The sequence below is a fragment of the Rhipicephalus microplus genome, chromosome 1, assembly GCF_043290135.1.
Source record: "Rhipicephalus microplus isolate Deutch F79 chromosome 1, USDA_Rmic, whole genome shotgun sequence".
NCBI classification, from domain to species: domain Eukaryota; kingdom Metazoa; phylum Arthropoda; class Arachnida; order Ixodida; family Ixodidae; genus Rhipicephalus; species Rhipicephalus microplus.
Genome location: NC_134700.1, coordinates 274,847,824 through 274,973,310, shown reverse-complemented (window position 1 = coordinate 274,973,310; position 125,487 = coordinate 274,847,824). Strand labels below are relative to the sequence as shown.

The 125,487-nt window shown below is 43.6% G+C and overlaps 5 protein-coding genes and 1 pseudogene across 10 annotated transcripts; 2 read left to right on the top strand and 4 right to left on the bottom strand.

Moving 5' to 3' along the window:
• Positions 1-7,101: 7,101 nt before the first annotated feature.
• Positions 7,102-47,058, bottom strand: LOC119165103 (uncharacterized). 5 transcript variants are annotated; one of them, XM_075895002.1, is made up of 12 exons: positions 46,686-47,058; positions 44,050-44,160; positions 40,255-40,346; positions 39,680-39,734; positions 33,836-33,895; positions 33,734-33,752; positions 29,394-29,524; positions 28,655-28,762; positions 21,888-21,929; positions 19,777-20,026; positions 12,156-12,356; positions 7,102-10,656 (listed from the first exon to the last, which is right to left on the bottom strand). In XM_075895002.1, exons 1-12 carry the CDS (start codon positions 46,686-46,688, stop codon positions 10,520-10,522), a joined length of 1,209 nt encoding a protein of 402 aa, XP_075751117.1. In that variant the 5' UTR covers positions 46,689-47,058; the 3' UTR covers positions 7,102-10,519. The 5 variants fall into 5 exon arrangements, with proteins under 5 accessions (XP_075751117.1, XP_075751122.1, XP_075751114.1 ...); XM_075895007.1 differs by lacking the exon at positions 46,686-47,058 and adding an exon at positions 45,847-46,603 and having other exon boundaries at positions 19,889-20,026; XM_075894999.1 differs by lacking the exon at positions 46,686-47,058 and adding an exon at positions 45,847-46,602.
• On the top strand, positions 34,663-35,261 carry LOC142771344 (protein GVQW3-like; annotated as a pseudogene).
• Positions 47,059-48,510: 1,452 nt separating the features above from the next.
• LOC119188211 (transcription initiation factor TFIID subunit 6) lies at positions 48,511-74,004 on the bottom strand. The gene is made up of 12 exons (XM_037436145.2): positions 73,730-74,004; positions 73,249-73,335; positions 64,350-64,503; positions 63,953-64,009; positions 63,378-63,541; positions 62,109-62,174; positions 60,079-60,156; positions 58,979-59,080; positions 58,576-58,700; positions 57,456-57,714; positions 51,948-52,118; positions 48,511-50,582 (listed from the first exon to the last, which is right to left on the bottom strand). The coding sequence occupies exons 1-12, from the start codon at positions 73,877-73,879 to the stop codon at positions 50,085-50,087; spliced, it is 1,911 nt and encodes a 636-aa protein (XP_037292042.1). The 5' UTR covers positions 73,880-74,004; the 3' UTR covers positions 48,511-50,084.
• Positions 74,005-75,735: 1,731 nt separating this feature from the next.
• On the bottom strand, positions 75,736-98,682 carry LOC119188210 (RCC1 and BTB domain-containing protein 1-like). 2 transcript variants are annotated; one of them, XM_037436144.2, is made up of 13 exons: positions 98,598-98,682; positions 96,410-96,684; positions 95,445-95,683; positions 94,619-94,709; positions 91,698-91,765; positions 90,706-90,813; positions 89,050-89,192; positions 86,550-86,740; positions 86,007-86,062; positions 84,367-84,437; positions 83,503-83,556; positions 79,182-79,410; positions 75,736-76,075 (listed from the first exon to the last, which is right to left on the bottom strand). In XM_037436144.2, exons 1-13 carry the CDS (start codon positions 98,657-98,659, stop codon positions 75,935-75,937), a joined length of 1,728 nt encoding a protein of 575 aa, XP_037292041.2. In that variant the 5' UTR covers positions 98,660-98,682; the 3' UTR covers positions 75,736-75,934. The 2 variants fall into 2 exon arrangements, with proteins under 2 accessions (XP_037292041.2, XP_075751098.1); XM_075894983.1 differs by having other exon boundaries at positions 98,439-98,643.
• Positions 98,683-100,489: 1,807 nt separating this feature from the next.
• Positions 100,490-103,454, bottom strand: LOC119188209 (centromere/kinetochore protein zw10 homolog). Its single transcript, XM_037436142.2, has one exon. The coding sequence runs from the start codon at positions 103,323-103,325 to the stop codon at positions 101,160-101,162; it is 2,166 nt and encodes a 721-aa protein (XP_037292039.2). The 5' UTR covers positions 103,326-103,454; the 3' UTR covers positions 100,490-101,159.
• Positions 103,455-106,171: 2,717 nt separating this feature from the next.
• Positions 106,172-124,291, top strand: LOC119188207 (protein IWS1 homolog A-like). The gene is made up of 13 exons (XM_037436140.2): positions 106,172-106,307; positions 106,696-106,763; positions 111,689-111,968; positions 113,508-113,718; positions 115,311-115,439; positions 115,600-115,663; positions 116,658-116,730; positions 117,161-117,377; positions 118,382-118,532; positions 119,428-119,867; positions 120,173-120,238; positions 122,460-122,571; positions 124,075-124,291. Exons 1-13 carry the CDS (start codon positions 106,304-106,306, stop codon positions 124,195-124,197), a joined length of 1,938 nt encoding a protein of 645 aa, XP_037292037.2. The 5' UTR covers positions 106,172-106,303; the 3' UTR covers positions 124,198-124,291.
• Positions 124,292-125,487: the final 1,196 nt, after the last annotated feature.

The window sequence follows — 125,487 nt, the reverse complement described above, 5'->3', positions numbered from 1 at the left end:
GTGTGTGTGTGGGGGGGGGGGGGGGGTACACAGAGAATTTATACACCGCACATTTCGAGAACATTGGTAAAGAAGAAAAAACAAAAAAATTACGACCATGATTACAAACAAACAATATTACGGCCATGATTACTGAGGAGAATTAGCGGCATACATTGTTGTCAATGCACATGAATAACATAAAGATAATCTAACCAAGTCTAAGAGAGAAAAAAAATGAAATTATACCGTACAAAAAAATACAAAACTATGTCATAAGAAATAAACATTGCATAAAATTTGACTGCAGCCGAAGACAGATGTCAAAGAGCAGCTGCAAAAGCTTCCTTATCTATAGCCTGCGTCTGGTCGCATACAAACAAGTGCTGACCGTGTCAGGAGGCAGACGATTTAACACAGAAACTGTTTTGGGGAAAAGAGTGCTTTAACAAAGCACTTCTATCTGTCAAGAAGGGTATTCCCTCTCCCACACCCGGCCTTGTGCAGGGCGCAGGCAGTCACCCTAAGACTATTGCAAGCCAGTGCGTATCCTAACCCTGCGGTTCTTCTTCATGCCATCTACCCTGAACGGTATCCAAGTGCGGATTGCCCCGCTTGTGGACTGTTAGCCACATTCAATCATGTGTTGTGGGAATGTGAAGCCATCGGCCCCGCCCTCAGCGAGGACAGGTGGGCTGCGCTCTTACGCAGCCTCGAACTTAAGGATCAAACTCTGGCCGTCCAGAGTGCCCGTGTACGGGTCGCCAAGCTCGGCTTGACGGTCCCAACGTGGGATTAGCCGGGTGGCGCGGGGTCTCCCCTGCATCTTCTCAGGACAAAAATAAAGTTTTAATCAATCAATCAATCAAATAGTGCTTTTAAAAGGTTAGTCCTGCAGCTATATTCTCTAACTTTGAGATCTGTTCGTCTTGATATATAATGAGGCTGAAGAATGTACTGATTTCGGTCTATTCCAATGTGGCCACAATCTATATTGTGAAAAAGCTTCAACCGCGAAATTCGCCTTCTTTTTTCTAGAGGCTTCCATTCTAATGTTTCCTTTGTAGCAGTAATTCTGAGGTTTCTTTCATAGCTACTGATAACGTACATTGCACCCATATGTTCTGAACTCGCTGAAGCTTGTCGCAATCGGCACTTGTAGAAGAGTCCCACACAGCGCACCTATACTCTAAAAATTGGTCTGACGTAGCTCTTTCAGAGAACATTGCGGGCCTGCTGAGGAAACAGCTTTGTGTTACGCCGCAAGAATCCCAATACGAAATCAACGTGCGTGTGCCAACACAAGGATGATGTAAGGAATACGCCCAAGTACTTAAGCTCAGAAACAGTTTTTAACGAAGAACCAGACAGATTATGAAGTGTCGGTGCCATAAGTTTTTTTTTGTGTTACACATGTGAACAGTTTTCTACATGTTTATTTGCATATGTGATTGCAGCACCTGTTTTTCATTTTCGTTAAATCATTTTCTAAAATAATGGTATCATCAACGCTTGTAACTTCCCTATATATTATTAGATCATCAGCAAACAATCTGATGAAAGAAGCAATGGTGTCGGGAAGATCACTTGTGAATAATAAAAAAGCAAAGGGCCCAACACTGAGCCCTGAGGGACACCAGATGTTAGGCTAGCGATGCCCGATTCTGCACCATTTACTACTACCTACTGAGAACACAACGACAAATATTCCCGAATCTATGTCATAACCTGTTCATTGATATCAAACCGACGTAGCTTACACGTTGTCACCTGTTCATTGATATTAAACCAGTGTAACTTGCATACAAGCAGCCCACAATCTATGAGGTCGAACGATTCCCTAAAGTCTACAAATATTTATTCAACACGGGAGCATTCATCGAGTGCACAACAAACTTCGTGAACAAATTCTGCTAATTGATTGATTAATATGTGGGGTTTAACGTGCCAAAACGACCATATGATTATAAAAAACGCCGTAGTGGAGGGCTCCGGAAATTTCGACCACTTGGGTTTCTTTAACGTGCACCCGAATCTGAGCACACGGGCCTACAACATTTCCGCCTCCATTGGAACTGCAGCTACTGCAAACTAGATTCAATCACGCGACCTGCAGGTCAGCAGCCGAGTACCTTAGCCACTAGACCACCGCGGTGGGGCTAAATTATGTTAATTGAGTTATGCAGGAAAGTCCTCGTCAAAAAACCATGCTGTCTTGAATTAAGAAGATTTTGATTGGTTATGTGTGTCATTACATTGCTGCACAAGATGTGCTCCAATATTTTGCAGGCTATCTTTGTCAGGGACATCTGTCTGTAGTTGTTGACAAGTCCACGAGAACCTCATTTATACACAGGCACAACGCATGCCACTTTTTGGTCGTATGGCAGGCTTCTCGTTCTCAATGATTTTTAGTATAGAACCTTAAGGAAGGGTGCGAAGAACGGTGTACACATTTTGAGAAAAGCACCTCTCAATCCATCCGGTCTTCCTGCTTTGCTAGGGTCCAAGTGTTCAAGAAAACACTGAATGCTGTTTTCATCAACAGCTACATCATCCATATCTGCCATGCATCTGCTAGTAGGCGAGGGCAAAACACTGTTTGATAGACGCAACGCTGTTTGACGGACACAAGGAAAATAAGAAGGCAAAAAATGTGTTGAAACAGCTGGACTTACCTAAGCTATTTTCTATTTCTTTGCCGTCATGCTGAAGCGAGAATACACACTAGATCTTTTTTATTACATGTGACAAGATTTCAGAACAACTTTTTTGATGCTCTGAAATGAAAAGGCAGATAATTGAAAATTCTTTTTCTGCGTGATGGCTTTATGTATATGGAAAGAAGTCCTGATAATTTTTGCTGATGACAGATTATCGGCAACATTTACATATTTGCAACCGGATTTAGCTGCATGGTACGAGTGAGATTTTGACACTCTCAAATTTTTGCATTTAGAAGAGCAAACTGCTTGCCAAGTATAAATCGCCACATGCTCATGACGGTGAGCAAACTAAGTACACAGGTTGCACAATAACTTGAGCATTGAAAACACTCTGAAACTATCGAGCAGAATCCTGGCTTACCCTTGCACAACTTATGACCAACCAAAGATGCTTAGTCCCCGATAATGGAGACAGAATGACGAGTCTTCTCTTCTAATTTCCTCTTATATGGCTAACATTATGTTCAATTGTCAATATGCGTATACTATCTACGCATCACTTTCAAGACAAGTTGGGTCTGTCAATAATGACAGATAGCAGGACTGATAGCTGGGCTAGTTGGTGATACATAATTGGCAGTAACAGCACACAAACTTACAGGACGAAGAGAAGAGACACAAACAAGCGCCGACTCTCAACTGAATAATTTATTGAAATATACAAATTATCTGAACACATAGGACAAAAACACACAGAACATGCACAGAGGGGCCGACGAAGGCTTGAGTGCTCAGATTTGGGTGCACGTTAAAGAAACGCACAGCCACACGTGTGGGTGCAGGCCCTTGTTCAATGAAACGACAGTGCTCTTGTAACATAGTGATCAGATCACAAGAGAACTAGTGGAAGCATTCTATATCAAAAAAGAAGGAGAGTCCTGCGTTAGCCTGACATCAATATATTTACATGAAAAAGAAGAAATCCTAATCAATAGCATGTTTGTTTGAATGGAATATGTCACGCCTACGCAGTTACCCGTAGCGTAAAATTATTAATGATGTCGACACAGTCCTTCGCCGGCCCCTCTGCGCATGTTCTGTGTGTTTTTATATTATGTGTTCAGACAATTTGTATATTTCAACAAATTCTTCAATTGAGAGTCAGCGCTTCTTTGTGTCTCTTCTCTTCGTTTCACAAGTTTGTGCGCTGTTACTGCCCATAATGACGGATACACAGCTAGGGTAAGTAACTATTTAAATGATCTGGAAAAACTATTTTCACTCCAACCAAAGTAAAGTAAGTGAAAATATGTAAGAACCCGACGTTTCAGAAACCACCTTGTTCCTTACTCAGGGTGTGGCGACGTTGCAGCGGGTGTCTTGAAGGCACTCTCGGGGCGGTCAAGGGCTCCCCCCTTCCCTCCTTTGTTTTGCCACATCACGTAGCCAGTGTGCATACATTGGGAAAAGGGTTCCAAGAGAACAGTTGATGTTTAAGTGATGTCCTCGTAACAGTATTTATTTACAAAAAAAAGGGGGGGGGGGGGGGGGGCAGAACCCCACTATCTCGAAAATTTCTCCGTGTACCTGCAATACTCAATGCCCCGGAAACCTCTAAAACGATTTCTTTGTTTCAGCACTAGGTCTATCGAGCTGCTCACGTAAAGTTTAAAAGTGTCCAATATTTCCGTGACCACTGAACTGTTCTTACCAATGTAGAACAATTGTACTGCCAAAATCTGTGACCAGTCATTGCGTAACAAAGCTGAAGAAATATAATAGAATGAATATGATTGTTATCAAGAGGTGGCTTCATCCTAAGGTCGGCAAGATCGCCACATTTCCAGTATTTTATTTCTTGCACTATGGCAACAGATATTTAATAAAGCAGCAGCAACTTCCACATATTATGTATGAATGAAATACATTGAATGCATGCAGCAAGTTGCATGTTGTTTTACGTCTAGTTTCATGCAGTGCGTTGTTAGCAATTGAAAGTTTTTTTTTGCTTACTGAGAGGTCTGCCAAAAGATTGTTAAAGGCACTTCAAAGGAGTGCTGCAACTATTTTTCAAATAACCATCGAATGGCTTCATTGTAGGAGTTCATCGCCTCACGAATCGACTGCAACAATAATTTTTAGACTACGTCAAGTACGAGAAAAGATTTTCCGCAACCAAAAATTACTTTCTTCTTTTCTCCAGACCAAAGCAGGGAGGAGTGGCACAGGAGAAGAGAGTAAAGACTCGCACGCACCATGACCTTGAGCACTATTCGGATGCACCACTTACTTTCAGCGAAATGCGCATGTGGTGGCCGAGGCAACAATGCAGGTAGTGATGCTCAAATCAGCCAATGGCAATGAAGTTGGTTATTGGCACAGCCATTTAGATGTATGGCATCATTTGTAGAGAGAACAGGGAATGACTTCTAGCAGACTTTTGAGAATAAATTGTAAACTAAGGGACTGTTGCGCATAATGTGCTTTGCTCGCATGTTCTCAAGAGCCTCAACTGCCGATTGGCAGCATTTTCAGACCACGCTTCTTAAAAAGTGTAGCAGGGCCCCTTAAACGATATGAAATCATCTGGATTATTTTTTATCCATGCCTTACTATAGTGAAATACAGTACGAACGTTCTTGCATTCTGCTACCCCTAAGCCAATCTACCAAAATATGAGCGAAGCTGCTATAGCGATGAATGATAAATATCATTATACAAAACCACAAGTAGTTCTGTCCCTGCGTTCTGTGGGGCTAATATTAAAAAAGAAACTCAAGTCGTCAGGTATCTGTACGAAGTGAAAATGCACATGCATTCACGACATTCAATACAGAACTTTCCTTTTGTACAGTGGCAACAATGCATTGGCTTTAAAGGTGATGCAGTAATCTGCATAACAAAAGAGAGAGAGAAAAAAAAGGCCAGCTCTTGCCCAAACAAGCAGCTTCCACGAGTGTAGCAATCATCTCGACTCTCGTTACCACGCTTTTTCAAATCGATCACTGATGATCGAAAGCTTTGGATCGTTGGTTTTGGCATTTTTAATTTGTTTGTCATACACCCAGCACATTCTAGTAGTTTATCCAGCCACTCAACTTTCAGAATCAATTTGTATTTTACCGTTTAGGCAACATAGTGATTTTTGGCAGACGACCACTGTGCTAGCAATGTATGTGTGTTATTGGGAAAATGTACTTTGCTTGTGTGTTATTTGGAAAATGCACTTTGAAGATGCAAATTGACAGAAGTGTGTGCCCCTCATGGTTATGCTACAGTAACATCAAAGTTCTGTAATCAAAATAACCTTTGCAAGACAAACATCAAATTAAGGTGTTAGCTTCTCAATCTGACAGTGTTGAGCAGTAACAATTGCCAGAAATTTATGCCAGCTATTCAGTAGAGAGCTGCTGCCTGGAGTGGGGAGAAAACTAATCTACAAAAAAAATTTTTTTTCGAAGGTTCGCCACATGTGTAAAGTGTAGAGGTGGCCTTCTCAGCCAGTTTCCAGCAGCTTTGGTTTCGCTTGTATTGTATCAGACAAAAGAGCCGCGTCTATCACTAGTCACTCCTATGGCAGCGGAGTCACGCGCACATGTTAGCGCACCTGCGCTGCAAAAAACGTATGCCACTCAAAACTATCTAGCAACCACTTCTGAATTGAGCGAGGACGAGCTTAAAGTCAGGGCATGACAGCGCCTCTGCTTTAAGTTTTATGGCAACGATGTTTTGCATCAGCCCGAGACATCTGCAGCTGTTCATGGGTTTACAGCCTCAAGTTATCTCCTCAACTGCAAAGGCGTAGGTGTCGACCTATGTGCACAATCTTATAGCTGCTTTGCTTACGTGCGAGGTCCACACGTCGCTGGGGTGTGGTGTGCTGGCACTGGCTGCAGAGCTTCTCCTCGCGACAAGAACGCCACTGGAGCACATCTTGGCTGTGACCACGGAGCAGCGCAAAAAGATTTAGAATTGCTTGCGATATTGTTTTTTTTTAACACAATGTGCAAATATGCAAACATAATACTTTTATGCATACATTGGAATGGCAACCTATGCGAAGTGAAGCAGCTCATGGCAAGAGGCGACGCTAGACGAAATAGCGAAGTTCATTGAACACCGGACTTACAGAGTAATCATTCACATCATGGGTATCCATCTATATTGGAACACCCGCAGGCTTTTATCGAGAGGAAGTGGGGGAGGACCAAATATTTACTCTGAAAACTGAAAGAGTTCACTCGTGCCTCTCGAAAGACTAAGCAGTGTTTCACTGCATGGCACGAGCAATGAAGGAACACCTCGATTTCGATTTTCTTCGCCTACCTGAATAGAAACTTGTACAATTTATTATTTTTAATACAGTTCTTGGGTCATTTATTCTCAAAATATATATTCTGAATGTTTTTTTTATTATTTTTGCATATATAGAGTTTACCAGCCAGCAACCAAAAACTACACTTTTCACATTTTTATTCATTCCAAAATATTTTTGATGCTCTTCAACATATTTTTGGAAAGAGCTTTTCATTTTGCCAAATTTGGTATACTGCAATGCGTACTGAAATACTTTTCAAACTGGCAATACCTATCTTGCCGAGACAATACAAAACAAGTTTTCGCGTATGCGTGCACCCCCACGCCATTCAATCCTGCACTTTCGACTCTCAATTCATAGAATTTAAAAATGACAAAATATTGATTATGCTCATTCACTTTTATTTATTGTTACTATACCAGCAAATACACGCTTTATATTATAAACAGTAATTTCTGGAGCTACAAAACAGCACCACTTTGCATAGAGGCAGAGAAAGGGCCAAGAGAAGTTTTCTTCACACTGGCCACTTGATTTTATAAAAAAAAAATCTCCATTTGAAAAAAAAAGCACTTGTATAAAAATGCCAGCTAAAAAAATGATCTATTGTTCCTTTCGTACGAATAAAAATATTCAGCATGAGAAAAAAAAAGCAATTAGCACCACATTACAATGTCAAAACATCGTTAATATACGAAAAGTCTCTTATTCTGTCTTGCAGAAAGAATAGAACAAACTGCATGAAAGTCTGGAGAGAGAGAGAGTAGAAAAAGAAAAAAAGCTGTCACAAAACGATTTCACTTGGTGTACATGTGCAAGAAAATCAACCGGGAAATAGCGCTTCCACTTCCGGCAAAAACCTGAGATCATTACTGTGTCTTTTCTTGCGAATACTTCTCATGACTACCACAAACATGGAATAATATACTATCGATTCTTGGCACAAATAGATGTTTGAAACAAAGGACAACACAAGGAATGGTGAGGGAAAAAAAATAATTTCTAGCAAACATTGCACACCTTTGCGCACCATCCTTTCTATGGTTTAATGCTGCAGCTGACACTATAGAATGCGAGGCTTGTCTACTTCTCAGCACAACACACAAGCCACCCCGCCAAACAATATAACCGACTACGCATATGTTGTGCGTGCTTAACAGTGACAATTGCACATAAAGTGAAGAAGCTGATGTTTTTCAAGAAATTATTGCAGTGTGGATCGGTTGCATTGTTCCTGAAGTACTCTTGTGTTCTGCCTCTCACATCTGTTTGCCAACCGATACAGGCGTCAGTTGCCCAATAGTTATTTTTTTTAATAGCTAGCTATATGACACGCTATATGACTAGCTGTCGATCACAGTCTTTCTAAAATGTCTTTTTGTACGGCATAAAAAAAAGCTACACAAAAATACCTGCACATGAGGCAAACAGTATCACAATCTGCCATGAACGTTATGCGAAAACTGTAACAGTTTACGCAAAAGCTTTTCTGGCACCACAGTAACAGAAAAAGTTGGCGAAAGCAGCGACTAAGTCGTTGAGTAATGCTGCCCACCATAATCACAGACGCAGGTGTACTGTGCGAACCTCTATAAAGGAGAAAAACTGATCATGGACAGAGTAAAAAAAAAAGGGGGGGGGGGGGGGAGTTTGAAAACACGTATGAAATGGGTAACCAGTTTCCCTGTATGCCCCCGACTTACCTCTGGAGCGAGTCGTATAACTCGTGTAACAAAAGAACGGTACCTTCAGCTTTCAGTGCTTGAACAGAGTCTTACATTAAGTATACTTCCTGGACCTAATTCTAACAGACAAGCTCCAAAGCTGCACTTTGCACATAGAAATATATAAATCAGTGGTACATTGTGAGCTGAACGTCTTAAAACCAACAATTTTTTACACCAGGTAGGAATAGTGTCATTCTGAGTGATGTGTCTTACAATTGCCCAAGGCACGTTATCTTATATGATAGAGACATTCATAAACATTGCACTAATCAGCTGAAAATTTGATAAGTGCAGAATGGCCCGTTCCTCAACAAGACCTCTGCACCTAAGCCAAGTATGCTAACAGAGTCAAGAGACTTGTCATAGCCACAGTGCACTTAACACTAGTAGGAACACTGTGCATCGCTTCAGCAGCCGATTTGTTCAAAACTGATAGGATCACATACTGTGAATGGTAATGCTCTGGTTGAAATAAATAGTTGACAGTTATGCCACTGAAACAAGACCACATCATAAGACACACACTCCACACACAAGTACCCAGAGCCAATGTGGATGTAAACACTTCAAGAGAAGCAAGTGCACGAAAAGTTAAAACTTACAATCAAGCACCGTTTTTCTTTTTAACATCTCTCAACTGTTTTACATTCACACGAATGACCATTTTTTCAATCCTTGTGTTACAGAAAGCTCCTTGCAACCTTGAACTTGGCCTAGTTTCCGCATGTAGTGTTTGACAAAGACTTCAAACATCAACGTAAACCTTTGGCTGCAGTGTGGTGCAGAAAACTACTTTACAAAACTTTTCAAAAAAGCAGTTCAATAACATTAAACTGAAGGTGCTGACTTCAGCTCATATCACTTGTCATTGCCCCCACCCTACCCCCTTTTTTGTTAATGGCTGTACTGATTTATTTGTGCTTCCGAAATTAGCAGTAATAGACGAATGCATCTGTGCCTCGTCAGTTAGATTCCTTGAAAACTTTTTTTTTCTATTGCCGATTTCTGTGCACACGGCAAATGGATAATTTAAAGCTTGTCCTTTAAGAGAACTAATGCTTGGTAGAAATTTTGAGAACGAAATACCTTCACAAAGGCTACTTCTTTCGAACAAGCACTTAAGTTATTGGCCACTTGAATTTCTTTTTCAGCCACTTATGCATTGTTATTCCCTACAAGAAGTAATGTTTAAGTATTGCGTAACCCCTTTATGCCAGATCAACAATAAAGTTCTGTCACTCACTCGAGTATAATCATGCTATGTGCAACACGCAAATAAATCTGTACAACGCCCCTTCCCCCCCACAAAAATGTGCTACACGTGGGTGGCAGAACCACAATTGCTTCGCAGGTACAAAAGTATGCTGAGCAAGAAATGAAGTGTTTAACTCTTGGCAAAATGAAGAGAAGGGGCCTAGCCAAGCGGTGAACACTTCAGGCAGCTCTAGTCACCCAAGAATGTAAACCTTCTGCACGATCTGCCCATAAAAAATATCTTATATTTAGGCAAACTAGTAAGATGAGATGCCCAAAAAGTAAAAAAAGTATTGACAGGCCAAAGAGAGAAGGGAGACGTGTAGATACAGTCCGAGGATATTCAAATATGAAAAAAACACCCCCGTGGTAAGGCAAGTGAAACCTAAAAGGTACAGTCAACTGGCAGAATAAGCAAAGTATGCAGCAGCTGACACGCTTTAAAGGTTTCGAATTGGGCATCTGTCACAGATCTGCGAGGCAAGAAGTGGTGGCGGTTGAAGAGGATGAGCTCGTTGACATCCCAACATTATCAGGGCGCAGAAGAGAAGGAGCATGGCGGGAAAGACGATCTTTCAGGGACACTGGGAGCGGGTGCTGCAGGGTGTGGGAGGGGTGCCAAACAGACAGTCGCGCCAGGTTGCCCCCGAGCCTGGGTGCTTGCTCGGCTCGGCAGGTTGGGGCGGACCATCAGGGAGATCCCGTTCACTACCTGCACAGAGCCGGCAATGTTGCAGTTAACACATCTGCGTCACGTGTGAGCATATTGACCACTTTCACCACATGCACTGAATTCTACAGACAAATCATTTTATTAGATGACCAATGGGTTTTTCGAGCGTCATAAGGGCACACTTTCAAAGCCAGCAATGCTTCTAGCAAAGAGCACACTTGCCTATTATGTCGCAATAGTGGTGTCTGCTCAAGGAGGCAATATGCTGCAATCTTGCGCCAAGAAAAACGGGGTTATTTTGTACACTTCATGAAGTGAACGTTTATTAAATTCTATCTTACAAAACCCATTGAGAAGGGATCTTAGCACTGCAAGTGCTCCTTAACTGCACAAATACATGATGCGAGTAAGGGCAGTCATTGCATAGGCGATGGAGAAATCCTTTACCCCCTTTGCTTTGGCAGTTTGTTAGGTGTAGCAGACAGCCGCCCGTGCCCACATCAAGTGCTCATTACCGCTGTTTTGCTCTTCACTTTTCTGACTGAAAAATATAGTTGAGTCATCAGAGTGCAGCTCTCACATGTGTGACCTTAATTCCTCTGCAGATGACAATGATTCAAGACCAATCAAGCTTTGCCTTTGCCACCAGTAAGACAACATACAAGCTTGGCTGACTTTTGCCGGATAGTTGCTGTGGCTGTTTGCCAAACTGCAAACTGAAACTTTGCTTCCCGCGTGCTGCCTTTGGCTTAGTTTGTGAGTGTGACCTCTTTTAAACCCAATAATCATTTTGCCTTGGGAAAGCTTCCTGTGATTGCACGCCAACTTTCAACCCACATGCTGGGTTAAACAAGTAGCGACAGCAAATGATTGAAACTGTAATTAGCACCGAATCAATGAAAACAAGGGCATGCATAGAATGGTTTGTGGTGGTCACTGTTTTCGACATTGCAAATGCACCCAAGAAACTGAGAGCGTTCAGAATTTCTATTGTCGTTCGACGTATAGTTTCTGTTTAATGTGGTACAGCAATGAAGTCTGCATAGATGAGGAGGCACAATAAGTTAGTTGGCGACCTTTCGCTACGGCGGTTTTTTTTTTTTTTTTCATTTTTTTCTATTTCTATTATGTCGCTACCCCGGACATGTTCTTCAACATTTGCAAATTTAACCGCATACAAATTTGCAACCAAGTTACATGCCACATTTGACACATGTAAAGGCCTCGAAAAATGTTTTTGTTATGGTGCGGTATCGCTTCTAGTATGGATATTCACGACTCCGGTGACTTAGCTTAAAAGCGGTCTATGCTGTATATGGGCAAGCTTGAAAAAACTTGTGTCGTTTGACTGTATTCCCAATAAATTCTCAGTGGCTCAGAATTTCCTGATCTATTAACCCAGTGTCTAGAAACCCCACTTTATGCAACAACCAGATGACTGACCTTTAGACGTTAGGACAAGTAATCTATTAACCTATCTCGTCTCACAATTTTTCTTTTTCGTCCATCTTAATTTCACATTTAGAGTGGCAACATACCCTCGGTATAGTCCTCCAGGGAGAGAAGGGTTTCGGGTGGCGCTGTATAACGCCGTTGTCTTGGCGCCAACTCCCTTGGGCGACGCGGGGTCTGTATCGATGAGCTGGTTCCAAGAAGGAGGGTTTGGGCAGAGGCGGTAGTGCCCTCATGGGAAGTACTGGTTGCATGCTGTATGGAGGGGCTAGAAGGGCCCTTAGTCCCTGTACAGCAGATGCAAACGAAATCAGTGACACAACGTGCAGGGGGTATCATCCACTGTTGCCGAAGTCAGCAACTTTCCTGCAAGAATACGGAATTTTAGCCACCTTCAATTTCAATACATCATGAACTACTTTTACGAGTAATTCTTGCAATCACTGCTTGCAGCACTGACACAATAGAGCACATTCTGTGTCCCTGCCCTCGCTACAGCGTGCACACTCTAACGCTAGCTGCTGCGTTAGCCCACCTTGATGAAGTCAGTGCTCAAAAGCAGACACCAAAAAATTAAGAACAAACAAACAAAAAAACATCTTGAAAAACAAAAGGGGTGGGAGGGGGGTCTCAATCGCAAGTGCCAACATCGTTGCGGTCTTATTGTGGCTAGGAGTGACACACGAGGGTAGAGTTCTTCACTAAGGTGAGAGTCTCAAAGGATGAACACAACTAGCAGAATCTATTTCAGTCAAAACTCGCCTGTGTCTTCCTGGGACACACGTGAACGGACAGGACGGCGCAGCTAGCTGCTGCAAAAGCACGGGTCAAAGTTTTGCTCACAACTAGATTCTTTTGACAGGAACGCCAGAACGCGCCTTGCCCCTTTTTATTGCCATAGCAATTATATGGACAGTCAAGGCTGTTTTTTTGCCATCGCCACTACCGCCGCCCTTCACTGTATATGTATACGTATCTATATATATATGAACACTCAAAGAAAAAAAAACGCCCGCGCTCGGCGCAGAGCTCGTTGCGATGCGCCGACGCGTGCTTATCGCTCACGTGTACTTTGCCCCATGGATGGATGACTGTGCGCGCGCTCATCCTTTGGTGGGGGAATTGTGTGCCTTCGGCTTTCACTAAAACGAAAGCGTTATTGGCAGGGCCCACAAAGGTCACTTGGGTCTCTGCACAGGCCCCTTTTGCGAAAACAGCGAGGTATAACAACTGGGACACTTGTTAGTTTGTGCTCATCTGTACCAGTGATTACGTATCTTGCATCATTTTTGTTTAAACAGCGCGTTACGTGTCGAGGGGTAAACGTTGTTAGTTCACTTTTGTCCCGAGAGTATCGTTTTCGTGTCATTTGTGTGTGAGCAGCATAGTGCACGTTTCGATCTGCTTGCCCTTTTCAGCGTTACATTCCGAGTTGTTCCTGTCACATTTATTGATTTGCCCTTGCGGCGAAACTAACTTTTTAAAAAATTTTTACGTATTTACTGCCTTTAACCTACCGTTGCGTGCCCTCGGAGCTCGTAGATCGCTATCGCGCCGCCACGACCGCGGTTTCGTGTGCGGCGGTTGCGACAAGCGGTAGTTCATTTTACAATCCCCATGCGCTTGGCTGCGCACGGGCCTTCAAAACTAAGTCATTTTATGCCATATGCCACAGTTTTGTCCGCAAATTTTGCAGAAAGCAGCATTGCTTTGACTGGTTGAGCGCAGACTTTAGGATTTCTGTCAGTTACGTCGTCACCATACATGATCATGTCAAGAGCGACCATGGTTTCGTCCTCAGCGATTGTGGCAACGACGACCACACGCAGTGTAGTGCGCCGGTCGCACACATACTTCTGAAGCTTCGAGTACGCTGCTTTCCACCTTCGTTCGACGGTTTTTGTACTAAAGTTCGTAGCACCCGCCGCGATAGGAAATGAAATCGGAACATTCGAGTTGAGGCCCAAGAACATAGTAAAATTTGGCTGGGGAATTTCAAGAATTCTTATCTGCTGCGGTTTCGCATCACTGAGATTATACTGTACGTTTACATGAACGCCTCTTAACTCTTTCGCAACTGCGAAAAAAGGCCCCATTTTCGACAGCCTCGATCACATTTTTTTTTCTTGGGTAATTTTTATTGCATTTTGCATTGTGATATACCTAATTGTACACTTTTAATTAAGCTATCGAACAAAAATAACTACAGGCTGATAGGTACGAAACTGTTTGTTATATTATTTGTTAACAAAGGAAAAACCACACGAAACAGAAATAAACAAAACATACACATGCAGGTGAAATAAGCTGCAAAATTAAATTCAAAATTCTGGAAGTTACAAATTGTTACACATGATGTCAGCTCACATTCCAGAAAGTTTCAGTTCTGTATGTAATAAACTCTATTTTTCATGGCCCTTCAAGTTAGGCGTGGTGACTGCTGTGCCACTCAGAGCAGTTGCGGGAGGACGTGAAGCATAGAACACTTCGCATGTGCTGCACTTGTTATATGTTTTCTGCTCTACTTTCTTTTTTCGGTAGCACAGCTTGCAGTTTTTCGACTTCTCCATTTTCTGGGGTTGGTGGCGAATTGGCTCTAGACTTGGATATGGGGCACGGTCTTCATCGATGTCATTATAATCCAAGATCTGCTGAATGAGCTGCTCTCTAAAAGCAAGCTGGTCGAATCGGGCATTTTGGGCTAGCTGTGGGACTCCTGGGTTTTCTTTTCGATGGCCTTGGTAGAGAATGAAACTGTTGACACACGCTATGTCCATGCAATGAAAAAACAGGGTTTTCCACCAGAGCACGCATTTCCTCAGGACAATATAGGTTCCAATTATTTGGTCCGATTTATCCACACCCAGCATGCCAGCATTGTAGTCCTGGTCAAGCAGAGGTCTCTTGATGGTAATCAAAGTCTATCTGCCACCAGTCTTCTGCCTTCGTGTGGCTGGGACAAACTGGTTGGCTGTATGAATGGTACTCATCAGGTTCAAGCCGCGCCGGTCTTTCCATTACATATATAAAATGTTGCCTTCGCAAAGCCACCAAACGTCTCCACGCTGAGCTCTCCGTTCCCAGGCAACATTCTTCAGCTCAGTCGGGAAACAATTGGCGATCTTTCCTGGTGGTACCACAGGCAAGGGTTTTGCGCTCCAGCAGATGGTCAAAAAGTTTCGCAGAGGTGTAGAGGTTGTCCATGTAAATCCTGTACCCCTGGTCTAGATTACTCTGAGGACAGGCTGCTGACCACATCAAAAGCTAGGCCATGTGGTCCTGGTCTTTCACGCTTGCCTGTGTATACAGAGAACAGTAGGGTATAACCTGTTTCGGAGTCTGCTAGTAGCCAAAGTTTGTAGCCCCACTTAGTCACTTTGTCCCGGATATACTGCCTCATTCCTGATCTGCCTTTGGACTTCACTATACATTCATCAACCGAGAGGTCCCGCTTTGGTTGAAAAAATTTTGCTGATGTCTTATTGATGTGCTTCAAAAGCCATGACACCTTCTAGATCTTGCCAACAGTAGCTTCATTTGCGAAGTCGTCCGGGTTTGATACGTGTAAAAAGGCTAGTAGAGCTACAAACTGGTTTCGGGGCATAATCTTTGATGGGAAAAGGCCCCTGTATATACTCCCCGTGCTCCAGTATAACTGCAATCGCGGTACTTCAACAATTCCCATGTAGATGATGATCGCAATGAAACGCATCATCTCTAGCGGAGTCACTTCTTCCCATGAGCCGTCACGACGAGCATAGGTGGGCGTGTCAAGAATGTTTATCCAGGCGTACTTATTCGTCTTGTTACACAACATCCTGATAACTTCAGCCGTAAAAAAACATCACACAAAAATCCTGCACTTTTGCGAACTGCCGGGTTCCACTTTGCCGTGTAGCGTCAATGTGGACCCCAGGCTGTCGCTTGGGCTCAAACTTTACACGTCTTGGAACATCGGGCAAAATATCTCCACCGTATATTGCGGTGGAGATATCGTCAGCTATAAAGACTGCACACTGCATTTATATATACATTGTGAGCGCTAAATGAAACTTACGTGCGCACAGTGGCTGATGTCCCCGGCTACTGCGATAAAATGTTACTGTCTGAACTGAAGTCCAATGAATAACATCATCACTAGACTTCACTGCTGCTGTCATTAAAAGAATCGGACTTCGAAGCGGCCGAAGAGCTCGGTTTTGCCTTTAGGCATCGAGGAGCGCGTGGGGCCGCCACAGCAATGATTGCCAAACTACGCCGTCACCCCGACTCAAACTTATATTTTTCTCAGTGCTTCCTTGCGGTAAAAACAGCAAAACAAAATCGAAACCAAAACTATAGTTACTTTTGAGCACATCAGAGGGCGCCACACGTCCGTAGCCACTGAAACAAATATTTCGCGGCGCATTCAAAACATTGATACCATGACATCGATGCCCTATGGCGCAGTTGCGAAAGAGTTAAACTCATTTATAATAAAATGGGGTAGGTTCGAAAAGCTTGGAGGGATCGAGCTGCTTTTTTGTCAATGCGGCCAGATCAGACACAAATTTCAATTTACGGGAGATTTTCATGACAATTGTACAACCAGAAAAAAAACGGTCAAAATCCATGAGCCTCCTGGCCAATCCGGGAGACTTGACAGGTACGCAGCACTGCACTATTGCCAGTATAGTGGTGGCATCTTGGCATCCGTCAAGCTGCTTCGCAAATCGCACACACCACCGTTTACAAGCGAGGTGAAATGCAGAAATAGCGAACAGGCAAAAAGCCGTGAGGACGTTTGTTGGCGCATTCGACTGGTCATATGGTTTCGTTCCCCCAAAAGTGTTGCAAGCCCACATGGCGCTGTCAGCTTTTCCAGGGAACGCCCATGGTGCTTTGCGGGAAATCTGAATTTTGAATTGCCTAGTCACAAGCACTGTTCGCAAGCTGTCAAGCAAGAAACGCATGTCATGTCTTTCGCAAACGATAAATGTCACATTTCTTGCAAGCGAGAGATGCATCTCATGTCGAGTTTTTCGTGACGGATAAACGTATGTCGCATTGTTAGAGAGCCAAGTGCACTGTCATACTTATATGCGGCGAGTGCCGGCGTTGTTGTCAATCTTGCCCGACAGACGCGTCGATGTGGTGGCACTACCATTGAAACCGTGATGCCGCTGGCGACTCGTCATAGAAAAAATGCTGTATCTCTGATACGTCGTTGCTAACACCTCCTCCTCTAGCCGCCATAGCAATACTGTAGTTTCGAGTTTGTTGCAGCAGATCGTAAAAATGTCCGGCTACGGAAACGGCGCGGACGAATTGGGAGATAGTTTCCGCTACTCCGTCGCCTCTACGGCTGATGTTATCGATGCGCTGAATAAAAGTGAATGAGAGGACGACAAACGTTCTTTGGACCTCTCAGAAAAGTAAACTATGATTCTGTGCATACGGCGACCTCAATTACAGGCCGATGCCCAAACTTTGGAAGGCCATTTTATGAAAAAAAAACAAAAAAACGTCGGCTTATAATCAGCAATGTATGGCAGTTTATGCTGAATACTGGCTAACAGCATGCTGTCTGCTGTTCCAGCATGCTGTCAGCATGCTGGAAAACAGCAGGTGCAGACAACTTTAAGGAGAGTGAGCACAGGTCTTTGTATGCGAACAGGGCAGCTGAGAAAAGAGCAACATTTCTCTCAGTTTAATAACTCTCTTTGTCAACTAACCACGCGAGTGTAAACATCAGTGCTACGATCTTATAATGGCTTGTAGTGACTGAACACGCAACGAGTGTAGGTTTACGAACAACAGTAGAGAGAGCGAATCTCAAAGGGGGAGCGAAAATATTTGTATCACTTAAAACTACTTATATAAAAAAAAAGGAGATAGAGAGCGATATCAATTTTCAAGCCAAGACACATGACATATCTATTTCTGTCAAAAGAACTCGTGTATGACTTTCTGGGACACATGTGAACAAAATAATGAGGGATAGCACAGCTGGCTGCTTCGCTTCAGGCCAACCGAAAACAAAGGGCCAAAGCCCACTTCACCAGAGTCATAAGCGAAGATCAACAGGAACGCTGAAATGCTTCGTGCCTTTTTTACATCGTTATTTACTTTTATCTACCGCTATGTTAGCTGTGTGCGTTAGGAGATTGTAGCCAGTCGCTATCGATGGTCGCATTACAGCGACCGCAGTTTTGTGCACGGCGGTTGTGGCAAACGGTAGTTGCATTTTTAATTTGCATGCGCTAGCCACACACGTCGTTTCAAAAACTATGTAGGTTTTCTTGTTTTTCTTGTGCTATTGATGATCGTATCGGCCGCAGTTTAGTTTGCAGTGTTTGTGGAAAGCATAGTCTCTTTGACTGGTTGAGCGTTAGGCGCATGCGCACTTTCAGTTATGTCAGTTTCGTCGTCACTGTACATGACCGTTTCAAAAGCGGTTGTGGTTTCCGTCCGCATGTAGCCACTATCAGAACTGTGGCTACGCACGTAGTTCTAAAGCTTCCAACACGCTGCTCTTGGCCTTCAGGTTTGGTACTAAAGTAGTTGGCATCACCTGCCACGATGAGGGGAAGTGTTTGGAACTTTCAAAATTGGGCCCAATGAACACAGTAGAATTTGGCACGAAAATTTAACGAATTCTGGATATTTATCGAACCAATCTATTATGGCTAAAAATTATGACACCATATAGAATATTGCTAAAATGCTTGGATGTGAGGCAAGAGCAGTGCCGCTAAAACAGGAGGTGGTGAATGTGAACAAAGTTGCTGTCGTTTAGGTTAATGCCTTGCCTTCAAGCTTTATAAAACCAAAGACTTATCATAGACTTCTGACATACAGTATTTTGATGCTGTGACGATTAAAAAGTTCACACAACAACCTCCTGTTGTCACTGAGAAATCTCACAGATGATGACAGTGTTCGAGCACTCTTCGCAGATAGTACACAGAATGCCTAATCACAAAAGAACTAGTGATTGCCAGAACTAGAAGACTGCATAAACATGAAGGTTCTAGATTCGCACAATTTACATGAGAGGAAGTCGGAAGGCACTTTGCAAGTGGGAAATGATATGCACTAGAAAAACGGAGACATCATAGAAGGGTGGAAGATCAGTCTAGGAGACTTCATGTTTGTAAATTTTCAGCAATCATGGAAACTAAGGCCGAAATAACAATCTTTATGAAAACTCGAAAAATTAAGAAGATGAGATAGTAAGACAGAGAAGGTCCATATACCAGTACCCTGGCAGAATGCAAATACAAAACTTGGTCATGCATGCCACACTTCACAATAGTTAGTTCAGTGCAGGGGCACAATACTTTAACAAATGGGAATAGACAAAAAGAACAACAAAGGCAGGCACACACACTGACTGCACCACTGTCACCGCACGAGAAATGTGCCTACAAGCCATACAAATGACGCATAAAAGCACGCTGAACAAGCCACGCTGAACAAGAATAATTTTCCCAATGTGTTTAACCAGACAAAGGGCTTTAACAAGCTAAAAAAAAGAACTTTTGTTTCAACGTAATCGAAAGCTTATTAGAGAAGGTAGTGGGTGCAACAGAGGTAGGGAGGGACAGGGAAACCAGACGGACAGCCAGACCCAAGGGGATTTGGACGACTGCAGACAACACCCGGGTTCCACCACGACGAGACAGACGAGGAGCCACAGAGAGATCCCTTTTCAAAGCAACTCACAGAAGCTGCCCAACGACGCTGCTGTTGGGGCGGAGGCCAGGAGAGAGGACGGGGTGCCGCCACTGTCATCTTGCTTGCGCGTTGGTGTGCTCGGCATCATGGCGGCACCTACCTCAGAGCCAGTCTCCACAATGGCTGGGTCGTGGTACTCCTGGCTTTCGTTGGATGCCGGGTTAACACCACTCCCGAGGCTCACCAAGGTGGTGGGATAGAGGTAGGCTGGGTGTGCAGTGGCAGGGTGGCTTGTAGCCTGTAAAGCAGAGACCCACAAGCACTACAGCCATGTTCCTGCAATTGCTTTAGGCACTATTAGCTGCCTTGCCATGGTATTCATTCAGAGCACATTAGTTTTATTTATTGTATTTCTTTTTTTGCTTGTACTTTGTCAGAGCTCACCCTCGCAATATAAGAATGATGCATATCAGTGGTGTTCCTCTATGTTCCTTTTTGTCCATTTTTCTCAATACATAAAAGGCCAGAGATGATTTAGCTCAATCCGTATGCAATGTACTTAATAAACCACAATTTTCTGATCCATCCAAAACTAAGTTGTTTTACTAAACTAACATTTTAAATTGGTAAGCAAATTTCGTTTTGCATTCTGACATGGAATAGTACAACTCCTTTAAGAAAAGTGCAATTCTAAAATTTCTGCTGCTTAATAATAGTTTTCACTCCCAAGTACTAACCAAGCATTAGGCTCAGTCACTATACTTAACAATAGTTCTCACTCCCAAGTGCTAACCAAGCATGAGGCTCAGTCAGTACAGCTCACCAACATCTTCAATTTTGGGCATCTACGCTCAAGTTTTAGTATTTTGCAACTAAGCACGACAAAGGTCCTCTTGCACGAGCACACTGCTTAAACACTTGAAAAGAAGTGAAGTAAGCCCGAGTTTTTTGGTTTTCATGCCTTAGTCAATCTGCAGTCCAGCATCAACTTCAGAAAAAGAACTAAAGCCTCATGTTTGCCAAAGGTCAGCTGATGCCTGCCTCTTAGATGAAAAGGAAGTTTGTCAGAAAAGCAGAATCAAGTAAAGGAAGAGAAAAGACAGTCCAGACCTGCAACGTTTGTCTGGTGGTCCCGTGGATCAAATGAGAGTGGGCAAGAATGTAGCACCATGGACGGCAGGACGAGAAATGAAGAAAGCGGCACCAGGAAAAATAGCAGCATTGGGAAGAGGAAAGGAAGAATGAGATGGAAAGGGGGAAGAAGAGCGCCCTCCACCCTGGCTCAGAAAGGTCGATCTCTCAGCAGGCAGGGCTGCCGTGGTCCCGAGTGCATCACATCATCCAACTCCAGGGGAGACGAAGATGGAGGCACCACGCTGTGCGAAGGAGGCGTCCCACCACCGCTGCCCTACAAGCCGCCAACAACTCAGATGACTGGGCCACAAACCCTCTCTTCAAGGGCAAGCTCGCGAAAAAAATGACCATCGATAATTACAGACGTGCTCTTGAATGGTCACTATTTCCCCTTTATTTTCCAATCCTTATCCAAGAAGTTGCCGCTGCAATCGCACGAAAGTCCACATAATTTCACCGATCTATGCAATTCCAGGTACAGCTCATTTTGGCATCGGCACATTCAGTTAAGCAGTTTAAAATGACACAAAAAAAGACAGAGAAGACGGAGAGAAGACGGAGAGAGAGACATTTCTCGGTATGAAACCACGCTGGCAGAAGCAGACAAGAGCAAGGCGAGAGTCACCTAACAGTGCAAGTGGGATGACGAACAATAGCTGCTGTCAGGTGTAAGTGGTGGTAGCATACATGCCGTAAAAACTGTCTATAAAGTTGGCAACACTTGCTTAATGTCACAAAAAGTTGTCTTTCAGCGTCATGGCTATGGCAATGTCGCAAGGTGCTGCCAGCCAATTTGCCGCTAGTAAACAGTCCAAAGTACCTAAGTACGCTAAAGAATTGCACTACTGGAACATTTCGAGTTTGCAACTTTGGTGACAAGCAGTTACCGTTTGTACGACCAGATTGACATCCAATGAGCTCACGTAATATATAAAAAAGCGCGCCAGAGCTCGAATAAATAAAAACTACACGATCTGCAACAGCAGAGCTTTTAAAAAAGAATTAACAAATCTTCGATCACTCACAGGTGGGGCCCATCTCCACTGTCCACCATTAGGGGCATTCCACTGAAATCAAACACAGCACAATGGTCAGCAGCGACAATGGTTAAACAAGTTAACCTGCCCTCTAAATGAAGAAATTGAAACTACAGTCGAACCCCGCTACAACGAAACTGATGGGGCGTTATTAAAATTTCGTTGAAGTGAGAATTTCGCTGTAGTGAAATCGAAAAAAATATAGCTGATCTGAGCCACCAAACAAAGAAATGTTTATTCTCAATATTCAAAAAATGTCCACTGCTTCCCATTCTTTCCCAGCAGTGCCACGACGTGATTCTCACCCATGCATGCGAGGCCATAGTGAAAAGCACGCTGAAACAACGCCTAAAGCTGCTTTCGTGAACGAACCAAACAGTTGAATTAACACGTTAACACCAGCAGCTGCCCGCCGTCAAAAGTATCTGAGAATGCCGAGATGGAGGCAGGGTATTGTGGAGCAGCGACTTTTGCATTATTCTCAACCATTCTTATCATCCATCACTCGCAGCTAGCTGATTTTGTTGATAATGCGGATGAACAGCGGCTCTGATTAGTTGCCACACTGGCCAAGCGCGAACACAATGATAAGCATCGGAATCGGAAAAGGCAACTGCCGCGGTTGCACCGAGCAGCTGTGAGAAGGAATCCATGAACTAGGGTGGCTAGAATGGGGAGGTGTGAAAAGCGGCCGCCGAAACCGGTCCCCAAAGCGCGCCGACGCCGCTTGGAACGCTGCATGCACCGGCGCGGGAAAGCTTGCGGAGGAGACAAATGAGACGGCACGCGCCACTCTTCACAAAAATTGCTCCCACGCTGTGTGGTGGTGACCCGCTTTCGGTAAATTTTGATCGAGCAAGTGTAGGACAGTACATGGCGCCCAAGTTCTTTAAAGTCTCATCTCTGAAAACCATTCTTGAAAAGGCCTTGGTATGTTTAGTTTAACTTCCCAAAACCACCATATGATTATGAGAGACGCAGTAGTGGTGGGCTGTGGAAATTTCGACCACCTGGGGTTCTTTGTGGATTATACTCTAAGATCAGAAGTTTGAATCAATGCGACAATGCTGCGGGAGCCAGAATATCATTTTAATAAACCTCGTATTTATAATTGACATGTCATAAAGCATTCGTTAAACATGGTTGTAGTACCATAACTTATCTTGCTAAGATAAACGTAAACCCAAGTGTTTGTCTCACTAAGCACGAAGAATTAAATGTGGGATTCACCTATTCCTAGAAGCGTTTAGGATGAACAATGTCCTACAGGCTACCTTACCTATTAACCACCCTAAACCACGAAGACATCGACACTTTGTCCTTTTTTCTGCCATTGAGAACTTCATATGAATCTATTTAAATATTGCAAGAAACATCGCTACGATTGGCTGTCTTGTGCATTTTTTATAATAATTCTTATTACTGTATAGTATTTACTGTGATGTCTCTGTGTATCAGTCTATAATTTTGATCCTGATGATTTCTGACACTTCATTATATTATGTGTAATTAATTGCTTACAATTAATTCCCAACTATAGCGCTGTAGATATATGTAATTTTAAATAATCAAAATCGTCACATTATATACTTCGCCTAGCTAATTCACTTTCCCGAATAGTAGATCTCCCGGAATTTTGGTCGCTCTACTTATTGATTTTTGCTTTTCATGTTCATGTCAAGTCATCATACATATGTATTCCCTCGCTCTCTATTTGTGGAGCTTCGCTTCATAACTATTGTATTCGTACTTGGTATCATTTTGTACTGGTAAAGTTTATTTTTTATTCCACATGTATGAATGTCTGTCGTGTATTTCTGCTTTGCCAACTTGTGACTGGATCGGTACTTTGCCAATCCCTCGAGCTTTTAGTCCCGCGCTCCTCGACCTATTGAAAGAAAAGAAATGAAGTCGCTGACTAAAACAACTATAGCGAACTTAGGTGAACTAAACTAGCAAATTTCGCACAAGATGCCGGACGCAGAACACAGTGGCCTAATGTGCACCGGTGAGTTGCATGTGATGGCTTATAACAACGTGGCGCATGTTAAATTTATTTCTCATTGTCATAGAAAGCCGAAATATTATTTCACCGTCAACCCTCTCAGCAAAGATATGATCACCGACTTTAAAAATAATTACAGTAATTCTGGCAGCTTGCATCTGCTTGCGGACCATAATCGCAGGTATTTGCAGTGTAAATAATTTTTGCCCCTTTAACCCACACAGGGCCCGCTAGAATTTCAACTGTTTATGGAAACGTGAGCCTTGCTTTTCCAGGCACTGCAAACTTAATGCTCCGCGACCTGTACTATCAGCAGAAGCAAATTTTATTTTGGAAACATAAGTGATAAATAGCGCTACCGTGTTGCAAAAACGACTTGCTGACAACTACAACTCGCACAATTTAAGCAGCAGCTCCATTTTTACATGTATACCGAGTGCGTCAAATACTAATTGCCGAAGTAACATGCTATACCAGCAACGGTCTTGCTTATAACGCGTAACCAGCAACACTGCGAAACAAGGCGGGTGTTCTTGCACTCATCACGATTATTACGAAGTACCATTTCTCACAGCGTAGCTTGCCATTTCTCATAGCTTGCCATTTCTCACAGCGTAGCTTGCCGCATAATATACAGGGTGATCATCCGCCGCTCAGCGGTGTACAGTTGAACCTCGATATATCGAACGACGCAGCGATCGCGAAATAGTTCGATATAATCAGAATTCAATATAAAAAAATCACGAAAGAAAGCGTCAACAGCTTGCTGAAAACAAACCAACGAACCGTTCAAGGGTAGTGCAGTAAATACTCACTTAAAGATTCAAACATAGTATTTATTGTGTTGGTTTAAAATATTGAAAAAGAGTAGCCTGCTTTTTGTTGGCCATGGCGTGTGACGACTGCGTCCTCAATATAGTCCAGGCGATCCATAAGTGATAGGCCAGTGCCTTCAATCGCGCCGCAGTGGCGGCGCACAAGGGCCAAGGCAGCTACGACCTCGGCTGATGTCGGGAGCGGGGCACCATCAGCGCTTGCGGGATCCACCTCGGCAGAGTCTTCATTTGGATGCTCAGCAGTAGCTTCGGCGACAATCTCCACATCCGTGAGCTCCGCCGTTCGGATTTAGGCCTGTCGTGCACCACAGCGCGCAACAGGCCTAACTCCGAACGCACGAAAACTGCGAGCACAACGACCGATGCCTGCCGATGCTACGGGGGAGGAGCTTGCAACAAGTGCGCAGTGTGCCGTTGACACCATAGAGACTGCAACGACTGCAAGCTGCAAGGCTGCGGCGTGAGTCCGGGTGTAAAGCGCACACATGGCGCGCCCATGCCGGCTCGCCTGACTGCTTTCCTTTTCCCGGCGGCAACCCGGGCCGCGTCCGAGACAGTCGTCTACATCCTTTCCCTCCTATACTTTCCTGCTCAATCTTTACCTCCCACTCCCCCTTCCCCGCGCGAAGCCGTGTCTGTGCCTTCGTATTGAAAGACAATAACAGCTCCGCGCTTTTCTCTTCACTTTCCTCATTCAAGAACCTCTACCGCAAGGCTGCGGCGCATGTACGCCTCTACGTTAAGACATAAACATAACATGACAAGACATAACATAACAAAACATAAAGAACTACCGTCCCATAACAGTGACATCAGTGGTCTACAGGCTGGCGATGCAGATTATAAAGGAAAGACTGCAGGCATGAATAGAGGATGAGGGGGTGCTGGGGGAACTGCAGAATGGGTTTCGGAAACACAGGAGGTTAGAAGACCATCTGTTCTCACTGACGCAGTGCATCGAAATAGCAGAAAAGAAACACAGGCCCCTGTGGCTAGCATTTTTGGATATCAAGGGAGCGTACGATAGCGTGGTTCACGAGATTGTGGGGAATACTGGACACACTAGGCGTGGAACATGTAGTCAATAATCTTTTAAAGGGTATCTATAAAGGTAACAAGGTAGTAATAAAGTGGGAAAAACAGGTATCCAGGCCTGCAGAGGTAAAACGGGGGCTTAGGCAGGGGTGTCCCTTGTCACCCTTGTTATTCATGATGTACCTACAAGGATAAGAGGCCAAATTAGAGGGAAGTGGACTGGGCTTCAACCTCTCTTTAGTCAAACAAGGAAAACTCATTGATCAGGCACTATCAGCATTAATGTACGCAGATGATATAGTGCTAATGGCCAACAACAAGGAAGATTTGCAGAGATTGATGGACATCTGGGGTAATGAGGGAGATAGGTTAGATTTCAGATTCAGTAAGGAAAAATCAGCAGTCATGATTTTCAATGATAACGAAGGTAGTGAGCTTAGAATACAGGAGGTCACGCTAGAGATAACAGATAAATACAAATATCTGGGCGTATGGATAAGCAATGGGACCGAGTACCTGAGGGAACACGAAATATATGTGACGACTAAAGGTAAGAGGAATGCAGCAGTGATGAAAAATAGGGCACTGTGGAATTACAATAGGTATGATGTTGTGAGAGGAATATGGAAAGGGGTCATGGTTCCTGGGCTGACGTTCGGCAATGCGGTCTTGTGCATGAGATCAGAAGTTCAAGCAAGATTAGAAATTAAGCAACGTGGAATAGGTAGGCTTGTTTTAGGAGCTCACGGGAATAGACCAAATCAGGGAGTACAAGGTGATATGGGATGGACATAATTTGAGGGCAGGGAAGCTAGCAGCAAGATAAAATTTGAGAAGCGATTGAGAGAAATGGGGGAGAAGCGTTGGGCTAGGAAGGTTTTCAGCTACTTGTACATGAAGAATGTCGATACAAAATGGAGGAAGCGAACCAGGAAATTGACTGGTAAATAGTTAGAAAACAGCGGGTGGCCAAACCAAAAAGAACTATCGGTTAAGAAGAAAGCGAAGGAAACGGAGACTGACATGTGGAGAATGGACACGATTATTAAGAAGTCCGCACTAGAGATCTATCGAACCTTTAAGCAGGAAATTGCCAAGGAAAGGATCTATGATAATACTCGGGGTAGTTCTCTACTGTTTGAGGCCAGGACGGGAGTACTGCGAACCAAGACATATCGGGCCAAATACGAAGGGGTAGACACAGTATGCAGTGCGTGTGGAGAGGAAGAAGAAACTGCCGAACACTTGATAATGCTCTCTAAAGGGCTTCACCCTATAGTTCAGGATGATGGCGCAGAGTTTTTCAAAGCGCTGGGGTTTAGGGACAGGGAGGGCAAAATAGACTTTAAGCGGGTAGACTTAACTAGAAAGAGGTTATCTGATTGGTGGCTAAAGTCAAGGCATGAATCAAGGCACCCTTCACTGCAATGTGCGAATCCTCAAACTCACTTTTTAAAGAAAAAAAAAATCTAGTTTTTGGTTCATTAAGTATTACGGCTTGGTGGCGCTAGCCACCACCCGATCTAAAGGGTACAGCCATATCCATCCATCCATCCATCTGTTAAAGTGGCGCTTTCGGCGCCATCGATGTGTGCAGCATTCGTAAACGCCCGCCGCTCTACTGCTACTTTCGAGAGTTGCGGGAAAGCTCGCCACCTGTCAATGGAGCGCGGGCGGTTTGGGGTGGCTGAGTTCGATATATCCATTACATGTCAAACTTTGTTCAAAATAAAAAATCAATAATGCATGCGATTTCCCGCGTGATATAGGAACCGTTTGGTATAGGCAATAATTCGATATATCCGTGTTCGATATATTGAGGTTTGACTGTATGATTCATGGGCGACAGATCTGCTAGGGCATCATATGGAAGTATTTCGTAGTCTTCCTCAGTTTATTCCATCTCATGCAGCGTTTTTTCTACAGACAGAGCGACTCCTCCACTAAGTGATACACGTTGCCACCCTTGGGACTCTTCAAGAGGCTGAACTGAAACAATGCAGCGATGCTGAATCTACTTTTTTTTTTTTTTGTCGTTGACACCTTCAGGCATTTCAGAGTAACCCAGCGCAATCACCGATTGACGAAACCGATTGACGAAATCGATTGACAAAGTACTTGTAAAACAGCTACCGCCACTGAAAAAAAAAAAAAAAAAAAAAGTGCACCCGAGGAAAGCTCTGCGAAGTGCGCCGCTCACTACCCACGCCACTGCCATCACTGCCCCTAGCGGCATCGGCGCGCCAAAGGGCCTTCTCCGGCAAGCAAAAAGTGCAGCGCTCGTCACACCTCCCCATTCTAGCCACCCTACATGAACTGAGCGACAGAGCTTCAGCTTCGGATCGACTGCGGCTCAAAAGCAAGCCAGTGGCAAAACAGGCAGTTTCATTGCCATTGCTATCGAGCAATGGCGGCGCCCATGCTTGCTGAATAGTGGCGGTATAGCAGCAGTTTCTGGTGGTACCAATGCGTGTTTTAGACTTCGTTGATGAATTTTCAGCCTCTGAAAATGCATCGATATGTTAAAGATTAGGTTTACTGCATAGCAATAAGTATCTTGAGCTTGGAATTGCATTGTAAAATTTAGTTGAAGCGAGGCGATCGAAGAAAAAGTGTTCATTGTGGCGACAATATTTATGCATTGACTCCTATGAACTGCTGACGGAAAATCGTGAATTTTTTGCTGTAGCGGAAATTTCGTTGAAGCGGCGTGCGTTGTAGCGGAGTTCTACTGTATTGTTTCTAATTAAACAAACAGCAAACATATACAGGAAAAAACATTAATAAACTTAGACCTACAAAGTTACCAAGCTTACGGTATGTAACATATGTCAGCTAATTTTGTTGAAACAAAAGCTCCGTTCTAACACGGCACCTACCGCATTCGGGTACTGGAAGGCCTGCTGTTGGAAGTAGACTGATGGCTGATACACAACAGGGTATCCCGATATAGCTGTGTTGGCTGTAGCAACAGCTGCCGTCGAAGTCTGCAATACCAGCGTGAGAATGACACTTGCTTAAGCTAGATTATTATAAGAAAGAAAGGGGGCCAACAGACAAAATATATTTCATAGGAAGCACACTAAAACCTCGTTATAACAAAGTTGCATCTCAGACAAACATAAGTGCATTATATCCGAAAATTCATTATAAAGGCATATTCCTAACACTACATTTATTCCAAGACTATTTTTCAGTTACTTTGTTGTAACCAACATTTCGTTAAATGAAGATTTGGGTGTAGTACATGGTTGCATCTTGTCTTTTTGCTCTAGGCAAAGCACGAAACATTTTGATAATCTTTTAACAGTTAGAGTAGGCTGCAAAAAGTAGCATTAGTAAACCATTCAAGAAACTCTTACAACATCGGCAGAGCTAAGTTTTACTTCACCTGTGTTGCCTCAGGTTTATACATGCTTTACAGTGGCGTGGTAATGGTCCATTCATTTTGAATGACATCAGCATGATTCCACGAGTGTCCTTAGAAAGGCTAGCCATTGATGACTTTTTGCCATTTCATTCAAAACAAAATGCACACAGGAATTGAACACTCAAGCCCGTGCCTAGCGATGCAATGCCAGAGGCACTAAGTCACTGCAGTGAGGTGTGCACACAAACCTGAGTAGCTGCAGGGGGCGAGTACTGATATGTAAGCGCATCAGGGTGGAAGAAGGCAGTGCCATTGTGGTACATATAAGGCACGCCATTTTGGTACAGAATCGTCCCTGGCTGGACTGACTGGGTTGGGTCTGCAGTCACAAGAGAAGAAAGAAAAACAGTGAAACAATGTTACAGCACTGTTTAAGCAGGCTATGTACTTAAAACTGAAATAAAAATCTGATCACAGGCTGAGTACCGTGAAAGAATGAAGACAGTATGCAAAACATAAGACGAAATCTGAAATAAGAAAAACAACTTTCTCTCATCAAACCTGAGATTTCCCTTTCCTTGAAGTACACACAAAAAAAAGCAATTAGAAATACAGTTACACCTCTATGTGATGAACTGAGACATAACAAAATCCTTTGTATAATGAATCATTTGAAGGGGCGCTGCAACACTTTTTGAGCACGGACTGAAGACACTGCCGATTGGTAGTTGGGACTCCAGAGAACACGCCAGCTTAATATTAGTGACTGAATATACAAACAGCGCAACCCAGTTACAGCATAACTACGGAAGCAAAAAACAAGGTCAGGAAAGAGCGCTGACTGTGGTGCTGCGAAGTAATAGGCAAGCACCACTCGCAAGCCGTGTGCGAGATAATTGAAGCCTATCACATAAGTTTAATGGTACATGAGTAAGTCCCCCCTAGGTGTGCTACTGCAAAAAGAGATTGTGTATCTCAATCATTTTTAAGCTGTGTACTGGTTTCTAGCTCAATCAACGAGTGACAAGAGTTGTGCCGGCATTATAACGCAGTGGTTGTTAACTGCACCATTCTACGCATGGCCATTTTTTCACCTACCGTAATTACTCGAATCTAACGCGCACCTTTTTTCCGGTTAAGCGAGTTCATAAATCGCATGCGCGTTAGAATCGAGTACGAACAAAAAAATTACGGTCAATCTATTGCCATCGCAAATCCAAAATGGCCGCCCCCTACGTGCGTTGGCATGGTGCGTCGGCTATTTCTGCCTATGTGTTTACCATGTGCGGCACTTCGTACGTGTGCTGAGAAGTTCGTCATCTAGTAGTGCATTAGCATCGACGACTTGGAAGGGCCGACTCCAAAAACTCGAGTGCACCGCGATGCCGCTTTTAAAAGAAAAGTCATCGCGTGTGCAGAAACGGACGGAAATCGGGCCGCATCGTGGTCCTTCTCGAAACGTGCGTGCGGGACCGGCGGAAACAAAAGCAGAAGATTGTCGACTGCAAAGCTTCACGCAAAGGCTTCAGTGAACCACAGCAGGGTCGGTTTCCGCAAATTGAAGAGCTGCTCCGCGAGTATGTGCTTGAGGAGCGAGTGGCACAGCGGCCCGTGACGGCAGAACTGCTCCAAGTGCGGGCTATGCAATTAATCTTAGAAAAAAGTCTAATGCGGAGCCTGTTTAAAGCGAGCAGGTGCTGGCTAATTAACTATATGAAGAGGAAAGGCTCTTCCCTCCGAAGGGGAACATGCATATGCGAAAACTTTTGCGGAGAAGTACGATGAAAAGCTTTACAGTTTTCAGAGGTTCGTCCTAAACTTGCGGCGCAACAACGGCTACCTGCTTGGGCAAATCTGGAATGCCGATCAGACGCCTCTTTACTTCGACATGCCTGGCACTACAACTGTCGAGAAGAAGGGGGCGAAGCAAGTTCGCGTGCTGACATCGGTCCACGGTAAAACTACAGTGATGGCAATGCTCTGTTACACGTCAGATGGGCACAAGCTTCGCCCGTACCTCATATTTAAATGGAAGACAATCCCGAAAGGAATCGTTTTTTCGAGTGGTGTGATCGTGCGGGCCAGCAAAAAAAAATGGGTGCGCGTTGCAATCGATGTCTTACGTTTTTTTTTTTTTTTTCGCGGTGGAAATCGGGTGCGCGTTACAATCGAGGGCGCGGTAGAATCGAGTAAATACGGTACATATGTACACCATTCTGCTATTAAACCATTGTTGAATGTCTACTGTGCTCTTTCCTGTCCATGTTTCCTGCTTCTGTAGTTACGCTGTAACTGCTACTAGGTTGTGCTGTTCGTATATTCAGTCATGTCCTACCAACCTGCCTGAGTTTCCATGCTTCATAACTTAATATTAGAGCACGGCACATGGACTAGAATAAAAGTGGTGGAAACACCTTCTTGAGCATCGCGTTGTACTGTCAGCGCAGCGCGTTAAACGCTACAGTCCTTAGAGTTACTTGTGTGTGCCTCTTCTAGTATAAAGGCAGACATACAAAACAGACATGTTATGGCGCCTCAGATATGCGCAATATTTGCTTTTTTAATTGATAATTGCACAACTATAAATGCTACACCTTGAGCAATATTGGTGGGCGCTGCGGATGGGGTTGGCCGTTTGAGATATCGTTAGGGCGGACAAACAGACAGATGTACAGACAGACAGACCAACATTTTTCCGTCGAAAGTTTCCAAGAAAGACTATCGTCTTTAATTATTTCATAAAAAAAGAAATTGGTTATATGACACAGTTTTACGCCGACCCCGCATCTTATGACGACTTTCTGATTCCGTCAAAAAGAAAACTCGCCATTACTCGAATCAAACGTCAACCAAATATTCACGAGTGCAAAATATGAACTTGCATACCCCTGTGTTGACGACTGGAAAAGTAGAGCGAGACAGGATGTCTTCATAGAATGGAAAAATTCTCCAGAAAAGTTCATGTGCTTCTACAAGCGTCTCGATTACGTGCATACGTATCCAGGGTCGTTATCTTGTCAAGCTGCATCCACACACAGTAGCTTCAGCCGGCCGGAAAGCTGATATTTTCACGTTTTCGGTCGGTAGAAATCTTTCCTGGTCGACATACAGCTGATTTCCCTGCCTTTGTCACACTCAGTCAATGGCTTGCGCACGCATAAAGACATAACGCAGCTGTTTTCACCGAGCAAAATTACTTTCGCCTGACGGCAACATCCATAATAACAGTAGGACACCACTAGTTGCACTTCACAAGGAAATAAATTAGAACGCGTGCAGCTCAGTCGTGCACAAACACCGCACAAACGCGTTCTACGCAAGCTCGTGATCCGTCGCCACTGTGCGATGACACTGTGCCCGACTTTTTCTGATGGCAGGCTGTTGGCAACGCGGTTTCAGTTTCGTTTCCATGCGCAGGCAATTTTCGGACTATTTATCGGTAGAAAGATGCGCATTGGATTAGATTGCTTTTAAGGTTACGAATAAAGACTCGCTCGAAGCTCCTTCTACCAAGTAACGCTAGCACTAGCTGCCATATGACATGAATAATTTAATCTACATCCCTTGCAGAGACACAAGGCCGTGTCGCGATCTTATTCAGGCAGCCTATACTCATTTTTCGGGCAAAGCCGAGTGTCACTGTCTATAATCTTAAGTTTTTCGATTATACGATGCCCAGATTATACGACAGTTTTGCGTGGTCCCCTGAAAGTCGTATAATCGGGGTTCCACTGTACCTGCTGAACATGCATCTTTATTCTCAATATATTAATGTACAAATATCTGCGATTCCAATAGAACAAAGGTCAGCTGATGCAACAGCGAAAAGGTGGAGCAATAAAGTGAAACTTCTGCTGGCCCCTGTGGTTGTATGGTTGCACTGCATGCAAATTTTGTGAGTGCATTTTTCAAATGACCACCGAACCTACATTTAAATTGGCAAGCGATGTATGGCCACTGTGAAAAAGACTTCAATGGTGCAGTATCAAGTTGTGTTTGCCAGATATCAAGTTCGACAAAATGAATTTTCTTGTATAACTGAAATGAGCTTTTTGCATTGCCATATTATTCAGCAATCTTTGAAATGATTACGATGTAAAAAAAAATCCTTTGGCGACTACACTAGACATAAAATGTTAAGTTTAAATTTAACCAGATTTAAATATAGTGACGTAAGTTAACGATTTCACAGGCTTTGATGCATACAGATTTAACCCATTACAGTCCAAAACTGGTAATCACTTTGAGCCTGCCCTAGTCCAAAATTATTTTACCAGTTCTGAGCCCCATGAAAGAAAAACAACAATTGCTTAAGAGAAGCTCATTGGCTATTTTACGCGTCATACTGTAGCTAAGTCTTTAAAAAAATATACATCTAAGCAGCGTGTGGCACCCGACAACAGACCGCAGAGCTTCAAATGCCTAAAAAGCTACTAATTCACAGCATCGCCAGTTACATAGTACTACTCCTAAACTTGCATTATTTTCTAATGCATACATTAGATAGGTTCCCAGAAACATGACTCACTGTAGCAGACAATTCAGCTCTCATTATGATGAGCAAAGCTGCGGTTTAAAGTAGACTTACCGTACACCCTTGAAAGTGGCTAGAAAAGAGAAAGAAAAAAGAGTATTGGTAACAGCTACTTTAATTATTTATACAGGACAATGGTAGTGTGTACCACCATACCTGCTTTCTGATTGCTGGAGCGATGTTGAGTCTGCGGTCCCTGAGCATAATGTTGTTGCCCTAAATTGCATGAGACAGGAAAAAAAAAGCATGCAAGCATACAAAATAAAAGTGAAGCAACAGAAACTTACAAGTACAAATACACATCAACTGGGAGCTGGCAGAGTTTTAACCATATTGAAAGTGTATAGCAAAGGTGTCACAGGAATTACAATTTGAGTAAGAATGCCTTGAGTTTTTTTTTCTGGCTCAGTACAATGGAATGGCAAAAGTATATGTGAATATCAGTATAGCTAAAGATAACCGAGAGAGGGCATGTTCGTACAGAATAATCAGTGTATTGCGACAGCACACAAATATCACCTAGAGAAGAAAAATCGATAGGCTAACTTTGTTGCTTGCGCAACTTTCTCAAAGAGTGAATAATCATTTAATAAATATGCAAATGCCACAAGAGTAAGGTACTTCTTCATGCTCATAAAATTTCTCTGCTGTCAAAAAGATCTGTGAAGCAGGACGATGCATAAAATGCGCCAACACTAACACTCGATCTGGATCACACAAGTGGCCTGATCTATACAGCAAAACTACACTATCGAATAAATGCTGTTGTCATACAAGGTTTGTTAGAAAAGTATTCAACCTTATTTTTTTTTTTTTTCAAGCACCCGGTGGATTTGAAACAAGCGCGCTTGCATCAGCTGAACTTAAGCCTTTGTGCGCATGCGTGAATTTTTTTTCCGCCTGCCAATAGCGTCAGCCGCTGGGACGCAGCGTTTGAGTGAGGTAGTGTGCAGTGCTCTCATCGACTTTTCATTGCAAAGAAAATGACGAAGCGACTGGGGCAGCACTACTGCATCAAATTTTGCCAGAAACTGGGCGACAGCCAAGTGGAAACCATTCGGAAGATCAAGACTGCTTTGGGTGATGACGCTATGAGCCACAGACAGATTAAGGAGTGGTACAATTAATTTAAAGACGGCTGCACATCAATGGAGAGCGAGCCCCACTCCGGTCGGCCATCAACATTCCAAAATGAACAAGTCATTGCCAAAGTGAATGCTGTGGTACACAGAACCCTTGTGCGACTATCCGAGAAATTGCGGAAGAGATGGGCATCAGCACTTTCTCTGCAGATTCCATTATGACCGAAGATTTGGCCATGAAGAGAGTTGCGGTGAAATTCATGCCGGAATTGCTCACAGTGGAGCGAAAGCAACTTCATGCTGAAGTCTCACAAGACTTGCTGAATTTCACAAATTGTGACCCTAACTTCATGAACACCATTATCATTGGCGAAAAGCCTTGGGTGTACAGGTACGATCCAGAAACTAAATACCAGCTGTCACAGTGGAAGCAGACCATATCACCAAGACCAAAGAAGGAAAGCCAAGTGCGCAGCAACGTCCAAGTGATGCTTCTTTGACTCCCGCAGTGTGACACACCACGAGTACGCACTACAGTGTCAAACAATCATCGAAGAGTACTACAGGGATGTCCTCTATCGCCTACGTGATGCTGTGCGGCGCAAGAGATCAGAGTTGTGGTCAACAGAAAACTGGCGCATCCATCACAATAATGCTCCCGCACATTCCTCACACTTGGCTCAGAATTTTTTGGCGAAGTAGTTCAACAAGCTTCTTACTCTCCTGATATAGCCCCCTTAGACTTCTGGCTGTTTCCCAAACTCAAGAGGACATTGAAAGGAGAGCGCTTTCAGACAAGGAAGGACATTATGGCTTCGACAACTGAGCTAAACTATTCCGAAAGAGGCCTTTTAAGTATGCTCCAACAATGGCAGCACCGCTGGGAGAAGTGTGCGTAGTCCCAAGGGGACTACTTAGAGGTGGATTATGTTTCCAACGCTCCAATTATGCCAGTTTTGTTTCTTCCACTAATAGTCAGATACTTTTCTAACAAACCTTGTATCTGGCAGCTATGGTGGCAGGGAACGATGGTTGGAGTACTAAATGTGCAGTGTTGAAGTAATCCTTTTAACTTGAGCTGTAATCCAAAATCAGTACAACTTATTCGTTCTGGAAGCATACAGGTATTACTATATTGATGTTTCAATACTTACTAAACTCTAAATCATCCACAGAAAGCTTGTAAACATGAGTGGGAAAGAAGAATAGAGCATTAGATTCAATAGAAGGCAGATACCTTAAATTTTTGGCTTTTTAGATCGACAAAACAGCCAGCCATTACAAGTAAAGGTGGACATAAAAGCCAGCAAAGAAGAGCTGCATTGCTGGCAAAAGCATCTCCTAGTAGAATAAAGAATTGTGGAGAATTTTAAACTACCAAAAACCATCTGCGATCTATGTCCATGGTGGTTACCTTAGCAGAAATAGCACTATATTAAAGAACACATATGACCAGAAGGTAATGTGGGACAGGTGCCTATGGGCTTTCGGTACGAAAATTCTGATCACAATTCTCCAAGTGACCTTTTGGACCAGCCGAGCTGTTAGAAGTATTCAGCAGCACCACCATCTACTACATGCAACATTGTATAATAACCTTAACTTTGCCAACTATAAGGTGCATTGCTTTCTAGAGCTTAAAGTGGATGACGACATTAACACTGTGATCAGAAACGAAATTGCCATTATCAGGCAGGCACAAGCTTTTGGCTGTGAGAGATTTCACGAAACATCAGTCCCATACCGACACACAAGCGCTGGTTAGGCCTAGCTGAAACAATGCTAAGCAGCAAGGTGTCACAAAAAGATACGAGTGCAGAACCTATCAATCAGCAAACATAGGCAACCCTTGTGGAGATTTGATGAACTCCTTAGGTGTACCTGTAGTGCCAGCATAACAATGGTCAAGATAAGGCTAACTAGAATGCATGCAAGCAAACTATGGGTTGGCTGCAATGTAGCAACAACCTTCATTTTCTCCTTACCATAGATAGAGTAGTTATCAGTTTTTGGCAAAGCCAAACCTGCGCTCCTAATTATGCCTATACACCATGGTTCGTGTCAAGAACGTATTACTGGCTCATAACTTCGCAGATGGTCAAAGTACATCCAAGTATGGTAACGACCAACTATAGTTTTTTATACAGATATATAAAAAAAGTTACCTCCACGCGCTTTCACAGTATAAAAACAGTTCAGATATGTGCAGGTATATAAATAATTGTAAATTTCACACTAATATACTGGCATTTAGGTTCACTTAAGCCAAAATTAAATGTGTATTTGTCCGTGCATACTGCATACCAGCCAACCTGTTTCCATAGAGTTTCCTAAAACTAACTAGAGGGGACTGTGGTGCTGCGTTCGTTCAGCAACGATGGGAATGATGGCTAGTACACAGATTTGCCTAGTCTTCAGACCTGCAGGCGGCGAATCGCACTTGCGGCTTCAATTATTGCTGGTTTTGGTTTCGTTTTGAAAGAAAGAACGAATCTTTTTCAATTTCATGACCCGATTTGAAATGGTACGCCTAAAAAAATGAGGTGGTGAAGTACAACCGCTAAACATTTGTTGATTTTTGTTTCATGAGAAAACAGCTCCAAGCCACACAAACACACACAGAGCCAGCAACAGGCCAGAAGTACGAAGATTAGACAAATGTGTGTACTACCCATCATTCTCATGCTCGCTGAAGTGCCGTGCGTTGCAGCTCCCATAGGCACTAGTTCTAGAGTTCTTTCTAGTGTATAGACGGTTTCGGTGTTTGTAAAGAAACTGCCTCGCGCCGCATGGCCTACCCCAGCAGTTGCAGCACTTCTGGTAATGCTTTTTTCAATGGTCCCGGCGGTGTTTTCGTCGTGTGTTTGAATTTGCTGCTCTATTATTTCTGGTGAATTCCTTATGATGTGTTTGAAGCAACGTCTCGCAGCTACATTAAGGGGCTTGAAGCGCGCTGGAGGTACTGGCGCGGCCACTGCTGCAGGTAACACCTCTCACGTGAATGACGGCTGCCGCGCAAAATATCCGTCGCGACGTTCCGATGAACGCGGCCCCCTGCTCTGTATTACCTTTGACAGTGGCCGCGCTTATACAAACAGAAAATGCATAAACTGCCAGAGAAGTTTGTCAGCCAACTTAATTGGGCCAGTTGCTTCTGCATGTTGAAGATGTGGATGCATTTCAAAGACGCTGACCGGGAATTGACAGCGCACGCCTGTCTTTTCCCTGTCTGCGTCTTCAAAGCGCACCCACATCGTGAACATGCGGGAGGAGAATTGCCCGATCCACAGTGAAGTAGTTCAATTAAACTTTTCAACTACAACTGAAAACCTGACTTCTGTCGAACAACAAACATGTATGTGTTTTCGTCTAAGCACACAACCACGGGATTAAACGCTTATTTTTGCGCCTGTGTCACACCAAAAACTTTTTATAGAGATCAGCGACAATCAGAATCGCTCGCGATTCGAAACTGAGAAATTATAAATGTACTGATTATGTGACGACGTCAACTGCGGCTGGGTCACGCGAACTATTAGGGTTCCCTCGCGACTAAACTATTCATTAATCAAACTTTCACGTTGAACCCACCTAAACCTACAGTCCATGTTCACACCAAAAGCTAGAATGTGGCGATGGAGATGGATTGATTGATTTGTGGAATTTAACGTCCCAAAACTACAATATGATCATGAGAGACGCCGTAGTGGAGGGCTCCGGAAATTTTGACCACCTGGGGTTCTTTAACGTGCACCCAAGTCTGAGCACACTGGCCTATTACATTTCCACCTCAATTGGGAATGCAGCCCCCGCAGCCGGGATTCGATCCCGCGACCTGCGGGTCTGCAGCCGAGTACCTTAGCCACAGGACCACTGCGGTGGGGCAATGTGGCGATGTTCACTAACGGCAGAAAGACAGGATAAGCCATATGCTTGAACAGATGAGAGCCCACTCGCCGGCGTCACTTTCAAAACTTGAAATTAAAATCAACGAAACGTGAACACCATGACAAACACTGAGCGCGACTACTTTGTGTCTAATGTTTCTTCGGACAGTACACACCATTTATGTCGCTCAAACTATAAATAAAACACCTTTGCGATGGATTTTCAGTGTTAGCTTTCACGTTTTGCTACCCATGTCAGACGTCGGTACACTCATCTGCCACGGGTGGAACACGACAGCAACCGATGTGTTCCCCGTAACTGGGGGCCTTCAACTAGCCTAACGACTCAGCATCGCATCTGTGCCATAAGTCTGCACCGAGCTTCACATAGCCTTAATGAAGTGGGCAGCACAAACCTACGCGCTCTTGGTGAGAGTCCAGTTTTCTCACGTGATCGTTGCAATGCATGCAGGCGCTCTTTGTATTGCCATTAGTCGAAAAACAGAACGTTTTAACTAGCATATAAAACTATTTCAGGCTTGCAGACTGCATCCTGTCTAGACAAAGCTGTGCCTGAGTTGCGAGCGCTTAATCGGAATAAGTTTATTCGCATAAAACATCGCAACACAAGCAGCCGCGGCCAGCAAAGAGGACTAAAACTATGCAGAAACAAGCTAAACCAGAAGTTTCCAGGGGTGGTCTTCAGGTGAAAGCACAATGTTGCCAGAGACCGGCAGGCTCTGGCGAAACTGTCTATATTAGGAAACTCTATGCCTGTTTCAGCAAAATAAATTTACGAAAGACAAATGAACACTACATTACAAGAGTAAATGCCTCCATGCATTTGAAAATACATGCAAGAGGAGGAGGAATAAACAATTATTGTGCGAAACAATATAGCAATGCAACTTCCGCTTCTACCCTAGGCAGGTGGACTCCTCATTCCAGGAACCCTCTGGCCTTCACTGCCTTCTTGGCCTATGCAAATTCGACAACTGAAGCAGTATGGGAAAAAGATAAATGTTACTCACTGATGCTTGCGCCCTCTGGGCATCCTCATCTGTCTCAAACGTTACAAATCCGTACCTATGAAAAGAGAATTCAGCTCATGTTTGAAGAAGTAACATTTACACTTAAGGTTTATGGCCCCACAAAATATGAGCCAGAAGAAAGCCTAATCTGTTATTTGTTTTTTTTAAACACTGCTACCTCTTGTTATCACTAAGCCAATGTACACATGGACCTTCTAGTACACAATAACAGGCCTCTTTAAAAACAATAGGCAGTTTTAGAACAGGGCGCAAAAAAGCTTTTTTGCATTAGGATTTGTTGCCACTGCGATCGAGTCATATGATTACCTCTTGAGCATGCACGTCACATTTGATACAGAGCTAAGCACCCAAACAATGCAAACCATAAGAATCCTAGTCTAAGACTGTCTAGTGAACAGGACAATTGGGTAGACACACAGCAAGAGACACATTCATTACGACACATCATCATAACTAAAAGCAAGCAGCAAATTCAGTCCTGAAAAAGTCGCAAAGCCAATCCAGGAGTTTGTTGCACGCGTACACATGCCCCTTCAAGCTAATTATTTGCTTACCCTTTGGACACTCCAGCTCTGTCTAGTATGATTTTTACATTTGTCACCGTTCCGTAGCGTGAGAAGAGGTCGTGCAGTTCCGATTCATCCGTCTGCAAGTGAAAGAACAAACATACAAATGTAACATGTAAAGCACAAATCCGCCCAATAAGTCAGTTCCACTCAGAACAATCTCTGTCCTCTGTTAGACAGTCTTTTATTTTAGTTGCCCAATCAATATAGCATAGGCCTATCGAAGACTACCCACTTAAAAAAAAAAAAAAAACCACACGATTGCATATTTGCTAATCTACATATGGTAAGGTCACGAAAAATGTTTTGAACGCACTTGAGGGAGAGAGAGAAAATAGCATGCATTTGTTTCTATAATGTTTGCCATTATCTAAAAAAGAAAATTTTTATGCATGCCATTAACTTTTTTCTCTCTCTTTGAACACTTTACTTGGTTTACCTTTAGGTGTCATTATTCTTTATGACATATGCCTTTAGTATACATTATTCCCAGCGTATGTCCCCTGCAGGATGAAGGTCTAGCTTAACCATCTGCAATTAGAAGCTTAAAAAAAGAGAGAGAGAGAGAGACTGAGTTGTACATGTCAAAGCCATCATTTGATTACGGGCAACCCATAATGGTTGTACCACGTATTAATTTTGCATACATGAAGTTTTTTAACCTGCATCCAATGCACATATAGTCATACAAGTGTTTATAAATGCTCCCACAATTATAGTATTGCTACCATGGCTGTGTTCTATTGAGTAAACATAAAAAATAAATAGAAAGCAACACAAAATTTTGATATCATTAAACAACTTGGCTGTTGCAGATCCCACAAGTGGAACTACGTTTTGGTACTGTTCGCTGTCAATCGCTGTCAGTACAAAAATTGAAAATTAACCGGATTCACGGAACGATCACCATCATTGTGGGGCATCAGCAACCAACCCACAAATAAAATGTTTCCACGACAAGCCAACTGTGTTTCGCATCTCGGTTAACTTACTGTCACCAATGTAAGTTACTGAAACTCGATAACCTCAAGTTTGAACTCCAGTTAAAGGGACCGACAACTGGCCAGGACGTGTGCTTGGATTCTGGCGGAAATAAAAAGACCGTGAATTGTATCAACAAATTTAAGCAGTTTTTTTTTTATGAGCCAACCAAAATTTACACTTTCAAAATGTGTTGAAAAGTAACAAAAAGCAGATTTGTTATGCAGGCTAGCGTAAGAGACTTGAAGCTTGATTATGGAGTCGATTACTTTGCTCTACATAGTCATGCAATCAGATGCTGTCATGTGTGCCATAATTAGCCCTTAAAATTAAAGTATGTATATTATTGTCCAGCCTCGCTCACTTCTGTGTTGCTTACGAGGTAAAGGCAGCTGCACGGTGAGAAGCAATACTGTGTTCGTGGCCGCTAGTGGGCCACGTCGAGCCATGGTGCATGCACGCAGAGTGCATGTATGCGCTGTAAACCACTGCACTCGAACACAGACCGCTCCCACACTCATTGTCGCATGTGCATAGAGCTTCACATTCGCCGCATATAGAAAAATTGCGATTACAGACGTTTTGCAGGGTTTTCCACGTTACCATTTTGTCTCTACAAACTAACTGGCAAGTTTTCCATTCCGGTAAAGAAAATGGGTAGCATTAACATTGGTTGCTCAGCCCCTTCAACAAAACATCGCACGCATTCACATAAATGTGAAATAAGCCGAATGTGCAAAGTTCATGAAAATGAAAGACCTGGCAGGTATCCAATTAAGATCATGCAATTACATAAGAATGACAACAAGCAGTGATACCAGAGCATAATGACCATGAAAAGGGCCATGAACCAGCTTAAGGGCTTGCTGAGAAAACTCATTCTGCAGCGGATAGCAGACACTGCTATGAACATCTCAGTCAAATGTTGCAGTCATGCGCACTTGATTTTACAAGCGCAAGGTTGCCATTTTCTCCGGCGCCCTCATTTCATACCAAGACCACTGCTCACTTTCTTCAGAGATGTTGACGCCTGCTGTTTGACATCATTTGGCAGATAGCATGCTATTGGCCAATAGACAACAAATGAAGGGCAGCGATTGAATCAGATGCAGTTGCCGGCATCATAGCCAGCTAACATGACACAGTGAGCTACACTTGCATACAGGAATCGCAACAGGAGAGATTCATGATGCCTGCTAGTGTAACTTCCCTGTTTGGCAAAATGCCTGAAGGCTTATATGGTAGAAAAATGGCAGTAACATAATCAAGCTTGAAACATCTTACACACTGCTGCTAAATAAGCAAACCAAATTTGGCATTGAAAAGAAAAACAGTACTAGGAAAAAGTGTAGCGGTTTTGGCTAGTTGGTCGGTCATGACAATTGTTATACCACGAGCTCAGAACGACAACAAAGGGATAAGAAGACAAGCTCTCGTCTTCTTGTCCCTTTGTCGTCGTTCCGAGCTCTAGTATGACAATCGCCTCAAAAAAATTTTTGAACATACAGCACTCAGATGGCAATGTGAGAAATCTGGAAGGCTGCCGCGTGATCAAATTTTTTTCTCTCCTACGCATTTTTGTCATTCGCCGTTTTCAATGCAATAAAAACTGTATTTATGCAAAATATCCACAAAAAAAAAACTTGATTTTTCACATACGATACTAACAACACTTTTTTGTCTGAAGTCACTAATTATAAGTACTTGGGGCTTTACATAATAAAGCATCTCAGCTGGAACAAACACAACACCCATAGCCACAAATTCAACTTACGAACTGCTTTTTCTATGTTGTGTTCTCAAGCTGTCCAAACCTTCCGTCTGCCTTTTTGCGTACGAATCAATTGCTCTAGCAATACTACATTAAGCCACAATTATCTGGGATCCTTCCACGACTAACATTAACAAATTACAAAGAAGTTCAAAAAAGAGCAGTGCATTTTATATCGAACTGCTTTTTCTATGTCGTGTTCTCAAGCTGTCCAAACCTTCCGTCTGCCTTTTTGCGTACGAATCAATTGCTCTAGCAATACTACATTAAGCCACAATTATCTGGGATCCTTCCACGACTAACATTAACAAATTACAAAGAAGTTCAAAAAAGAGCAGTGCATTTTATATACAATTTGTCAAGGACTTCTGTAACAACCCTATTAAACAGAGATGGACTTCAAAATCAAGGTTCAAGTTTTTCTAACTAATTAACAGCCAATGTTAAGTAATTTTTTTCTTTTTATTCTGGCTACAGTACCAGGCAGAGACATCACGATAACAACCTTTTTTACACGCAATAATTGCTTCAAGTATTCATTCTTTACTCTCACCAAAGTCAAGTTAAATCAACTAAACCAGTTCAATTGCTTCAGCACCCTCATTGGCATTGTTTTCATTGGAATTAGAAAGTGCTCTGACGAACTGAATCATACTACGTATTGCCTAAATGTAATTTCCTTTTTCCTCTTTTTTTATTGTATCTTCCAGCCCGTGGAGGTTCGTATCTGCCATATATACATTTTACAGCCTGCATATATTATATACCTATGTACTTGCCAATTGGATCATGACTAACTTCATGTACAACCCTGCTAAAATCATCGTATGGTGATTGCAGTATCTGCAGATAAAATAAATAAATGAGCCCTATATATATATATATATTTTTTTTTTCAGTTACATTTGAGATGGCCACCAACATGGCTAGAGTACAATGTATGCCCTTGCTAGTTAAAAGCAGATAATAAAAGTACAACGCAAACAAACACCAATTTCCTTTTAAGTTATTCAGGCAGCATGGATACTCACATTTACAGATATTCCCCCGACAAATATCCGCTTTGGCACCATGGTGCCGTACCTTGGTGCATTGAGGCCAGCTGGTAATGGTGAATGCCGACTTTCGGTGCTGTTGTTGGACTAGAGATCCCACGAAATAAAATCAGAACAAGTGGCAAGCCGGTTCAATAAAAAACAAAAAAAAAAACATTTTGCATGCCTTCATTGGCATCATATTAGTAAGTACAGAGGTTACTTGTTTTTTTTTTTTTCTGCCCTTAAAAACCGGGAAAGATAAGCATTCCTTACTCTATTGAACAGCCATAACCAAATTTCATGTTGAATCACTTTATTTTAGCAGCACATACAATTAAATTAAACATTGCTTTGGAAGCACGCAATGGTTGGTGAATTGGTAATCTATCGAAAAAGAAAACTGCAACATGCCAAGGACTGAAAGACGCCCAACACAATTGCAGATGGCCAGGTTTGGTTCCTGACATGCCAAGTGTAGGGTCCTGCACAGTCCACACTTGCGCAGCTCATGCAATGCTAATGCTTTTGCACAGTTGTTGAGATCCATCAAGTTTTTGAAACCTCACAACATGGAACACTCAGTTATCAACAAAAGCACACCTAGCTGGAATGTGCCCAACTATGGCACTAAATTTACAGGATAAGGGGCACGAGTAGACAAGATTGGCCTCGAACATCATGCAGTCTTCACGACGAAGGATGTCCATTATATTGTTTTTATTTATGATCAAGCCTTGCCACAGTTGTGATCTTGCAAGTAGAACCAGCCAATGTCCTGCATACATCACACCTACCGATGTTCTTTATCCTGTCCAAAAGCACTGCTGGTATGTCCCATAATGCATGTGTACTACTTTTGCTATCTTGTGCATAGCAATGCTCTGTAATTTACTTGATTGCACAATCAATCATTGAAAAAAAAAACATTTTGAAGGCTTTCCCACAAGCTTTTTCGTCCTATACGGCTCCCAGACCCTTGTGAGAGATTTACATTTTCACACGTTGCATGTTTTTTCAACAATATCCCATTTGCTGTATGAGTATTATACTAACCTTTTTCCACACCCATAGCTCAGTACACATAGACCAATAAATTAGTAAACAAATCTACGATGTTTTGCTTACTTATAGGTGATATTTCCTGTATCATATCACATTCCACCAAAAAATAAAGCACCAACTACTTCTCGAATGCAAGGTTGGCGTGCCTAATTATAAAAGTGAAAGTATACTCCAAACCACTTCGGTAGTGACTAACACTTACTGCTTTGCGCTGTTACGCGTGTTGACAAACTAAGTTTCAGGAACAAAAAGAGAGGGCCATGTTTGGCTAATCGTAATTATCCTCAGTTATGTCAATTCAGCGAAAGATCAGACTGTACAATCCATATATGATGTCACTACATAATGGCGCATGTCATAGCAGAACGTGACATACCTTTTTTTAATTATTCGATTGCAATATCTGCACATCGCACCATCATAGAGGTTAGCCTACTAGTGCATGCATTGGTATCCAAACAATCGACTTCATTCAAACGTATGGGCAGACTGGGCACTTGCATTTTCAGAACAAAGGATGGCAACTGTCAATAAGCATTTGCGTCGTAATAACTGAACCATTAGTTTTCAGGGATCATCGCCGATTGCTAAGAACGACTGCAAATGCCCTTGTGAGGCCATCGAACGAAACTTGACACGCACGGCAAGAGAGTTCAGGTGCACAAAATCACGCCATAAAACCGCAATGCAAGCTGTAGCCTACATAGAGAAAAGCCGGGACATGCTTGCCTGCCGTGCCATGCTGATGAAACGAGGACGTTCACACTCTTTTGGCGTACATGAAAATTGCTGGCACCGTATCGCTAAACCACCGAACCGCCACCGGCTACAAAAAGCTAAAAAAATCGAAACTTTCTTCTTCGTTTTCAGCTACTTTATCTTCTTTTTTTTTTTCGTAGTTTTTCGGCCATCTAGGGACAACGCCTCCCCAACTTTTCCCCGCACCATTATGACACCTGTGGCGCTCAATCCGAAACCCCAATATTTTGAGCAGTGGGACGGGTGCCGACATGCCCGGGGATACATTCGCGCGAAACGATGTTCAGCGTAATTACAAGAAACAACGATAAGTGCTAAAATAAAACAATCAAGCACACACACACTCGCCCGGACACCACCATCAGATGCGACTTCGCACTACCACAACTTGAGCAGCAACAAAGCGTTTGTAACTGCGTAGACAGCGCTGACAGCAAGAAAGCCGTTAAAATTAGGCTTACACAATTCAATAAGCCTACTACCCAGTGCAACACTGTACGTCTCCCTTTAAATCTAATGGGCTTTTGTTGCACCATCGCGCAAGCCAAAATCAATCAGTGGACTCCCAGAACAACGGCTAGCCGCATACTTGTGGTAACACGTCTGACGTAGCAAAAGCACACACGTCTCCTGCCCTAGCATACCTACTGACACAGTAAGCTGCCCTTAGGCGAGTACCCCGGCAAAGCGGCAGCACGGGTTGCTCTCCCCGGCAGTCTATTTATACTGTGCAGTTCCCAGACAAGAATAGGCGCCACAGAGCTACGGTTACATTTAGCCTTCGAGCGCGGGAGCACTATTTTACTTACCATGGCTTTACTGCTGTTGGGATCTTTGGTTGCACCCTTTCAAACTTGCTCTCAAACAACCGCCCCGATAGTCTGCAAGCAGCCACCCCACAGAACACCTGCCACCCGCCAAACTCTCCGCAATATCGAGACACCCCGTGCGCCTGCGCTGCCCGCGCTTGCCTGCGCCAATAGCCTGCGCAGTGCCGTGAAAAGAAACGTTTGGTTGGTGCGCTGTGGAGGTTAATAACGCCGCCAGTGATCCAAAGCACCCAGTGATAGCTGCTGATTTAACAAGGAAAATAAGAAAAAAAAATGCGCCGGCGCTTTCTAAGTTTTAACAAATGAGCAGTCGGACAAGTCAGTATAAAAACGGAGCTATAATATAAGCGCTCTAACCGCCAATTTCTTCCGAAGCCGTAGCCAATAGAAAACGAAACTTCATTGCGAGACGATACTGGTAGGTGTTCTGTGGACGATAGTTATAGCGCGAGAACAAAACGACGGCACAGAGACAAGAAGGACACGAAGATCCTTCTTGTCTCTGTGTCGTCGTTTTGTGTCCTTCTTGTCTCTGTGACGTCGTTTTGTTCTCGCGCTATAACTATCGTCATGCCATACCAACTAGCCCAAGCTGCCACTCTTCTAAGTTTCATTGCGAGACTGCAGTCGCCATGAACTGTTCTGTGGAGTACAGACAAACGTTTTTGTTTCTTTTTTTCCTTATTATGGATTGCAGAGGAATGGGTTGGTTCAATTACACATAATACAATACTTCAAGCGCGGCCCGAACGAATGGCGTGTTAATTTGTACAAGTTACATACTGCGTGCATTTATAATTTTTTTTTAGAATAATGACAGGGAGCAGAGACGGACATAAGACTGTCCCGACTTCCTTCTCGTGTCTGTGTTTGCATGCGATATCTCTTTTATAATTTTTTCCCCTCTCTTTGTGCTGCCAGTGCATGAATGCTGGGCCTGCCGAAATCATGGTCAAAGGGACATTCATATTTACGTCAGCACTGTCCATGTACTGTACATCGTCACCCGAAGCGAGCAACCAGTTATTGAACCCGGAATCAAAATATTTCAGATATGCTTGTCCTGGAAGTCAACTGTCACCTTGCAAAGCCAAGTGTCGTCGCACCTCATAGCTGCAAGCGGGCCCAGCAGCCTGTCGTGACACGTGCAGTTTTCGGCCGCAAAACGGGTTATTGCGCGCGTGGACAGTGCATATGGCACCAGTAGTCACAGAGATGGAGCATATAACGTTGAAACGCCAAGCCTCGACGCCTATGTAACACTCAAACTATTTCACTTTAGGAACGTTTGCTATCGGGCCTTGAGCAAGCATTTAATAACAACTCTGTTGTCGTTAATGGTAGCGAAAAAACTAATTGTAAATGTCGTGCATTTCAAGTGAGTGACGGTTATTTACTTAGTTTAACATCTTCACGTTGGTTGTTGCCATAAGTATAGAAGAAACAAGGAAGCTGAGAAAAGAGTAAAATAACTTCATTTGAAATGTAGATTCGTAGCGAATGCAGATGAAGTTAACTAAGCTTTATATCAATAAAAAAATTTAAATAAAAATGAAATACACAACTAGCCTTATGCAGGGACCATACCTCTGATCACAGGGCTCACGAACAGTCCTGGCAAGTAACAGTTTCTTACAGTATTGTGGATTTTGCACCGAAGCTACATTTGATGTTACATATTTTTCTTGTACCTTCTCTTGTTTAACAGTAGCAGTAAAATGTAGTATTATACGCACACAAGTTTTCTGGCAGACTGAGTAATGCGTTTAACAGTCCAAAGGACGTCAGAATTGCAAGAGAACAGTTTCTCTCATGTGAAAGCGTAGTTTTATACAGTAGTATTCACTGACAAAGCATGGTGGAAAAAAAGAACATAAGGACAACTCTTTCCTGCCTGGTTGAATGTCACCATGCCGCAATTGGGTAATTTAGATGATGCAGGTACAAATAGAAACTTACTTGGCACACATTTCGTTAGCTGTGATGAAAAGGAAGACTGCAGGAAGCTTTGTTCAGCTTTGTGCAGTTCCCGCGTGTATTGTGAAAGTTAGGTCAGAACACGACTCGTAAACTCAATAACATGGCACACAGGCATCATTATCAAACATATTTATAAATTGGTGCGCCAAGTGATGTTCGACGTCTGATGGCAACAGTTTTTTTTTTTACAGTGGCAAGATACAAACATTTATAAGTTCCACGCTGTTTTGATGAAAACAGTAGCGTCCATACTTTATGCAGTGATAAAAAGAAAGGCCCCAAAAATAATTTCCACAAACAAAATTTACACAAGATGATATGCAGGTAAGGGCATAAGGCGAAAAATGAACACCTGCGTCTTTAACATGAAAACATTCGAAGCAGCCGAGTCAATGACAAGTGCTGCTGGCTCTTTGGCAATTGAGTCCTGTGGACATGAACACCGACCGCTGCAGTGACTGCACTTATCAGATGGCAATGACAACCAGCCATAGCAATGATTCAAAATGGCATTTTCCAGCTCTCCATTCCAGTCATCAGAACACAATTAACCTATCTGAGAAGTTACAAACAAAGATGCTCTGGCCGACAAGACAGTTCACAACAAACATACAAGCGATACGAACAAAAAGTTGGCTGAAGCACTACAGCCCGTTCTTTTATCTAGATAGTACGATGAAAAGGTAAAGGGAACTCAACGGTAACTTCCTGGCATTCGAACATTCTCTCAGATATTAGGAAATGTGCAGTTTGCACAAGCAGAACACTTCATATTGCAATGAAAAATCAACTTCTTGCCGCTTTCCTTGCCAACCCTACCGCCATCTCATTTTTTTTCTCTAGCTCTGCGATTTACAAGACGCAATCTTAGCCCACCAAAAGCACCCCTATTTTGTACAATTCTAGCTTCGCAAACCAAACTACAAATTCAAAAGAAGAACATTTGTCAACAAAAAGAAGTACAATAAAATAAGAAGTATACGAAAGAAGCACTAAGCTTTTCCTACATGCTTTCCATGAAGCTTTATATACATGCATAACACTGCTTCTGATGCACACTGCCCTTTTACACCTCATCCTTTTGTAACCGAGATGGCCTGCACACATGTGTGCACATCCTCACATTGTCTTTGAAATGAAGAGCTCATTGTACATGTCAATCCCAGCGTTGTTACAAAAATAAGGAAGCAGCAGAGAGGGGAAGATGACAGTGAGAAATTAAATTGAATCACCAACAGGGCGTGGTCGACAGAAGTGGCATCATGCTCAAGCTCTTATGTACACAATGTTTCGAGAATGAGAGGCAAAAAAAAAAAAAACGGTCTGCCACAACACGTCCCTGGAGGACACTAGCTCGCAAAGCGCATTGTAATCCACTGCACACACTTTTTCCATGTCTCATGATGGGTCCATTATCTCCTCAGGTTCTTCCTTGACTTCTGCCACCTGAATGGTTGCAGTGGCTGCAGAGTCCGATGTTGTGGCAGCCACCGTAGTCACTGGGTGGTGCAACTGTGCAGCAGATGACGTTGCCGTTGAGAATATCCCCTTGACGGCAACACTAGATGGCTGAGCCATGGTGACCACAACCACTTTGGTCAGCGAGGCTGTGGAAGTGACGGTCTTGGTTTGGAGTGTGTTGCCTTGGGGTGTTGGTGCTGCTGTCACAATCTTCACCAGTGTTGGCGTCGAGGCAACGGTGCTGGTGCTACTATTGCTGTTGTTGACAACACCCGTAGCGGCATTGGCGAGTGGGCTTGCCGGTGCGGCCAAACGCGGAGGGTTGGACGTGACAATGACGTACTTCTGCGGCGCTCCCGACAGCGATGCCGTGGGAACCCGAGGAGTGGGAACTAGTGAAGATGCACGTGGCGCAGCTTGAAGAAGGCGAGAAGGCTGAAAAAAGGAAAAAAAATGGCACATATCAATTCCAAGCAAGGTCACTTGAAAGAAAGCTACGATGAAACTTATGACCTTACACAATTCTGCAAGCATAATGACGTAAAATCCTCGTAACTTCTCGCACTATTCTTTTACCACTTGTCAACAAGCCTTCAAGGGGCACAGACACAAAATTTCTAAGGAGAAATAATGAACAAGATAGATTTATGCGGAGACATACACAATATCTGTGAGATATCAAGGACAGATATGGCCTAGAACATATTCAAAATCAATTTTCGTTGCATGCCGCACGACTGAGTGGAACGTGAAGCCCCTCGCGATGCCGACATCAATGCAAGGGCAATGTAAACAAACCCACATCATGAGTCTGTGTTGGCTGGTTGCTGGCACGCGCCTTGGCCTTGCGCTACAATTGATATACTCATCTGTGCCTGCGGCTTCCCATGTGCTGGTTGTGCTAGCTGTCAGTGCAGCGCGAACTTCACAGTTTTGCATGGTCATGTGGCCAGCTGTGTACCTTGTCCCTGGAACTGCTCCTACCTAGTTCGATGCTCTTTGATACTGCAACTGAGACTGCGTGCTCTAAGAACATCTTTAAATAAAATCCATCTCCTACTCGCTTAAAATGAGGTTTCCAGCTGTGATGAGTGGCTCATAAGCTACCTATTGCAAAAAAAAAAAAACAATGCAAAATTTTTGTGTCAGTGCTTCTTTATGACAATATACCAGTAAGCTTTTTCTAAAAATTGTTACCAGTATTTTTATGTTCTTGCATTTAATAGCATTACAAAAACCAATGATTACGCTGCATGCATATACAGAGAAATGCAAACGAATGCTCCGGTTACCACGCGTTGTGCTTGAACACTTCATGTGGAGGATGAGGTATAATCGAGACAGAAATATAACAATATTGTTGGCAATTTTCATGGAGTTAAAAAGCCATAGAGCGAGCGTTTTATTAATCTCGCAGGAATTAAAAGTTTTCATGCTCGACTTATGACGATTCTAGTCGAAACAGATACAGTAGACTCTTTGTAACTCTGTTAGACGAAACTGCTGCTTACATGGAACAAGTGCTTTTGACAAGGTTAACTTCATTCTTGCATTCTCCACCCCAGGTCATCTCTCAGTTAACGGAACTCCAATTAAACGGGACATATTTTACTTGTCTTTTCAGATTTCGTTTAATATGAGGCTACTGTATTGCCTGTCACAAGGTGTGATCTTTACTTGTAACATCAAGTCATATTGTGTCTTAGTCTCAAACCACTTGCGCATTTTGTGATGTTATGTTCACAGAAAGCGTTAGTACAAAAGACATGCAATGCAAATAACTCGTGAGGTCATACACACCTGCGTAACTGTAAGAGTGGTTCGTGCTACTGAAGCTGTGGTGGTGGGCTGCATACGAGCTCTAACGACTTGCGCATGTAGAAGGTGGCCCAGGTAGCCGTATTCTGCACGGTACTCGTCCGCATTGTCAGGTGGTGTTCGCGTCGCTTTCAACGCTGGTGCCAGCACCCTCTGATCGACAGAAGGAAACAAAAATAAGCTCCCTTTTCTTTTAGCAAATGAGCATTATATCTAGTGTAACAAAAGAATGCAAGTGAGAAATAAGACTTTATAATATATAACATTACAGAATTGCGTGCCACTTCTAGGTGCTTGACAAGCAATGGCAATTTATCTTTGCACTAATTGATAGACCTCAACTGATGCTTTCTTCACAAGGAAAGTGCAGAGAAGGTCACGTTGTTCCAAACCTCCATGCTTTCTTCACTAGGAATGCCTGGAGAAGGTCAGGTTGCTTCAAAAGCCAGTGAGGTACTGCTTGTGCCCAAACACAGCAGAGAGCAACATTTCTATGTAATGTAAATTCAAAGGCCCCAGTTCAATGACCTTTCATCAGTTAAACCCTCAATACCACTCAACATCACGTATCACACTTTCTGTTCATTGACTTCTTGTCAGGTTCAACTCTCAATATCCCTCTCTAAACACTGCGTATAGTACCACATTTTGCGACAAAATCTGTATCTCTACATCGACTTAAGGGGGGGCGCGGCAAGTAAAGTGCCGATTTTGGTCAAAATATGCGATTTTCTGATTTATTTTTTTTTTCGTAATCTTCAGACCTTCAACTTCCTTGTTCTAAAATATTACAGCGAAACGTGCGCTACAAATCCCGCAAATAGTGTTTTTGCCGAGGCTAGTCGCCGAAAAGTGCGAAAAAAAAGCCCCTGAAACGGTGTTGTTCACGCCGCACAAACGCGCTAAGTTGTTGACTGTGGGCCGCCATTTTGGTAGCTTTGGAAAGAGGAGAAAGCCGGCTTCCCGATGGTCGCGGTCTCGTATTTCGCCGAGTGAAAATAAAAGCGCGAGGAGCAAGTAAAAAAACAAAAACGAAGAACGGCAATTGGCTGCGCGGGTCACGTGGTAGCAGGCGCGACCTCTTACTGGTCAAAGCTGCGCCGCGCACCTTGGCAACCTTGGAAGCGCGAGCGCATCTGCGGCCGCCGCTTTTTTTTTTACCAAGCTTTGTTTACATCGGTGGTCTCTTCTGAGTGCTTGCTCATACTGCGGTGCTATGTTGTCGCAAAAAAAGTTCCGGAGCGTCCACAAGTACGGCAAGCGTCGGAAAGCTTGGAACAAAGGGCAGACGACTGCGGCTGCCGTCCCAGTCGCAGTTCCGGACGGAGCATGCTCTTCAAGCGTCACGGAGCCTCTACTCAGACCCTTCGCTGATTGTTGTGAGGCCGAGAGTGTGGAAGGTGCCACATCGTCGTATGTCAGACCGCCGGATGCCGTCGACCGTGATGGACGCTCTCGCGAACCCGATTGCGGTGGCACCGCGTCGGCAGCCGTTGCAACTCCGGGCGTGCGCGCGTCGAACATTCTATCGCGAGTTTCGGCCCAGATTCCGAGCAGTGAAGAAATCGCGCAGCGGGCGCAGACAAGGCGGGATGTTTTGGATGCCGTAGCATCGAAGTCCGCTTCAAAGCGGAAGCTCGAGCTTCTGAACGAAGGCTGCGACGAAAATGACGGCGGTAAGGACTCCACATTCTTCATTGTAAATAAGAAGATGCTGAACGGTCTGCTTTCGTCAGTAAAGTGCAACAAGTGCGACGAAGGGTCGATACGCCTCGAGACTACGCACTGCCTTGGACTCGCGGCGAGGATGGGACTTTTTTGTGACAATTGTGGCATAGTGAACAGTGCGTGGTCGTCCCCGAGGTGCTCCGGGCAACAAAAAACGAACCCCTTTGAGGTAAACGTGCGTGCTTTGAGGGCTGTGCAGTCAGTTGGCAGAAAACAATCTGCCATAAATGACATTTTTTCTGCGATGGACATTTCGCATCGAGCACTGCACCACAAGTCCTACCAGAGACTGCAAAGGAAGTACAGCCACCCTGCCACCACATCAGCTGCCACCCGCATTGAAGCAGAAAGTGCACAGAAGGTGCATGACATTTACAAGGACCTAGGAGGAGTGCCAGGCAACATTGACGTCATTTACGACGGCACGTGGATGACGAGGGGGCACAGAAGTCATATTGGCGTGGGCTGTGTAATCGAGCTGTACACAGGCTTGGTCTTGGACCACTGTGTCCTGTCCAACTACTGCCAAGGCTGTGCTGTTGGCCCCAAGCCAGGTGACGACAACTATGAGGAGTGGCTTGAGAAACACAAGCCACAGTGCCAAAAGAACACCGATGCTAATGCAGGCCAAATGGAAGTAGAAGCAGCTAGGATCATGTTTGAAAGATCGTTTACCAAGTACAAGCTTCGATACATCAATGTGCTCTGCGACGGTGACAGCCGTACGTACCTTGCCCTCACGCAAGACAAGGTGTATGGCTACATGGTGATTAAGAAACAGGAGTGTGTGAACCATGTGAAAAAAAGAATGGGCACTTCCTTGCGCAACCTTCTTGATGAGCACAAATCCAAAGGCCGAGGACTGAGCATGGGTGGCAAAGGCCGGCTGACGCAGGGCCTGATAAAGAAGTTGACGAATTATTATGGCTGGGCCATTAAGAGCCACCCCAATGATGTTCCTGGCATGGAGAGGGCCATCATGGCCACTTATTACCATGTAACATCCACAGACCAGGATCCACACCACGACCTGTGCCCAAGTGGGACTGACTCCTGGTGCCCGCACAATCAGGCATTGGCCAAGGGAGAGCCGCTGCCGCCTCACAAACATAAACTGCCCCCTCACGTGCAAGTGGCACTGCTGCCAATCTACAAGCGCCTCTCGAACAAAGAGCTCCTTGAAAGGTGTGCGCAGGGAAAAACCCAGAACGCTGTGGAGAGTATGAACAGCCTCATTTGGTCACTCCAGTCCAAGAGCCAGTTTGCGTCCCTTCGAAGTGTGGAAAGTGCAGTTGCAGATGCAGTCTGCCGTTTCAATGGTGGCTGCAAGAGTGCGCTGCAAGAGATCACTGCTCAACTGGGCTTCAATCCAGGAGACTGCTCTTTGCGGCGAGCAGCCGAAAAGGATGCCAAAAGGGTAAAGAGGGCTCAAAAGGCGCATTGTTCCACGACAAAGAAGCGCAAAACTGGGTTGCGCTCTACTGAGGCCAAGGCCACAGCATCTCAGGATTACTGCCCAGGAGGATTCTGAGTGTTTTAGGCATGTTGTGAACTTCCAAACAAGAGTGAACTTTCAAAGTCAGTTTTCTCAACTCTTGATTTTCGCCTATGTGCCTTCGCTAGAACATCTGTCATTTTCTAACAAAGACTGATAGAGTCGTTCCGTTTTTTGCACTAGGCTCAGGAGGCCTTTAGCAGTGCAATAAAGCTTTATCTCTCTTTTTACTCATCATTTAAAATTTTTAGAACACATTTTATAATTACTGCGATGTGTGCGCAAAACAACATCCATGTTTTGGAAATTTTATTTATGGTTACAAGATCTAGAAAAATCAACTAATAGCTTCTTTGCACAAGTTGATGCTTTGGGAACATAATAATATGAAAAAATAATTTCATTTAGCAATAATTATCTCTTTAAGTGTGAAGAGCATTAATTAGTATAATTATGCTTGTAACTCAAAAAGTACAAAAGGTATTTGAAAACGGTTTTCATATTTGGAATCCTCACAATCATCCACATACACACACCAAATTTCATCACAAACAGTACATTAATAAAAAAATTAGTTTTACTTGCCACGTCCCCCCTTAAATCGCGCACCTGTACCTCCTGGACAAAAAAATAATAGTACCGTAATTAGTCGAATCTAACACGCACCTTTTTTCCGTGTAGGCGAGTTCATAAATCGCATGCACGTTAGAATCGAGTACGAAAAAAAAAAGCGAATACGGTTATTCTATTGCCATCAGCATTTTCAAAATGGCCACCCATACGTGCGTCGGTATGGCGCTTCTGCCATTTATGTATATGTGTTTCCCATGCGCGGCACTTCGTACGTGTGCTGAGGAGTTCGTCATCTTGTAATGCATTAGCATCTATGGCATGGAAGGTCCGACTCCAAAAATTCGACGAGTGCACCACGATGCCGCTTTTAAAAGAAAAGTCATCACGTGTGCAGAAAAGGACGGAAATTGGGCCGCATCACGGTCGTTCTGAGTTCCCGAAATGTGCGTGCGGGACTGGAGGAAACAAAAGCAGAAGATTGTCGACAGCCAAAAGCAGAAGATTGTCGACAGCAAAGCTTCACGCAAAGGCTTCAGTTGACCACAGCAGGGTCGGTTTTCGCAAATTGAAGAGCTGCTCGGTGACTATGTGCTTGAGCAGCGAGCGGCACATCGGCCCGTGACGACAGAACTGCTCCAAGTGCAGGCTATGCAGTTAGCCATAGAAAAAGGGCTAATGCGGAGCCAGTTTAAAGCGAGCAGTTGCTGGCTAACTAACTTTAAGAAGACGAAAGGCTCTCCCTTTCGAAGGCGAATGGGCATATGCGAAAAGTTTCCAGAGGAGTACGATGAAAAGCTTCACAGTATTCAGAGGTTTGTCCTTAACTTGCGGCACAACGGCTACCTGCTAGGGCAAATCGGTAATGCCAATCAGACGCCTCTTTACTTCGACATGCCTGGCACCACCACCGTCGAGAAGAGGGGGGCGAAGCAAGTTCGCGTGCTTACATCGGGCCACGGTAAAACTAGAGTGACGGCAATGCTCTGTTGCATGTCAGATGGGCACAAGCTTCCCCCGTACCTCATATTTAAACGGAAGACGCTCCCGAAAGGAGTCGTTTTTCCGAGTAGTGTGATCTTGCGGGCCAACGAGAAAAATGGGTGCGCGTTGCAATCGATGTCTTACTTTTTTTTCGTCGTGGAAACCGGATGCGTGTTACAATCGAGGGCGCGGTAGAATCGAGTAAATACATTAATAAATCCAGGGCTCATTCTTTTAGTTAGACACAATCAAATTAAACCATCAGGTAATGAAGACAAGGTATGCCCAGAGTGCATTATTTATAGTTTTTAGCTGTAGTACAGTAATTATGACATTTCTGGGAAGGAACTAGGATGAAAAATAAACTTGCCACCAATAAGGAAGGAACCAAACCGACAATCTTCAAATAATTTGTTCAATACTCTACCGATTAAGCCACAGTGGCAATCATCTACTTTATTGAGCAATTTTGTGTTCCCAATCATGGGGGTGTTAGCCAATACTACTCATAGCCATGGAGGCGACTGTAGAACACTCGCTGTCATGGCTACGAGTTGAGTGGCACCTATACCTCACATTCACATGTATAAAATTATTTTACAGATATAAATGCTAGCAGTCAGAAAAGCCTCTTTAGCCTCTGTAGTGCTGCCTAGCATATGGTGAAACAGCGTACATATGTGTGTTTAGAAAGGCCTGGTGGCGTGGCGTACCAGAAGAAGCTGCTTGATGTGCTCGGCTGCCTTCTTGTCCACGGGTGAGACACCGGGCTCCTCAAGAGCCTGGCGCAGTTTTTCACCCAAGGCCCGCACTCGTGGAAGCACGAAGGACCGCACCACCTCAGGCCCAAGCTCAGCCAACCCCGAGACAGCCCCATAGTGAGACGCAAGCGGCATCTTGTCGTTCTGCAGCGCCCGGCTGAACATGCGTGTCACGCGGGTCTGCACATTGTTGGTGCTTGTGTTGAAGTTCCTGTGGGCACACAAAAAGTGTGTGTTACAGCAAGTGCAACAACAGCATTGAAAAAAAGTACACGGAAAGAGTCAGAAGACAAAGACATACGGCGTACTGCAATGTTCAGAAGCTGCGTGGCTGGCTACGGTTGCATAACGGCAAGAACAGGGAAGGGCGTATTAAAGGGACATTAAAGCAGCAATTTCAATTTTATACGCATGCTGCCTTGGCATCATGTTGTTAATGGAGCATAAGGGTAGAGCATTAGCTAGGTTTGGCCTCCTGTTTTGATAGGTTTACGCTTATAAACCAGCAGGGAGCCTTACATCATGCAGCGAGCCATCACAGAGTCATTTCATTTGTCCTTTCCTCTGTGTAAAAGTCTGCCCAACAAATGATCCTGTACTTTGCAAACATGGCTATGTGTGTCTTGTTCCCGAAAGATTTCAAATGATGCACACCTGTTCAGGCGCCTTTGCTGACCACTCTCTGTACATTTTCTCCAGTTATGCTTGTGCAACTTTGGTCGCTTAATGAAACTGATGCATTAATCGTATTTGCAGCAATGTGCGAAAGCAGTTGCGACACAATATTGTTCTACCTGTTGTGGAAAACCATGCGTCGGGTGAAATGGAAACTGAAGATCAAGTTTACCTCAACATGACCATGCAGTGGCCCAGCTTTCCTCAGCTCCAGTTTCATGATGCACCCGCAAGCTCTTTCCTGCCTCTGGTTTGCAGAGCAAAGCCATGGAGACAGGCAAGAGCTGGGATTGTTTCTTTCACATTATACGCGAGCAAGCGAAAAGTCAGTTGCATCGTTCACGTGCCTACCTTTGGTGTAGGATGAAACACTCAAACAGTAAGACAGGAAACTCACTTGCAGATTTGGGCCATCAGACGGGACGCAAAGTCTCGCAGCGCCCAATGGTTGTCCACATCAGGCCTGGTGCACAGTTGCCTACTCACAATACATGTTGCCACCGAGGGTATGAGCTCATGCAGCTGCAAGAAGAAATATGCAATTGCTGTTGAGTAGAATGTCTCGTCAACAAAAGGACAGACATTATTTTCTCCTTCTATGCAGCCATGAGAGAAAGTCCGTTATCAAAAAATGTGGTGAATGTTTTGATGGCATGCGTGGCTACTGGCTATGTTGTGTCCATTAATTAGCACAAGGGCAACTAAAAATTCAAATAATTCATGCTGGCACTTGAACTGAGGAAGCAGGAATTTACAACTTGACTCATTTTTCTCAGTAACGTGAAGCTCTGGTCACTTACATATTTCTCGAGGTACAAAGTCTGGTTGTCAAGCAGTGCCTTGACCATTCGAATAAGGTAAATGAGGAATGCCAGATTGTTCTGCACGACATTCACCTTCACCTGGAAATGCAGGGTAAGTGTCATGAATAAACCACAGAAACAGTAACAAGAACTGGAATCATGTATTATATAACCCAGACCTGCCTACCCTACAACTTACAAAAATGCAAGCAAGCAGTAATGAAATTTTTTTCAATTATAGTATACAGTAGTATCTTGCTAAATGCAACTGGAAAAATAGAAGTTCCGGTCAGTGAGAGAGGTGTAAACAAATGCAGCAGCAAAATGCAAAACTACAAATTAGAGGCAGTTGCGCCGTTTAGACGGCAATCTATCTCTTATGTGGCGCGGTGGTGCATGCACCTTTGCCCCCGTGGAAAGGGCATGAAAAGTTTTTGTATGGGTGCCCCTTGTTGCTACATCTCAGAGGCTTTTGTCCTTCCAATCCTGGTGCCAATAATGTACACACGAGCCCGCTTGTTACAGCATGTGTGGTTCAACCGAAAAGCGGGATGTCTTCATATGCAACGCACAGAAAGAGTGATGCTAGGTCTTTCCTAACAATGCCAGAGACAAAAAGACAGGCCAGCTGCAGCCTGTCTTGTTAACAGTAATAACAACACAGGTGATATGATAGGACACTCAGCACGCATGTAGTCCCATTGCAAAGAAAAGTTACACGTCAGATCTGATTAAAGCTTACTGCTTTGAGGACTGCTTGGCACGAAGGGCGCATATTAAAGAAAATGGCGAGCAAAGACAAAATTTTGCTGTCAGTTTCTTGCAAGCCCGAAGCATTGTACTAATTATCTTGAATGAAATCATATTGTCTTTTTGCAGGTGTATGCTCAACCTTAATAATAAAAACATGCATGACACAGCAAATTGCGCTCTCTGGTACTTGGAAATCAAAAAATGCTCCCCCCCCCCCCCCAAATCTTTTGAAGTACCAAACTTCTGCGTTCAGCACAAAAAAAGAAAAAAAGTCAATAATGTGCATGAAATCATTTCATAAGTATAGACGAGCGTAAATGACCAAGCGCGTAAACTCTGCTTACCCCTTCCGAGATGAAAGTGCATAACCGTGGCAGCATCTGGTGGAGACCTGGATCTGAAGCCAAGCTTTGCAGCGCTTCCTGCAAAACAACATTATCCAAGAATGTTTGATTTGATGCAAAAATATTTCAAGTCATAAGAACAGTAATGCAAATGAGGCAGAAAAACATGTGACATAATACAGCAACGCTTGTTTGAGCCGGCATGTAAATATAAGTTAAAAGCTATATTGAAGACAGAGGAGAGTGACAAGTTTTTTGTGCGGGTACACCTTTAACATAGACCAAAAAATTAAAGCTTGGGTGTTTTTGAATTCTAATTTCGTCTGCTACGTAACTACATCAACTGTTATTTTATCAGACCAAGTACTCAAGCAAAATGACAAAATCTGCTACAGAGAAATATAGAGACAGACACTGGCATCATTCAGTGGTTTGCATTCCAGATCATTAGAGATTATCTTGTTTCACTAACCTCCTGAAAGCTGCATGTAAAGCAGCAAAACATAGACTATTTGCATGACTTTCTGTACGTAGCGCCATCTAACATGCGGTGCCAAAAGAGTGTGCATTATTATGAGCAGTACATGTGCTGCCCCCCCCGCCCAATGCATGACATTTGCCACTTTTATCGAGTGCACGATTTGTAGCACCGAACTGCACACAGAGCTCTGTTTGGGTGACTTTCCTTCCAGACACAGGAATGCTCCAAGCACGCGCAATGAGACAAAATTCTTGGAGAGAAGGGTCATCCTGTCACTTCACTCCAAGCTCCATGCTAAGCAGGCTGCAGGCGATCATACTCAGATCACCCAAATCTGCCCATCCTTTTTTTCTATTTATTTATTTATTTGTTTGGAAATTTGTGATTGTTGCGGTGCTATAGACTAAAGGTAACATTATGAGTCACCTGACTAGGTCTCTAGCACCACACTGTACATTCTTCACAAAAAGCAACTGCATTGTTAAAAAGAATAAGAAGAATAAATACAAGAACAGCATGATATTGCGGAGAACTAGGAGAAAGCGTATACAAAATAAATACAACAATACAAAGGTTTGGAAATGGGTTAGATTACATATACATATCATTGCAAAGCAAATAAACAAAAGAGGGAGACAAAAAGAGCAATAGCAGCGCAGACACCGGTGTTCCATATGGGAGCATAAATTGGTCACATGAGTTGGTACATATACTATAACACATTATGCATACATATATGAGAAAATGGGACAACTTAGTGCATTCAAGACTTCAATTTTTAAATGTGCTCTAAGGAGTACATCTTTGACTTCATTCTGAAAGATTGTATGGAAAAAGCATGCATTATCAAGGTTAGTACTTGGGTATGAATCTTTAGTAGATGAGCCATTTTAAAAGCTACTGACCATAGGTAGTTGCTGACCATCAATAGAAAATTACATGAATAGTTTTTGCACAGCTTGTGGTGAAATTGCTACTTTGGCTTGCATGCTCTGGGAGTGCGGGTCGTTAGGCCAGATGTCCAGCAAGGAAGAGTGGGGCACACTCGCGAAGTCCTATTTTCGAAGACCAAATCGTGGCCGTTCAGCGCGATCATGACTGGGCCGGCACGCTAGACCTGTCGGTCCCGTCGTGGGATGATTATCCACGTGCACGTTTTGTCACAAAATGCTGCACCAAATAACTTACTCACCCACAACATTAAATGCTACGCTGTCACCAGCTTGACAATGTGTCCCTCGAAATGAGAAAAAAAAGAGTCGCTGCTCATGTTTCAACAAACCCTACTGATAAATGCTGCCTTATTGGTTAATTTTTAAATTTCATGTTACAATGATGGTCCACTCTTCTATGCTAGCATGTAACCTTTACATTTAAATAAAATGGGAAAGACTCTTTTTGATAAGTACTTTGTGTGCCTATTTCAAATTTGTGGTATACTGTCAATGACTGAAACTTTAGAAGTGTTCCTAGCAAGCATGTGAGAGAATAGATACACAAGCACACACAAACACACAAAAAAAAGCATCTGCACCTGTCTGACACTCACCGCTCTCCTCGAGTCGTCAGATCCAACACAGGCTTCTGTAATTTCCTTATAGTAAAGTTGCTGCTCCTGGAAAACAAAAAGTATAACAGTGTATTATGCAACTGCACTTGTATGTGATGCAGTAACAAGGATTATCTAAACAATAATTATTAGGAATTATCATCTGCTATGACCAAAGCCTGCAAAACGCTTTCCGACACCCTTTCTTTAGTTTTGTATGAATCGTTCATTTGCCATTATATATCGGGCACATAAACTACCACAAACATCGAAAAGAGCCATATCATCAGCAGCAAGAAATTGCTAAATAAAGTGAATAGCCTGCAGTTCCATACACAACCTTTAATTTTAGCTTTGCACTAGTGGGAAGTTGCAAACTGGAGTGCATTGCCTGTAGATTGTATCCATCTCCATCTGTTACTGGAAGACATGTTACATCTGGAATGCTTGCTGCTCTACATCTACAGCATATCTTCCGAACCTAAAGTCGCCATAGCAACACTGTCACAACAGAACAAGTGACAATGCAGTCACTTAGTCACTGTAAGTGAGCCAGAAACTTTGTTGTTTTTGTTTGTCTGAGACACCCTTCTCACAACTTAACATGCCAATACAAGGTCACATGCACTTCTTACAACCTAATTAGAGCGAGGCAATGTTTTCCTGGAGAAGTACTCAAATTCTTTAACTATGCATTTTGCCATATAACCATCTTAGTTGTGAATCATTGGGCATGACTTACATGGCATACTTATAAACTACAAAGAACTACAGAAGAGGGCCCTGAAAACAATTAGTAGTCCAAAAAGCAGAATCAATATACCTCAAGACGCCTTGCAAATACAGCATGTGTTTTTGGTTAACGCACAATGTAATCACAAGATATCAATTTCAGCGAAGAAAATTATATGCATTGACCCTTTCATTCCTCCCAACGTCTTTTTTTCTTCCACACATCAACACGTTCAAGCAAAAAAAAAAAGGAATTTTTGGCATTGCCATTGCTGGAATCTGAGCTTCCATGTGAGGTATGCACATGGTGGTTTCGTTGCCGTGTGAAAATTCTACGACAGCAAATGCCTATCTACCTACACGGAAAATTCTATGAAAGGTGGCTTTCTCATACTTGCCTATGTGCTAGCACGTTACTGGGAAAAAGAAATGAACCAAGACAGAAAGCACATGTAGGTGAGTATTTGCCTTTCCACAGCACCAATAAACAGAAAAAAAACGTTGATACAGGCCTTCAATCTATGGGGTGCCACTTACCACAGACAGCTCGTGCGTGGCAAGCTGCTTGACACGGACAGTCTCAACTTGTTTGGTGCGCTCTTGCTTGCTTGGAAGGCCGGGTACCTTCGAGCCAGGAACCACGACCTTACTCAGCTTGGTCACGGGGTCAATGCTCTCCACACGTTGTAGGTCTTTGGAAACTGCACAGCAGGAGCAATGTACTTTGGATGTCAAGCTCATTTATACAGTACCAGATCAGCTGCCTATGCCTAAATTCTTCCAAGTGTACTACTTCAATTCACCCGCAATTCCGTCTCTAACTAGCACAGATGTAACATATTTTGGGGTGCATGTTCCGGATCGTGCAGTCATGCTTCTTCAACCCAACAGTAACAAGTAACTGTTCTATTATTTGGTAACTATTGTACCATTTCACAGCTTCATGCAATTGAAAGAATACATACATATAACTGTGTAATTATCCATTTAGAACTCTCGTGCTCTTATGAAACTGGCAACAAGCAAGAGGCAATATAACTTAACAGTCATTCTGCTAGCAGTGCATGTCACTGAAGCGAAAGAAACAAATAATGAGAAAAAAACACTCGTACCAGGTGGTGGGTTCTCGGGTACTGTGGGCTGGATTCCTTCTATACTCAACCAATGAGCTGGAATGAGAAATGACACAGATTACCATGCAATGAAGCATAAAATCATTCTAGCAATACCATAAACAATGGTGCAGGAAACGTGGCTTTCCACCTTGACTCCACATCATCCCTAATGTGGTTTGAAACAGTTTTCCTCTCGATTCTTACAGAGAAAATCACATGCGACCAAATCACTTTTCTGGTCTCACCCATTGAATTATTCAAACAAGCTGAGACGTAAAACTTTTTTAACAAGACTCTCCCTTAATAAAGCAATGAAAATGTAGTGGGTAATAGCACTACTCTAAGCATCTCTCCAAACATATCTATCTATACTGAAAATTGTACTTGCCCCTACCTTTTATGGAAACATCTAGTGGGAGTTTAGGCAACTGAGAATTAATGACTTCGTTTAACTCCAACTCCTTCTCTTCAACAAAGAAGAGCTCTCGGCCACCACCACTGGCATATCGGAAAGGCACATAGTCTGGACAATGGAAACCGTAGAGCGGCTGAAATGGACACATGTTGATGAGTCATTAGATGGCAAAATGGAAGAGCTATAATACAAAAATGCAAGGAACAATACACGGTTTTACATCCAGGAGCCATAACATATAAACACTTTGTGGCTGCCACTCAAAATGAACTTTTCAACACAAATTTTGTTTTTGCATAGCCAAGCAAATGTTATGCTTTTTAAAAGCTGTTTTTTTTTGTGTTCAATTTCTCTGCAATAAAACCCACCTATGCTGCAATATGTTGCCATCACTTGCATGGAGTGATTAAGAAAATACAAAATAAATAGCTTAATTACTCTTGTGCAAATTAAACTATACTGGTTAACATTCCTACCTTTCCTTTCCCTCCTTCACAAGGGTAAAGCTTCATTTCTTAACCATTATTTCTCAATCAGTAGCTGTATCATCAACCCCTGGTTTCTAATAAAGACTGAATGCTCTCACAAAAAGAGTACTATAGCCCTGTAAAGGTATTCGATTGTGAGCAAACACTAGATTTATTGAACTTGTTAGGAAGTCAAACAAGAGTGGAATAAACGTAAAGGTAACATGTAGGTGCACCAAAATCTACTATGAACAATTACCAATCCACTACAATAAATAAATAGATATTGCCGCGCGCTTGAGCTGCCAGCGCAAAAGAGGCAGACGAAGTGGCAGTCCCCCTCGTGCCATTGTTCTGTTTTTGGCTGCGCTGAGCCGACCGCTCTTCGGACTTTTGTGAGGACGCCTTAAAAACGTCTCCTGTCTCTTTAACGTGACATTTTAATGGTGGAGGTGCTGGGTAACCTCCCCTATGCAACAGACTCCTTCTAGCAGCCGGAACGTGACCCAAAACCCAGAGCTTACGCCGGTACACCGTTTCAGTCGGAGGATTCGAGGACTGTCCCCCGAGTTTGTGCCTCACAGTACAAGTACGTCGACTGGTATGGAGAATACTGTTGCTGTCACCGCTTCCCCTACCGCTGGAGCCGCCGCTGCTCCAACCGCTGCACCCGCAGCTGCACCCACTCATTACACGCTACAAAAACCACGTGTTCCGAGTCCCTTTCGTGGTGGCCTCTATGAAGATGTGGAAGATTGGCTGGCTGAGTACGAGTACGTAGCGGATTTCAACGGGTGGGACGAAGTAGCGAAGCTCAAGAATGTGTACTTTAGTCTTCTGGATGGTGCTCGCACATGGTTCCAGAACCGCAAGGGCCTCCTAACGTCGTGGCATGAGTTCTGTCACAGGCTCCGCGAAACGTACTCGAGTCTCGATCGTCGAGAGCGCGCTGAAAGGGCCCTCCAGTCCCGCATGCAGATGCCTAATGAAGGTGTGGCTACATACGTGGAGGATATGGTTCATCTGTTCACTCGCGCCGATCCAACCATGCCGGAAGACAAGAAGCTGCGACACTTGATGCGAGGTGTGAAAGAGCAGCTCTTCGCTGGACTCATTCGTAGTCCGCCTAGAACGGTCGCGGAGTTCCTCACTGAAGCCGTCGCCATGGAAAAGGCGCTGCAGCAGCGGAACCAGTACGATCGGCAAGTGAATGCTACCTATACCACCGGGCTAGGCTCGTTCCCGACCGACGTGGGAGCGCTTCGCGAGCTGATACGTTCGGTTGTTCGCGACGAGCTACAACAGCTGCAACAGCTGAACCAGGCGCAGCAGCAGCCTTCCACGAATTGCATCGCCACCATCATACGTGACGAAGTTCAGCATGCGCTCGGCACACCTCGCCGCGAGACACCAACGCAGGTTGCTGCACCACTTCAGGCGTTCGCAACTTCAAGTGAACCCCTAGGGGTGACCTACGCAGACGTATTGAGACGCACCGTTCCGTCGTCCACGACACCATCCCCAGTGAGTGGTTTCCAGCGCACCACTTATACCGACACGTTCGAACACAACGCACCTGCACCAGTCCCACTACCAGCCGCAACCCCGTACGCCACACTGCAGTCCGCACAGGTGGTCCCTTATTTTGCAGACACTCGACCCGTCATGCGTAAATCCGACATATGGCGCATGCCCGACCGACGACCGCTTTGCTACCACTGCGGTGAAGCGGGTCACCTCTACCGAGACTGCCAGTACCGCCGACTTGGGCTGCAGGGTTTTCCTGCCAATTCACCCCGCCCCCGGTTTGGACAGAGACCACCAGAAATTGAAGATTTTATCGCTCGGCAGAACGTCCCACTCAGGCGTCAGTCGCGCTCACCGTCACCGCGGTCGTCATCTTATTCAGGCAACGGAAATCGAAGGCCGCAAGGACGGTCTCCGAGCCCTCGCCTGGAAAACTAACGCCAGCGACCTTTCGAGGCGAGGCCGCTGATTCTCGACGTGATGAAGACCTCGCCCTCCAATCGACGCGACATCGGACCAACGGAAATTCGACTACGCCGGCGCCTGTATCCCAGCTGAGCGACTTTTCAATGGACATACCTGTGCTGCTCGACGGTCGCAATTTAACTGCCTTAATAGACACTGGTGCTGACTACTCGATTATTAGCGGACAATTGGCACGTACCTTGAAGAAAGTGATAATGCCTTGGACAGGATCGCATGTACGTACAGCTGGCGGACATGTTGTAACGCCGGTTGGTTTGTGCACGTCCAGGCTACAAATACGAGGCTGCACGTTTTTGGTCAGCTCCATCGTGCTACGTGACTGCTCCCGCGAATTAATTCTCGGCCTCGATTTTCTTCGGGAATATGGCGCCGTAATCGACCTACGGCGACGCTGCATTTCCTTTTCGACAGTCAACGCTACGTCAAGGGACTCCAACCGCCGTACAACCGCCCTCCGTGTTTCCGACGACAGTGTCACAATACCACCTCGTGCAAGTATCCTAATTCAGGTGACTTCCGAAGGAACCAGTGACGGTGAAACAGTGGCAGAGTGCAACGTCTCCCTGCTGCTGGCGCTTGGAATTTCTGTGGCACGAGGCATCATTGACATTCGGAACGGTACAGCCGAGGTCATGATTACAAATTTCACCAATGAGCATCGTCACCTTTTCCGGGGCACTGCGGTCGCCTACGCTGAAGCCTTGGAGGACGTCATTGAGTGTTTTGCCTGTGAAGACAGTAGCCGCAATGGACAAACCGTAATAGATGTTGACATGAACAGTGCACTGCCAGAAGAGAACCAGAGGGCCTTGCGAGAGCTATTGTTTGAATTCAGGGCGTGCTTTGCTCAGTCGTCTAAAGTGAGTCAGACGCCAATTACACAGCACAGGATAATCACTTACGACGACGCAAGACCTATTCACCAACAGCCATACCGCGTCTCGCCGACAGAACGCGCAGCTATCAAGCAGCAAGTGAAAGAAATGATCGACGACGGCGTTATCCAGCCTTCGAACAGTCCCTGGTCCTCACCGGTCGTTCTGGTTAAGAAGAAGGACGGTACGCTTCGCTTCTGTGTAGATTACAGAAAGCTCAACAACGTCACAAAAAAAGATGTTTATCCGCTGCCGCGTATTGATGACTCGCTTGACCGACTACGACGAGCGAAGTATTTTTCTTCCCTGGATTTAAAGAGTGGCTACTGGCAAATTGAGGTTGATGAGCGCGACCGCGAAAAAACCGCCTTTGTCACGCCGGATGGCCTCTACGAATTTCGGGTGCTACCGTTCGGACTCTGCTCTGCGCCAGCTACCTTCCAACGCATGATGGACACTGTGTTGACTGACTTAAAATGGCAAAGCTGCCTTGTGTACTTGGATGATGTGGTCGTGTTTTCAACCAGCTTCTCCGAACATCTGAAGCGACTACGACAAGTACTTGAGGCGATTCGGACGGCTAACCTTACGTTAAAGCCGCAAAAATGCCATTTCGGTTACGAAGAACTAAAGTTCCTTGGACATGTCGTAAGTGCAGAAGGCGTCCGTCCTGACCCTGAGAAAACCGCCGCTGTCGCAGCCTTCCCGACTCCTGCCGATAAGAAAAGTGTGCGGCGGTTTCTTGGTCTATGCGCGTACTACCGGCGCTTTATAGGCAATTTTTCGAAAATTGCCGAACCATTAACTAGACTCACTAGAGACGATACGCCGTTCGTTTGGAGTGCTGAACAAGAATCAGCATTCACAGAGCTTCGGCTTCGCCTGGCATCACCACCTGTTCTTGGACATTTCGACGAGGAAGCCGAAACAGAAATTCATACCGACGCCAGTAACGTCGGTCTGGGCGCGGTACTCGTCCAACGGCAGGAGGGAATTGAAAAGGTCATCGCCTACGCAAGCCGAACCCTAACACGCCCGGAGTCAAACTACAGTACCACGGAGAAGGAGTGCCTTGCTGTCGTGTGGGCAATTGCTAAGTTTCGACCTTACCTTTACGGCCGTCCATTCAGAGTAGTGACGGATCATCACTCGCTGTGCTGGCTTGCGAACCTCAGAGACCCCTCCGGACGACTGGCAAGGTGGAGCCTACGTCTGCAGGAGTACGACGTCACTATCGTGTACAAGTCCGGTCGTGCACACGAAGATGCGGACACGTTGTCACGCGCGCCAGTTGAGCCTGCCGCTCAGAGCTTCGAAGAGGACTGCCCTTTCCTTGGCTCCGTAAGCGTAACAGACTTGGCTTTACGGCAGCGAGCAGATGCTCAATTGCGACCTATCATTGAACATCTAGAGGGCCGCAACGTATCACTGCCCCAGCATATAACTCGCGGATTGTCATCCTTCTGCTTACGACAGGGCGTGTTGTACAAGAAGAACGCAGCCGCCAGCAACAAAACTTACCTGTTGGTCGTCCCCGCAGAGCTGCGTGAGGAAATTCTATTTGCCTGCCACAACGAGCCTCCATCGGGCCATCTGGGCATCACCCGAACCATCGCTAGGGTACGAAAGTCTTACTACTGGCCGAAACTTGCCGCTTGCGTTAAACAGTACGTTCAAGCCTGCCGCGAATGCCAGCGCCGAAAATCCCCATCTGTTAAGCCTGCGGGATTACTTCACCCTATCGAGCCACCCAGAACACCCTTCGATCAAGTCGGCATGGACCTCCTGGGTCCGTTTCCCTTGTCATCTTCCGGCAACAAGTGGATAATCGTCGCTACAGATTATCTAACCCGCTATGCTGAAACTAAGGCGCTTCCTAAAAGCACGGCTTGTGAAGTTGCTCAGTTTTTCATCGAGAGAATTGTATTACGCCACGGTGCTCCATCCTGTGTCATCACAGACCGAGGAACAGCGTTTACAGCAAGGCTCCTTGAACAAGTTTTTCAGTTAAGTTACTCCACGCATCGCAAGACAACAGCGTATCACCCTCAGACAAATGGACTGACCGAGCGGCTTAACAAAACGATGACTGATATGCTGTCTATGTACATAGACGTACAGCACAAGACGTGGGATGAAATACTGCCTTACGTAACATTCGCGTATAATACCGCTACGCAAGAGACCACACGATTCACTCCGTTTCGTCTTCTATACGGTCGGGACGTTCAGACGATGTTGGACGCAATGCTCCCATGCGACATTGACAACATCGAGAATCTCGACGAAGATGCTGAGTGTTTCGTGCAACGAGCCGAGGAAGCACGTCAACTAGCCCGCGTAAACATCAAGAAACAACAAGGCGTCGATGCACAGCGCTACAACCGCTGCCACAGACAAGTCGATTATAAACCAGGTGACCAGGTGTTGGTTTGGACCCCTGTGCGCTGCAAAGGTCTCTCTGAGAAGCTTCTCAGTCGGTATTTTGGCCCGTACAAAGTGCTACGACAAGTGAGCGACGTCAATTACGAAGTCCTTCCGGACGGAAGCCAACCACCCCGACGCCGACAGCTACGACCCGAGATTGTGCACGTGGTGCGGTTAAAACCGTACCACACACTGTGACAATGTTTTTTTTTTTACGATACACGCTTCGTTTAGCATCGAGGCGATGCTCTTCAGGGAGGAGGGGCAGTGCCGCGCGCTTGAGCTGCCAGCGCAAAAGAGGCAGACGAAGTGGCAGTCCCCCTCGTGCCATTGTTCTGTTTTTGGCTGCGCTGAGCCGACCGCTCTTCGGACTTTTGTGAGGACGCCTTAAAAACGTCTCCTGTCTCTTTAACGTGACAATATCATTCAAGTCTCCTTACAGTGCCCACATGTTTTCACGCTGCTCAAACTATAATTTTATGAGTTAATTGGAAATGAAACTCTGGGCAAACAAACGAGGAATAAACTAAGATTGCAGGCAATCTCCATCACTGCAATAAGACACCACACTATTCTAAACAATGTGGCAAAGTGAAGTTGTGGCCAATTCAGAATAACGCTTACTTTACAAAAGAATTAGTTTTTTTTTCTTTGCAAAAGAACTGGGAGGCCTTTGTTAAAAAGTGGTACTTCCCAAAGTCATTGTGTTGTCACATCAATTACATCTGTGCATGGGCTAAGAGCCAATTATAGCCTACCCTCGATATTTCTGCTCGCATGTCCTTGACACGCATTCTCTCCTTTGGCAATTCTGTTTCCTTGCATGCATTATACGACTTATTTGCCCTATCGGTTCCCTCAAAACACCAGCAGGCATTAGCGCACAGCCATACACAACAAAGGCAACGTGCTTCAATAATGCCTTTTCTATAGCTTGCATTCTCATGCACTTCCATACCTAGAAAATGCACATATCCACGAAAATACATGAGTGTAAAGGTGACACAAGCAAAAAGGCTTTATTATTAGTATAGAGGCTGTTTCAGGCAACTGAAACTAAGAAAAAAATAACAGCCCTTTTTTATTTGCATCTGTGAGTAACCCACTGAAAAAGCTGCCAACATTATATTGTATTTTTATAACTAGGTAGTTAGTAGTTATAGAGTATTAATCTTCACATTAGTGCCTTACCATACACAAAGTTGAAAGAGCCAACTTGAAAACATTCCTATTAGTTGCTTATAACATGCAACCTCTTGCGTAGCTTTGTTCACATTTCGAAAAATAATGGCTTTTTGTGGCTTCAGTACACTTTATTTCAGGCACACAAACAATAACAAAAAGAGATTACGCAAATGGTTCTAAGTGAGATCTTTAAGTGTGCTCAATTATTATTGTGGCCATAAAATTTCAATACATTCAAATTTTTTTGTTCTTTCATTTGTGCAATGTTAATTGAAGTATGCCCAGTATAAGCTATTACAGCTACTCGTTTCATCCTGCAAATTATTACTGAGGCTGTGTTTGCGGAGTCTAACAAAATATTATTTTCCTCCAACACAAAGGCAGTTAGTTGTTGCCTATTTCTGCTTTCGCAAAGCACTTCTTCCAGTGCTTTTGTTTATCCACGTTGCTGGCATTTGTACACATTAACGTCAAAAAGGTTTTCAATAAAACAAATTTGCTTTCAATATTCTGTAGCCAATCATGCGCAAGAGGCTCCTCACAAACGTTTGCCATACCTTCACATAAAGGAAGTGTATAAAGTAGTGTGCACAGTAATGTACACAACAGTCATTTTTCTCTTACACAAATAACATAGCCACACCGTTTCACAAGGGTGGCTAATTTTATATGCCATTCATCATAATGTTTATGATGCCAGGTCCAGTGTTTTAAGACAAATTACACACGCTTCCAAGTGTTCCTGACTTGTACATGTGTTTCACGCAATGTGCATGGCACATGTAGCAAATTTTGAAGGTAAGCACCAGTACTGTGTTGTAGTGATACTAAAAAACCATACTGCATGAGCTTACACTTGCAAAGCATGTTTTGTTCAGGTCTAAACATGAGTTAATCTGGCTTATTAAAGAAAGGCTGGGTGTCAGCAAACATCCCAGAGAGCACCGTTTCTCTATTTTAACTTGATGTCTCAAACACCACAGTATGCTGTTATCATAAATTTGAAAGCATCATCGTGCTTAGGCCATTGCCAGTTAAAAAAAAAAGCACTCAAAACTCTGGAACTTAAGTATTTCCTACCTTAGAATGAAATCTAATGGTTGTTTATCTGACTAGATCAAAGCAATACTGTTGAAATTTCAACAAGTCATAAGGGGCTTGTGCAGATACGTCAAGACCAATTTTCTAGTTTGTTTTTTGGCCGTTCCATTACTCTGCGACTGATAGTTCCGGAAAGGCGACATTTCCAGTCCTAAGAAATGTGCTTTACCAATTTGCACTAACTTCAATTTACCAATCTGCCACTATTTGCAGTACATACGCTGCAAGAATATTTTGGGAGACTTATGAATTTGAGAGGCACTCGTTCAGCTATCAGCCCAATTACTCATTAAGTTTCATGCTACAACAAATGTCCACTGCCATTTCTGTTGCATGCAAATGGACATCGATACAGCATAACGGAAGAAAAAAAAAAAAAAAAAACTTCCGGACTCCACAAAAATTGTAGCACATTTCTATCCACTCTAGGAAGGGAGAAAATGTGCGGAAATGTGAGAGCGCTTACACGCACAATCAGTTTAGACCGTAAATTGTGGTACTAAATAAAACTGCAACAAGCTCCCGGGCCATATTTTTACCGCGCGATACGCATATCACAATTTCGAGTCAAAATGAAACCGCGCTGTGGTCAGCACAGTTTCGCCGTGCGAGGAGAGTGGAGTTTGTTTACGAAAAGCGAGAAGGAAAAAAAATGCTGATCGCGAGACGCACTGGAAGGTCGCCGCCACCACAGCGGGAGCAACGGCAGCCGAAACCTCCCGCGATTGCATGCGACAGCTTACGACAGAGGTTCAAACAGGCAAGCTAGCGCGCGCCGCGCAAACACGAAGTCGAAATTTCGCCGCTTACCTCGACGTTTTTCATCTTGAGCGCGTTGTCGAAATCAAACGTGGACAGTTTTCTTCGCTTTGCGTGTCCCATAAATTTGCTGGCATCCTGTATTAAAAAAAGAAGTAAAAAAAAAGTAAATCACCCCGAAGAAACGAGAGACTCGAGCGACTTAGACGAGAAACCGTCGCCCGAAGCAGCCGAAACTCGGCCGCACGCGCGACAAAATACGCGGATGCAGATGACAGTGGGGCGAAATGTTTCATTTACGTGCTCTTTCAGTGCGCATGCCCTGGCGTTAGATTTCAAATCGCTGCCGCTTGGCGCGCGAATGCGCGTGCAGTGCGCTCAGCGGGGCAGTATTGCTGTCAAGGCACGGCTCGGACAAAACGTACTTCGAGCGGATATTATCGAGCACGGGCGGCAGAAGCAGCGAGCACAGATCGAGGAGGATGTGGTCCGTTCATCCACGCGGCCCGGAACCGCGGGATCGATGACATACCTGAGCTATAACTTTGAGACGGTATGTGATCTCGTCGGCCAGCTCTTTGGCTGCTTCATCGGGTAAATTCGAAATTCCGATTGATTCGGCAATAACCTTCATGGACTCCGGCGAAAGGTTGCTGACTGTTTTCGACTCTTTTGAGGCCATGATGAAGAGCGGCTTAGTAATTTAGGTGCCGATGCAGTGTCCGAACACGGAGAAACGATCATCCTGCGGCCTTCCGAACAACGCCACGATTAACTAGCGCCATTTTAGTTGGAGCCTCCACGAGGCGCAAGCGTGCTCTTGCTCACATAAAGTTGTAAGCGCACACTCGTTACTAATGGCGCTAGCTGTTGTACAAAATAATTTTTAAAACTTCGTTATTTAGTCAACAACTGAAAAGTTATTGTTTTAATTATTCAAGAAATAACACAAACTTACAATAACAATTTATTAAAATAAAAATTTCAAAAATAAGTATTTGAAAAATGGTTATTATTTCGCAAGGTGTCTACAAACAAACCACACGAATTTATCTCCCCAACGTGTAAAGTGATTTTATCAAATATAAAGTGTTGCGTTCGTGCAGCAGGCTCGACACAGTTGCTCATGGCCTTGCCAATGGGTTCAAACTCGTTTTTCTGAAACACGCGAGGCATCTACTCAGCGCACACGGCGTAAACCTCTGGAGTCGTGCGGAGCTCGCTCATGTGTTCTTTCTCATGAAACTTCACACTTCACTTTACCACAGCAGGCCCTTTACGACTACATCCCTTTCACGCTGGATGCAGTTTATCGCGCAACACACGGACCACGACAAGCAATATGCTTAACTCAGGTCGTGGCGGCACCAACTCTGTGTCCGTGAACCGGCCTGAGATAGGATGGTTATGGTGGACGATGATAGTTATAGCGCGAGAACAAAACGACGACACAGAGACAAGAAGGACACGAAAGACACGAGCGCTAACTTCTTCGTGTCCTTCTTGTCTCTGTGTCGTCGTTTTGTTCTCGCGCTATAACTATCGTCATGCCATACCAACTAGCCCAAGCTGCCACACTTCTAAGTTATGGTGGAGTTCCATACAGTATGGATTACCTTCCTCATAATGGCAAGCGTCTTGCTGCAACCCAGAGCACAGCTAAAAGTGCCCGTCCGGACAGAGGGGCTACGAGATATCTTCGGATGTCTAGCCTGCAAATTTGAGAAAAAAAACGGGCTCTCCAGCCACGTTTAGTCATTAGTTTCTGACTGGAAAAAAAAAAAAAGAAAAGAAAAACTGTCCCTATGTTTCGAGATACATTCTGCCTGAATTTTCAAAAAGATTTAGATTGTTGAGCCAACTGATACTATTTTCTAAAGAGAGTTTTTTTTTAATTCCTATTTATTTTTTTAGTTACACAGCTCAGTTACCATGTTCTCACTCATCTATCGGTAGTATTTGCAGTTTCGTTACACCATTACTTTCATCTTTACATGACAAGTAGCCCAATAATTAGGAATTTTTAAAAAACTACCCGCTTTTTGGTCAATCCCCCTCAACAGTGTGCCACTGTTGGTTCTACACCACACTACATTTCTTCAGGAGACGACTGTCTGGCAGGCTCCAAAGCTGGCACTTTTTAGCGGTTGTCACCTGGTTTGCTAGCAGGGATCGGGAAAGCCAGCTAGCTTGCTTTGCTCGACTAAGCCCAGCAAGCTGCAAAGGCAAGTGGAACCCTGGACTGAGGACCCCACCTACTTGCCCAGAAACCTTTCAGCAAGTTTTCCATCACCCCTCTTTCCAGTCGTTCTCCCCATAGTTTTTAATGAGTTGTGTTCACCATTGGTTGAGAGTGTAAATACACACTTGACAGGTTCTCAGTTGACCAGTCAATGTTTCCAGGTGTCATTTGAATATGAAAAGATGGTAAAAATTGTCTTCTGGTGTGGCTTTCTTTTTCTTTAGACCACCCGTCAAAGTTTTGCTAACTGCAAGACTGCCTTGCGGCAATATTGAATTGACACTCACAGAAAAAAAAACATAGTCACAATGCATTTATTTTTTAAGAAAACACTGGTTTGATAAAACACATCAAGGTTAAAAAAATATCACAGACATAATACCCCAAAACACCCGTGCATATTGCTTTAAAAGAGTGCAGCTGTGCTATGGCTTGCACAACATTGGTGGTATTTGGACATGGTCACGTAAATTTATATATTCAACAAATCCTTTGTCAGTACTTGAATGCTCCGTAGACAGCAGCCTTTGTGATGAAACTTTTCACTGCAGACTCCTCGAGTTTGTGGAATGCGTCCGTCTGCACCACTGCAGTAAGATGGTTCATAGCAAACCGGAAGCAAAATTCTTCCAGATCCTGAAAGAGGATACAGCACCACACTGACACTCGCTTCAGAAAGCAAGACCTAATAGATTTCAGAGAAATAATTGTTTAGGTTTACCGTCCCAAAACCGCCACATGATTATGAGAGACGCCATAGTGGAGGGCTCCGCAAATTTTGACCACCTGGTGGTTCTTTAACGTGCACCTAAATCTAAGTACACCGACCTCAAGCGTTTTCGCCTGCTTCGAAAATGCGGCCGCCTCAGCCGTGATTCGGTCTCGCAACCTGCGGGTCAGCGGCTAAGTGCCTTAGCCGCTAGACCACCGCGGCGGGTATTTCAGAGAATGAGGCAATAGGATAAGTCGATAGAATGGGAGCTTGGGCTAGTTGGTGTTTCAATATCAATACATTTACACAGCGCAAAGTGACAGAGGAGAGGAGTAACACAGCACCTGCATTGTGTTTTCTCATCTGTCCTGGTTCAGTTAGCGTGGTGTCAATATGTCGATCAATAAAATAAACTAAGAGACAGCCAAATGAGGCACTCGAAAAACTCCCGAGGGAGAATAAAAAATAGGTAAACACATGATACATTTCATTTTGCAAGAGCCTGTCCTTCCTTATAGGCATGTTGCAGATCTAACTTCGTGCTGCTGCGAGCGCCTCGGATGGCAGTGGGCGCGTCCTTCACAGGAAAGCGGCAAGCAGTTGCACCTACTTTCCTTTAATCACTGCAGCAGCTAAGAGTCTTTTGCATCGCTCAGCACTCTTACATTGCTGGATGCCAGAATATTTCTTAAATAAGGCCTAAAAACAGGATTAGAAAATGCAAAGACAGGCGATGTTGTCTCTTCTTTGTCCCGTGTTAGCCAGGTTGATCCGCTTTTTGAAATTTCTATGAACTAGGCTGCCTTTCTACACTTGCGCAGTCCACAATATGAACACATCCATCAACTCAGCGAGAACAAAGATTTTAATCTTGACAATGCAGCAGTGAGAGTCATTGTGTGAAGCTGTGAATAGTGCCAGATTTCTTTTTCAAGATAATCTTTCACATTGAACTTCAGCACAACACTATTTGCAGAAAATTTAAAAGCTCTTGGTGTAATTTAGGTGGGTAGATGTACAAATTTTAAGGTTGTTTTGGTGCAATCGATGTGCAATAAAAAAATAAAATGAATATTTCAATGTGTGTGATTCATTCTAGATAAAAGGTTAACTTGAATTAGTTTGCATCAGCAGCATGACTCAAAGCAATAGTGGAAAGAGTAGGTTTGTTTTCCTCTCTACAGTAAGGTAACCATTTTCCCCCAAATTTTTCAGGATATTTATACTGCTGAAGGACTCACTCTTTGTTTCTCAGTCTGTTGGGCCCAAAGCCCGAGCAAAACTTTTTGCACGTATATAAAAACAATATAATAACAAGGAATACACAGCGACTACTACAGTAAGGTATTTTTGTTTGCATTTGCCTGTGACGATGGCTAGGCAGTCACATTAGACACCTGCTACTTGTCTAACTGCCAAGCCAACTATAACTGTGTGTGCATTCAAGAATGACAGAACGAACTTGAACAATAGAGCCATGCGATACTAAAATTGTTGAATCATTAAATGGTTTCTCAAACGTGACTCGTCTGCCAACTTGGCACCGTTTTTTTAGACGTGAAGCAGCTGTTTGACTAGCCTGTGTAACTCTGTCCCTCCATGCATCCGCACGAACATGCCGCAACTCGCTCCCCACGCCCCAGGTGTTGGAGCGGTGTTAAGTAGCTCACGTCGCAGCTGCGCGTTTACGTCACGCTCCCGTCGCAGTGCGGGATGATGTTACTCCCTCGCCTGCCGCGCATTTGCCGCAGCTGCCGACTCGTCCGTTCACCCGCAACATCTGCCACTAGTGGCGCTCAGGAGTCTTCCAGCACTCGCCACAGCACCCGCGTTAGGGCCGTTAAACCTGTGACGCCACCCGTGCACAACGCTACTGCTTTGCACCCATCAGGATTCCCTTTGGGAAGATGGTGTGAATTTTTCTTTTTTAATGGACTTCTCTCCTTACTTCATTGTCTCTAAAATGCCAACTCTCTAATGATAATAGTTGTCAAACAAGTGGCACATTAAAAAGAAAATCGAGAAGGGCCAACTTGTAGTCAGCTATGAACATAATTCAGGGAGTTTTTATCTGCATTTGCTCATTCATCAACATTTGATTACAATGCCAGCATCTGTTATTTCACCTTTTCATATCACGCACATATATGAAAACATTAGAAATGACCAATTGCTGCATAAATCAAGCTCAGAAGTGACAGGTGTCCAAAAGAATGAATAATGACAAGAGTGGCCGAGTCGCGTTTTCTAAATTGTTTATTGCTGGCGCTCGAGAGAACTTTTCACTAAGCATTACCAACTAGGCCGATCGTCTAGCCCTCTAGAAAGCCCTAATCTCATGTATATCTAAAAAGCTGCCTTAGTAAGCGGCGCTCGACTGGGCGCACTGCCTTCCCTTTCCTTTAAGTAACAAGGGTAGACCGCGGGAGCTCTCCCGAGACTGACAAGAAAGTGGCCGCAATGGCGCTAGGGAGGCAGCGTGATGGTGGAGGCTACTGGCGGGTGCAACGTGCTTGTAGCTCACAACACACTTACCACAGAAAGTTAAGCAGCTGGACTTGATGAAACTGTCACATGTGAAGTTTTCATTTTCCACATCAATTATCAGCGATGCAGTATTTTATCCAATGTTTGCATGCTACACATACACTGTTATCAGAGCTAACTATCTGTGGCTGTGCAGACAACCCTACAAAGCCGGAGTGCACATACATGCAACAGCACTGCTGGATATTAGTCCAAATTTAAATCACTGTGACGCAACAATATGAATGTAATAATGTGATTGAGACTTAATGTTTAATTTTAGGCAAAGCTACATGTTTTTTAAATATGAAAGTGTTTTATGTTGAGCTCCACCATGAAAGTGTTTCATGCTGGGCTGCATTGAGAACTAGTCACAAAATAACATGGATATTTTTTGGAAATTTCGGAGAGGGCATGCAAGCAACAAATTAATACCCAGATATGAGAGTCCCTTTGATCAGCACCAAGAAAAGTGTAGCACTCCTTGTAAACACGAAGACCCACCTTTGCTTCAAACTTAATGGCTGCTGCATAGAGCATGGCAACATTCTCAACGAGCACACCATGCATGATAATGCGCTCACAGTGCCGCTTGAGCTGTGCCTCACAGTACGAGTTGGCAAGATCCAGAAGACCTATGGCATCCTCCGGAGGCAGGTCAACCTCGTCTGTGTAAAGGTACTGGAGGAAAGCCTTGTACACCGCATATGGGAATGTTGTAACATCTATCGTGCTGCACGCAAAAACGCCAAGAAAATACACATCAGCAACATGAACTGAAGTTCAACCTAATAACACATGGCACGACCGTTATATTCTCTTTCTCTCTACATGAATGTACACATGCCACACACCAAGTGCAATGATGGATTATCGATATGATTCTGCATAATACATTTTTTCGACCTAGTGCATTTTAATGTGTTTTATTGCAATCACAATTTCACACAAAATTGGATAATACGACCACAAAAGTGAACGCTGACTAATATATTGAAATCCTTTATTCTTTGGTATACTAGCTTGAACCATGTTTCAACAAGCCACTATCTGATCTGCACCTTGCAAAGCTGCTGAGGCTGCAGCTGCAAGCGACGCACTCGAACACACTTTGTAGCTTGGTCCTGAATGCAGAGCTTAGTGAGCAAGCTACAGCTTTTTTATCAGAGGAGCTGTTTAAGGCAGCCGTAATCTTAGTGGCCTATTCTGTGCAGCCTATAAGGTATGAGCCACAGAAATTGGGTAAATCGCAACACTTGCCACTGGTCCACTAAAAATGAGGGCAACAGTTAGTCCAGCAGATAGGCCAAAAACGGGTATGTGCTGGCCTAGGTGGAACGAGTTCATCTTTTAGCACTGTTATGCACAACAAACTAAAACAAAAGAAGAGAGCACAAACAGACAAGTGCTATTTAACAACTGGTTTATTTTTGAAAACACATGTGCTCAAAGACCCAACATTATTTGCATGAACTCGTCATAAAAACACATCATGATGGTTATTTGCACGAATGATGTGTTCCTTGAGGAGACCGCGCAAATCATGTTGGGTCTTTCAGCGAATGCATTTTCAAAAATAAACCAGTAATTAGACTGTGCTTTTCCATGTGTGCTAATTTTCTTCACCCTAGTCTCTTGCCCGCAAAGGTGCTAGAAGATGGTTTCGAAGTTGTTTAAAGCAGACGAAATGGAGCCCGAGATGACTTGAACCAGTAAAGCAGTAACACTGCAACTTTTTAGTGCATTTTATTACGAATGAGCAACGACAGAATGCTGTTATAATGTAAACAAGAGAACAATACACAGAGGGCGGTCATCGATAAGGCTGTAAAAGGGCTAGTAAACAATGCTGAGGTCCGAAAATTGTTATAAAGAGATATATGTGCACTTTTGCTTTGTGAAGGTGCTGCCAAAAAAATTTTGCAACTACATGCTATATTAAGCTACACATGCTATATTAAGGACATTACAGGGCTTGAAACATCTCTTTCAGCTGGTTTCAAATTTTCATGCAGCCTCGCCATCCTTCTCCTTCACAGGAAGGGGAAATAGTAGCCCTTCGTCGTGACTGGTTTATACCAATCAACGAACTGTATGTTATGTCAAGTCGCCGATCGGCGACTGTGTCACTGCGCGTGAAAAGAGAATTGGTCAGGCGTAGGAAAGGAGCGCGACAACTGTTTTTCAAAATGAAGGCTGCGTGGCGCCTTAATATTCAGAAGACGCAATCACCGCGGTCTACTTTATAAATTGCCGAGCCTCTTTTGGGCGTGTAAAAAAAAAAGTCAGAGCCTGTTGACTGGCCCTTTAAAATAAAGTTACATGCAGGCTTCACCGCAACACGAACAATGTGCAGTGCCAATTTTTACAAAAGGGAACACGCAAACGCACGGTTCGGCGGCTGCTTGTAGCCCATTCAAACGGGAGTGATAGCAACCACAGCCTTTATTCCTGTCCTCTAGATGCGAGCAAAACCAATCATTGGGGATATAGAACCAGCGGCAAGGCAAGATAGCAACCGCCTCCCCTTCAAAGCGATTATGTAAGAGGCCGGGCGTAATCGCCTTGAAAGTGGAGCGGGTTGCAATCCTGCCGCTGGTTCCATACCACCTATGACTGGTTGTGCTCACTACTAGATGACAGGAATAGAGGCTGTGGTTGCTATCCCTCTCGCTTGAATGTACTACAAGCAGTCGCCAGAGCGTGCGGGCCACATGTTCAGGTGTTCCCTTTCATAAAAATTGACACTGTACATGGTGGTGAAGTTCAAGTACACTTTTCAAATCACCAAATTGAGCATTCAAACTGGGTATCACGAAAGTAGTAATACAACCATGTGAGCACTGAGAACTAATATGACTTCATACTGTTAACTTCTTATCAGTTTACACAGTTTCTTATTTTAAGAAACAACTTTTCAATCCAAACTAGATTTAATGATGAAGCCACCGCAAGTCACTTCCGCACTTCTGTAGCCTGAACAGGGAGAAAATCGCACAGCTGTGGCACTCCAGGTTCATCATTGCGTCCATTTGCATGATTAGCAGACATTCAGCATCTGCACTGATCTCACAAGCAAACGTGGTTTGCAACAAGTGCCTAGGTGGGAACGCAGGATGAAAGAGACTTGTCTAGTTTTTTTATCGGCAATTCAGAGTGATGTAGGTTGCTAGAAAAAAGTGTGAACACGCGAGTACAGTCACGCATTGTGTATTGCTCACTGCAGTCCATCGGTGTCCTCATGGCTTAGTTTCTATGCGCACTGGTTCACCGTCGTCTTAATCAGTTTTGGAATGAAGACGCACAATGAGCTCTACAATGCAACCGAGCGACACTACAATGTACCAGTTGTGTCCGTGGGCATTTAGAGTGAGTAACGATTGGTACGCTGAAGAACCTTGCACAGAGCTATTGAAATGCAACAGTTTATTTTGCAAAATATCAGACCATTGCACACCCCAACCTTAATTTGCAGGAAGACTCCTCGTGGTTTTGGCACGTAAAACCCCTTAAGTCATCGCTATGCATGAAGACACTGTTTACAGTGTGTGGTGCCTAAAATGGTATCGTTGCATGGGCAGCTTAGCAGTTGTCTTCGAATTATCAACAGCTCCACAATGATAACAACAAGAAGTTTTCCTGACTATAGACAAAATGCCACACCGTCAGTAACCTAGATCGCACAACCATTTTTTGATTGGGCCAATTACAACGAGGAAAAGCTCATCGGTGCAAAGAGGGGAGCAAGTTTCACGGCATTATGAAAAATCTGTGTGTACTTGGCCCCAAGCCAAGAATATGTTGGCCCAGGAAAGCCCCAGTGCCACTTAGGCTAGCTAAATAGTGAATCTTTGGTGCAGTTGGCACAAGATGCACTTGAATGGGCGCAGTAAGGCATCTGTCAGAGAGGCAGAACTGCAGCAGGTGACGCAAATTTCACATTGGACCACCGCTGCTGTTTACCTCAAATAAAAGAATGGATCGTTATGAAATTTGTGACCCAGTTGAAATCAAGGCGGTGAAGTGGAACTACTGAGTGTTTGTTAAAATTTGTATAGCAATACAGCGGCTGAAGGTCACACTGAGCCAAACAGAGCTGAAAGGATGAATCTTAAGCAAATCCATGAACTACCCGTCATTGCCATGCTGTCTGGAGTGCCACACGTTCCAGCTCCCATCACACTTGCACCAGGTTTTTCTCTAGTGTGTTAGATTAACTATATTAAGTAGCCATACACGCGCACGCAAAAAAAATACTGACTCAACCGAAAGCTGAGACTACTGCTAGCCTGCAGTGAAGTTATAATAATGAAGTTTCTGGCTTCGTTTAAGAAGAAAAATTTCAACAGTACAATAATGCACGTTACGGTGATGGCTTTTATTGCAGCCATAATCTATCTCCATCTCCATGGTTGCCACAATGCTTGAACAGTAAGTAGCTGACACATCTAAGAACTCACCCACTTCATTATTACAGAAATAGATGGGTTTTTTCAAATACTCTCAGGCCCAGTTTATCGTACTCACAAACGATAGGTTGACACTTTCGTCATGCAGAATCGCACAAGTTTTTGCGAATATAATATGCACCATTGTATCAGAAACCAGCGAAAATATATAAAGAAAGGTGTGTCTGGTACACCGGAAAAACTAACTATGATGTATGCCACAGCAGAAAGGTACACCAGAACATTTCATTTTCTAGTCCAACTGAAATTTGTCAACAAGCTTTGAAATCAATGCACAAATGATAAAAGCCAAAATGTAGAGAGAGAAAAAAGACAAGCCCTGATAATGATACCACGACGCTGTTTTCCATGCTTACTCTTTTTCGTCTTCATCCCAAGGTGCTTGGAACATAGAACGAAAGTGCTCACACCTGCAACAAAAAGCAGATCAATACTGCAATGCTCATCACTAATACCATAGCCATCATCTCATGTTAGAGCTTAAAAAACAACTATATTTTGAGACAACTTCAGGCACTCTCACTGATAAAAAAAAATGAGAGAAAACGAAACAGGTACACTAAGAAAAAAAAGGGCGCATATTTCGGGCTTCGTTCAACCACGTAACAACAAGCAGTTTATCTCATTGCACCTTTTTTTTTATGATAGCTTTATATCCGGCAGTAATGCATTTCCAGGTCGCACCGCATGCAATGTCAGTAAAACAGCATTTTTGATAGAAAAGTTGCAAGCACAGTCTTTGAGGAAGGAAATGTAAGTCAAATGACTACTGAGTACCAAAAGACTCTGTAAATACACCCCTTTACGCTTATAAGAGCTGTTGACGTATCTGAACAAGTGACAGCCATGCCACTTTCATATATGTGCAGACTAGCAGCCATAGAGTGCGGTAGTTATTTTGTATACTCATGACCTCGGATGCTGCAATTAATGGCTCAGTTCTCATACTAAGCTCTATTCAAGAAAATTCTCTGAGAGTTTTATACAGCCTACTAGTGGCCTGCGTGGAACACGAGCTGCAAAGACAAGGTATTTTATTTTTGAGCAAGCACATGTTACTACTACTGTGTCATTTTTCAACATGTAGATTTATTGTGAAGTGTGGGTATTTAGGTATTTGCTACATTTCTTGTTGTACGACTCCAAGCATGCACAATAATATATATTTAACAACAGCCACAATAACAAAACTAATTGTACGGTACACCTCCATGACTCACCTAATTTTCAGTACGGCCTTGTGAACATGGATAATGCGTCCTTCTACGCAGATTTTAAGGTCGCTGGTGGTCTGGACAGACAAAAAATAAACAAAATGTCTGTACAACTTTGCACTTGTAGCTATATCAACAAGCTTCAAAAATTGTAATTCCAAAAGAACTTTATTGCATATATACTTCATTACATATATATACTTTTTAGACAATAACATTTTCTCGAAAAAATTCCATGACAGGCTGCTGTCATTTTCTCGCACAAACCCTACGTCGAGCCACAAATACTTTTTCACAGCTAAGATGACATTAACACGACTAAGAACAACTCACCAACATTTTAATTATTGAGGACAGTTGTATACATTAGAAAGTTGTAGTGCGCGACAATTTACAGAATACCCAGTTTTTAAAATTTACGAAAGTTGCCCGTCGTTAGACATATTCATCAGGAAATCTTGAGTGCAACATCAAACTGATCACGCCTGTTGCACAGGAAACATGACTTCTTGGTTACGTCACACTCGAACTACCTGTGATAGGGAAGCAGTGAAATTTGAATCGAGACGCGCCGAAACAATCTGGTCAGGACAATGGAAAAGCATTATCAAATAATGTTTAAAGAGCTATAAGGTAGGTTAGTTAGTGCCGATTCATCTTTAAAACTGTGCTTAGTAAACACGGACACAGGACTGAAGACACAGTACAGCATGCAACGAGCACTAACTAACAACTGATTTATTATATGCAGAGAAAAAAACAAATGAGGCTCCGTGAAAGAGATGGGTCAAACAAGCACGCGCAGAAAAAGGTCAACTGAAAGAGAATGCTGCAATTCACGAAATCGAGATAGAAACAAAGTTAGCTTGTCATTTTCCCGAAATCTATTTCAGCCACTAGTGAAGTGATCATAGCAGCATTACCACAAGCATCCGCACCCTCTTACATAATCTTCATTCAGTCTCTAAAATTTTTCGGGTAGATTTTTTTCTTTAGAGCGGGCTACCACAGTTCTTTCAAAGAAGGCATCACAGTGAGATTTCTTGCAATGTGCAGCTAAGTTACTTGCTGCTGCTAGCTGCTGGCAAGATACAATGAAACACGTACCAAACAAGTGCAAAGGTCATAAACCTGCTAATTCTTAGGTAAATATATTTCAGCCACTAGTGAAGTGATCATAGCAGCATTACCACAAGCATCCGCACCCTCTTACATAATCTTCATTCAGTCTCTAAAATTTTTCAGGTAGATTTTTTTCTTTAGAGCGGGCTACCACAGTTCTTTCAAAGAAGGCATCACAGTGAGATTTCTTGCAATGTGCTGCTAAGTTACTTGCTGCTGCTAGCTGCTGGCAAGATACAATGAAACACGTACCAAACAAGTGCAAAGGTCATAAACCTGCTAATTCTTACGTAAATATATTTGCAACTATGTTTTGCAGTGCAAGCGTGTGGCTTGCTTATTCCCAGTAGCTTTGGTAGCATTGAACGGTAGTGTTGAGATGGAGCATAGCTGCAGGAAATTGCTGCTCACGTAGCATTGCAACACTCATCGCACATATTTTATGGCACTCGCATGATAGAGGTGGAAAATGACTGGGGAACATGTACCGAGAGGTCTTTGCACAACTACCGCCGCAAACTTACCGGATCATTAAAGGCTGCCTTCACACTGTTCGCAACTGTGTTCGGGTTGCAGATGTCTAAACGGTGAAGGAGAGAGAGAGAAAAAAATGCACAGTAAGAAGACAAGCGACTATGCACACACAGCATAAACATAGCCACAATAAATAGCCTGAACAATAATGGCTCAATTAGAGCTCTAAATCAGCATCAACAGGAACCTTTCATTGTGATTATGGCTGATCCACAGCAGTTTTGCTACACGCCGACTTTTAGTAGACATTTAGTCATTCTGATCCCAATCAGGCCTGATCAGGATCAAGACAATGGCAATTTGTGCACACAGATCTGGCTCCGTTATGACTGCGTTATGACTGACATCTGTGCTATATTATTACTTTGTACCACGTAGCAGCAACCATAATTGATCGTGGTCAAGAAATCTGATCTAGATCAGCTCGGCTCATGATCAAAAGTGCCCTTGTTATGCTGGTATAAGGTTTACCACCATTCACCATTCTGTAAGAGCGAATACGATGACATGCATCAAGTAATGCATGTATGTACCTAAAACCATCGGTTTCCATGTGACCGTGGGGCAGGCGAAACAGGCGAATACATCATGAATAGAGTGAAAGGGGGTCTCTGTTGGCACGGTTACAGACTGGCCACGGCACTGGCCCCACATGTACACGCGCGATGTCTGGGTCATCACAGCTGAGATATGGTTGTAGTGTGATGCCGCTATCTCCACAATCCTGCAAAATGGCAAAATTGTGAAGTGTGTTAGACGGGAAAATGATAAGTAATGTGAGTGCCTCATACAAGGTAAAAAATAGTTTTTTTTTTTTTCACAGTGGTTAGACTAGGCAAAAGGTATTCACACAGCACAAAGTGATCTTTAGAGTCAAGTAATGCAGGAAACATTAGGCACAAAAAGTAACTAATGATGTCAATAACGCTTTTTTTTTTATTTGACAGACTTGGTTATTTCACGGGTCCCTTCTTCAGCTGACTATACTTTTGTTTCAAACTTACAAACTATGGCATTACACTTCAATGGCACAGAAGTTAAAAGCCATTCAATCAAATTCTGATTTCTACACACAGCTGACACAGATACATTCGAACCCAGTGGCACATACAGTAAAAAAGGGCATTTAATCTGAAGAAAGTTATTACATGACATAGAGGAGAAATGGGCAAGGTGCGTGTCCCACCTTAAGCAGGGGTCTCACAATATGCGGACCATAATTACATGCCTTAGTAAGCATCACTGCAACACAGCTGTGTATAATGTGAAAAATCATACAGATAGTAAGAAGAACAAACCGTTGTGCAGTGAATCACACGACCTGCAACATATATTTCACTGAATTATGTATACCACCAAACAAAAATAGTTGCCGTTCTTCCAGATTCACAATAAAGTCAGCAACAAACTTTTTGGACATGTCTGATTACCCAAAGCCTTTGCAGCTCTGTCGTATAAAGAGTAATGCTAATGTACAAAGATGTCTAAAATTATGGTTGTTGAAATTAATTTGAGCTTTATGCTTACATGTTTTACAGGCAGATAAACTACACTAAAAAAATAGTGCTGTATAATCGGCTTTGCACTATAAGAAGTTACAGTATAAGTCCCCGAAGTTGTATTAGAGGCCATTCAGAAAAACAAAGATGCTGCTAAATCTATGTTTGTGCGGATAGTGAATTTCTGGTTTGAAGCGAATAGCGATTTTGGTCGATTGAATTTGATTGATTCATATGTGGGGTTTAATGTCCCTAAACCGTTATATGATTATGAGAGACGGTGTAGTGGAGAACTCCAGAAATTTCGACCACCTGGGCTTTTTTAACGTGCACCCAAATTGAGCACATGGGCCTATAGGGTTTTTGCCTTCATCGTCGAATGAATGGGAATAGAATTCGAATAGTATATGTCACGTGTTATGAATAAAAATGGGCATATTTGTCATGACCTAATTAATCTGAGCAATATTATTTAAAAATTGAAACAGGACCTGTGCAAATGTCTTTTTTTTTTTGTTTGTTCAAGGAAACTGGAAACAACTTTGAATAAGAGCATAATTCGACTTATGGTAGAATGCAATTGATAACCTGTAAAATATGTTACATATTAAAATTTATTATACTTGAAGCATATAAGCTTCTATAACAACCTTTTAAAGTTGAAAAAATAATGAATCGATGTCAGGGAAGTATGTTCATTTACCTTCGCGAGAGTCAAATTTCTCCAGGGTAGGTGTTTTTACGGTTTAGCACTTTACTACTGTGAAACCACCTTTACAGGGGTTATATGCGCATTAATATACACCTATTCGTTCATCTCGTATACTTAGAAATTTTAAATAATTCAAATTCGAAGCGAAGCAAGTTCGAATTTTCAAAGCATTCAAACATTCACTGCACCGCTTCACACTAGCCTTGCAAATACAGTAAACATGAAAAACGAGTAGGTGACGACAGAATGGTGGCATTTGTTTACATTTTTTGTTTCCTAGGTTCACAGCAAAATCACGAAGAAGTCTAAATGACTGCCAGTACGGTTTTTTTTTTTGTCAATAATCACACTGGTACATACTATGCATGCACGGTAACGACCCGTGACAACTAGTAGTGTGGTGCAGGGGCTGCTTTTCGGGAGGTTTACTCAAAATTAGAGTCTTCCACACAAATCGAAGAGTTGGCAAGTGTGTGCATTCCCCGACACTTGTGCATGTTGACCAAGACCGTCCCCTTCCTCTTTCGGTCGTCATCGCCCCTTCATCGAATGCCCGATTTTGAAGACATGAGTTGCACCGACTTGGGTGGCACGTGTAAGATGCTGCTTTGAGCACTGTAGCATCTGTCAACGCATCGGAGAGGGGTGTGACAGAAATACCATCCGTGATCTAAACAGGAAAGCACGTGAAGGCGCGTTAGGGCTTTCAAGATTCGCATCAATATCTCCGAGAACACGACATGCTGCCGATGGCTGATCCTCACAAACAGGCAGTGTGATGCGAGTGCTTGTGCTTAGGCTTCCGCGGCTGCATGTGGTTACCTTCCAATATCGTTGGGCATCTTGAAAGGGCTGACTTGATTTGCCTTGTTCCCCGTGCCAAGCTGACCATAGGAGTTGGCACCCCACGTGTAGAGCACACCTTCGTCAGAGAGGGCCATGGTGTGGGCATAACCACAAACAACCTGTTTGTATGTGGAAGCCAATATAAAAGTGAGCTTCTTCATAGTATTTACAATGAACGGCCGCAACTGCAATGCCTATCACCAATACTATTGAACCATTTTACAGCAAAACAAATCAATTCTGAACATGTGGTATTCTATACAGAGCAAATAAGTAGTTGAAACATAGCTCAAGTGATAAGTTGAATGACAATCTGTGACAATCTGAGGATTTTTGAGATAATTTGAACATTTATTCAACCTGAATACTAATAGGTAAATGATACAACACATTGTTTGCACAAGAAGCAGCAAGGTAGAAATGTGAGAGAGTTGGATTTGATGCATCTTGCACAGAATCAGTGCTAAATTATGGAGCACGAGGTCTGTGTCCTTTTTTCCCGTGTTCAGTCCTTTTGAGCTGACTTTGTAGAAGATGCAAAGAACATCACTTCTTTGTGTTCGACAACTACACCGGTCACAAAAAAAGCATGCTAGGCTGCCGCTATGCATTCAGGAGGTAGACAAGGAGAGCAGAAAAGTGGGTCTTAAAATTAATCTGCAGAAAACGAAAGTAATGTACAACAACCTCGAAAGAGAGCAGCGCTTTGAGATAGGTAATAGTGCACTTGAAGTTGTAAATGACTATGTCTACTTAGGACAGGTAATAACCGCGGAGCCAAACCACGAGATTGAAGTAACTAGAATAGTAAGAATGGGGTGGAGCACATTTGGCAAGCACACTCAAATCATGACAGGTAGATTGCCCCTATCCCTCAAGAGGAAGGTATATGACAGCTGCATCTTGCCGGTACTCAGCTACGGAGCAGAAACCTGAAGACTTACAAAGAGGGCTCAGCTTAAATTAAGGACGACGCAGAGAGAAATGGAAAGGAAAATTGTAGGTGTAACCTTAAGAGACAAGAAGAGCGCACAGTGGATTAGGGAACAAACCGGGGTTAAGGATATCATCGTTGAAATCAAGAAGAGGAAATGGACATGGGTTGGGCATGTAGCACATGGACAGAATAATCGCTGGTCATTAAGGGTAACTAACTGGATTCCCAGCTAAGGCAAGCGGGTTAGGGGAAGACAGAAAGTTAGGTGGGCAGATGAGATTGAGAAGTTTGCGGGTATAAATTGGCAGCAGCAGCACAGGACAGAGTTGACTGGCGGAACATAGGAGCCTTTGTCCTGAAGAGGATGTAGTCAGGCTGATGATGATGATTCTATGTAAATGTTTAAAAGTCGTGCATTTTATAGCTACAGCGTAGAAATGTTCCTATTTAAAAGCAGCCAAAGGTGGCAGAGGGGTCATATGATGAAATACAAGCATAATATAAAATATGCTTGCAAAAGAAAGGGCTAACTAGAGATAATTGAGAGAGGCCTTCATTCTGCAGTGGTCATAGAACAGGCTGAACATGATGTTGGAACTTCACTAAACATGCATATCAAGAGAAATGAGCCTCTCATGCCCTCCTTAAAGAATGCTTACTGAAAATGCTCATCACACATATGAGAGTACACGCACCTTGTGTATGACAACACCCTGCAAGTTAGTGACGCGACAGGGACTGGTTTGGTTGACGTTGTTACCAAGGCCAAGCTGTCCATTGCCGTTGTAGCCCCAGCCAAACACCTGAAAGCAACGGATTTTTATTTTTTGTGTGTGAAAGTGAAGTATCCATTGTGATCAGGGTGGCTATTTGTGCTTCTTTGCACCTTATTGCGGCTACTGAGCAGTTTTTCAATTGTTCATAACACAGTTTGACAAAAATGAACTAAGCTCGTCCCTAGCGGACAATAATATGGGCGACAAGCTGGCTACGCATCCTACAAGAGTGTAAAAGACAATCCAATAAAGGTTTAAAATGTATTTGTGGGCTAGTAGGTTAGTCCTATTTACGATAAACAGCAGCGCACACCAGATCAGTGCTTGTGTCGTCTTTTTCGTGTTCGCATTTCAACCCAGTGTATGCTGCTGTTCATAATTAATACAAGAAAATGCAAATTCACCCGGTATACGCTGCTGTTCATTGTTAATAAAGGAAATGCAAATTTAAAAGAAAATTCAATACTGAAAACACAATGTCGCACATGCTTTTATGCTAAACCTTCTGCTTATATAACACTTCTGCTTATATAAATGGGCAGACAAAGATATTTCTACACAGCTATATTTAGGTTGTGCCACTGGAAAACAGAATTTCCATATATGAAAACAAGAACAAAAGGCTTTTGCAAGAGAGAGAGAGAGAGAGAGAGAAAAGAAATAGCTTGCAGTAGTCTATGGAATTAAATAGGGTACAGCATGAAGTGTCCTGTAGGATGAAAACTATCACTCCACACTGCGGTTACCACTGTAACATTGGTTACCACTGCAACATTACCACATTGGTGCTGCCATGGCTTGAATTACCCTCAGGGAAAAGACTTTCCAATACAATTACCTCATGACCACACTGTAGAAAATATGGCCAGAAAAAAAAAAAAAACTAGCTTCAATTCAACTAGTTCACTTGCCTCTCCATTCTCCATGACGGCCATAGAAGATGTTTGGCCACAGGCTACACCGATGCAACGTCTTCCACCTACAGAAAGTGTGAAGAGCCACTACTTGAACTATGAAAGTGTCGATGACTATGCCATGTTGATGGCTAGACACTAAAAAGCAATTGTTAACCAAAGTAACCGAAAGCCAGCTAAAAAGCTTGCTCACAATATCGATGGACGAATGCAGAAATGAATATTCTAGCAGTGACGTTCACCTTTTGTTGCATTTTTGCGTTCGCTAGGTCGAAGAGCGGTATGGTGTCCTAGAGCGTGGTCAAGCTACGCCGACCCGTATCTCTCCGAAGCCAATGCGAGCGCCTTTGCCCTCGCTCGAGCAACCGGGCCTTAGTCCCTATGTCTCCGTGAATCACTTTTACCACGGAGACGTGCTCGCGGCACCCCTGTGTAGTAATTCTCGTCTGTGGCGTGGATAAGCCCATTTGTTTTCCCGCCGAGCCTTTGCAACGAACTCTGTACTGCGTTTTTGGTGCTGCCGCAGGCAATAAAGTGTTGCAACCGTGAGCAGTATCGTGTTCTCGCCAAGGCGATGGTTAACGTGCGCCCTGCGGCTCGCTAGGACTGAACCCACGCTTTTGGCCATAATCCTTCGGGATACGTATACACTACAACAGGAAGGAGGCAGGTTGGGTAGCTTGCTTGAAAGGTCTGTGAAACGCGCAACTCGCCATAGAAAAACTTGAAAGAGTGCCTGCGCGCTGAAGTCAAAGCACGGCCGCCTGGACAGCTGCACACGGCGGTATTCAAAGAATTGGCGGCCGTGATCAAAAAATCATTTTGTTGCGCCGGCGGGTTCGCATGGCCTCGAGAACTTCGATATTTCGCGATTCGTTCCGTGCAAATTAACAACAGTTTTCTAGCTTCCCCACACGTGTGAAGGGCACGCTGAGCCGAGTGCAAAGTGAGTGAGAACAAGTCCTAAACACGAAATGAATCGTAAATTATCAGAGTCGATGGGGTAGCGTACGCGCGTGCACTAGACGCAGATGATCGAATACAGTCGGTGGCCGACGATGTTGGCAAATGGTCTGGTCACTCCAGACCAGCGACGCCAACGAAAGTACCCAGCGGTCAAAAACAGAGTAGATGGCTGATTGGTCTTCGAAAGATCGGTGGCAGTGTGAAAACACGGGCCTTGTCTGACCATGCGGGGTGCTCAGAGTAGCGGGGGGGGGGGGGGGGGGGACGACAAAGGACAGAGGAGTGGGTAACAAAAAGCGGTCGGGGAGAGTGGCAACTAGAGGGGCGCGAAGGCAGGGTCAGCGTTTAACAAAAACAATGTATGGGCACCTCGCCGATGCCTGATCGATGGTCGAAAGTGGTTTCCGGGAATGTCGGCAGAGCGTCGACTCTGTTCGCTGTAACCGATCAGCGGCGTTCAGAAACGTTCGTTGTAAGTGCGATTTTGTGCCATTGAACCAGTGTATATTTTCACGGTCACGCGGATATTGTTCGTTTTAAGCGAAAGCTCGTTTTAAGTGGGGCTGTTATATGTGGGCTCAACTGTATTCCATATCTTGAGGTGATAGCAATTTCGGATACAAATATTTTTTGCCACCCTGCAAGATTCAGATCCCCGAGGTTTTACCGAGTTGCTGCAAAGCCAACTTTTGCATGTTTTTTATTAATGAAAGAACCCGCTTACAGCAATGCCCACATGCCGAATTATCTGTTCTAACAATGAATTCTGGCTCTTGGGTGTCCATGCCGAAAGTTAATGGAATGCAAAATCTTGAAACAAACAAAAGAAAAAAATTCAAGCTACTGATCGCCCGCTCATAACTCCGTTTTTTTGCGAACCTTCACGTTAGCAGCATGCTTTCCCGGACAGCGTTAGAGCATTGAGGTAAAGCTGACTTTCAAAATGTACTGCAGCGCTAGTGCGGCGGTGGCTTCTGTTACCTAATGCACTTTAGGACATACATTAAGGGTAAAAAGTTGAGACTTGCAAGGGTTTCAGCATTCAAAACTTCTGAAGTTGTCATACACTGGCTCTATAAGGCCTGTGTTGTGAAAGCGTTCGAAATTCAAAGCATGTCCGAAAAATCAGCAGCCTCGTTATTCTTATGTGATGAGATGAGATATGCATTATTGGCGTACCTCATTTGATATAATTTTCTCACCCCACCTTGCCAACTTTCCACTTGCTTTTTTTTTTTCGTGCAACCAATTTATAGCAATTATAACAATGGCATTTTCATGGAGTATTGTTACAAGCGGGTTCAACTGTACCTGTATTATATACATTTTCTGAAGAATGAAAATCAGTGTGCTTGTTAAAAACTATGGTGTAGTGAAAGTGAACTGTGGTACATATTAAGTTTGCATATCTTTAGCTTTAATGACCAATAATTTGTGGGGTTCTCCATTCCAGAATTGTAATACCATTATGAGGTAGGCCTGAATTGATTTCGATCATCCGACTTTCTTTGACGTGCACCTACATGCAGTTAAGTGGGTGTCATTACACTTCACCCTTACCAAAATGTGGCCACTGTGGCCAGAAATGAAACTCGTGTACTGGAGCTAACAGCATGACTCCTTATCTGCTGAACTGTTAGAGTGGGTAGCTTTGACCTAACAAGTGGGTAGCAACCTAGCAAGTTGATGATAAAAAAGGATATTGTTCCCAAAATATTAACAAATGGTGCATGCAGCTCAAAACTCCAGTTTTCTCATGACTGCGAATTCAATATAGCACTTGCTAAAAACAAGCAACAAATTTCCTGACACTTGTCCATCAAAGTTTCCTAGCTACGCATGTAAAATGACAAGCTGACTACACTAAAAAACTCTGATGCTTGTTATGTAGTGCAGCTATACGCTAATGCAAACGGGAACCAGTGGAGTCGAATATTGTTAATTGCACTGACCAATGCCCGAGCTCACTTTGCGAGGTGTAGGCTGGTTGGTGGTTGAGCCGGAACCAACTTGCCCACAGTTGTTCTGGCCCCATGCATACACCTGCCAATGCAAGAAAAATGTGGAAATGCTGTCGACGAGCTCACTTTGTGGGCTGAGATTAGTATGTTAAGCAAACACTCAGCACAATGAAATATGACACGAGTGCGAATACAACAGAATCATATGCTTCTAGAATGATTTGGACAAACTCAGACCTTGCATTTCAACAGATAGCATCTCTTAAAGAGTGTAACAAAAGAGCCTGGCCGATGATAATAACGTTCTGTCATGAAAACCAAGGCCACAAGTTGCCATTGTGCATGCACAAAGCTAAGAGAATTACAAGCAAAATAGTGAGGAACAACACACAAGATCTTCGCTTTTCACCCGATATGGTGTTTCGTTTTTGCGAGTCTCATGTTTTGTAAATAAATCCCTACCTATTGGGCCTACTTTGCTACAGTAAAATATGAGCATAGACTCACTAACAGCTAGGGTTACAAACGACAAAATATGGCCAGACAAAACACCATGCAATAAAGATTACCTACAAAAGCCCCAAGGTTCAATAGACTAAGTATGTGTTCAAATATATAAGCACTAGCTTTACAAATGACTTAAACAATTAGGAACATATTAGGTTCACATAAAAAACAGCGCCAATAACGAGGGACAAGAGAAAGAAGGAGACAGACAGTGGCACTGTTTTATATTACATATTAGGGCTTAACAAAATGCCAACTTTAACAGAGGACACACAAACTAAGTGCAATTCTTCGAGGAATGATCACTCACATCACCATTGGTGGTCAGCGCAAGTGAATGGTGTGAACCACAAGCGACCTGTGCCACACGATGAGACAGGCCTGCCGATATTGAGGATGGCACGAGACCTTGCGTGTTGCAATTGTTGCCCAGCTGGCAGTAACCGTTGTGGCCCCAGCTAAGCAGATCGCCACTCTCTGTGACAGCCAGGACATGAGGGCCGCTGCCATACGCTAGAGTGTGCAGACCCTTCCGACATAGTGCATCCACTGCAGAACAGATATTCATGGTTTACGCCATTCAAAGGCGCCACAGGGTAACGAGAAACGGCAGTCATACGAGAACACAGCAGTTGACGCGCGGCATTAACCCAAGACCTTGTTCTTAGCATAAAAGTGCCATAGCTAACAAGTGGCAATCATGGTAGGTATGCAGAGAGGTAAATGCTGCCATTCTGATTTGACTAACAAGTGATGATAATTGATTGATATGTGGGGTTTAACGTCCCAAAACCACCATATAATTATGAGAGACGCCGTAGTGGAGGGCTCCGGAAATTTCGACCACCTGGGGTTCTTTAACGTGCACCCAAATCTGAGCACACGGGCCTACAACATTTCCGCCTCCATCGGAAATGCAGCCGCCGCAGCCGGGATTCGAACCCGCGACCTGCGGGTCAGCAGCCCAGTACCTTAGCCACTAGACCGCCACGGCGGGGCTTGACTAACAAGTGAGTTCGCCGACTTAAGCTCTCAGCACTTAAAAAGCGTGAACATCAGTTTGCTAGCACGATTCACAATGTTAAAAGACCAGAACTGTACATTATTCAATGAATCAATGCAGCAGTCTTATACAGCCAACAATAATAGCATCACTTAGTAAAATATACCTACTTTTAGCACGGATGTCTAATGTCAGAAAAAGGCGCTAGACAACTGCAGCAATGCATTATCTGTGAGCATATCCTCGCATTTGACAATAATAATGGCACGCACCTTTTCGGGGCTCAAGGATACCATGTGTGTCGCCGCGTCCTAGGCAGCCGCTTAAGTTAGATCCCAGTGCAAAAACATCATCGTCTTGTGTGACCACCAAAGCTTCATTGCCCGAGCTGCCAAATACACATGCCAATCGCAGCTTTGACACAAAGGCCCTGTCAAGATTGCTGAAGATGAGCCACTTGTCCAGATCCGTTGTGGTTCCCAAGTCTAGCACGGGCAGAAAGGACAGACGCTCAGCCATACCCACTTCTTCCGCCTCCTGCTGTTCTCTGCAATCAATAGTTACAGTACTTCAAAACCAAGTAGCGAGAGGGTTGTATCTATTTAAATAGTAGTAATATGCCATGCCCCTTTTATAGTACCTTCAATGACCTTTCTAGTGTAAGGCAGTAATAAAGAAGACAATGCATGGTTGAAGGTGAAGTAAAAGGTGACCAAAGTAAAAGTTGAAAACAAGCAGAAAAATACATTACGGCTCCCACATGGGAGTCTTGATGACAAGTGAAATAAAAACACTTGGCAAGCAGTTTGCCTTATGCACGCTTGAATGTATCATGCACGTAGCGCGATATATTCAGGTCAAGACACGGCAGCCTTGGTGTCCACATAACCTCAACACTTTCCTGGTCATTACACTTGATAAGCTAATTCACAATACTAACCACATGCTAGGTTATACATGGCAAAATTTCTCTTCTGCTTCTACCTCATTTAATCTTGTACAAAACATTCATTAGGGGTAAAATGGGCTACGCATCATCCATTTGAGACCCACGCTCTGTAGCCCATATTCATTTACTTGAACTAATTCAAAGTAATGCTACACGTTTCATTTATAGCAACTACAGTCTGACATCAAGCGTAACTTCCATGAAAAACTCTTCATTACTTCCTCCCCTTTCATCCCAACGCCTTGCTTTATTCCATAACTTACTTTATTTTATTGCTTTATTCCATAATTCCCACCGGCGTGATAACCTCATATCATGCCCTTACATTTCAGCATTGATCATGTCCATAAGGTTGGAATAATGCACTGCCATACCAGAAGCTGTCACGAATCATTCACTCCCAGAACCTCTCAAAAATGGAACCTCCTTCCCGGCACGATTGTTGCTATTAAGGTCCGCTCAAAGTTTCACTCGTCCATTCTGAAGATCATCATTCTCGGACTTAATTTACCTATCAATTATTCTTTGTTTTAACTAACTGTCTTGGCTGCTCTGCTTTCTTTTCATTTTGTATGTACCGTCAACAAATGCCCTCTGTATTACTTCGGCCTTGGGGGTAAAATAAAATGTGCATCAATATTTACATCATTAAATAGTATTATTTAGTTATAGATTCTTATGTTTCACGAACCAAGACTTTTCATTTTCTAGGCGTGCTGTAGAGGGTATGGCGGACTGGATGAGTTAGTCGTGAGGTTTGCTAACTGTAGCTTTTGCAAGTCGACAGCTTCTGCGGAATGAGGTGCCGACTTGCCGAATGCTGCATGCCTGCCCCAACTTAACCATGGTCAAGCGCTTGTCATGAGAAATGATGCGGAAGCTATCGCAACTACGCCAACTGTTAAAAGTGGCGACGAACACAGCTTGATAGTTAAGAACACATAAGCACTACACAAAGGATATTACACAAGCACTACCTCAACTCTGTCAAGTACTCGCCAAGCCGTTACACGAAAGACGTGATGAATTCGCGCTGTTTTTTCGCGTAGTCGTTGATCGAGCAACTGCGTGGTCAATGCATGCCAAGGCATGAACAACATTGGCAGCTGGCACTGCCGACGCGCTGTACCAAAAACAAACAAACACGCTGCGACACTACCTGGAGTGGAAGAGCAGCCGAGACAAAAGCAACAAATAGGCAAGCTTTGTTTTTACCATGCGGAGTGAACAACGTAAATGCTTTTCATTTTATCATTTCTGAAGCGACATGCAAGGCTATACATTACAGAGCCTCGTGCCCATGGTTTCGCCTATAACTTTGCTTAATGCAACCACAATGACCACACACCCACCTGTCAACAGCCGTCGTGGTTATCGCTCTTGTCACAAAGCCCTGTCTCCCAAAAAACGCGCACTGCGCCTATAATAAGCACTAATGTGCACACGGCTAATTACAGCCCCAATAGGCTGACGAAGGGTCTCCGTTAGAAATAGCGATTCTTACAGCATACCCAACGAAAAATTTAATCATGCGTTTCCCGTGCAAGACTGATTTCGACCATTGTTGACTCATCGAGTGAGCGACTGGTGCGCGTATGCGGCAGCGCACGGCGCATACAGTAGCGACGCCCTTCGGAGGTTTCGGACGTCCGCAGAAAGCACTTTCGTGAACAGAAGTGGTGCATAAAGAACTAGCACAGCAATATATAGTATGCTATGAAAACGGGCATCATCATAGAACATTTTGTTATTCAGCGACGTAAACACACCATTTTAGGAAACTCTATGAACACACCCACTTCTGTGGCAACATGTACAGAAACCGAAACTTTGGCTTCCGTCAATGCACTTAATTTTTGATGTGGCGCTTAATTTGTGCAAGAATTCGTGGCGCTAGCTTAGTCAGGGTAACCTTGTTTATAGCGAATGTTTTGATTGCTGTGCCGCGCTTAGGAGCACAGAGAAAGCAACACACGGGGCTGCTTTTATAGCAAGCTGAAATTTGTTTCCTGAACATCGATCTACTCGGCTGATTGGTGCCTCCTAAGGATAAGCTCACTTTTTTCCGTGGGGCAGTTACACTTAATCCCCCTGCCATTAGGACCTGATCACCTGCGTATCTAAACCATGCACAATACCATGCAATCAGGCCTTGCATTAATACAAACCTGTTCCTAGCATACACGACTGTAGTTTCCACGAACCTCCAAGACGGTGATGGAGCAGTAAAGTTAAGTGCTTGCACTTCCTATGGCACGATCTGCTTCATCGAGTTTACTGTGCTGCAAAGGCTATTACGTAACTTAGCTACTCGTTTTGTGTGTCTTTCTTATTCATAAATGCTCAGTTCGTATATGCATTTCTAATCACAGTCCTTGTCATCCATGCAACAAGGTAATAAATAATGGTTAAACCAACTTTAAAGGCAGTGCTTGAACTATACTGTGCGGTCTAGCAATAACAAGTATGGGTTCCTCGTGTATTTTTTTTACACCCACATTTTTTTGTTGTCGAAGCTAACTAAAGAAAATATTACTCTTTACTGCAATGCACAACATTGTGAACCTTTCTTACTCCAGTGATGTGGTTGGCCAATCATCGCAAAGACATACACTACAGGAACATTATCATAAATTAACTTGCATAGGTATTGCACGAAGCACTTTCACATTAACAACAAGCAACCTTTGGTTGCAGAGTTTCTGATGTTGATGACAATAAATGTTTGGCCAACAATTGACATACCTGAAGTGTGCAAGCCGAGTTTTATTTCAGGGGCAAAGCTCCTAAAGGCGTGGGTCTGTCCATCTCTTGTATTTACGTACGTGACCGCCTATAGTTCCTCCTTTGACAACTGCCCACTACTTCGTCCTTGCAAACATCCCACTACGCCCCATCGCCGATGCACCACTTCACCGGTCATAAAGCAAATACTGTTGAGAAGTAGCCAATATGAAGTGCAAGATGGTCATGTACTTGTATGCAGGTGCACGTTAAAGAACCATAGATTGTCCCACTGTGTCCATTCATTGTTTGTACGTGACTGCCTATAGTACCACCTCTGGAAACTTCCCACTATTTCATCCTTGCAAACATCCCACTACGCCCCATTATTGATCCACCACTTCACCGACCATAGAGCTGCTGTAATGAAGGGGGAACGAACGTATAGCTACCACTTGAGAATAATAAAAATTCTTGTATAAATGTGTTTGTCACATCATTGATTATGCAGTGGTTGATATTCATGGATGGTTCATGATTTAGCGATGAGACCCTGCAGCGCTTCGCCCCCCATTCACTCCATAGATATGCTGTGATATTTTTGTTTAACTCGATATTTGTGTTCATTGTATGAAATTAGTTTTAAAAGTTCTAGTTAGAAAGCTGTAGGATAATAGGCTTGTTTTCAGTGGACATTTATTCTTTTTGCTTTTCAAATACAAAACAAATTTCAACCTGACGAGTACTTTTCTGTATTAGTTCCAACTTGCTTCAGAATGACTTTAGCATTCCAGATGGGAGTACTCAGAGTGAACATAATCAAATATAAACATGTACTTGCTCGCTAGGTCCGAATATAGAACTAAGACTTAAACATATATTAATTATAGCACATGTACTAAAGTAAACAAAACTCAATGGTAAGTGACAGACATGTCACACCATATGCACAGCTCTATAAAAAAAAAAACAATACACTGCACAAATTCAATGATAAGTTTAGCACTAGCAGAATATGCCAGTCCTGAATACAGTTGCATATGAGTATGTGATGATATTTAACAAACTTTTGTTGAGGCAACATGTCAAAACTTAGAAGTAAAATTTTAAATCACAGAAAAGCAGACACAAACATTTTGCTGTAAAGAAAATTTTTGTTATCATCACTTAAATAAAAAAAAAATTATGCTTATACCCTAATTCAATGCCTTGCAATAATAGTTTAGGCATATGATGATGGCATGCAGAATCCCGGTTGTCAATCACATATACTACACTGCTTATGCAAGCAGGCATAATGTGGCATTTAAAAAAAATTGTCTGCAAATAAACTAAGCAATTACAAAGCATTAATTAGGTGGGACAGGCTGAGATTCCGTGTAGATGCTGCTTGATCGAATCTGTGCCAGTGCAGCAGCTCGTCTGTCTGTGTTTTGGAAAAGTGCCCTGATCAGCCTCTTCAATTCGTCAGGCAAGAAGCAAGCTGCCAGGGGACCCCTACCATCAGCCCATCGGTCCATTACTTCTCTCAAATTGAAGCGCAGAAGATTTTTGAGCTCGCAGAATTTCCTCCACTTGGGTACATGGTCAGAGGCTAGAACTCTCGCATCCAATGAGGATGCAGGGATGTCAAATATGCTAACAGCTTGGTCAATCACCTTCTCAAACACTTGAGCTAGTTCTTCTGAAAGTGTGGACGCAATGTCTTCCATGCCGACTACACTTTTGACGACATTCTCGAGCACCGAGTTGAGGAGGCTACCTACAGCTTCCAAATAGCTTGTGATAGGCAGGACATCTAGCCAGACTCTCTTGAGCTGCTCTACGTGGAAAAGGCAGCGCCGCAAAGCAGCATCGAGGCCCTGGCTGTCTTCTGACAGTGGGACCTCACCCATGAAATCCAAAAGGTGCTTTCGTTGAGTATCCACCTGGTGGCAGAGGGCAACCCTCCCAATACAACGGATGCTCGAGGCAACATCCACAAGCGTGGTACGCCCGTGAAACCACACACCTAAGCACAGTAGTTCATGGGCCATATAGAGGCAGTTGTTATGGTGTATTGCTGTCTGTACAGGGATAGTCTCTATTGCATGCTGGTGGTATACTGGAGCGACACAGCAGTAGAGCTCACAGATGTGCCGCACGGCGCCCGCCTGCCACGACTGCTCACTGCAGCTGCCTTCAGGACTGTCCTTGGCGCCGTCTACCGTTTTCTTCAGCAAGGTGACCAGCTCTTTCACAGATTTGCTCACTTGGCACCTAGGAAATTTGAATGGGCTACCATTTAGGCAATGTTCCATGGACGAAGCTTGCTTCCCACTGATTGGCGGCTCTCCAACCACAATGGTGTCGTGCAGCTCCTGTTTCATTATAGCCCTCGCTTGCAGAAGGATGCCCTGGCTCTGCTTGCTTATGCAGAGAGCCTCCAGGTTTGAGACAAGGTTGGAAAATCCAGTCTTTTCGGACGAGAGAAAGTTCGTCGCAACTAACTGGTTGTGGAAATCTAGCAGGGCACTAGCTGGATAGCTGTCCAGGCGGCTGCCGTCGCTGGGGACAGCAGGTTCGAGGCAGCACTTGGCGACCGTGTCAGAAAACTCGCTGCCGATCACACTGCCCATGATTTTAATAAGGTCTACAGCGATAACGTTATGTGCTTGCAAACGGTTTGTGAGAAAGGTGAAGAGCGTCGACAAGTTTGCGAGTACGTCCTTCACAAGCGGCGCTTTCGACTCGTTAAACTCTACGCGGAAGGTCGTCGAGCCCGGCGACGTGACGATGACGGACTCGTACTTTATCATCGGCGTGACAATGTCCGCCAGCAGGGAACGGCCGAAGCGGGACATTTTCTCGCGCAGCTGCCCTTGTCTCTGGACGGCTTCCACGAGCCTGGCGAAAGCCTCAGCTTCTTCTTTGTGTGCCGTGGCGATCGTCAGCTCAGTCACGTGAGGGGTCCGGCCAATCTTCCAAATTATGTAACGCTTCCAGACCTCTGACAACTTGTAGATGAGCCGTTCACAGCGAATAACGTGTTCCGTGTGCAGCGCGTCGACAAGTTGAACCACAGGGCCGCCTTCAAGTTCGCTCACGATACTGCCGACTTCCTCCAGGTGCTGTGAACAGGCCAGGAGGTCTTCGGACACGAACTGTGCCTCTGCCTCTTCCAGCAGTTCGTGAAGGCGCGCATAGCGGCGTATCTGCGACGACTGCTGTTCGATAGTGGCCAGTTCGCGAGAGAGCATCTCGAACTCGTTGGTGGACTCCACTAGCCGCGGCTTTACGTGATTCTCAATATTCTGAAACACTTCTTCGACGTCTTCCAAAGCCGTCTTCAGGGACCACACCAATTGCTCGGCGTCTCGGTCGTAAGGCGAGAACATGTCATACTTGGAAACGAGCTTTCTTTCCATGTCCGTCTTCAAGTCCTCGATCTTGCGGGAAAGTCGAGACACGGCAGCGTTGAGGTTACCCTTTTCGAAGGACTCTTTAGGCTGCAGGACTTCCGCAACGAGCGACATGTTAGCAAAAGGCACTGACGTTCGAAGCACGAGGAAGTTTTCTGTGGTTTAACGCTCAAACAACACACAGCGCGACCACAGAACACGCGACGCTTTTACGCCAAAACGGCTCGACTCGCTTGACTGGCTTGACAGCGAAACAAGATGCTGAACTGTTTCGACGACTCGGCTTGCTACCAGTGCATAAATAAATGTTGGCACAATATTGGTGCATAAAAATGAATCTTGAATAAAGTTTTCTCTCTTGGACTTAGTTTTATTTAATTGATATTTGTGCATAAATTAGTACAGGCTAGCGGCTTCAAGGCAAGCAGCGACAGGGGACAAAAAACGAAGGACACTTGTTTTTAATGATGATGATGATAATTAAAGGCCTCTCCTTTGAATCGGGGTGACGTCATGCGCCATCTTGCCTACCTTAATAGTTCGAGTTTAAATTTTGTACCTCAACTCGGATGTCTTTTTAATTTTGCCCAGCCGCTACTCTTGGCTGGGATGTTATTTTATCGACTTCTCTGCTTTTCCTCCGCCAATACTCCAGCCGCTGCTTAGTAATATCCTCTGCTGACCAGTTAATGCTTCCATCAACCGCGAAGCCCAGCGCCTCAGGAAGTGTGACTTTCCCCCCATTTCTATCCGGCTGAATATTTTGGCATTCCATGACTATGTGGTCGATTGTTTCTTTATTTATGCCACATCCCACACATGTCGCATCCTGTGACGAATATTTGCTCCTGTAAGTTATAGTTCTCAAGCAGCCAGCCCGCGCCTCAAAGAGCAACGCACTACCTTTATTGTTGTCATACAAGTTCTCTTTCCGGATCTCTTGTTTGCTTGCCTTGTAGATTCCCAGCGATCCCTTCTTTTCCATCCTCTCTTTCCACATGAGCGTCTCTGTTTCCCTCACTTGCTTTTTAACTGGCCCCCTTTGCTTATTTGCCGCGGTCAAGTTATATTTAGTCGCCAGCTTTCGCGTCCTCTTCCGCCATTGGGTGTCCACACTTTTCAGGTACAGGTACCTGTGTACTCTGGCTGCCCAGTTCTTCTCATCTAAATGTCTAAGTCACTCCTCAAACCGTATTTTACTTTGTGCTTCCCTCGCCTCAAATGAAGCCCAACCCATATCGCCTTGTACGGCCTCGTTTGTAGTCTTACTGTGAGCTCTCAGAGCTAACCTGCCGACTGCCTTTTGGTTAACCTCCAGCCCCGACAGGATATCTGACTTTAAGCATAATACGGCATTAGAGAACGTGAGCGCCGGCACCATTACCCCTTTCCAGATGCCTCGTACTACCTCGTACTTATTGTATCCCCAAAGTGCTCTATGTTTCATTAATGCTGCATTTCGTCTCCCTTTCAGTTTGAGGTGTTCTTCATGAGCATTCAGGTAGCCTTTTCCTTCATTAAGCCAGATCTCCAAGTATTTGTACTTATTTATTAATGGTACATGGCTTCCTGTTGTATCCTTATTGGTGCTACATGAGCTTCCTCGTTGAACACCATGACTCCAGATTTCTGTGGGTTAAAATGTAGGCCTAGGTACGTCGCCTCATCACCCCAAATGTCAGCCAGTTTTTGAAGTTCTTCCGCATTATCCGCCAGCAGCACTATATCGGCATGCGTACATCAATCCCGGAATCCGTTGCTCCACTAACACTCCATTGCTTCGGTGTGACAAATCAAAGCCCAATCCACTCTCCTCTAGTCGTCTTTCCATTTCTCTAATGTACAGTGTGAACAGCAATGGCGAAAGAGGGCACCCCTGTTTTAAACCTCTTCGAATGTACACGGGCTCTGTGTATGTACGCCCTTCCCATGTAATGTGTGCCTTGTTATCCTCATATATTGCCCTTAGCAGCCTTACAAATTCTGACCCAATCCCCTCCTCTTCCAGTATATGCCACAGCAATCCCCTGTCCACGTTGTGATGGGCACCCTTTATGTCCAGAAACAGTAGCCATGTTGGTCTGCCCTGTGCTGCCGAAATTTCGATGGTCTGGGATATGACGAAAAGATTGTCTTCCAAGCGTCGACCCGGCCTAAATCCATTTTGCAGTTCCCCTAAAATACCGTTACTTTCAACCCACTTCAACAACTCGGCTTTGATGGCTTGTATAGCTAATCTATAGAGCACTGACGTGACTAATCAGCCTGTAAGAGCTCGCCTTGTCCCTTTCTCCCTTGCCTTTGTAGATCAAACTCATTCTACTTTCGCGCCAGTGCGAAGGAATCCTCTTGGATTTTATAGCGCGCTCGATGGCTCCATACAAGTGCGCCTGTCCCGCTGGTCCCAAATGGTTGATAATCTCTATCGGGATTCCATCCGGTCCTGTTGCCGTACTTTTGGGAACACTGTGTTCTGCCTTCTTCCAGTTTAAAAATTCGATATTAAATTTTTCCTCTGCCACTCTTTTATTTGCCACCTGTGTCCGGTTAGCCGACCTCTCGCGTGCTTGGCCGAAAGTATTTCCTATGACTCCATGTAGGTATTCTAATGCGCTGTCCCCCCGGAGAACGTTACCGTCCCCGTCCTGTATCTGAGTCTGCATCTCTCTTTAGTCGTCGTTCCCAATGCTTTTAAATGGTTCCGGAATTTTTGGGGGGCGCTCTTATCCTTCTTACGTATGTCCGATACCCATTTCTCACTCGCAGCTTTAATCTTCGCTTGTACTAGTTTCTGCACCTCAAATTTCTTTTCTCGGTACCGGCTCCACTGTAACTGCACCTCATCCTCCTGATATCCCATTTGCTTTGCTTTTCTGTGCAGTCTAGAGGCCCGTCGTAATAAGAACGGTAGTTAGCGGCATCTGCTGGCACTGGCTTCATCCCCCGAGTTATGACTTGTTGAGAACTTTCCATTCATAGACATCGCCATCGTTTCGAGGGTTTGTTGTGTGTGTTCATGTTCTAGCAGTGGTGCCAGTTCAAGTTCTCCACCCGCTGCGTACTGAAGCAAGCGATCTTGCCGGGTAGCGAAAATGTGTAAGTTACGAGCACCAAGCCATGTAGAGTTCACGTTTTACTGAGTCTCTTGCCCCCCGATCGCGCTTCGCATGTCGTCAAAACATGGAGCGAGGAAACCTTCGCGTTCTCAGACGCACTTTAACATTTCTTCGTTTTTCCCTCCCTCAGACGTATTCTTACTTGTTGCCGTGCATTCAAAAATAAGTAAACCGAGGCAATAGGTTAAATTTTGAGTGCGGTCCAGGGCTATAGTGTGAGTGACATACTTACCGGCAACGCCAGAGGAGATTTACTGCGCCTACACATTACTGCGTATTCTTTCCTGACGTCGGGGTCCAGGTGCCGCGAAAGGGACCTTTAGTCAGTGTTTGTCAGTTTAATGCGATGGTCGATGTCTCCATTGCAGCGAACTCGGCGGGGTCGGATATGGAAGCTGGCAGCGAAGACGAAGGGCCCTGCAACGTTGCCAGCCCGGTGAGTTAAACGTCAAAATGTCGATTGTTGCTTGTTAACGAGCAGATCGCCATGTGCTCTGTTTGTTAGTAAATTACACCGTGTCATGCTGTGGTGCAGGCCTCGCTATCACAAGGCGCATAGCTAAAGCTGCGAATCTACGGTGCCTTGTTGTTATTTCACTTCCCTAACAGCTGTTGTGATGGAATGTCCAGTTGCGAAAGTTTGGTTTCCGTGCTTCCCGTTATTCATGTTGCTCCGGGCAGAAGGTTCTGAAGTCGTGCCTAAATTATTTTAAATCGCGACTGACGCCCTTGCGCTAGCTGCTGATGAGAACCAGTCGCAAATGGGAGATTTGATCCAAATGGAAAATGCTTTGCACGACTGGTTAATTTTTGAAATGTGGTTGCCTTATTATTGTACTAATCTTAAGGTAGAACGTTCGATTACGACGATGTTCGCCTCCTTTGGAAAAAAATGATATATATATATATATATATATATATATATATATATATATATAATGCCCGGTAATCAGATTGCGCTGTTGGCTTATCCTAAAAATTAAATTAGGTGTTTGATGACTTGCACAAAGAAGATATGACCGATTCCTATATTTTTTATCACCTTAGTTTGCTGTTTGGAAATTTCTCATAATAACAAGACTGCAATTTTAATAATACATTGTATTACATCCTGCATTATAAATATCACATCATAAACAGAGACATCGTGTTTATTCCATCTTCTTTCTCTATGCGGAAGCCGCCAAGCTCGTACCATTGCACAGTGCTGTAGTCGGTAGCGACGCCTTATATAACATATCTCCTCTCGCAAAAAAACAACAGCAATGAAACACACGCACTCAAACACAGTTATTGTTTACTCTCTAACAAAGTCCTTCAATTTCTTCGAAGTCTTCTTTTTATGCTTGCTTCTTCTTACGTTTGCATCAAATTCTGACAGATTGGTTGAAACTTGCATGCCCTCTGCAGAAGATGATCCAGGGTCAGTATTTTCATGGCCATCCGCTCCTGATGTGTCAGGTTGTGGTGCATGGATCACCGATTAGATGCAGGTGACCAGTTCATAACAGCAGAAGAGGCCGATTTCATTTTGTTGACTGCTCGGAGGTGAACAGCGGCCAACTTGGTTGCGTTCCACACACGCCCATCTTCCAAGAGGTATGAGGCCAGTCCATGTTTTCCAATGATCTTCTTTGGCGCGGAGAACGGTGGAGACAGCTTGCTGTGGACTGCAAGTAACTTAACACGCACGTAATCACCAAAGACGAAGCTGGGTTGCTTGGCTCCACGTTTTTTCATCGGTGTAGCTCTTTGACATCTTTTGCTTGTTTTTTACACGCTCTTGCAACTGCTCAATCGCCCTTGATGGGCCCATGCTGAAGCATTTGTCAGGCAATCCCACTATGTCAAGTCTTGTGCGAGGTTGGCTTCTATGAAGAAGAACAGTGGATGCCGCACTATTAGTCGCGTGAGGTGTTCAGTAATATACTTGCAGGTAATCAAGCATGGCTGTTCGTATATCACGTCGTTCAAACAGAACTAGTTGAATATTGGACTTCAGCACCCTATAAAATCTTTCCACCAAGCAGCTAGCTTGTGCGTAATACCCAGAAGAGTTGTAATGCGTTATTCCGTGCTCTGCGAAATTTGTCAAAGCTTGCTGGAGAGAACTGTGGTCTATTATCGAAGAGGACAGATCATGTTATATTCTCTCGCACAAAAAGTTCAAGTAAAAACTTCTTCACTGTAGACGTGGTTGCATTTCGTACAAAAGCAACTTCAGGCCACTTGCTATAATAGTTAATAACAGTTATCGCAAAATGGCGATGAGCCAAAGCTTGTGTGAAAGGTCCTACGATGTTGATGGCAATTTTTTCCCACGCTGCATCAGGAAGAGGAACAGGTTGCAGTGGCACTGCAAAGATACGTGAAGAATTGGCATAAGACTGGCAAATCACGCATGCGTGCTCCAGTTCTTCAATGTGGCTATTCATGCATGGTCACCAATAGAACTCTCTCAGGCGAGCTTCGGTTCGACTAATGCCTGGGTGTAACTCGTGGGCAAGATCCATAAAGCGGCGTGTCAAAGTCACAGGCATGACAAACCTGTCGCGCCGGCATAGGGTATCACTTGGGACAGAGAGTTCAGCCTTCACGTAAAAGTGAGGTAGCAACTCTTTTGACAGGGATTTCTTGTCAGGCCAAGAAGTAGTTGTGAAGTGCTTAACTTCATAGATAATCTGATCGTTAGCACTTGCTTCTTGAAGTTCCTGCATGGTAACTATGGGAGACAACAGACAAATTCTTCTTCTGATGCATCGTGAATTAAACTCTGTATGGGTAGCTTGGAGAAAGTATCAGCCATGATGTTTTCGCTACTCTTCCTGTATTTGACGGTATAGTTATAGCAGAGCAATCGTGAGGACCTGTGCGCAATCCTTAATGGTCGGTGACTGGCACCTTTCGACGAAAGGAGTGTAACCAATGCTGCGTGATCCGTTCATACAATGAAAGGTCGTCTCCATAGATAAACGTACCAGTGTTCGCAAGCCCAAACACAGGTAAGGGCCTCGCGTTCACCGACTGAGTATTTCCGTTCATGCAGTTGAAGTGTGTGGGAGGCAAATGCAATAGTCTGCAGTGAGGTTCCATTGTCCTGCTGAAGTACAGTACCTAATCGATATACCGAGGCATTAGTTGTAACGTACGCAGGCAAGTGAGGATCATAGAGCTGAAGAACTTCGCAGGATGTGAGCAGAGGTTCAGGCGCTCCAAACTGCTCTTTCCTGCCGCACTATAAATGAAAAATGCATTTCCTCGTAGCAAGGCACACATTGGCTCGACATTGTCCAAAAAATGAGGAATGAACATGGAATAAAAGCCTGCAAGTCCCAGTAGCGAGCGGAGTTTATTATTATTAGTAATTGATAGTGATAGATTATTGCCTCAATTGATGACGTCAACAGAAATAGTCCTTTAGTGCTCATAATGTGACCTAGAAGTGTCAACTCTGCCACGTCAAAGACACCTTTGTTGTTGAGCCTGAGGCCAGCGTCAGAAAGACGTTGCAAAACAGTGCGAAAGGTTTCCAAATGGTCTTCTCGGGAGCACCCATACACGATGACCAGCTTGTGGATGCGTACACAAGAAGAGAAGATGACAGACACGTAGGAAAAAGTAAGCAAGGTTTAATGAAACTACCAGACATAATATTCCCAGTAGAACCAAGTTCATATTCTCTGTATACAAAACTTGTGCGATTCGCAAATCAGATAATATTAGTAGCCCTATTTTTTCTAAATAATGCATCTCCGACTTTGAATGCGTAGTCAAGGTACACTAATGCATGTGTGTTTGTTTCATTAAACGTGTTGCTAGTTCCAGCGTGCGTCTCTCATCTTCCCTTCTTGAGTGCACATTCATAAGCTGGGTTTTTTCATTTCTTCAAGTATGTACCAACAGTCCCAGCAACAGATTCTCCCACTTACTTATAATACATGGGAATGAAGTGCTTATCACAGCCGGTGTGCTATGTGCAACAGCCAAGGAATATTTGTTTACTTACTGAGTGACATACTTTCATGAAATTAACACATTGTATTTGCTACGTGCTGCAGGGTTCACGCTTCATGAATTGTGTACACTAGTGACACATAGCCTGTTTTAAAAGGTTGCTCCCCTAGAACAGTGGTAACCACCATTGCATGTGCTTGCGAAGCTTCTTTTCAATTATGTAATGGCACTAAATGTTGTTGGATGTTTAGTTTCGGTAACTGAACTTTCTGAACTGGCTCTATGAAAGAGTTAGGAACGAGAGGTGTATTCATTCTATAACTACACATTTGTGTAATGAGAAAAAAAGGGCACGAAGGAGGGGATATGAGCTATAAAATTGTACTAAGTATAATCTAGCAATATGCATGTCATGACTTGTGCTCACGTCGAGCTCACCTATTTTTTAAGGTTATTTGCATTCGGTTATTTTTCCCTGTTTTCCTGAGAAATTTGTGAATAATTGCCTTAATTGCTATTCTTGTCAATGTTGCACGGGTGCTGTCGGTCAGTATCTGCCCTGATCCAATATCTTGATCATGATTAGCCAATTTGGTGAAAGGTGGCCAGTCACAGTAAAAGAAATTGCTCCCTGTTGGGCTGAATCATGATGAAGACTGCACCGTGCTGATAGTGGTATTAGGTTTCCACAGCAATATTTTGTAAACGGGCCAGCGTCATTGTAGAAAAGTAGCGTGGCTACATTTATGTCTGCTTTAAAAATGATGGAATTTCTATATTTCAATGCTGCATTCTTATGGTATGCCATGTATTCTTTTGCTTCATACTAGCCTGTTGACATATGCCTGTCATAGATTTATACAGAAGACGACATAACACCACCAAAATCTCTCTAAATATTCGTGGTATGCAAAATTATAACTTCAATGTCTGCTGATTGTAAACATTGCCTCATTTTTTCATCTATGTTTTATGATGGTCTTGCTTTTATAATTATGTTAATAGAATTCCCAATTTTTTGCCTGCACAATCAATGCAAAAAGGTGCAACTTGAAGTTCACCAATGAGGTATCACGTTAGGATATCTGCACAAGCATGATCAGTGCGCTCTTGAACAATTCGCATAAAAAGGACTGAAGTTGATTTGTGGGGCTCTCAAGCAATCGAGGCTTCAAACTGTAATTGTTTTTGTTTTTTTATTAAATGTATGTAAGGAGAGGTCGGTGCCAATGCGAACTGTAATTGTTGAGTTGATTGACAGCACTGTCTAAAAAAAAAATGTTGCTATATTTTTTTGTCAGGCACCCCTTTCAAAAAATTAATTTGGGGATACTTTTATTTTGCTGTTCCGTTTTTATTGCCTCATCGCTCACCTGTACGCAATTTTTTTCTTGTCTTGATCTCCAGTCACCGGTGGCATCACCCGACTCAAACAACAACAGTGAAAGTGTGCACAGTCCGGCAGGCTCCGACAATGAGGATGGGAGTGGCCAGGAGAGTGGTCAAGAAGATGAAGACAACAACGAGGTGTCCAGGGACTCTGGCAGTGAGGGGCAAGGTGACAGTGCGGGCAGTGGGTCAGACAATGAAAAGAACAGTGACGCAGAAGTGCGGAGTTCTCCGAGCTCTCCTGCTGCTGAAAACAACAGTGCTACTGGTGACCAGTCAGCGGGAGAAGAAGAAAATGGTGAGCTAATTAAAATTTCACCTAAATGAGCAACTTTGACATTTCATTGTGATTAGCTGCTGAGGCTGATTTGTGTGTGTTCCTTATTATTATTTATTTGTGGGCTTGCCAAAACTCTGTTCATACTGGGGTTCATTTTTCTGGCATTGCATAAGTGGAATTGTATGGTCAAGCTTAGGTCGACCCCTATGTTCTGGGTCCTCTTGCATATGTCTATAATGGCAGGAAAACATTGGAGAACTTCTCAGTTTAGATTCTGTAGTTCTAACCTTAATGGGGGACGGGTGCATTCAATGCAGGTTACATTGCATGAAGCACAGCAGGCACCAGCCTGCTCGCAAGTTAGGGGTTATGCCAGTTGTTTTCGATCATTTGTGTATGTGGTGGTGTTACTCTTGACATTAAGCAGCCTTGGTCACTGTTGATGTCGGAGTGAGACTGCTGAAGAGTTGTCGGGGTTGTCAGATGTATATGCTCTGCTCCAAACACACAATGTTTGGCAGCCATAATTGATAGGCAATTTCATATACATATATTTTTATCCACAGTTCATTATAATTTATCATCACACATTTTGAACTACTAGTCAGTGCTACTCTACAAAGTAGCGACCACTCATGACAGTAACATAAATACTAATCTTTTATATATACTTCAGTGCCTTAGTAAACATACAATTTTATGATGATTATTCGAGTCTTGATGTGCCTTACATCAGGCAGGTTCTAGGTGGGTTTGCTAAAGGTGGCTGTCGCACAGTTTAGTGTATGCTGCATTATGTATGTGGTATTAAGCACACCTGTTGCTGTGTGGTGTTTTCAAGAAAAAGAGACCCAAAAAAGCTAGTCCCCTCTGAAGTATAGTTACTGCTTTGTTTTCCCTTTCGTTGTCTTGTGATTAGATTAAGCTTAAGACATGGCTCATTAAATCATATGAAATGTCTGCCTTCCTCACATAGTCATAACACAATTGTGCAAGGTCCTTTTTTCGTTCTTGCCAATGCAAGCAAAAATGTTCCCACTAAAAAATGTCTGGCAGTGAAAGTTGGGGCGCTTTTGTGTGTACATGTGTCTTAGTTCAAATATTTAGGCCGCTGCAATGGTGTGGTGGCTAAAGTGCTCAGCTACTGACCAGAAGGCCACGGTATCGATCTCGGCTGTGGTGGGTGCATTTCAATATACTCTTAATGCTGGAGACCTGCGTACTGTGCAATGTCAGTGCTCATTAAAGAACACCAGATAGGCGAAATTTTCAAAGCCTTCCATTATGGCACCCCTCATTCTCATATTGTGGTTTTGGGATAACCTCAGACATTATTATTCTGCGAGTATTTACTGGAAGCTAAAATGCAGAAATCTGCGGACAGGAACTCTTTGAAAGCGTGCTCATAATGTTCAGTTCCTTGAGAACATTGTCTTGGGCTGTTAACATTCCGATGTCCAGACATTGTGTTCATGAGGCAAGTGAATGAATCTTTTTTCATAAAGCTTGTTATGCCTGCTGTTTCACTAGCTCACGGTTCTGTTGTTTTTATTTCAGCGCAAGGAGACGATGACCGGGAAAGCCGACAGAGTTCTACCTCGGGTGCAGGCGGTGAACAAGGGGTAGCAGAGCAGGCACAGTCAGACAGTGGACAGCAGCAAGATGACGATGACGAAGCACCGTCACTGCACGACAGCCCGCCTGCTAGCCCAAGCCCTTCAAACACTGGTGCTGAAGAGAGAAGTAGTGCTCCATCATCTCCTGTGAGGCGAGTCTAAACACAATAATGTTTACATACCTGCTTTAGATGTGCATACAGTTCAGGAGACATCGCAGAAGAGCCACACATTCCCTTTCCTGCAGAAGGGAGGGAGATTGAACAACACCCGTAGGTCGCGGGATCGAATCTTGGTTGCGGCGGCTACATTTTCGATGGAGGCGGAAATGTTGTAGGCCCGTGTGCTCAGATATTGGTGCACGTTAAAGAACCCCAGGTGGTCCAAATTTCCGAAGCTCTTCACTGCGGCGTCTCTCATAATCATATAGTGGTTTTGGGACGTTAAACCTCACATATCAATCAGATTGAACAACAGTAAGGTGCAGAAAGATACATGCACATCGTTGTCTCTCATAATCTACTTCACATCCAACTGACATGCAAGACAGTTGAAAAAGGAGACTTTCTGCGCATGTGCTAGATTATGTCATAATTCACTTGTCTGTCTCCTGCGAGTGCTCTGCCCCCTTTGTTTTGTGCAGAGCACTTGGCATTATGTGACCATGCAAGCCACAACAACAATTGGGAATGCTTGTGATGTTGCTTGGATAAATAGAAGTGCAGCACAGGGTGCTGTGCTGGTTTCAAAAAGTGTTAGCAATTTTAACTTCCCTTGTGCCACAAACACCATATGTACTATGTACATAATTTTAGTTACGTATGTATATGATTTTAGTTGGGTGCATTTACAGTGCAGACATCACTCTTCAACTACAGGCTGTCAGAGGGCCAGGACCGTCGCCGTGATTCACTGCACCCCGGTTCCGTCTTGGGTGGAGCCACAGACTTGATGGGGAGCCCTAGGGCTACATTCATTTTTCAGGACTATTCAATGAAGTTTTTGTCACGTCATGTCATTTGCATTATTGACGAGAGGAGTGAATAACAAAACATGGACGATTAGGGGGAGGCATTCTTGATATCACTGTACCCTGAGCATCAGCTCCGGCTGGTGAAAAAAAGGGTACGGGCTTTGGCACCATTCTATGGCTTCCAGGATGAAAGAAGTCACCCACCTCTAGGCAAAGGCAACACACACCTGGTTCTGGAATATAGTTTCTCTGCAGAGAGCTACGCAAAGGATGACTTGCTGCAAAGCTGCGAGCAAATAGAATCAGTATTTTCACGAGCCTTCCATAGCCTTCTGCTAATATGTAGGGGGCTCAACCTAATAAAGTTGGGAATTTTTAATTCACTGCTGCCAGTATCTGAATTTCCTGGAAATAGGCCCACATACGAGGTACTGTAGTTTTTTAGACCACGAAGCCAAGCTAAAACTCTGTAATGCGACTGTGAATTATGTAATATAAGCACGACGAGCCCGCCTTTGCAGCATATAAAGATTCAATAACTTAGTAATATGAGCACTCACTGGAAAATGCTCAAAATATAGTCCTGCTGTCCTGTTTTCACTTCAGTGGCCCATATGATGGCCTAAAATAAACTTGCTACTTTGCATCTATAATAATTTTGTGAGGACCTCTTGTTGAAAGAGCTAAGTAAACATGGCACAGCTTTTTTTCGTTTTCCATGGCTTTTTTTTCTTTTGCATTTATAGCTACGTACATCTGTGAAATGTGCAGGAGAAATTCCGAGGACGAAAAATACTCCGATCAGGAGGATGCGAAAGAAGCAAGATCGGACAAAGACGAAGATGACTCGGACAAGGAAGACTCTGACAAAGATGAGGACAAGGATGACAGTGACAACGAGTAAGTGTGTAGTTTTGATTACTTAAAATGCATTTCACATTCAGAAGCTGTAAAGTTCAAAGGAACTACCCGCATACTCACTGAGAGCATCATTCATGTTAAAAAACATCAGCCATGGAAACAATGTTTAATAAAGTTTCGCTTGTGTTTCAATTTGCAGGTCAAAGGTTGGAGAACTAATCGCAAACATCTTTGGCGACAGTGACGATGAATCTGAATTTGAGGTAAGTCAGGTTTGTTGCTTCTGGATTCAGCTTGGCTACTGTCACTTGCTTCAAATCTTAATCTGACCTTGTTGCGAGCATACAATATTTTTGGGAAATGTCATTAAATACGTGCTCTATACAAAACTATTTTCACTTGAGTTGCACTTCGTTAAGTAGTCACTGAAATGTTTTTTTTCTTTAATGCAATTGGTCCGACTGCAACTTGAGTACATCATTCACACCGTAATTACTGCAGTGCACCTTGTATCAAGGGAGCTAAGAGCGATTAAAAGTAGCACTCCTTCCTAGCCACACCTTTCCTCCTCAACTTTCTCGATAAGCAGTCAGGGCTAAGCTCTGGCTTTTGCATTACTCTGTGCTTGTCTGATTTATCTTGCACCACCAGGTGGCACCACAAACCTACTGCTTGCATTTTCTCCCCTGGTACAAATGCCAACACTTATTTAACAAGTATTTAACACATATTTAACAAGTATTTAAGCAGCTCATCGAAACTATCCCATCCTAACTATCATTATATTAGTAGCCTTTCCATCACCCAATTCCTGATGTAATATCCCAGCCGGGACCTTTGAGATAATAAAATGAGTGATTTAATGAGAAGCCAGTCAGTTGGGTCACACAAGTAACATCCAAAAACGGTGCCAAATCCCGAAACCAATGCAGCAGAAAAATCGCTGCCGCTGTGTGCTGCAATCATTATTGATATGCGTGTTTTATACCTTAATTAATTAAAGACCCTGACATTTCTCTTTAATTTAAGTTTATGATTTATGTTATGAGCTCAATGGCTTGCTAAAAGACTGTCTAAACTGTTTGAGGGTCCTCACTCCTGGCGCAGCATACCACAAGTGCTTTGATACAGCATATGCACTACTCTGAAATGCTGAAGTCATTAATGGGCTTTGTGTGTAATAGTGCTGAGGCAGTCTTAATACTTCATGTTCATTGATGATTCAGAGCTTATGTGAAATGCTTTTTCTTTTGTCAGGGCTTTGGAAATGAAGACCTGGTTAGCACAAAAAAGAAAAAGGATAAGGCAAAAAAAGGAAGAGCAAGGAAAGGTATGCATTTAGTTATGTCGGAACCAGTGTTGTGATTAACACACTGTGAGCATTGTAGTTAGCATGTTGTGTACAACATCCACTCTTTGTGTACGCATGCCTGTGGTTGAACTTTGAGGTTTTCTTGATTGCTACTGCCCACTAGTGTCCAAAATTAAAGCCGAAGCGGACTGCAAGTCATAACCAATTTTTGGTGATGTGAAGAGCACAGAGCTTATTTCCTCATGCCATCTTTCCTTGTTTTGAGAGAAGATAGAAGTCGATTGAAGTGCGCAACAAATTCTTATAACTCTGCTTGACACATTTTAAATTCTTGTGGCTATTGATTCGTTAGGCTAAATACTATAATAATGAAGTCTTTCAACGATTACTTGGAAAAGTGTCACAGGGCACCTATAAAGAAACTTTCTGCCTTTTTTGCGGCGTGCAGTGCTGTCTGACAGCGAGGAGGAGGAGGAGGACAATGAGGATAAGGAGGAAGAGAAGGCAGCTGACTCTGACGAGGATGAGGACAAGGACATGGGGGTGTCAGCCGAGCCAGAGGATCTTGGGGCTGAGGAAAGTGAGCAGCCAGCTCCAGCTAGCCAAGCTGTGCCGGATGTGTCCAGCTCCGACGATGAGCTCGAGCCTGACAGCCGCCGCTCGCGGTGCGTGGCTGCCAGCATACTCATTCTTCACACTTCTTGCTTTGTACCATGCTCACCTGCTGTACATCAGGCATGTAATCCAGTAGTTTATACAGGTTCATTTATCTGTGCTTAATATCACTGCATGCATAATTGTACAAGAGTATTTACCATTGTGCACGTTGTAAATGACTCGTCAGTATTGTGTCTGGGCATGATCCATAGAAGTGTTGGCATTTTGAATTGTTTATTAGGAGGCATGTGTAGTCAGCTCTTGCATACCGAGACATTATTTTAAGAAATTTTCTTTTGGAAAATGCAGCACGTCTTGAGAAATATAAACTTCCAGCTGGCAGAATGCTAAGTGATAATAATAGGCTCTTTATGTGTTGAGTTTGTTAACTACTCTACAAATGAACAGAATGAGTATAAAAAAAAAAAAGGAATGTTCTTCCCTTTCTTTGTGCGTATGTGTGCACTGATTTTTTTTATATGATGGTCGGTGGTAGTTAAGGGAAACAAATAGTTACTGTGAATTCACACTTAATTAAAAAAACATTTGATTTACAAATGCTATATTTTAACTTTTTTTCCTTCCTACTGATTTATAGTTTTATAGTTTTAATTCATCCGGTTCGCCTTTTTATTTTTGTGGCCATCTATGGTGACAACTGTGCACAATGGCACTGAAATAATTCATAGGATTGCTAGAGCTCTGATCGCTGACATGTGTAAGATCTCCTGTTCATGTTACTAGTCTCAAGGGAGACAGTTTTTATAAACTGTCAAACTTGTTAACACACAGATATGACGAAGTAGTTAAAAATTGTTTTTATGGTATTGCTGTGTAATATGTACATATGTTACTTTGAATATGAAAAGCAGTGAATGTATCTTTGTGTTGGTGCGATTCTGTTATGTTGAGGTTCGACAGCATGGTTTATCAACGTTATGTGTGCGTATTGAAACTGGTTACACGCACTTAGAAGTTCAAACGCATCTTGCGATTGGTCCTTCTGTTTCAGAAATTCTGATTTCATGTCAGACTTCGACATTATGATGGCCAAGAAGAAAGAAGAAAACTCTCGGCGGAGGAAACGAAAAGATGTCGACATCATTAGTGACACTGATGACATCATAGTTGAAATAATCAAGGAAATGAAGGCTGCTGCCGAGGTTAGTGTGCTGCCTGTCATTCTTACAGCTGGCTTTGTAACATTTACTAGTATTTCAATGCCTGCACTGGTTCACTTCACCGTAGGTTAATTAGAATGACTGGTATACTGTCCGTGTCCTGGTTGATGTGCTGCTACTCACATTCTTTGATATAGAGCTCAAGCGAAATTTGCGGTTTTCTCTTTGCATGAAATGAGTGTAACACTTTATTTCCGCTCATATTCACTGTTTTAGAAACCTTGGTTTGCACAAGCTAGAAAGTTTGCAAACTTCCTGTTTCTCTTTCAGCTGCTGTTGTGCATTTATTTATTTAGACGAGCAAAGGCCTTGTAAAGCTTTTCTTGATTGTCCCGGCACTTTTGTTTACGATCAGAATGCCTCTTGGTAGGTAAGGTAGCAGCACTGTAGCAGGGGCTGTGAATATTAGTGTGCTTTGTTAGGGTCACTGAAGGAAGCATGCTAGATTCATTCTGCACTTAAACCACGATATAACGAAACTAGATATAACGAAGTAAGTGAAAGGCTGTCTTGCAGTAGGTATAGTGTTAGGAATAACCCTTTATAGTGAACTTTCGTATATAGCAAACTTATTTTTGTGTAAGATGCAACTTTGTTATAACAAGGGTTGAGTGTAGTTATCTTCAAAGGTGGGGATACATATTGTGTGGGATCCAGCTGTTTGTAAGTTGTCAATACCATGCTGGTACAACTTTTACGTTCTTGAAGCTAAAAATTTTATGCGCAGGCTGTGTCAGTCAGTACTATAAGTCTCGTTCTTGACAAGTTGTGAACTAATTCTTACCCTCTGCGTTCGTGGCACCTTGAAGAAATAATAAATAATGACAGCAAATATTTACTTAATTTAAAGAAAATGCTTTTGTGCCTTGGAATCTAGGAAGACAAGGAGCTGAATCAGGCCAAGCGTGCGGCGACTAAAAAACTGAAGCTGCTGCCGACGGTGTTGCCCCAGCTGAAGAAGCTGGACCTGAAGGGCGCCTTTCTGGACCAAGGGGTGCTGCACGCCATGGCCGAGTGGTTGGCTCCCCTGCCCGACAAGAGCCTGCCCCATCTGCAGATCCGCGAACACATGCTGCGCCTGCTGGGTGAGTTCCCTCCCCTGGACCAGGGTTTCCTCAAGTCGAGCGGCATTGGCCGGGCCGTCATGTACCTCTACAAACACCCCAAGGAGAGCAAGGAGAACCGTGAGAGAGCCGGCAGGCTCATCAACGAGTGGGCTCGACCCATCTTCAACTTGAATACAAACTACTCTTCCATCTCCAAGGAGGAACGTGAACAGAAGGACTTTGAGCGCATGCCCCAGAAGCGAAAAATCAGGTGGGCACACGTGATATCAACGAAAGTGGGGTTCGCACAGGAATACACGTGAATACAACAATGCCACATTGGATACTGCAGATCGGTGCAGCAGAAATTCTGCGAGGTGGCGGGAAAGTCAAGAAGGCAAATTGACAACAACCTGTTTAATGTTTGAGCACGAAATTTCTTGTGGCTTTCTGATTGACCTATTTTTGTACAAATCTCAGTGCTTTTCAAGAACTGTAAGTGACTTAGAAGAATACTTTGATAAAAACTTCACTTTGTGAGGTTTTTGTTAACACCCATTGTACTCTTCCAAACAGGATGGAGTCCACCGAGGAGCCTCCAAGTAAAAAGGACATCGACAAGGCTTTAACTGGAGAGGACAAGTGAGTACCCGCATTGTTAACTGAAATTACAGTGATGGGGTTTCCAAGTGAGCACAAAGGTGTAGTTTTATGAAGGCGACGCTTTACACATCTACATATCTGGCAACAGAGAAATTCGTAAAACCTGCGAGTGGGGAAGGGGGGCGGGTGCTGACAGACTTTTTTTTTTAATTTTAATAGATTTCACCTTAGCGACAAGCATAATTTTTTTTGCCGCCATAAGTAAAATCAAGGTGCTGAATTATTTTCTTTCACTTTTGACACCAAAAGAAAAAAAAAAACATTACTAAAAGTAAAGGGGGGGGGGGGCAAACACAAGCGCAAACATCAGCGTTGTGGTGTCATAATAGCTTGGAGTGGCCAAACACACGAGGATAGGGTTTTCCACTAAGGTGAGAGTCTGAAAGGGGGAGCGCGAATGCTCCCAAAATTTCGCGTCATCAAAACAACTAGCAAAACAATCAATTTCTGTCAGAACAACTCTCGTATGTATTACACGTGAACGTGCGGGACGGCGCAGCTGGCTGCTGCGAAAACACGGGTCAAAGCTTTGGCTTTGCTCGATAGATTCTTTGGACAGGAACGCCAAAACACTTCTAGCCTTTTTAACGTCTTTACTGCCTTTAATCTACTGCTGCGTCAGCCACGTGCCCTTGGAGCTCGTAGATCACTATTGTCGAGCGTTCGACTTTCGGAGTTCTGTCAGCCTTACATGATCAAGTCGAATGACTGCAGTTTCATCCACAGCGGTTGTGGCAACGACTATCACACGCACTGTAGAAAAAAGTGCTTGCATTGGTCGCACGCGTACTTTCGAAGCTTGAAGCACGCTGCTCTTGATCGGCCTTTGTTCGATGGTTCCGGTACAGAAGTTCATATCACACGCTACGATCAGGAAAAGTGTGCAAACTGTTCAAATTTTGGCCCAATGGACACATGAATTTGGCTGGGAATTTCACGAATTCGTATTTTCCGTGGTTTTGCATCACTGAAACTGTACTGTATGTTTAGATGAACGCCTCTCAAATTCGTTTTTAATGAAATGCGATGGGCTCGCAAAAAGCCTAGAACAGACTGACCTGCATTTTTGTCAATGCGGCCAGATCTCGCTCACAAATTGTGATTTTCGAGAGATTTTCATGGCAACAATACAAACCGGAGAAACGGGCGAAATCCGGGAGTGTCCCGGACAATGAGGGAGACTTGGCAGGTATGTGATGATAATAACACCAATACATGTTGTTCTCTTTTGGCAGAATATCGCACAATGCCGTTTTTGTGTCCTCCGCGACTAGCTACGGCAATGCGCTGAAGCCAATGGCGGAGGCCACGCTTTATTTTTTTTTATCGGAAATGATATACTTTTCTTAAAATCTAGGCAAGATTTGTAAGATCGTAAGCACGGTCGAAATTCGTAAATTTTACGGGAAAATTGGAAGAGTTGGCTTGGTGAGCAGCAATTCGATTTTAGCTATATTTATTAATAACTGTGTTGTCATCGTTTGAATTAATCTCCTGACGATACAAAAGAGACTTCTACAATACATGACAAGGATGCGTAGCTATGGCTGTGTGGGAAAACGCTCTGCATCACCTGAGATGAAGGAATTCATTCTAGAGCTTATACAGCCAACATTGGATGGATCCAGCACTTCGAGAAATGAAAGAACCTTTCTCTCCACCGTTGCACAGCTATGTGCAAATGTCTATTTTAATTTGAAGGGGGAATTTTTTTCCTTTTTCACTCGTTCTAATGCAAGGGAGGACAGCAGTTCATTGATGGCAAGTACCACCGAAGGTATTTATAAAAAAGAAAAAAAAAAAAAGATTTGCGTCAATTGCTCCGTGTAGTGGCCACACCAACAAATTTGAACCCAAACTTCAGATACATGCAGCCCTTACTTGGATACATGCGGCATTAATCAAAGGACAGTTTTTTTTTTGGTTACGTTCATAGTTTAATGAAGAAAACAAACAAACCATCACATATTTTTTTTCTAGGGTTGGTATAGAACATGTATTCATAGGTCTGAAGTTCCATCCAGAAAGTAACCACAATGCCACTGATTTAAAATGTAGAGTCATTCTTCTGATAAAAGGAGGTCACGGCTGCACTGATGACAGAACTCCTGGTGCTACTATAGCTGTGCTTAGGGCAAGTGTGACATCACACCCATTTCTTGTCGGTTTGTGTGTTCTAAGACAGCTTATTGTTTACCAGGTCTCTGAGGCCTGGTGAAAAAGGATGGGTGGCAAGGGCTCGTGTGCCGATGCCGTCGACGAAGGACTACGTGGTCCGGCCAAAATGGAACTGTGATACAGAGTTTGTCAAGGTGTGTGATCCGTGACCGTGCGAAAGCTTTTCACAGTATCACAGTGTGGTGTGCATGCTTTACTTCCCTGTATCTCTGTTGAATGCGACTCTAAATTGCAGGTTTTCATAGACCTCTCTACTTCAAGCATAAGCATTGTGTCCAACTTGGAGTACACTTAAAAACCAACCAACATAGTACCACTTTATCGTGTTTTTTTTCTTGGCATGGTCTTTGCAGTATAGAAATTGAAACTGCATTTTAACATGGCAACTGGACATTACGACCGTGGTAGGACATCAATTATTTCCATTTACTGTGCTTGTAATGGCATATTGAGCTTCGGTGCACGTTGTAGTTTCATACAATAATACCTAGAGGGGAATCTGGCGCTAGTGTCTATGCGGGCTCCTTCAACGGCACTTGTACCACCATGAAAATTATGGGAAGTACAGGATTCCGATCTCCTTCTGATGGATCACATTCTTGAGATTCGTAACGCTTGTCTGTCGAGTGCAAAACAAACTGCTGTGAGGTTATATCCAATTGAAACTTACTTACTTGTTTTGTACGTAAATCTAACTGCAAAATGTTTTCGCGACTACGAGGTAGAATTGAAACCCATAGAAATGCAACCACCAAGGTATGCATTGCTTTGCCATTACGTTTCATATTTGGCATCAAGAGGTAATGATGAATTTTTTACAACACTCGCAAACAAACACGCTTGTTCCTTTCCTTAAAAGTACCCATTATCTATTTATGTAAATAACAGTACCATATTAAGTGAGAAACAATGTGTCGTCTGCTGCGATACCGAAGTGCTTGTCCGAGTGGTCTGACCCCAACGCACCTCTCGTTTTGTTGTGAAGTCAAGCATAGGAGTGTGACGGTGCGTCTAACTAGGTTTGCCGTAGTTTTGCAGTCGACATAAAAAGAGTTCTGGCAAGAAGCGATTATGAAAACACGTGAACTCAATGCAACATTCTGCACTGGCATGAGACGCTACATCTATGGCCAGGGGTGTGTGGACGACGCTTTGCTTCAACTGTCAAATACGACTTGTAAAGCGCCAACGTAGCAGCAAATCAAGAGACCAAGCGGTCTTCAGCCTATTTGAATGACAAAGGCGCTGCTTCAGAGCTTTACAGCGCACCCCACTACCCACGCTGCACAAAGAATGAAACTGCAACTAGAAAAAGTTTTGTAGACAGTTCGCTAGCTTCCGCAATCCAATTTGAAGCCTGTACCTCTTATTATTGCTGTAGGGGTACACGATCGCAGCGCCATATTTCTCTCTGGGTATTATTGTATGAAACTTTATGGTGCATGTTATGCCCATGTATGGCACCAACTAGCTCCATTTCCTATGCTTGTAATTTGGGATTTCTTGGTTGTTGTGCATTTCACAAAAACTGAAAACTTTTCAAGTCATGCTCAACAGTGTATCGTAGAAAGTTTGAGCTGATAGAGTTGCTCTTTTTATTCTTTCATATTTATAGTATTGCCCTTGATTTCTCGTAGAACACCAAGAAGACTGTGACAAGGCTTGACAAGCACATGCGGATGATTCAAGAGAGGAAAAAGAGATCCAAGGCTCAGAGAGCAGTCACTATTAGTATAGAGGGAAGGCATATGTCCTTGTGATTGTTCATTTTAACATTTTTTTTTTTAGGATCTACAACTCTTGCCGCATTACACAATCAGAAGTGTAAAGAAATAAAATATGCATGCGTGTAAACATGTTTTTATGCTTTTTGCTTATCACTGTATTCTTACACAAAAAGCACACTTGAGAAATGTAAGTCAAGATTATTTGCACCTTGTTTCACTAGTTATATGTGCTAGCTCGTGTTCATCTCAATTGTGGGCTAAAATATTTTCTAAACTGGTTTCAAAAAAAGAAAAAAAAAAAAAAACTATCGTCCTAGGCCAATACCATAGACTGAGTAAATGGAAATCTGTTAAATGGTACTGCTGCTTAAATGGAACAAGTGCTTCTGGCAAGGTTGGTTTTGTATTCTGCACCCTTGTTGAGCTCTCAGTGCATGGAACTCGTGCGGAATGGATTTTTCATGGTGCCTTTAGCTTTCCTTCAATAAGTCTACTACACATTATTCTTCTGCAAGTTTATTGCCATTGATCTTGGTATTATAGTTTGTTAGCAAAGGAAACAAAAATGAAAGAATGATTTTTAAGTTTCACATCGAAACCCCAGCACCAGACTGTTAAGGGAAGACTAGTCCAGTAGGCAGAAAAATTTTAGAAAAAAAAATTTGAGAAATAGTTTTTCACAATCGATCAGGTCTACAAAAACTAGTATTTCTAAAATATTAGAGATTTAACACATACTTGTCTAGTAATTTGGCCTTGAAGTCAGTTTTACGACTATTTTTGCTTGCCAAAGTGGCTTAACAAAAGTCCAATTTCGGTTTCATTAGAAAGACACTAATTTTATTAGCTGTCCCTAGCATAAGAATGCTATATTACATTGGCTGTTCTTAGCATAAGAATGCTATTAGTCAGGCAGAGGCAAAGCCATCGTGCTTAAGAACAGTTCTCACTCGGCGTTGGTGCATTTTCATCACACGGTAAATTCTTTTATTCAGCTTGGATGTTTAAAGATGCATCTGCTAGACAGTGGTGGATCATCGCATTGCCCGCAATTTTGTGGAGACACCCGATGGCGGTCCAATGGCAGGCAGTTGTCACAAGTTCAGAATTGCTCACCCATCCGAAAGAAAGTGATAACAGTGGCTGCAAAAATGCAGTGTTCCGCCAGCGAGACCAAGGTAAAAAGGAATCATACAAAGAAGAATAATGATAAGCGCATTCCTGGTGGCCTCTATGATCATAAAAACATAATTCATGCCTTTTAAAACTCAAAATAAGTGCTCAACATGTTTCTGAAGTTTTTTTAGTTTTTCAAAACCACAT

Excerpts from the sequence above, each read along its gene's own strand:
- LOC119188207 (XM_037436140.2), top strand. Across the intron at positions 119,868-120,172 it reads CCCCAGAAGCGAAAAATCAG|GATGGAGTCCACCGAGGAGC; the intron begins GTGGGCACACGT and ends TCTTCCAAACAG. Across the intron at positions 122,572-124,074 it reads GTGATACAGAGTTTGTCAAG|AACACCAAGAAGACTGTGAC; the intron begins GTGTGTGATCCG and ends GATTTCTCGTAG.
- LOC119188209 (XM_037436142.2), bottom strand. The coding sequence starts at position 103,325 with ATGTCGCTCGTTGCGGAAGTCCTGCAGCCTAAAGAGTCCTTCGAAAAG.
- LOC119188210 (XM_037436144.2), bottom strand. The coding sequence starts at position 98,659 with ATGAGTCAACAATGGTCGAAATCAGTCTTGCACGGGAAACGCATGATT. Across the intron at positions 86,741-89,049 it reads ATGCCCAACGATATTGGAAG|GATTGTGGAGATAGCGGCAT; the intron begins GTAACCACATGC and ends GCCATTTTGCAG. Across the intron at positions 79,411-83,502 it reads TGGGATGAAGACGAAAAAGA|CACGATAGATGTTACAACAT; the intron begins GTAAGCATGGAA and ends TTTTGCGTGCAG.
- LOC119188211 (XM_037436145.2), bottom strand. The coding sequence starts at position 73,879 with ATGGCCTCAAAAGAGTCGAAAACAGTCAGCAACCTTTCGCCGGAGTCC. Across the intron at positions 64,010-64,349 it reads ACTAGATGTTTCCATAAAAG|CTCATTGGTTGAGTATAGAA; the intron begins GTAGGGGCAAGT and ends TTCTCATTCCAG. Across the intron at positions 50,583-51,947 it reads CCACTCTTACAGTTACGCAG|CCTTCTCGCCTTCTTCAAGC; the intron begins GTGTGTATGACC and ends TCCTTTTTTCAG.
- LOC119165103 (XM_075894999.1), bottom strand. Across the intron at positions 21,930-28,654 it reads CCTTCCAGTACCCGAATGCG|TGGAATGCCCCTAATGGTGG; the intron begins GTAGGTGCCGTG and ends GTTTGATTTCAG. Across the intron at positions 20,027-21,887 it reads AGTGGAGATGGGCCCCACCT|GCTACAAGCCACCCTGCCAC; the intron begins GTGAGTGATCGA and ends TCTGCTTTACAG.